Raw genomic sequence first — 144,179 nt, 5'->3', positions numbered from 1 at the left:
CATCGCACTTTGGAACAACAGCTTACAAGCCATCACTAATCTCCTCAACAGTCAAAGCATGAGATCTTATTAAGAAACTGACATTATCCTCAACAAATTCTTACTCCTAGCAAAACCTATACCAAGTAAGTACACAGGGGTCTGTATTTTCATACCCCATTGCTTGCTGTTTGAATACCGCTCTTGCCGTACCGACCCGCAGGGTCCACCTAGGGACACAAGCTGTGGAGGAAAAGAAACTAACCAGGATTCCCTCAGTAACGGCGAGTGAAGAGGGAAGAGCCCAGCGCCGAATCCCCGCCTGTCCGGCGGGCGCGGGAAATGTGGCATACGGAAGACCGGCTCCCCAGCGCCGCTCGGGGGCCCAAGTCCTTCTGATGGAGGATCAGCCGGCGGACGGTGTTAGGCCGGTAGTGGCCCCCCAATAAAACCACCAAAGACTGCTTCTATAAACTGCAAGTTTAAAAAAGGATAAGACCACTCTTCCACGCCAAACACTTCAGAACCATCCTCCAAGCCCTCATTTTCTACTACTGCAACTCTACATTACTTGGACTCCCTTCCTCAAACACGAAACCACTCCAAATGGTTGAAAACGCAGCAGCCCGTCTACTAACAAACACTAGGAAAGGAGGCCACATTTCCCCAGTCCTAAAAGACCTCCACTGGTTACCAATTCAGTTCAGAGTCATTTACAAATCCATCACCTTGATATAAAAAATCATTCACCAACACACCATTATCGACCTACAAATTCCTCTCCGTTTATTCAAATGCACAAGACCGACCAGGGAAGCCTACAGCGGATGCAATGCCGGTATAAATAAATAAAATAAATAAATAAAATCAATAAGTACGTAAGGGAAAGTTGAAAACAACTTTCAAGAGCGAGTTCAAAAGGGCGGGAAACCGTTAAGAGTTAAACGGGTGGGGTGCGTGCAGTCCGCCTGGAGGATTGAACCCGGCGGCGGGTTCGGTGGGACCGGGGGTGGTTTCGGCGCATCCCCCACCCCTTTCGCGGGGGGGCGGGGAACGCCTCCCGGACGGCCCCGGCCCCGTCCAGGAATAAAAAAATAAAGTAAATATATAAAATCAATAAGTACGTAAGGGAAAGTTGAAAACAACTTTCAAGAGCGAGTTCAAAAGGGCGGGAACCGTTAAGAGTTAAACGGGTGGGGTGCGTGCAGTCCGCCTGGAGGATTGAACCCGGCGGCGGGTTCGGTGGGACCGGGGGTGGTTTCGGCGCATCCCCCACCCCTTTCGCGGGGGGGGCGGGGAACGCCTCCCGGACGGCCCCGGCCCCGTCCAGGAATAAAAAAAATTAAGTAAATATATAAAATCAATAAGTACGTAAGGGAAAGTTGAAAACAACTTTCAAGAGCGAGTTCAAAAGGGCGGGAAACCGTTAAGAGTTAAACGGGTGAGGTGCGTGCAGTCCGCGGCCCCGGCCCCGTCCAGGAATAAAAAAATAAAGTAAATATATAAAATCAATAAGTACGTAAGGGAAAGTTGAAAACAACTTTCAAGAGCGAGTTCAAAAGGGCGGGAAACCGTTAAGAGGTAAACGGGTGGGGTGCGTGCAGTCCGCCTGGAGGATTCAACCCGGCGGCGGGTTCGGTGGGACCGGGGGTGGTTTAGGCGCATCCCCCACCCCTTTCGCGGGGGGGCGGGGAACGCCTCCCGGACGGCCCCGGCCCCGTCCAGGAATAAAAAAAATAAGTAAAGCAGTAAAATCAATAAGTACGTAAGGGAAAGTTGAAAACAACTTTCAAGAGCGAGTTCAAAAGGGCGGGAAACCGTTAAGAGTTAAACGGGTGAGGTGCGTGCAGTCCGCGGCCCCGGCCCCGTCCAGGAATAAAAAAATAAAGTAAATATATAAAATCAATAAGTACGTAAGGGAAAGTTGAAAACAACTTTCAAGAGCGAGTTCAAAAGGGCGGGAAACCGTTAAGAGTTAAACGGGTGAGGTGCGTGCAGTCCACCTGGAGGATTGAACCCGGCGGGTTCGGTGGGACCGGGGGTGGTTTCGGCGCATCCCCCACCCCTTTCGCGGGGGGGCGGGGAACGCCTCCCGGACGGCCCCGGCCCCGTCCAGGAATAAAAAAAATAAAGTAAAGCAGTAAAATCAATAAGTACGTAAGGGAAAGTTGAAAACAACTTTCAAGAGCGAGTTCAAAAGGGCGGGAAACCGTTAAGAGGTAAACGGGTGGGGTGCGTGCAGTCCGCCTGGAGGATTCAACCCGGCGGCGGGTTCGGTGGGACCGGGGGGGCTTTCGGCGCATCCCCCACCCCTTTCGCGGGGGGGCGGGGAATGCCTCCCGGACGGCCGCAGGGCGCATTTCCTCCGCGGCGGAGCGCCGCAACCGGCTCCGTGTCGGCTGGGAAGGCCCAGGGGGGGCAGGTGGCCCGCCGCTCCGGCGGCGCGTGTTATAGCCCCCCCTGGCAGCAGCTTTGCCGTTACCCCCGCCGTTTCCTCCTTCCCCTTTGCCAACTGTTAAGTAGTCTTAACCTCATTCACTACATCTATGCAGACGATGTTCAGATTCTTATTCCCATAACAGAATCTATTAAGAAAGCCATCGCACTTTGGAACAACAGCTTACAAGCCGAAGCCACCACTAATCTCCTCAACAGTCTAAACCTGGTCCTCAATGCCTCTAAAACTAAACTCCTCTTCATTTCCTACAAGCAAGAAAACCTCCCATCTCAGATCCATCACAAACACCTTCTCACCCACAACCATGTGAGAGACCTGGGAGTAATTATAGACAACCGTCTTGACCTAAAGAATATGATCCAAACCACAACTGTAAGATATAATATTATATCTTAATGGGCCTCGACAAAGGAAACTCTTTCCTATTGATCTTGTTAGACCTTTCCGCAGCGTTCGACACGGTCAACCACGCCATCCTCCTAAACCAGCTTTCGTCCATAGGAATCAGCGGCACCGTCCGATCCTGGTTCAAAACATTTCTCGATAACAGAGGTTACAAAGTTAAACTCCAAAACAAGGAATCCTCAAGATTTGACTCTGTCATAGGAGTCCCTCAAGGTTCTTGATTATCTCCGACCCTATTTAATATCTATCTTCTTCCTCTCTGCCAACTTCTTACCGACCTCAATCTAAAGTACTTCCTTTACGCAGATGATATTGAAATCATCATCCATATCAAAGACACATACTCTAAAACTCTTGACTACTGGGAAACATGCCACCAGAAAATCAAACAAGTAGTAAACAACCTACACCTCATCTTAAACTCATCCAAGACAGAAATCCTACTCATCTCTCCTGAAAACAATATCTCCAACACTACTCTTCCCACCAACCTACCTACCACACAAGTTACAGACTTAGGAGTGATAATAGACAACCGGCTAAACTTCAAGGCACATATCAACAAAACAACCAAAGACTGCTTCTATAAACTCCAGGTTCGGAAGAGGATAAGACCTCTTTTCCATGCTCAAGACTTCAGAACGATCATCCAAGCAGTCATTTTTGCGAAATTAGACTACTGCAGTTCCCTATTGCTAGGTCTGCCCTCATCCTATTCCAAACCACTACAGATGGTTCAAAATTCAGCAGCCCGATTACTAACAGGCGCAAGAAAGAGAGACCACATATCTCCCATTCTGAAAGAGTTACATTGGCTACCCGTCCACTTCCGTATCATCTATAAAGCCATATGTGTCATCTTCAAAACTATTCATCAACGCATCTTATGCACTTTAGCTGATGACAAAGGAATCGGAAAATCTCTCAGAAATAAGAATACGCGTGGGAACACAAGGTCTGGATGAACAGGCACATCATTTGAGGACAGATGTCAATCCCAGCTAGGGACACAAGCAGCGTAGGAAAAGAAACTAACCAGGATTCCCTCAGTAACGGCGAGTGAAGAGGGAAGAGCCCAGCGCCGAATCTCCGCCACTCCGGGTTCGGGGATCTGAACCCGACTCCCTTTCGATCGGCCGAGGACGACGGAGGCCATCGCCCGTCCCTTCCGAATGGCGCTCGCCTATCTGTTAGGACCGGCTGACCCATGTTGAACTGCTGTTCACATGGAACCCTTCTCCACTTCGGCCTTGAAGAAGAATGCTCAGTCTGTTTAAAAGAACAAAATTAACGGACCCACTCAAGGAATATGCTCAGTCTGTTTAAAATAAGAAAATTAACGGACCCACTCTGAAGGTCAATGCTCAGTCTGTTTAAAAGAACAAAATTAACGGACCCACTCAAGGACTATGCTCAGTCTGTTTAAAAGAACACAATTAACGGACCCACTCTGAAGGTCAATGCTCAGTCTGTTTAAAATAACAAAATGGAACTGCCCAGCTAGGGACACAAGGCCTGGAGGAACAGGCACATCATTGGTGGACAGAGGTCAATCCCGGCTAGGGACACAAGGCCTGGAGGGACAGGCAGGCACAGCAATGGAGTTAAAACACCAGTAGAAACACAATGGCTGGAGGTACAGGCAGGAACAGCAACGGAGTTAAAACACTTGTGGGAACACAAGGCCTGGAGGAACAGGCACATCATTGGTGGACAGAGGTCAATCCCGGCTAGGGACACAAGGCCTGGAGGGACAGGCAGGCACAGCAATGGAGTTAAAACACCAGTAGAAACACAATGGCTGGAGGTACAGGCAGGAACAGCAACGGAGTTAAAACACTTGTGGGAACACAAGGCCTGGAGGAACAGGCACATCATTGGAGGACAGAGGTCAATCCCAGCTAGGGACACAAGTCGCATAGGAAAAGAAACTGACCAGGATTCCCTCAGTAACGGCGAGTGAAGAGGGAAGAGCCCAGCGCCGATTCTCCACCACTCCGGGTTCGTGGATCTGAACCCGACTCCCTTTCGATCGGCCGAGGATGACGGAGGCCATCGCCCGTCCCTTCCGAACGGCGCTCGCCTATCTGTTAGGACCGGCTGACCCATGTTGAACTGCTGTTCACATGGAACCCTTCTCCACTTTGGCCTTGAAGAAGAAAGCTCAGTCTGTTTAAAATAAGAAAATTAACGGACCCACTCTGAAGGTCAATGCTCAGTCTGTTTAAAATAGCAATATCAACAGACCCACTCTGAAGGACAATGCTCAGTCTGTTTAAAATAACAAAATGGAACTGCCCAGCTAGGGACACAAGGCCTGGAGGTACAGGCAGGAACAGCAACGGAGTTAAAACACTTGTGGGAACACTAGGGCTGCACAGTAGATGCCGGTCAGACACAGCGATTCATGTCAAGAACATGTGCTGCAGTGCTTACTGCTTACATTATCTTGAGCATAGGAGGCAATTGGAACTGCTGCAAGGCTCCTTTCAATAGCTTTTATTCATCTTGCCATTCACAAGGAAAATCGGGAAAGCCAAGCACTGGCAGGTTTACTTTCAAAAACACTAGCATTTCCATCAAGACCGGTGAAAGCCTTGAGCGGTGAGGGCTCATGATATCCCCTGTCATTGAAAAAACACGTTCACTGGGCACACTTGTTGGTGGACATGACAGATATCCTTCAGCCACTTTGGCTAGGTGTGGCCAGACAGTGGACTTGTGTGCCCAATATGCCAGCGGATCTGTCTGCGTATTCTCTATCGGCTCTGAGAGATACCGTTTCACTGACAGCTCTGCTGCTGTCTCCTCCTGTGCTTGGGAGGGCTGAGAGTCACTCAATCCAGTTACTTTCTCTCTCGCCTGTTGCACTACTGATGTATCTTTATGGCCAACATGCCTTGGGCGTTCTGACGTTGAGGTGGAGGCACTAGTAATAGTATCTGTCACTGACACAGTCCTTCTCCTGCCAGGGATAGCAGCAGCACAACTCTGTGACGTGCCTGCTGTTTCCACCTGTGCTTCAAGCCTAATCTGTCTCCGCCTATGGTGCTCCTGTTCACGGACCTGTGCTAACAACAGCTCCTTCACAAATGACAGACAATTGGTCTGTAGGGCGATTTTACCTTTCACACGGGGATCACAGACAGAGGCGAGCATGTATGTGCTGTCCTCTGTTAAAGGCCTTAATCTGTCTTTCACCTGCTGCTGCAAAACGTCCACACACTGCAGCACCTCAGCAGTCATTCCCTCTTGCCGTTTAATGCCTTCCAAATGGTCATCCAGGAATTTCACTATAGGGATGATGTCAGCCAAGGTGGAACTTCTGGAACTCAGCTCCTCCGTGACGTCCTTGAAGGGCTGCAGGATTTTTACCAGCTGACTCATGACTAACCAATCGTGATGCCCTAGGGGATTCTGTACACCTATGTCTATTGTACCAGAAAGTTCATGAAGGGGTGTCTGCAGCTCCAATAACCTCTCCAGCATCATAAAGGTGGAATTCCACCGGGTGGGAACGTCTTGAATGAGACGCTTCTCGGGCATATCCAAAGCAGTCTGATTTTCTCGGAGAACCTGCCCCGCCCTGACACTTCTGTGGAAGTGTGCTGCTATGTTCCTGCACTTCTGTATTAACCTACGCAGGTATTCAGTCTCCTTGTCCTTGGACTCCAAGCCCAAACCTGACTTCACTACCAGATGCAGAGTGTGTGCAAAACATCGGATGTTCTTAAACCGCCCATCGCTTATTGCCTTAACCATGTTTGCACCGTTGTCTGTGACAAAAAAGCCTGCCCGCGTTTTACTGTCTCGCTGGTGTACTTTCCAGCTCGCCAGCATCTTTCTGATGCATGCTAGAATATTGGCAGCGGTATGGGCATGGTCCGTCAGGTGGGTGTTCAGTAAAGCCCACCTCCACCCTGATGCTTGTTCAGTAATAGAGCTGCTGGCTGCCCCTGCCTCTGCCATGTCCCACCAGTGTGCTGTCAGAGAGAGGTAAGAGTGTGCAGCATTCATGGCGGTCCAGATATCGCAGGTGAAATGCACTCTTCCGTCTGCCTTACCTAGCAGTGCTTGCACGCGACTGACACAGTGCTTGTACAGGCTGGGGATGACCTTTCTACTAAATGTGGTTCTGGAGGGGACTTTGTAATTTGGAAGTACGACCTTCAAGAAACGTTTGAAACCCACATTCTCAACTAACTGCAGGGGCTGGTCATCAAGGGCAATCATTTCCCCAATGCTCCTGGTTACTACTTTTGCGGCTGCCTGCCTCCTACCCCGGGATAGCGTTACCGCACTCCACCCCATTTCCTCCATGGTGCATTGTCGCTTCTCCCACATGTCAGTGGGTTTCTGGCCTGCCGCCTGACTGCTAGAAGGGTATGAGGGCGTGGGCTGACTCTGCTGCTTTCCTACCACTGCACCCTGGTTGGAAGGGGAAGGGGTCCCCTGAAGGAAAATGCTACCATCCCCAGATGGCAGTAATCTTGTTGGGTGTTGCCTCTTAACATGATACTCCATGCCAAAATTTGACAGATGTCCCAGTTGCTTGCCTCTGCTAATATCCCTGGCACAGTAATTACACCGAGCATAACGCGGGTCTTCTGTCACTTTAAAATGTGCCCAGATCGCAGATTTCTTTTGTGATCCTCCTCTCTTTCCCGCCCTGGGGGTGGATGGTGGCACTGGAGTTGAGGTACTACTGGGTGTGGGTGGTGCACCCACTGCACCCGGCGAAGCAATGCCAGCGGGGGCAACAGTCACCCTCTGTCTCCCTTCTGACAGCTCTTCCTCCTCCTCGATATCAGTGGAATGTCTCCCCTGCCGCAGATTTCTGGAGGTGGAGGCTAAAACAGGACTAACTGACAATTCTACCGAAGATTGCTCAGGTATAACATCTTCCGTTTCTGATGAGAATCCCATCCAAGAAGATTCGTCTTCTGAATCAGAAGCTAACAGTGCCAGCGCTACCTTGTCACCGCAAAGTTTTGCAGGACACTTCTGTCCCCTGGCTGCTCTTGGGTGTGTAACTTTTGTCTGGCTAGACTCTGCCTCCTCTTCACTCTCCTCCAAAACTACAGTGCCAGAAACAGGTGCTGGCGATTGCAAAGTTTCATGGTCTGATTTCTTTTTTTTTGCCATGGAACTGCCATCCCCTACAAAGACGTTTGATTGCGACAGTTGCCTTTTTACCTGTACTGGTGGTGTTGCGCTGGTGTCTTTTGCGGTGCCTCCGCTGCCATTCCCACTAAGTCGCTTGCATCTCCCTTTCCCTGACATTATGGATTTAATGTCAATGAGTACTAGTGGTAACACTGCCCACTGTCCCACAATAATAATGTTCGGTCAGTTTAAAATAACTAAATTAACAGACCCACTCAAGAAGAATGCTCAGTCTGTTTAAAATAACAAAATGAACGGACCAAGTCAAGGACAATGCGGTTAAGTCTGTTTAAAAATAGCAGATTGAACAGACTCGCTGAAGGCCAATCTTCACTCTGTTTACAATGCCCACTGCCTCACTGCCTGCCTGGCAATGCACGGAATGTGTCTGTCTGTGTGTGTGCAGTGAGTGCACAGAGAACAAGCTTCCTTTTCAGTAGATATGAGGCAGGGTACTCCCAGCCCTGGAACTGCTGCCCACCCAGCACTGAACCACTCAAGGACAATGCGGTTAAGTCTGTTTAAAAATAGCAAATGTAACAGACTCGCTGAAGGGCAATGTTCACTCTGTTTACAATGCCCACTGCCTCACTGCCTGCCTGGCAATGCACGGAATGTGTCTGTCTGTGTGTGTGCAGTGAGTGCACAGAGAACAAGCTTCCTTTTCAGTAGATATGAGGCAGGGTACTCCCAGCCCTGGAACTGCTGCCCACCCAGCACTGAACCACTCAAGGACAATGCGGTTAAGTCTGTTTAAAAATAGCAAATGTAACAGACTCGCTGAAGGGCAATGTTCACTCTGTTTACAATGCCCACTGCCTCACTGCCTGCCTGGCAATGCACGGAATGTGTCTGTCTGTGTGTGTGCAGTGAGTGCACAGAGAACAAGCTTCCTTTTCAGTAGATATGAGGCAGGGTACTCCCAGCCCTGGAACTGCTGCCCACCCAGCACTGAACCACTCAAGGACAATGCGGTTAAGTCTGTTTAAAAATAGCAAATGTAACAGACTCGCTGAAGGGCAATGTTCACTCTGTTTATGCCCACTGCCTGCCTGGCAATGCACGGAATGTGTCTGTCTGTGTGTGTGCAGTGAGTGCACAGAGAACAAGCTTCCTTTTCAGTAGATATGAGGCAGGGTACTCCCAGCCCTGGAACTGCTGCCCACCCAGCACTGAACCACTCAAGGACAATGCGGTTAAGTCTGTTTAAAAATAGCAAATGTAACAGACTCGCTGAAGGGCAATGTTCACTCTGTTTACAATGCCCACTGCCTCACTGCCTGCCTGGCAATGCACGGAATGTGTCTGTCTGTGTGTGTGCAGTGAGTGCACAGAGAACAAGCTTCCTTTTCAGTAGATATGAGGCAGGGTACTCCCAGCCCTGGAACTGCTGCCCACCCAGCACTGAACCACTCAAGGAGAATGCTTTTAAGTCTGTTTAAAAATAGCAAATGTAACAGACTCGCTGAAGGGCAATGTTCACTCTGTTTACAATGCCCACTGCCTCACTGCCTGCCTGGCAATGCACGGAATGTGTCTGTGTGTGTGCAGTGAGTGCACAGAGAACAAGCTTCCTTTTCAGTAGATATGAGGCAGAGTACTGCCAGTGCCAGCCCTGGCACTGCCCACCCAGCACTGAACCACTCAAGGAGAATGCTTTTAAGTCTGTTTAAAAATAGCAAATGTAACAGACTCGCTGAAGGGCAATGTTCACTCTGTTTACAATGCCCACTGCCTCACTGCCTGCCTGGCAATGCACGGAATGTGTCTGTCTGTGTGCACTGCAGTGCACATAGAACTAAAGTAGATATGAGGCAGGGTACTCCCAGCACTGGAACTGCTGCCCACCCAGCACTGAACCACTGAAGGAGAATGTGTTCACTCTGTTTACAATGCCCACTGCCTCACTGCCTGCCTGGCAATGCACGGAATGTGTCTGTGTGTGTGCAGTGAGTGCACAGAGAACAAGCTTCCTTTTCAGTAGATATGAGGCAGAGTACTCGCAGCCCTGGAACTGCTGCCCAGCCAGCACTGAACCACTCAAGGAGAATGCTTTTAAGTCTGTTTAAAAATAGCAAATGTAACAGACTCGCTGAAGGGCAATGTTCACTCTGTTTACAATGCCCACTGCCTCACTGCCTGCCTGGCAATGCACGGAATGTGTCTGTCTGTGTGTGTGCAGTGAGTGCACAGAGAACAAGCTTCCTTTTCAGTAGATATGAGGCAGGGTACTCCCAGCCCTGGAACTGCTGCCCACCCAGCACTGAACCACTCAAGGACAATGCGGTTAAGTCTGTTTAAAAATAGCAAATGTAACAGACTCGCTGAAGGGCAATGTTCACTCTGTTTACAATGCCCACTGCCTCACTGCCTGCCTGGCAATGCACGGAATGTGTCTGTCTGTGTGTGTGCAGTGAGTGCACAGAGAACAAGCTTCCTTTTCAGTAGATATGAGGCAGGGTACTCCCAGCCCTGGAACTGCTGCCCACCCAGCACTGAACCACTCAAGGAGAATGCTTTTAAGTCTGTTTAAAAATAGCAAATGTAACAGACTCGCTGAAGGGCAATGTTCACTCTGTTTACAATGCCCACTGCCTCACTGCCTGCCTGGCAATGCACGGAATGTGTCTGTCTGTGTGTGTGCAGTGAGTGCACAGAGAACAAGCTTCCTTTTCAGTAGATATGAGGCAGGGTACTCCCAGCCCTGGAACTGCTGCCCACCCAGCACTGAACCACTCAAGGAGAATGCTTTTAAGTCTGTTTAAAAATAGCAAATGTAACAGACTCGCTGAAGGGCAATGTTCACTCTGTTTACAATGCCCACTGCCTCACTGCCTGCCTGGCAATGCACGGAATGTGTCTGTGTGTGTGCAGTGAGTGCACAGAGAACAAGCTTCCTTTTCAGTAGATATGAGGCAGAGTACTGCCAGTGCCAGCCCTGGCATTGCCCACCCAGCACTGAACCACTCAAGGAGAATGCTTTTAAGTCTGTTTAAAAATAGCAAATGTAACAGACTCGCTGAAGGGCAATGTTCACTCTGTTTACAATGCCCACTGCCTCACTGCCTGCCTGGCAATGCACGGAATGTGTCTGTCTGTGTGCACTGCAGTGCACATAGAACTAAAGTAGATATGAGGCAGGGTACTCCCAGCACTGGAACTGCTGCCCACCCAGCACTGAACCACTGAAGGAGAATGTGTTCACTCTGTTTACAATGCCCACTGCCTCACTGCCTGCCTGGCAATGCACGGAATGTGTCTGTGTGTGTGCAGTGAGTGCACAGAGAACAAGCTTCCTTTTCAGTAGATATGAGGCAGAGTACTCCCAGCCCTGGAACTGCTGCCCAGCCAGCACTGAACCACTCAAGGAGAATGCTTTTAAGTCTGTTTAAAAATAGCAAATGTAACAGACTCGCTGAAGGGCAATGTTCACTCTGTTTACAATGCCCACTGCCTCACTGTCTGCCTGGCAATGCACGGAATGTGTCTGTCTGTGTGCACTGCAGTGCACATAGAACTAAAGTATATATGAGGCAGGGTATTCCCAGCCCTGGAACTGCTGCCCAGTGCCCACCCAGCACTGAACCACTCAAGGAGAATGCTTTTAAGTCTGTTTAAAAATAGCAAATGTAACAGACTCGCTGAAGGGCAATGTTCACTCTGTTTACAATGCCCACTGCCTCACTGTCTGCCTGGCAATGCACGGAATGTGTCTGTCTGTGTGCACTGCAGTGCACATAGAACTAAAGTATATATGAGGCAGGGTATTCCCAGCCTTGGAACTGCTGCCCAGTGCCCACCCAGCACTGAACCACTCAAGGAGAATGCTTTTAAGTCTGTTTAAAAATAGCAAATGTAACAGACTTGCTGAAGGGCAATGTTCACTCTGTTTACAATGCCCACTGCCTCACTGTCTGCCTGGCAATGCACGGAATGTGTCTGTCTGTGTGCACTGCAGTGCACATAGAACTAAAGTAGATATGAGGCAGAGTACTCCCAGCCCTGGAACTGCTGCCCAGCCAGCACTGAACCACTCAAGGAGAATGCTTTTAAGTCTGTTTAAAAATAGCAAATATGAGGCAGAGTACTGCCAGCCCTGCCTGGCACTGCCCAGGATAAAATGTACAGACTCACTCAATAAGAATGTTCTTTTTTTTTTTTCCCTAACAAAGAATCTGTTCTGTGTTGTCTATCAAATCTGGTTCTGTTCTGTGTTGTCTATCAAATCGGGTTCTGCTATCTTCTCTGCCTCAGCCTGCCTAAGCCCACCCTGCACGATCCCGATCCCACCTCCCCACTGAATCGCTGAAAATGTCCGTCAGTCCTCGTGCTGCTGCTGCTTTTATAGTGCTGCTGGCTCATCAGGAAATCCTCAGAGAAGCACGGAATGACAGCGCGATTCGCTGCATTCAGTGCTTCTCTGAAAAGGTGAACGCAGATTCGCTGCGTTCCGGTATCCATGCCGACCTGTCCCACCCTTTCCTGTGAGTCACTGAAACTCACAGGACAGGGTCAGACAGGTTGGCATGGTTACCGCAGGGGCGCCGCCATTTTCAGGTAATCCGGGGCTCCGAGCTCGAGTCACAGGTAATGGCGGCGAGAAAGCGCGCGCATGGCGATTCGCCGTATCCGACATATCTATGTTCATTTATGTCGGAAATCTGCTCGTATACGCCCCATCTTTTTTTTAAGTAAAAAAAAAAATTTGAGTTGCGTTTTCCATATGCGGTCAATCCGAATGCACATCCCTAATAAATAGAACAGGTTAGCGAATGGGGGAAGGATCCATTCAAATTCAGTGCCGCCCTTTGAGGGGCCTGGGAATGGCTGTCCCCAAGAGGCGTTATAACAGCTCTCTCCTGAAAGTCTATGCGTAGTCCCTTATGGTTTGTTTAGAGTTAGGAGGTGGAGAGGAGGTTTTGCCTTTATTATTTTTTCAGGCCCAGTCAGTGAAAGCAGGCTAACCTAGCCTGGGCATACTGATCAGGGTTGGGAGGGTTTTCCTTCCTACTCACTAGATGGTTGGGATATCCCTCTGGGGGTTTTTCAGGCATTTGAGATTTTATGTGGTAGGAGCCTCACTAGACACCTCAGCCTTTCTTGGATTCAGGGCATGGGGAACCCTGTGTCAAGGTGTGGTGCTTGCCAGCTTGCAGCATTCCCCCACCTGTCACCGCTCTCATCTGCTGCCTCACCCAGCTCCCGATGCCACCCGAAACCAGGGCAGGCCCCTCTCTCAGGTCATGCTTGACTGCTGCATTCTTCCAATTGCCTCCTTTCCCACAGGGATGACCACAGTCTCTCCCCAGCTGACACTTTGGGCTGCCTCAGGCCTGCTTCTGACGTTTCCTTCTCCAGCTGGTCCCTAGGCGCACATACGGCCACCTCTCTCTCTGTTAAACGGCCAATGCCAGGAATCGGGAATTGGCGTTCTCTGGTGAAATCATCCATACGGCTCTTATAAACCAGTTCCAGGTTTCACTTCAGTGTCTTGGCAATAGGTTGACTATCGCTTGGTAGTGCTAGTTGCCACTCCTTGTTCCTGCATTCCAGTTCATGGTTCCTTTGCCTTATCTTCATGTTCCTGCATTGTTGTGCTGCTTTCTGCTCTTATCTTCCCTGTGGTCAATCTTCTCTTGCATGGTCTCCTTGGTGCCTTCCTGAAGCATCCTCTCTGTGGTCCTTCATCTCCTTCAGTGTTTCTTCTTGGATTCCTGATTTGACCCTTGGCTCTGGACCTGATACTACTGACCTCTGCCTATCTCTGACCATTGCCTGGATACCAATTCTGACCACAGCCGCCTGCCTCAACTACTGCCCGGACACAGACTCTGACCATAGCTGCCTGCCACAGACCTCAGTCTGGATCATGATCCTCCGTCCACTCACTTGGACCTCATCTTTCAGCAGAACCACCTGCCACAGATCTCAATCTGGACCACAATCCTCCATCAACATGATTGGACCTCATCCCTCAGCTGGATAATGGCTCACTCCGGAGACACCTGCCACTGATTACCATCTGGATCTTGCCTCTTGGACCTAACCTCTACCTGGTTTCTCTTTCAGACCTGGCGTGCACCTATAACATCACTATCACTTATCACAGAGGCTCGTGCCTATGACCAGTAGGCCTCAGCACCCGAGGGCTCAACCTGAGGGAAATGTGGACTGGTATTGGCAAAGCTCCAGTTGAGCCTCTGCTACATATAGCTCCACCTGACGATGGTGGGGACCTGCGGGGCTCCTCCTCGCAGGTAGCGCCAATTGCCCCTCAGCCCAAGAGTCCACTTCACTAGCACTAGGACACTCAGGGTTAGGGAAGACCTGCCCCAAAGTTGTGTTATCTTCAGTTAAGGGAAAAGACATTAAGTTGAAATATCCAGAAGGAAGAATGTTGGCTGCCCCATCTTTCCTGCATTGGAACAGGGTAAGAAACCTGTATCCAGGGATCTCTCCCATAACGGATTCAGAGGAAAGTCAGAGATTAGGGGTGTGCATTCGTTTTCGCCGTATTGGCGATCCGCAACGTATATTGCACTATTTGTAGTATTCGGGGAGAAGCGAAACGTATCGCGATTCCCCACGAATACACGAATATTCGCCGAATTATACGGCCACCTAAATAAAAATTTAAACAAACCCCCCACCCTCCTGAACCCCCCCAAGACTTATCAAATCTCCCTGGTGGTCCAGCGGGGAGGGGGGGGGCTGGGAACCATCCCGTACACTCACACCCTCGGTGCCGGTTTCATCATGGGACCAATAGCCTTTGTCACAGGGGCTACCGGTGCCATTGGTCAGCCCCTGTCACATGGTCATCGGCACCATCTTGTGCTCCTACCATGTGACAAGGGCTGACCAATGGCACCGGTAGCCTCTGTGACATAGTAAGGACAAAGGCTATCGGCGCCATTTTGAGAACTGGCATCGGATGGCTGGAGTGCAGGAGGTCATTCCGGGACCCCCATTGGACCCCCAGGGACTTTTGGCCAGCTTGGGAGGGCCCTCCTGACCCCCACAAGACTTGCCAAAAGTCCAGCGGGGGTCCGGGAGCGACCTCCTGCACGTCGGCCATCCGATGCCAATACTCAAAACGGCGCCGACCGCCTTTGCCCTCTCTATGTCACAGGTACCGACGGTCGGCCCCTGTGACTTAGTGAGGGCAAAGGTGATCGGCGCCATTTTGAATACTGGCAGCAGATCGCCTTTACCCTCACTATGTCACGGGGCCGACCGTCGGTACCTGTGACATAGAGAGGGCAAAGGCGATTGGCACCATTTTGAGTATTGGCATCGGACGGCCGACGTGCAGGACGCTGTTCCCGGACCCCCGCTGGACTTTTGGCAAGTCTTGTGGGGGTCATGAGGCCCCCCCAAGCGGGCCAAAAGTCCCTGTGGGTCCAACGGGGGTCCCGGAGAGACCTCCTGCACGCCGGCCGTTCGATGCCAGTACTCAAAATGGCGCCAATAGCCTTTGCCCATAATGTGTCACAGGGGCTACCGGTGCCATTGGTCAGCCCCTGTCACATGGTAGGAGCACAAGATGGCGCCGATGACCATGTGACAGGGGCTGACCAATGGCACCGGTAGCCCCTGTGACAAAGGCTATCAGCGCCATGATGAAACCGGCACCGAGGGTGTGAGAGTGCAGGGGATGGGTCCCGGACCCCCCGCTGGACCACCAGGGAGTTTTGGTAAGTCTTGGGGGGGTCAGGAGGGTGGGGGGTTGTAGTTAATTTTAATTTTAGCTGGGACACGAATAGAAATCGCCGTATTAACACATCGGGGCGCCATATGGCTGAATGCAACGACAAATCCGAATCACGAATGCAACGTATGGTGTCCCACTTCACATCCCTATCAGAGATTGAGATAAACTAGGAAGCAGAAGAACTACTAACCGTGAGTACATGAACTGTAAGGAGATTAGAGGACACCAATCCGGAGTCTTCAGCCCCTGGGGAGAGAAGAGAGATTACTCTCTGAGCAAGGACAGGATTTTTAGTCATCCGTGGTTGGGGTTTTCCTGCCCAGCTTTAAGATTGTCCTGCCCACCGGGACCTTCATCTCACCTAACCCAGGAGGGTGGTAGGATCCTTGCCCTTTTAAAGATTCCCGCACAGATAGAGGTGAATACTGTAATTGAGAAGAGAAAAGACTGGTGTTGGATGCATATTTATTGTGCCATCTGCAGCTATTTTATTCAGTAAATGTAAGTTTGGACACTATCCCAGTGCATTCAGCATCTTCATTTGGGCACCCAGCAAACAGAAAGAGAGGTGACCCCTTTCCCAAGAATTACCAAAGGGATGTCAGCCAGCCCTGCACTGGGACCCGAAAGGAACCCTTTCCCCCCAAGCCAAAGGATCCACAACCTGGGGAAGGGGCAACAGAGAAGATCTAGTCTGGGCTCCTTCCCCCGAGAACTTATACTTTTATGGCCCCACCGATGCAGGACATACCACCGGGGTGGGGGTTACAGATATTTTATCTTTTACTGCTTGGACTCTGTGTAAGTAGATAATGCATAGAGCCTTCTTTATAGCATTTTCATAATTCAAGGTTTAGTTGATTCACTTTGGAATGTTTCTATAGACATGCAGATTGGGAGTATTGTTATATTTTTGCATCAATTGATGCAAGACTCTTGGACCTTCTTATAGCATGATGCAGCTCTGCTAATGACTTTTTTCACTAGTTTTTATTTTTTTTTCTCTGTGCAAAACTAAATCATGTGCCCTAACTGAATTATATGTGAAGGCTGGTTTATTGGTGCGAGAAGAGATGATTTGTAATCCCTCTGTTAGCTTTATTTTTGATCTGCAATGTTTTTGGTAGTGTTTATTTTTTATTCAACATATTTTCCTTGTATTTCTTTTATATTTTGAGATTCTTGAAAGAAGGTTTGGTTTCCTCTAACTACTGCTTTGTCACTTCCTAGAAGACAAGGACACTGGGTTAAAGGATATTCATTTTTTTAATTAAAATAATGTTCTTCTTTTCATTTATTATCTTTCATTGTTCTTCCTTTCTACAATTGTAGAAAATTTTTTATGATTGGACCATCTTCATAAGAAAAAAGAATAGTACCGGTAGAAGTGTGTCCAGCTGCCTCGGCAGTAATGTCATGACATGATCATGATTGTGATCTCTCTCTCTTTTTCTCTCTCTCCCTCAACATCGCCTACAGCAAGCAACCCCCAGCTTCTCAAAGAAAATGCATACCCAAAAATGTAAAACTCCTTCCAACTCTATGTCTCACCTGTGCCACTTCTCATCTCGTCCGTCCTTTCAAGACTGCTGTCCTTGCTGACTATGCTGACACCCTGCCCACTTCTGGCACATTAGGCCAACGCCTACCCTATCTAATGCTTCCACTGGCCCTGAGAAAAAGTATAGAAGATGAGGTTCCTTGGAGCACAGGAACTGTTCTGTTAGTGGTTTCTTTTTGTATTATATCTTTGTTGTGTAAATGCTGTATGTTTGTTTCTGAAAAACTGAGAATAGTATTGTACTTATCTGATCTCACTATATGTGGAAATGATGTGGCGTATTTATGGGTCGTTGACATAACTGGGCATCTAAGCTGGGGATTTATTACATGTACATATATAATAATATCTTCTAATAATATTATACATTACTATTTTGATGGCTGATTTAAATATATTTTCTTTAAATATTGACGGCATCCATTCACGCATTAAGAGAAAGAGATTATTACATTTTTTTTCCCGAAAGCTAAAGCACATATTGGGGTAGATTTTAAAAGGAGCACGCGCGGCCTACATGTGCACATGCTACCCGGCGCAAGCACATGTACGCCCGATTTTATAACATGCACACGCATGTTACCCAGGTAGAGAGTCCATCAAGCTAGGTTGAGAGAACATTGCACAAATCTCATCTTTGGGTGAGTTTCCTCACTTCGAAGGACATCAAATCTTCACAACAGTGCACTGTTCTGTTCGTAGGTCTCACTCTGAATGTCAAAGTGTCCCCTAACCCCTACACTAATACCTAAACCTCACCTCGAGTAACCTGGTGGGCCTCATATAGAGGTATAAATACCTATTAGAAGGGCCTATGCAAAGATCTAAGATAGTGCACTTTGCAATAAATAAGATATTACCATAAAACACACCCTCCTTCCTATCACATGTGGTAGTTTGATGAATCTAGTCCTATATTAGCTAAGTGTGGTGCTTTCTTATTTAATTTTAGAAGGTCAGACTGCGTTTGTAAAAGGTAGGAATATCAGGAGACTTATGAATGCTTTATATACTTCATATTTAGAAAATGAGTCAGGCATAAAAGTTAGCTTTAATGCGGAAAAGTCCTTCAACAAGGTTCAGAGGTGGTATATGTTTGGGGTTTTGGAGAGGTACGGGATTTCTGGCTCCTTTCTGTCTTGGCTTCATCTGTTGTATGTTGTTCCTCATGCTCGTTTACAAGTAAATGAAACATAGAAATGATTGCAGAAAAGAACCAAATGGACCATTCAATCTGCCCAGTAAGCTTATGGTAGTATCTACTGTGCTGTGTAGGTTACCCCATGCTTATTAGTTTCCCACACCGTAAAAGTTAGGGCCCTTGTTGATTGCTGTTGAATGCAATTCCCCATTATGCCTTGCTGTTGAAGCAGAGAGCAATGTTTGAGTTGCATCAAAGTATCAGTCTTATTGGTTAAGGTTAGTAACTGCCACATAAGCAAGTTACCCCCATAATTGTTTCCCTAAATCGTAAAAGTTGGGTCCCTCATTGGTTGCTGAATGAATCCAGTTCCCCTTTTCCCCTGCCATTGAAGCAGAGAACAATGATGGAGTTGCATCCACAGTATCAAGGCTTATTGGATAAGGGTAATAACTGCCACACCATCAAGTTATTCTATGTACTCTTTTCTTCATTTCCGTCCTTTAGTCTTTAAGGATCCATGGTATTTATCCCATGCCCTTTTGAATTCTTTCACTATTTTGGGCTTCACAACCTCCTCCTGAAGGGCATTCCAGGTATCTACTACCCTTTCCGTGAAGAAATATTTTCTCATATTAGTTCTGAGGCATCCTCCCTGGAGTTTCATTTCGTAACTCCTAGTTCTACTGATTTCTTTCCAACGGAAAAGGCTTGATGTTTGCACAACATTAAAACATTTTAGGTATCTGAAGGTCTGTATCATATCACTTCTGTGCCTCCTCTTTTCCAGGGTATACATATTCATATCCTTTAGTCTCTCTTCATAGGTTTTCTAATACTAACCCCACACCATTTTGGCAGCCCTTCTCTGGACCACCTCCATCCTGTCTCTATCCATTTTGAGATAAGGGCTCCAGAACTGAACACAGTACTAGGTGAGGCCTTACCAAGGACCTGTACAAGGGCATTACACCTCCATTTTCTTACTGATTATTCCTCTCTCTATGTAGCCCAGCATTCTTCTGGCTTTAGCTATCGTCTTGTCACATTGCTTTGCCATCTTCAGATCACCAGAGACTATCACCCCACAATCCTGCTCTTAGTCTGCACATCACCCTTCCCCCCTCCCCCCTCCCCTCTCATATAGCTCTTTTGGATTACCGCATCCTAGATGCATGAATCTGCACTTATTGAAATTGAATTCTAGCTGGCAAATCTTTGACCACTCTTCAAGCTTTCGTAAATCACTTTTTATTCTCTCTACTCCTTCAGGAGGTCTTCGCTGTTGCAGATCTTGGTGTCATCCACAAATAGACAAACTTTACCTCCTATCCCTTCTGCAATGTCACTCACAAAGATATTGAACTCTAAGGGCCTGATTTTAAAAAGCATTTACTCGAGTAAAAACCATGTTTACTGGAGTAAATTCACTTTACTTGAGTAAGTGGGTTTTTGAAAATTGCTACAATATATGCCATTGACTTGTCTATAGGATTTACTCACATAAGTGCACTTTACTTGAGTAAATGGCTTTTGAAAATTGCTACAATAGTAGCTACATTTACGCATTGAACTCCTTTTGAAAATTACCCCCTAAGATTTTTCTGCTTTATTGTAGTACTCATCAGAAATGCCCTTTAATTCTGTTTCTCTACTTATTAACTGTTGAAGCATTGGCGATAAAAATTAAAATATCACCCACTATTCGTGGAATATGGTTAGGATCTACAGAATTTCATATTTGTCATTTTATTTATTTATTTATTTTTATTTATTTAAGAGTTTTTTTATACCGAGGTATAGCTAGCAGCCTTCACTCCGGTTTACAAGTACAACAACCTATTACATTTAACAATAAACTGAAACCAGAAAAACTACTTATAATAAACAACATCAATGTTTATAATAGGGTATAACTGATCAAACTTTGTATATTGGGTGAACAAGTCAGGGTGATGATCAATAAGTTTTTTTTCGAAAACATTATAGCTTAAAACGTTCTGTGTCATAGTCTTAGGGGTGATATTACATTTCCGAAAAAGGTTATGCTTTAGAAAATGTTATGTGGTATTAACCAATATCATCCTTGAATGTCTGACTGAATATCCATGTTTTGAGCTTTTTTTTAAATGATTTAATGTTGCTTTGTGAGCTCAAGTGTTCTGGTAGTGAGTTCCATAATTTCGGACCCGCGATGGATATGGCTCTGTTCCTTGTGGTGGATAGCTTGGCTAATGGTAGTGATGGTATTTCTAGCTGTACTTTACTTGCTGTTCTAGTCATACGTTGCAATCTGTGTATATGTATGACATTGTCAAGGGCCGTGTTATCTGCTTTGTATATAGCGTTATGTAATATTGTTAGTATTTTGAATTCAATTCTTTTTTCTACCGGTAGCCAGTGTAGACTATAGAGCATGGAGGTGATGTGGTCTGATTTCTTTTTGCCCAATAGGACTCTAGCTGCGGCATTCTGTAGTAATTGAAGTGGTTTTAAGGCCACTTTAGGTAGACCTATCAAGAATGAGTTGCAATAGTCGAGGCTGGTGAAAATAAGAGATTGTAAAACAGTTCTGAATTCTTGGTGGTGTAGCATCGGTTTTAGATGTTTAAGTATTTGGAGTTTATGGAAACCCTCTTTTGTTTTTGTTATGATGTGCTTTTTGTAGTTTAGTTCACCGTCAATCCAAATCCCGAGGTCTTTTACGTTGTCTTTAAGTTGTATGTAGATGTTGTCTATTTGGAAGGATGGGGCGGTTTTTGATCCTGAGTTTTTTCTTTCTATTAGAATGCATTTGGTTTTGCTCATGTTTAGACATAATTTTAGGTGGTTCAGCATATTTCTAATCGACTCAAGATGAGAGGTGGCTAGTGTCAGTGCATCTTTGATGGTGGAAATAATTGGAATGAGGAGTTGTATGTCGTCAGCATATATATAGTAAGTTACGCCTAGGCTTGATAGGAGTTGGCATAGGGGAAGTAGATAAATATCAAAGAGTGTGGCTGAAAGAGCCGACCCTTGTGGCACACCTGTTTCAAGGGGGATGGCTTCTGATGATTTGTTGTTGATGGAGACTATGAAATATCTGTCTTTTAGGAATGAAGTAAACCAGTCTAGAGTTTTGCCTGAGAGCCCTATGTTTGCTAGACTTGATATTAGCCTTTTGTGGTCAACTGTGTCAAATGCTGCGGAAAGGTCGAGGAGGATTAGTAGATGGCTTATTTTGTTATCAAAGCCTCTTAGTATATTGTTAGATTGAGTAGTAGAGTTTCTGTTCTGAGGTTTTTCCTAAAGCCGGGTTGAGTGGGATATAGTATTTTGTAGTTATCGAGGTGTTCATTGAGTTGTTTCAGGACTGCTTTCTCTGTCATTTTTGCAAGTAGGGGTAGCTTTGATATTGGACGGTAGTTGATCAAGTCGTCTGGGTTCAGGTTTTTCCTTTTTAGTATTGGTTTGATTGTTGCGATTTTTAACTTTACTGGTAGCTCACCTTCTTCGAGAGATTTATTGATAATTGCTGCTACTGTTGGTGCTACGGAATGAGCGATTTCCTTTAGCTCTCGAGTGGGGATGGTGTCTAGTTCATGTCGGTCTGGGTTTATTTTTCTTAGCATTTTTTCTGTTTCCGTGGTGGAGATAGGTTCGAAATTAGACCATGGTGTTATATTTGTTGTGGAAATTTGGTTTTCTTTGATCGAGGAGTTGTTGAAGGCATTGGTTATTTTGGTTATTTTGTTCTTGAAGAACGTAGCTATGTCCTGGCTTAAATTTTTGTTTTCGGTTGTGTCGGACTTGGTGTTTTCAGAGATGAGGTTGTTTACTATGTTGTAAAGAGATTTGGAGTTATTGTTGGATTTTTTGATCTTTTGACTGTAGTAGTCACGTTTAGTATTCAGAATCATTTTTTTATAAGCGGCTAGTTGCATGCGGTATCTCTGCAGGGTTTCAGGGCACTTGTCTTTTTGCCATTCTTTTTCAACTTTTCTGAGATTGGATTTCATGTTTCTTAATTGAGAGTTGAACCATGGGTTCCGTTGTTCTCTGCGATTCTTTAGTTGTTTAAATTTCTCAGAGTTTATATTATTTGCGGTGTCTTCTGTGATTTGGAACCAGGATTGGATAGCGTTATTTGAATTTGAGATGTCTAGATTTGCTAGTTGTTTTCCAAGTTCTTGTTGGAGAAGTTTGGTTTGGAAAAGAGGTCAGTATTTGAAAGATCGTTGTGATTCGTTTGTTGTTGCCGTGTTGTTGATGTTTGCTTGTGTCTTGCATTGTAAGAGGAAGTGATCAGACCATGGTACTGGTCTGTATGAAATAGTTTCTGAGAAATAGTTATTAGTGAAAATCAAGTCCAGTGTGTGTCCTGCTTTATGTGTTGGGTTGTTCACTTGTAGGTTGCAATTTAGACTTGATAACATGTCTAGCATGGTTTGGCAATTTTGTGATCTGGGATTGGTATCTGTGTGAAGATTGAAGTCGCCAAGAATGATAGTAGGTTTTTTCGTGCTGATGTTTGTTATTAGGAATTCCAGGAGCGGAGAGATATCGTTATCTAGAAGTTTGGGTGGGCAGTATACTAGGCATATTTGTAGGTTTTGTGAGTCAAAGAGAGATATTTCATATTGTTTTGGGAGATTGTGTGGAATCACGTTCATAGAGACATTTTTTTTTATAATAAGGAGTAGACCTCCTCCTCTTCGGAACTTGTGTAGGATTGACAATGTGTCATAAGCATTGTTGTCTAGTTGGTTCATTAAGACTTGATCTGTACTTTTGAACCAGGTTTCTGTTATGGCGATGAAATCAGAGTTTTTTTTCTTGTAGTATGTCAGATATTAACATGTGTTTTTTGGTTAGGGATTGAGCATTTATGAGAAGGAATGTGCGACATATCATGTTTTTGATATTTTTCATTAGTGGGATGTTTATTAGGTACCCGTATCTATTCTGCTGAAGCATGTTGGTCGATGTCGCCATCTTTGGTGAGATTGATGATTTTCGTTTATGACTTAAAGTTTGGCTGGCTGCAGCAGGGTGAGATCAGGAGGAGTGCTAGAAGATGCTAGATGAGAACAGGATGAGTGTCAGAGGATGTTTGATGCGCTCAGGATGAGTGATGGAGGAGTTTTATTTTTTGATGAGCTCAGGGATAGTGCTGGAGGATGCTTGAGATCAGGATGTGTGCTGGAGGATGCTTGATGAGATCAGGATGCGTGCTGGAGGATGCTTGATGAGATCAGGCTGAGTGTTGGAGGATGATTGATGAGCTCAGGATGAGTGCTGGAGGATGCTTGATGAGCTCAGGATGAGTGTTGGAGGAGGTTTTATTTTTTGATGAGCTCAGGGATAGTGCTGGAGGATGCTTGATGAGATCAGGATGCATGCTGGAGGATGCTTGATGAGCTCAGGCTGATTGTTGGAGGATGACTGATGAGCTCAGGATGAGTGCTGGAGGATGCTTGATGAGCTCAGGCTGAGTGTTGGAGGATGATTGATGAGCTCAGGATGAGTGCTGGAGGATGCTTGATGAGCTCAGGATGAGTGTTGGAGGAGGTTTTATTTTTTGATGAGCTCATGGATAGTGCTGGAGGATGCTTGATGAGATCAGGATGCGTGCTGGAGGATGCTTGATGAGCTCAGGATGAGTACTGGAGGATGATTGATGAGCTCAGAATGCATGCTGGAGGATGCTTGATGAGCTCAGGATGAGTGCAGGGTGCAGGGTGGGAAAGCAGTAGAGTTTTGGAGGTTGTACTAATGTTGTAAAAGGTGGGTGAAGGCTTAGATGGAACTAGGTGTTATGGCGGTGTGTAGGGGAATGTAAAGTTTCCTTGCCCTGGATCCTGGGTCTCACAAAGGGGTGCACTAAGGGGCAGGCCCCTTAGGGGGCGCCCCTTCCGACATGCGACGCCTGGCGTGCGACGCAGACGGGAGGCGCGCAAATTTAAAGAGCTTCTTGCTGCCCTCTGTTAGGCCTGGTGCCTATAAGGGGGTGCGGCTAACTCACCGTGAGGTGTCCAGCTCTTTTTTTGTTTTTCTTGTTGCTTCTCTGCTCTTCCCTCCCTTCCTTGTCGTTGCTGGTAGTTCACCTGCTCTGCGCGGCTCACCGATCCGTTCTTGGTGAACGGGCTCTCTCTTTCTCTCTCCCCAACTGGGCCGCGCAAGCCCCGGCAGAGGAGGTAGGGTGGAGAGGGTTGTTGCCGGGAGCAGGAGTTTTACAAATGATATGCATTTATTTTTGGGTAATCCTAAAAATTTGTTGCCAGTTATTATGAATATATTCTCTTTGGTCAGTTTGCAGGGTTGAAATTGAATTTTACTAAATTAGAAGCATTAGCATTAGTACTACTTGGCCAGATGAGTTTCCTTTAAAATGGGCAAATGATAGACTTAAATATTTGGGAATTTTAGTTCCTCTTGATAACTACCTGATATATCAGATTAATATAAGACCTCTGCTTTTAGAATTTCAGTCAGAACTTCAAGCCTGGATGGATTTACTATTAACATTATTAGGAAGATGTGTATTATACAAAATGATTATTTTTCCAAAACTGTTTTATTGCATATAAGTGGTCTCCTATTGGATATCTAACGATTTAGCCTTTTAAAAATCTATTATGGTGCACCTTTTGTGGCAGGGGAAAGGGGCTAGGATGGGTTATGTGAAGTTGGTGCATCCTGTTATGTAACGGGAGGCCTTGGAAGGCCTTCGCAATCTGTTGCGCTCTGCTGGCTGGGAGCGCTAGGGGTGAGATGTGTGCCCCTTGCAGTAAGACGGACCTCGTCTAGGGTTCGAGGTGACCAGGCCCCTGCCGACCTACATGCCTGGATGAGGCCAACCATGCAAGGTTGGTCTCTGAGTGGTCGTCCGACTACTCCCAGACCTTTCGGACCTGCTGCAGGGAGCAGCACAGGTGGCAGGCTGGACAAGAGATGAGGGCAGACAAGGGCTGAAGCTTGAAGGCTGAGACGAAGGCTTCAGGAGAAGAACACAAGGCATCGACATCCAGAAAGGCGAGCAGATGGAAGCTCTGGTCATAGAAGGCATCTGAAACTAGAGTAGGTGGAGTCTCAAGGCAACAGAAATGTCCGAGGCAAGGATGACTCTTACGGACCTTGGGAAATCCAGAAGAGACGAAAATGACTTGGAAGACTTAAACGAAGACAAGTGGGCACTGTTCCTCAGGCACCCTACACAGCCCACTACTCAGGGCGAACCCAATGGGCTGGTCACGGACCACCCTGTCCTCTCCGCGCCCTACACAGCCTAAGAAGGCTGGTCACGGACCACACGGGAGCAGGGCAAGCTCAGGAAAGGAATCCAACTGGCAGGGGCTCCAGTGACCAGAAACAAGAACCAAATGGAATGGATTTACCCTCGGGGTGGCCACCTGGAGGACTCAGAGAGCTGGAACATTGCAGGAACAGACATCAGGAAGATCAGGTACATAAGGACCTCTAGCCATCGAGGACATCAGGCCTTCTGGAATATCATGAGGGCAGAGACAGACAGACTACGGAGAAGCGGGACAGGCTCAGGAAAGGAATCCAACTGGCAGAGGCTCCAATGACCGGAAACAGGAACCAACGGAATGGATTTACCCTCGGGGTGGCCATCTGGAGGACTCAGGGAGCTGGAACATTGCAGGAACAGACATCAGGAAGATCAGGCACATAAGGATCTCTAGCCATCAAGAACGTCAGGCCTTCTGGAACATCAGGAGGGCAGAGATGGAGGACATCAGGAACATCAGGAGGGCAGAGACGGAGAACGTCAGGAACATAAGGAGGGCAGAGACCGGGATCAGGAACAGCAGAGACAAAATAAAGTGGGATCCCTTGGAAAACTGGAACACCAAGCAAGAGCAGGAACATGGAGTCCAAAAGGAAGGAGAAGCTCCTCAGACAACTGGCTCATTGCGAAGCCAAAGCTGACTGGAAGTTTAAGTCCTTTTATAGGGCTGAAGACAGGCAACTCCCTGGGAGGAGTTTGGAGGGGCCAGACCTAGCTGGCCCTATAACTGAGGTGAAGTGCTGCGGGCTAGCCCCTAGGGAGAAGGGCGTGGCCCAAACAAGGAAGTCCATGCAGACCCAAGCAAGCCTCAGGCAGGCCCCAAGGACATTGAGGCCTCCCAGGCCCTGGAGCAAATCCTGGATAGTTCGTAGGCGAGACCCCGGCTTTGGAGCGGCCTCCAGGAAAGAGGTGAGAAGCCTCCCATAGCACAGCTACAGGAGGATTCATAACACATCCATAGAAATTTGGAGGACGTATTCTTCCAGATATTAGATTTTATAATATTTTCTGTCAATTAAGGTTTCTTTGGGAATGGGTTACCTCTACATATGCCTTTTGTACCCCTGATTTATGTAACTCCCTTATTGCTTATTTGTCTATTACATATATCAGGTAATGCCTAACCTGACAATTTAAGTTCTTTTTGTTTTTTTTAACCGATTTTGTTACCCTGATGTTACTTGTGAAAGTGGTGGGTGTTATGGTTAGTGGTGTTTGGGTGGATCCTTGGAAACTAGCAGCTGACCACGCCCACGGGGGGGGGCAGTCCCGTGAGGGACCACGGTGTCAGGCTAGACTCTGGACACACAAACACAGATTTGAATCTTTTATTGAACAGTCTTGGAAACCACCAGAGGTGGCAGTAGTGAGTAGTAGATGTGAATCCCGGTTGGGCGTGTCTCCCACAGAACGCTGGAACAGCAAATCCTCTGCAAAGCTGTGCTGTAGTGGAAAGAGACTGAGAGTTATGAGTACACAATGAGAAGCATTCAGAGTCCCAGATAGGAGAAGCTCCGAGACAGGAAGAGCAGGCTCTTGAGGAGCGAGTACCTGATCCCTTAGAGTAGAGAGACCCAGTTGTATTGTACTCACGTAGAAGTAACAGAGATTCCACTAGACGAGAGGTCTGCCCTCGAGGAGCGAGTACCTGGTTTCAGTGAAGCAGTACTGTGGAATAGATGATAGCCGTACTCACTGATGGAAACTATTAGTGAAGTCTCCCAAGTAGAAGGGTTTGAAGATGCAGGCAGTGACTCAGGGAACATGGGCCCTCAAGTAGCGAGTACCGGTTTCCTGATGGCACTTGAAAGAAGCAGAAGAGGCCCCCAAGGAGCGGGTACCCAGTTAGTAATCCCGAAGGGTGTAAGAGTTCCAGAAGCACTGGAGTGGCAGAGTAGCTTCGGTACAGAGAGCGAATCCATCCATAAGGGTTACGTTGCTAACTCGATGAGCTAGCAAATGCTGTAGGCTTAAATATCCGGGAAGCATGACGTCACACGTGAGAATAAAGATGAGGGTGGCGCGCGCGCCCTAAGGACCTTTAAGGAATATGGCATGAGGCAGCACCAAAGCCGGTCCGGGGACGCCAGAGAGGATGGCAGACAGATGCCGTGGAGGCCATTAGTCCGAGGTGAGTGGGTGGAGCCTCAAGAAGTGAGAGGTAGGCGGGGCAAAGCCATCGTAGACCGACGGTCGCAACAGTACCCCCTTTCAAAGGGCGGACACCAACTCTTTTACCAGGTCCAGGTTTTTGAGGATGTATCTGATGAAACTGAAAAAGCATCTCTTTATCCAGGATATTAGTCATCGGCTCCCAAGAATTTTCTTTGGGGCCGTAACCTTCCCAAGATAGACGGTATTCCCAAGATTTGCCACGTCTTCTTACATCCAGAATAGCTTCAACCTTATATTCAAGGTCTTCTTCTTTGTTGATAGAAGTTGGTTCTGGAGACTTGGAAGTGAACTCACTGAGAATGAGTGGTTTCAGAAGTGAAATGTGGAATGCGTTGTGGATTTTCAATCCAGGCGACAGCTTCAGACTGTATGTAACGTTGCCAAGACGTCGGAGGATTGGAAATGGTCCAATGTAGCAAGTTGCAAATCAAGTGGAGGGTAACTTTAGTCTCAAATGCTTGGTTGATAGCCAGACTTTGTCATCAGATTGAAATACAGGCGCTTTAGAATGATGAGCGTCGTAGGATTTCTTGGCTCGTTCACCCACTTTGATTAGCATATCTTTAGTCTGAGTCCATAATTGATGGATATCATCAGTAGTGGATTGAGCTGCTGGGGACGACACTGAGAGCTTCAGTGGAAATGGCGGTGAAGGTAATCGTCCAAATACCACTTCAAAAGGGATGATCCAGTGGATGACGCTGGATTTGAGTTAATGGCGAATTTTACCCATGGTAACAGCTCGGCCCAGTTATTCTGACGGCAATTCACATAGGCCCAAATGAACTGTTTCAAGGTCCTATTCATCCTTTCAGTTTGGCCATTAGATTGTGGATGATAGGCAGACGTATAATCCAGAGAGATGTCAAATAGCTTGCACAAAGCCTTCCAGAATTTTGCTGTGAATTGAGATCCTCTATCTGAGACTATGTGCTTCGGTAGGCCATGAAGGCGAAAGATGTGGGTGATGAAGAGCTTCACAAGCTACAAGGCTTAGGGTAAGCCAGGCAGCGCCATGAAATGAGCCATCTTGCTGAAACGGTCAACCGTCACCCAGATAGTATTCATTCCTCCAGAAAGAGGTAGATCAACTACAAAGTCTGTAGCGAAGTGAGTCCATGGCTGTTCTGGAACTGGCAGTGGTTGCAGCAATCCCCAGGCTGACCAGAAGTAGGCTTATGTTTTGCACAGTTGGAGCATGATGCCACATAGGAATATGTATCTTCCTTGATAGTTGACCACCAATAGTACTTCTGTAATTTCAGCAGGGTACCGCATTGACCAGGATGGCCAGCCAACTTGGAATCATGAGCCCAGTGTAGAAGTTTCTTTCTGAGGTTCTTGGGCACAATTGTTTTACAGGCAGGCACAGAATGGGTAGCCACCAAGATGATTTTCTTTGGGTCGATGATGTGCTGAGGTTCTTCAGGAACATCCTCAGAGAGGAAAGAGCGTGACAGGGCATCAGCTCTGGTATTCTTGTTTCTGGGGCAATATTTGAGCACAAAGTCAAAGTGATTAAAAAACAAGGACCATCTGGCTTTTCTGTGATTAAGACGTTGTGCATGACGGAGATACTCTAGAGTCTTGTGGTCCGAGAATACGGTAATTTGATGTTGGGCACTTTTGAGCCAAGGCCGCCATTCCTCGAATGCTAACTTAATAGCCAGGAGCTCTTTATCTCTGATCCCATAGTTCTTCTCTGCAGGAGAAAAGCGTTGCGAGAAAAAGGAGCAGGGATGTAAGGCTTTAGAATCTCCAGTTTGGCTTAACACAGCCCCTGCTCCAATATCTGAAACGTCAAGCTCCACGATGAAGAGTCTATTGGGGTCCAGGTGATGTAGGCATGGCTCAGTGGAAAAGGCAGTCTTTAATTTCTCGAGCGCAGAAATGCCCTCTGCAGACCATTTAGAAGCATTGGCCCCTTCATGTGTCATCTACAAATTGGCGTAGAGGCGGTGTTCTTGAAGTCTCAGTAATACTTGTTTGACATCTGCTAGATGACTAGACATATCTTGTGAAACTATCAAGAAGTCATCTAGGTAGACAACGACACTTTTGTACAGAAGATCCTGCAGAATGTCGTTCATCATGTTCTGAAACACAGCGGGAGCGTTGCACAGGCCGAAAGGCATTACCAAATATTCAAAATGGCCATCTCATGTGTTGAAAGCTGTTTTCAACTCATCGCCATTGCCATTGTAATACCTTGGCTCCTTGAAGTTGATCAAAAAGCTCTGAGATCAGAGGTAAAGGGTATTGGTCTTTAATCGTGATCTCGTTCAGACCTCGATAGTCGATATAAGGACGCAGAGTGCCATCCTTCTTTCCACTAAGACTGCGCCCGCAGGAGACTTAGAAGGTCTAATGAAACCTTTTTGCAAGTTTTCCTCAATGTACTCAGACATGGCCTTGTTCTCTACAACCAACAATGGGTAGACCCGTCCCTTAGGAGGTTCAGCATTAGGTTTCAGTCTTATGGTGCAGTCAAAAGATCTATGTGGCGGAAGGATGTCAGCAGCTGGAGAAAACATCATAAAATGATGCATACTGAGGCGGAAGTCCTGGCATCACTGGAGTTGTAGGCATGCAGGGGATAGGAGAGACCTCCTTTAAGCATTTGCCATGACATTCTGGGCCCCAATGGGAGAGTTCCAATATAGCCCAGTTCTATTGTGGCATGTGTAGCTGCAACCAGGGTAACCCCAGAACGATAGGGTGCATGGCCTTCTGTAACACAAAGAAGGCAATTGACTCTGTATGAAGAGCTCCGGTGCGGAGGGTTACCGGTTCGGTACAACAGGTAACATCACCCAGTAAAGGCTCACCGTGTATAGACGATAAGAGTAATGGAGTCTTCAAAGTGGTGAGGGGAATCCTCAAATGTTCCATTAATCATCGAAGAATAAAATTACCTCCTGCCCCTGAGTCCACCAGGGCAAGAGTCTGAAATTCCAGAGGTCCGCAGATCAGAGAGACAGGGAGAGAGGGCGGAGTAGAGAGCATAGTAAGGCCTAAGAGTCCTCCCACAGAACTTAGGCCCGTCCGTTTCCCGGACATATGGGGCATGTTTAGACTGCATGACGAGCTTGTCCACAGTACATGCACAAACCATTCCCCTTCCGAAATCTTCTCTCTTTGGATGTCAAATGACTGCGACCAAATTGCATCGGTTCTTCACCATTGGCAACAGGCATCAAAGAAACCATCCTGAGTGCAGGCTTAGCACTGTCTTCCTTCTGAACAGGTCTTTTACAAAGCTTGAGCTCTTGCACCTTGTCACGAAGCCGGTGATCAATTCTAGTAGCTAGGGCCACTAGTTCATCCAGGAAGTAGGTGTCTCACGAGCGGCCAGCTCATCCTTCAAGCGGGAATCCATACCATCTAGGGTCCCAATGTAGATCTGTCACAAGAGTCTTGAACTCTATAGTGAAATCCACCAATGCAAAACCAACAACAGTATATCTGACAGGATCATTGAAAATGGATTTGAACAAGTCCATAAATCCATCAATATCCTGAATTATGGGGTCTTTGCGTTCCCACAGCGAGGAAGCCCAAGTCAAGGCCCCTCCATCCAGGTAGGATAGAATATAAATAGTCTTGGAGTAGGCTGTAGGGAAATGAGAGGGTTGTAATGCAAAATACATAAAACACTGGCTTAAGAAGCCTCTAGTTCTCTGAATCTTCCCAGAGAACCGTAATGGAGCAGTAAGAGGCACAGTAGTCTTTTCAGTTACTTCAGGTAACTGACCTTCATTACTGGAAGTAGAACCTTAATTCTTCTGTCAGTGCAGCTGATGAAACGCAGTTGTTAATTCTCCAATGCGTCTTGATGTTCAGCATTGCGCCGGGCCAGGCCTGGAATGGCCTGCAAGGCATTGAGCTGAGCCGGATCCATGGAGTTAGCAAACGGTTATAGTTAGTGGTGTTTGGGTGGATCCTTGGACACTGTGGCAGCTGACCACGCCCACGGGGGGCAGTCCCATAAGGGACCATGGTGTCAGGCTAGACTCTGGACACACAAACACAGATTTGAATCTTTTATTAAACAGTCTTGGAAACCACCAGAGGTGGCAGTAGTGAGTAGTAGATGTGAAGCCCGGTTGGGCGCGTCTCTCACAGAATGCTGGAACAGCGAATCCTCTGCTAGGCTGTGCTGTAGTGGAAAGACTGAGAGTTATGAGTACACAGTAAGAAGCATTCAGAGTCCCAGGTGGAATTAGGAGAAGCTCCGAGACAGGGAGAGCAAGCCCTCGAGGAACGAGTACCTGATCCCTCAGAGCAGAGAGACACAGTTGTATTGTACTCACGTAGTAGTAACAGAGATTCTACTAGATGAGAGGTCTGGCACCGGAGCTGAGGGCAGGCCCTAAAGGAGCGAGTACCTGGTTCCAGTGAGGCAGTACTGTGGAATAGATGGTAGCTGTACTCACTGATGGAAACTGTAGAAGGGTTTGAAGAGCAGGCAGTGACTTAGGTAACATGGGCCCTCAAGGAGCGAGTACCGGTTTCCTGGTGGCACCTGAAAGAAGCAGAAGAGGCCCCCGAGGAGCGCGTACCCCGTAGTAACCCTGAAGGGTGTAAGAGTTCCAGAAGCACTGGAGTGGCAGAGTAGCTTCGGCACGGAGAGCGAATCCCATCCATAAGGGTTCCGTTGCTAACTCGATGAGCGAGCAAATGCTTTAGGCTTAAATATCCGGGAAGTGTGACGTCACATCAGGGGGACGCCCCTGAGGTTTGTGCCAACATGAGAATAAAGATCAGGGCGGCGTGTGCGCGCACACACTAAGGACCTTGGAGGAGCATGGCTTGAGGCAGCACCAAAGCCGGTCCGGGGACGCCAGAAAGGATGGCAGACAGATGTCGCGGAAGCCATTAGTCCAAGGTGAGCAGGAGGAGCCGCAAGAAGTGAGAGGTAGGCAGGGCAAAGCCATCGTAGACCAACGGTCGCAACAGAGGGGTACTTCTTTCGAAATCTGTCTTTTTGTCCTTAGTGGAAATCTGTTCTTTTCCCCCTGATCTTCAAAGAATGACAGAGACTGCCTAAGGGGACTCCCGCCAGGTAGGTCCCAGACACAGAAACACCTTTGCAAGGTAATCGGGCACAGGGACTTTACATACAATTTTGAAGACACTACTGGGCTCTGCACCCTCTCCATCAGCCCTAGAGATCTACAGCCTCCTGGATGACCCAAATCCACCCCTCTCAATCAGCCATGGAAACCTAGAATCATGACGGCAGGTAAAGATTGTATGGCCCTGCCAGTCTGCCCATCCATCCAATTAAGTTAGCATTACAATTCTCAATCACTTCCTTAGAGATTCTCCCTGTATTTATCCCATGGTTTCTTGAATTCAGATACTGTTTTTAGTCTCTACCACTTCCTCTGGGAGGTTGTTCCACACATCCACCACATTCTCTGTAAAGAAATATTTCCTAAGATTACTCCTGATTCTACTCCCTTTCAATCTCATCTCATGACCCCCACATATTTATTTATTTATTTATTTAGTTAGCATTTAGCCTCCTTTCTACTGAAAAAGACTCACCTCCTGTGCATGGAAGCCTTTGAGATATTTGAATGTCTCTATTGTCTCTCCCCATCTCACCTTTCCTCTAGGACAGAGGTTTCCAAAATGTGTGTCACGACACTTTAGTGTGTCGTCTGCAGTGTGCCGGTGTGTCGCACAAGCCCGGTACATGTGAGGGGGCGGAGCAAGTGGTATACCGAGGGGAGGTCAGGTGGAGTCAATGCGGCCGCCAGTGGACCTCATCCCACTGGCGGCTGAGAACTACCACTGTACTGTGCTGTGCTGTGTGCCGGACACATACAGCAGAAAGATCGGCAGGGCTGTGGTGGAGCTCATGTCACCACGGCCCGAAGAAAAAGGTCGCGTCCAATGCAGGTGCACCTCCTCCTTCCTGCCCATGTGGCCCCGGTAAAAAACATTGCCGGAGCTACGTGGGCAGGAAGGAGGAGGAGCATCAGCCACGTGTAGAAGAAGAGCAGTGCTTATGGGCCACCGCAAATCTCGTCGCAGCGGGCTGAGAAGAGGAGGAGGCCCGGTAGCAGGGCCGCCACCGCGGATCCCACATTGCGGGCGGCCCGAGAAGATTGTGTGTGTGTATGAGATGAGTTGAGAGATTGTCACATACTGACTCTCACACACACAGGCTCTCTCTTACTCCCACATGCTGTCTTGCTCACTGTCACATGCTGTCTCTGCAAACATTCAAGTCCTCACTCCCACACAATCTCTCAACTCATCTCATACACACACACATATTTATTTATTTATTTAGCATTTTTTTTATATACCGAGGTATAGCAGAGTTGCCTTCACTCCGGTTTACAATTATAACAACCTGTTACATTAAAAAGTTTTAAAACATTTACATTTAACAAGCTGAGAACTGTCATATAATATTAATATAAACAAGGCAAGATATACCAAAGGATAGGTACTTTGAAAAAACTGTGTTCAAGCATAATAGTAGACATCTGTAGGAGGCAGGATAAATTGTCAGAGGGGGGGATTGAAAGTTAGGAGGCTATGGAAGGCTGTGGTATTATGTTTAGAGATCATTGTGCAAGCTGTCATTATGAGATTGGCTGAGTAGCCAGGCTTTTAGGTCTTTCTTAAAAGATTTTGGGTTTTCTTGAACGGTGAGGTACTAGGGTAATGAATTCCATAACTTTGGGCCGATGATGGAAATGGCTCTGTTTCTGGTGGAAGAGAGTTTGGCATGTGGGAGTGATGGAATCACTAGTTGTAGTTTACTAGTTGTTCTTGTTGTGCGTGGAGAATAATGGATATGAATGATGTCATCAAGTGCAGTGTAGTCTGCTTTAGGGGTGTGCATTCGTTTTGAACGCATTTGCACTCCGCAACTTATTTTTTTTCAAACTTAAAAAAAGTGATGATGCGCAACGCATCGCGACTTCCAACTTATTCAACATAGCTATGTTGAATACGTTGAACCTAAATAAACACTTAAACCTCCCACCCTCCTGACCCCCCCAAGACTTACCAAAACTCCCTGGTGGTCCAGCAGGGAGTCAGGAAGCCATCCTTGCACTCCTTTGCGATTTCCTCATGGCGCCGATAGCCTGTGTCACAGGGGCTGCCGGTGTCATTGGTCAGCCCCGGTCACATGGTCACCGGCGCCATCTTGTGCTCCTACCACGTGACAGGTAGGTCATGTGGCAGGAGGTCGCTCCGGGACCCCCGTTGGACCGTACCGGAACTTTTGGCCAGCTTGGGGGGGCCTCCTGGGAGCGGAGGAGCACGTGACGCCGGAGCGGAGTAGCACGTGACGCCGGAGCGGAGTGACGCCGGCGTCACGTGCTCCTCCGCGCTTCCGCTCCGGGACCCCCGTTGGAACCAACCGGAACTTTTGGCCAGCTTGGGGGGGGTCAGGAGGCCCCCCAAGTTGGCCAAAAGTTCCGGTTGGGTCCAGCGGGGGTCCCTGAGCGACCTCCTGCCACATGACCTACCTGTCACGTGGTAGGAGCACAAGATGGCACTGGTGACCATGTGACAGGGGCTGACCAATGGCACGGGCAGCCCCTGTGACACAGGCTATCGGCGCCATGAGGAAATTGCAAAGGAGTGCAGGGATGGCTTCCTGACTCCCCACTGGACCACCAGGGAGTTTTGGTAAGTCTTGGGGGGGGATTAAGGAGGGTGGGGGGTTTAAATTTTTATTTAGGGAACCGGGAAAATTATGGACAGATCCTCAACTTATGGAATTCTCCATAAGTCCATATTGAACGAAATCGACACCCCACGAAAACGTATCAACGATTCAACGAAAACTTTTTTCTGCACATCCCTAGTCTGCTTTGTAAATTGCTTTCTGTAATGTTGAGAGGACTTTGAATTTGATTCTTTTATCAATTGGGAGCCATTGTAATTGGTTGAGAACAGGTGTGATATGATCAGATTTTCTTTTACCTATCAGGACTCTGGCAGCAGCATTCTGAAGAAGTTGTAAAGGTCTTAAGGATGACTTAGGTAAGCCAATTAGCAGAGAATTGCAGTAGTCGAAACCGGAGAAGATTAGGGCTTGAAGGACGGTTTTGAAATCATGGGGGTGAAGCAGTGGTTTTAGGTGTTTGATTACTTGTAATTTGTGAAATCCTTCTTTTATTCTTGTAGAGATGTGTTTTTTATAATTTAGATCATTGTCTACCCAAATGCCGAAGTCTTTAATGTTGTCTTTGAGTTGGATGAGGGTATTGTCGAATTGGAAAGGTGGAATAGTTTTTGGTCTGGCGTTTTTTCTGGCGATTAGTATGCATTCAGTTTTGTTCATATTTAAACATAATTTAAGCTGGAATAACATGTTTCTGATTGTATCAAGGTGTGAGGCAGCTCTAGACATTGCATCTTTGATGGAGGAGGAAATTGGAATGAGAATTTGAATATCATCGGCGTACATGTAATACGTTATGTCAAGTCTTGATAGGAGATGGCATAGTGGAATAAGGTAGATGTTGAATAAAATGGGTGAGAGTGCCGATCCTTGTGGTACACCTGTATAGAGGGGGATGGCGTTTGATAATATGTTGTTGTAAGAGACTTTGAAATATCTATTTTTAAGGAAGGATGAAAACCAGCTTAGGGTTTTTCCAGCGAGCCCGATGGATTCAAGACAAGAAATAAGCAAATTGTGGTCCACAGTATCTAAGGCTGCAGAGAGGTCCAGAAGAATCAGTAAGTATCCTTTTTTGTTGTCAAGACCTTTTAGTATGGTATTGGAAAGGTTGAGTAAGAGGGTTTCGGTGCTGTGGTTTTTCCTAAAACCAAATTGGGTGGGATAAAGTATTTTGTTATCATCTAAATGATCGTTGAGTTGTTTCAGCACCGCCTTCTCTGTCAATTTGGCAAAGAAGGGTAGGTTAGAAATTGGGCGGTAATTGTTTAGGTCATCTGGGTTGAGGTTTTTTTTCTTTAATAGAGGTGTGATTGTGGCGATTTTTAGCATGGGAGTCACAAAGTCACTCATCCTGGATAGGTACTGCCATGTCACGTGCCCTACACAATCGATGAGAGCTGGTCGTGGACCACACCGGCCGGCGTGCTCTTCACAGACTGACATGGCTGGTCACGGACCTCGTTAGTGGTTCCCCAAAACAGGTTGATAGAAGACATCCACAAAGGCTCGAACGAAGCCTAGGCCGAGGCAGGCCTTGCAAGGCCAATGAAGGCAAGACAAGGGGACAGCCAAGGTGCAGGGTAAGAAGAGTCCAATGTAGAGAAGTAGACGAAGGGATGAGACGACATCTGAAGACGAAGATGGTCAGCATGCGTGAAGACGTAGACATGAGACCATGGACGATGAAGACAGGACATGGAATACCACAGGAAACATAGTGCCAACGAGAAGCAAGATGTAGAAAAGTCCTAAGGAGAACTGGCTCCTTGCGAAGGCGAGGAAGGAATGACAATGAGCCCCTTTTGTAGGGCTGAAGAGGTGACTCCCACGATGATATCAGAAGTGGACCACTCCTTTGCTGTAGGATGAAGCAGGAAGCAGTGCAGAACCCTAGACAGTGGCCCTGCTGCAACGCTGAAGACTGCAGGAGCAGGGACTGGAGCTAGGCCGCAAACCAGGCCTAGGGCTATCAGCTGCTCCCAGGCCATAGGAAGAGCACCAGAGGTGGTGTCATGCTGCAGGAGAGTCTGGGGATGTAGGCCCGCTCCCACAGAGGGCCTGAGGTAGGTTGGTGGCCTCCAGGCCACATAGGGACTGCAGTAGCATGGCACCAGCCGCGTGGTGAGGGTGCCGGCGGCCTCCAGCTCGCATGAGGTACACTTCAGCGGCTTCCAGGCTGCTTGTAAGATGGCAGCGCAGCACCATGCTGCATAAGAAGTAGAAACGCAGCTCCTGCCACTTGTGCAGCGTGTTGGTGGTCTCCTGGCCACATTGCTGACAGTAGCACAGCTCCAGCCGCATGCAGAGACTTCGGCGGTCTCCAGACCACGAGAGGAAAGCTGGCGGCCTCTGAGCCATGGAGATGGTATGGCGCGGCTCCGGCCACCAGGGAGAGAGAAGGGGAAAAAGATGGAGAAGCGGTCTGTGGCTCCTGCCACAGGCCAAATCGTAACAATATCCCTGTATCTCTTCCATTGTGCTCACCTGCGTGCCAAGCACAATAGTGGGACCTCAACCTCTCCCTGCAAGACTTGTGGCTCATACTGCAGTGCAGGCCCTTCCCTAGGAGGGTTTGAATTGTTGTTGCTGTTAGTGTTGTAGTATCTAGTTGCCTACTACAAGTCAACTTGACCCATACATAGTAGCTTTAGAAAGACAGAGTAAGTAATAAAAGTTGTTTTTATTGGCCCAGGAGGCCTTGACAGGTGTGTCAGTGAGCAGCCCCAAAATACCGCACTGTGCATTAATACCTGCAATCTGTGATAATGGCAGGTATGGCATGCTAAAAACTTTTCCCTCCAAAAATAATAGGTGTAGTTACTGTGTGTTAAATCTGCGCAATTAGTGTTGTGACACTCATTTGAAGAAACTCTTCCCCTTTGCATACTGATCAGCCGATTTGCATGTATCTTTATGTTGCGAACAATAATACACCATACTTTGCACCTAACATGCATTAGACCCCTTTTAACATGCATTAGGGCCTCAACACATTTTCAAAAATGACCCAGATAGTTTGCTTATCTTCCTTAGGACTTTGTCAGCTTTAACGAGTGCAGGTAAGTAGATTTTAAAACTTACTTGCGTGAAGGACATTTCCAATTTTACCAATTCATCCACCAGTTTGACCAGTCAATCTCAAGGTTATTCAGACCACTCTGGTTCTTCAGTCTGCATTCCCCCCTATTTACCCAGAACCCTCACCCAATGGTTTTTGACCTAAAAAGAGATTTATGCAGATTTCCACCTCATCAAGAGAAGAAGTAAATACATGCGACTAACTGCGATTAGAGAAGGTAGGGAAGCAGTGAACTACAGAACCTGAAAAAGCCAGCTTCACCTTTTCCTACTATGTGATTGGGTCACTACACAACATGTGACCTAAGATCCTGCAGTTCTTGCAGAATATTATAAGATCAGAATGAAGATAGATAAAGAAAACATCAGACTGCAGAAGAGTCACATACACATGGATGTAAACCAGTTGATAAAGGGAAGATGCATGCAGAAACAAGATGGTGCAGACTGATGCACTCTCCACACATAGGAACCTGGAGAAGAAGCTACCAGCAAGATACATAGATTATGACCAGCACAGAAGCTCCATAGATCATCACAGAAAGACCAGAGATCCCACAATACAGTAAAATGCAAACTATCAGTAAATTCAGACTTAAAAGTAATTTATTATTAGAAAAAGACAACATTGTTTGCTCATTAGCATATTTTGCCTAAAAAATGCACAAAGAGAAGTTACAGGTATTTCAGCAGTATTGGTATGCCTCTTAAAAAAAACACTGTGATAGACAGAATTGGCAAATTGATTGTCATAGTAAATTGTTGATGGAATATTTAACCTGTCATCTTCTATAAATAAAATCTTGATTTAAAATAGACAAGCCTGTTCCTTTAACATCCTGATGCCATCTGGATGATAGAGACATGTATTGTTTGATTTTAACATGTTAACCCAAACAAAAAATTGTAGTTAGATGATAACATTTTTATAATTCCTAAATACCTGCCTCTCTTGCAGCAAAATTAACAAATGCATTTCAATAATATATAATTTGTACAAACAGTGAATTTTCTGTATTGTTATTGACAAGTACAAAATGATGGGCATTATTTTAATTGACTTTGCTAGTTAATGTCCTCTTACAGATACAGCAGAAGAGTAAATGAATAACAGAGATCTATTTTCTTCCTAATATTGCATTAAAGATCTTCCCAGTTGTCCTGACCTGAATGTCCTTAAACCCCACTGCTGTAAGGAGTTTGTTGAACTCAGCTGGAGTCCTTTCCTTCCCTTCTAAAAGTACCAGCATGTTCAGAGATTGTAGCTGGGAAGTCACAGGTCCACTTCTGTCTTCATTCAAAAGTTCTTCCACCAAAAGGACAGCACCACCTCATTTGATTAGGACACAGAAAGCATATTTACTTTAGATAACATGACTTTTTTCAATTATGTGTTTGATAACTTGCACATTTACAAAAACTGTGTTCTACAACTATTGTACTTACATTAATAAAATCATTAAGCTCAAGCTAATCATAACTAAGTACTGGGACCCGTGCTTTTCAATATATTTATAAATAATCTGGAAAGGAATATGACGAGTGAGGTTATCAAATTTGCAGAATGATACAAAATTATTCAGAGTAATTAAATCACAAGCGGATTGTGATAAATTGCAGGAAGACCTTGTGAGGCTGGAAAATTGGGCATCCAAATGGCAGATGAAATTTAATGTGGATAAGTGCAAGGTGATGCATATAGGGAAAAATAACCCATGCTATAGTTACACAATGTTAGATTCCATATTAGGTGCTACAACCCAAGAAAGAGATCTAGGCGTCATAGTGGATAACACATTGAAATCGTCTGTTCAGTGTGCTGCGGCAGTCAAAAAAAGCAAACAGAATGTTGGGAATTATTAGAAAGGGAATGGTGAATAAAACAGAAAATGTCATAATGCCTCTATATCGCTCCATGGTGAGACCGCCGCACCTTGAATACTGTATATTATTCTGGTTGCCGCATCTCAAAAAAGATATAGTTGTGATGGAAAAGGTACAGAGAAAGGGCGACCAAAATGATAAAGGGGATGAAACAGCTCCCCTATGAAGAAAGGCTGAAGAGGTTAGAGCTGTTCAGCTTGGAGAAGAGACGGCTGAGGGGGGATATGATAGAGGTCTTTAAAATCATGAGAGGTCTAGAACGGTTAAATGTGAATCAGTTATTTATTCTTTCAGATAACAGAAGGACTAGGGGGCACTCCATGAAGTTAGCAAGTAGCACATTTAAAACTAATCGGAGAAAATTATTTTTCTCTCAATGCACAATTAAGCTCTGGAATTTGTTGCCAGAGGATGTGATTAGTGCAGTTAGTGTAGCTGGGTTCAAAAAAGGTTTGGATAAGTTCTTGGAGGAGAAATCAATTAACTGCTATTAATAATGTTGACTTAGGGGTAGTTTTTAAAAGGTGCGCGCGGGAGTAGATTTGTTCGCGCAACCTGGCGCGAACAAATCTACTGCTGATTTTATAACATGCGTGCTCTGCCACATGCATGTTATAAAATACAGGGTTGGCGCGCGCAAGGCTGCACAAAATCTGCAGCCTGCGCGCACTGAGCCGCGCAGCCATCCTCCATTCCCTCCCTTCCCCTATCTAACCCACCCCCAGCCCTAATTCCCTCCCTACCTTTATTTTACAAGTTATGCCTGCCCAAGGCAGGCATAACTTGCGCGCACCAGCTGGCTGCCGGCGTGCCATGTTCTGGTCCGGGGGCTTGTCTGGAGCCACGGCCATGCCCCCGGAATGCTCCTGGGCCGGAACCACGCCCACGGCCCCGCCCCCAGAATGCCCCCCGATGATGCGCCAGCCGCGACACGCCCCCGACAAGCCCCAGCACACAACCCCAGGAAATCCCCGGGACTTATGCGCGTCCTGGGGCTTGTGTGCACCGCCGAGCCTATGCAAGATAGGCTCGGCGCGCACAGGGGGTGGAAGGGGCAGCTTTTCGGGGGTTACAAGCGTATCTTATGCGCATAACCCTTTGAAAATCTGCCCCTTAGGGAATAGCTGTTGTGCGCCCCATCTGCATCTGGCCCGTGCATGGGCTTGCTCACCTTTCTGGCTCCTCTGCAGGTACTGGGTCGGCCTCCCCAATGGCAGCTTTGAGCTCCTCCAGGCCTTGGCATCCCACAGCGGTGGCCACTGGGCCTTCCACTGCACGCCAGGCCTCACGCTGGAATTCGGCGTTCCTCGTGGTGTTGGCCACGCCCCTACTCATGCATGGACAGCCCAGCCTCTTGTAGGGCCAGGGGTGGGCCCTAGCTCCGCGGTACGCCCTGATTAAAGGAGATATATAAGGAAGTTCGTGCCTGCACTTCCTTGCCTTGGAAATCGGGTCGGCTTTGTTCTTGTGCTAGATTGTCACTGCGTGCTAAAGCTTCGTTCCAGTCTCGTTCCAGTTTTGTTCCAGTCTTGTTCCAGCTTCGTTCCAGGATCCTACTGTTCCAGCTTTGTTCCTGCACCTGTCTGTCCCAGTGTTCGTCTGTCCGTCTCCCCAGGTAGTACCCTCGGACTGTCTCTCTGGTACTGACCTCAGCTTGTTCCTGACTACTCTGCCTGCTGCCTGCCTTCTGACCTCGGCTTGTTCATTGATTCCTGACCTTGGCTTGCCTGAGACCTCATCTGACTTCCGGAACCTGACCTCTGCCTGTTTGACCACTCCTTGGACTGACTTTGGATTTGACCACTGCCTGATTGACTATGTCCTGATTCTGGCTCTGTCCCTTGCCTTGTCATCACCTACTCTGTACTGGTCTTCTTTGTTCCATCTGACTTCCAGTCTCGAACCTGACCGCGCTCCTTTGTTGTCCGTGGGCACACCAGTCTACCATCTCTCCCGGAGTCCCTGCGAGACCCACCTTAGTCCAAGCAGTCCTAGCCTGTGTCTCCTCCAGTGCTCCAACCCCTGTGGACAGGTGCCTCCTGGTCCCTACCAGGAGGCCATTCTCTCCTGCTCCAGGACAAGGGTCCACCCACGAGGCAACAATGGCCTCTGCTATTACTGACATATCAGAGGTGGCTCCTGCCACGAAGCGGAGACTAAGGGCAGCCCTAGCCGCAGGGGAGATCTCCCAGAGGGAGCGGCTCCATGCTGCAAATGGTGGCAGTGATGGCGGTGGCCCAGGCCACAAAGAAACAATGGCGGCCTCCGGACAGAATGGAGGCACGGCGGAGAGGCCTGCCGTGTAGAAGTGGCATCACAGCCTCTAGGCCGCGGTAAACCCCCATGTTGGCGTCCTGGAGCCAGGGCAAGATGGCGGCCTCCTGGGGCACAAGGTACTGAGCAGGAGCACAACAGCACCCCCCCTCAAAGGGGGCCCCTCCCCAACCTTTTGCCAGAGGCTGGAATGGTTGAAGATCCAGGAACATCAGTTGGTGCAGGCACCTCCTAAAGGTCATAGAAAAAACAAAAATCTCCCCCCCCCCCCCCAAAAGAATTCTTGGGTGCAAAACAAGAAAATCCAGGAACAAGACCTGGGACAAGGACAGTCCCACCGGGCACAAGGCCAGGGCAACCTGTTGTGCTGGGACGGTAGAGGTGTGCTCTTAGACCTTTGCAAACCAGAAGAGGAGCTCCAAGGAAGCACTGAGGCAGGTGAGATGAGCCCCATCTGGACCGATTGGAGGAATCTGCAGCCCTGACCCTCCACCGGACCTGCATGCTTCGGTGAGACCATCAACGCAATGGTGGTCTCTGAGTGGTCCTTTGCCCACTCCAAGCCCTTTCGGACCTGCTGCTGGGTAACAGCAAGAAGAGGCAGGCCGGACAGAGGTCAAGGGCGGACAAAGGCATCTGGCACTAGATGAAAAGGTGAAGACTCAGACACTGGAGGATAAGACAAAGACTCAGATGCTGGAGGATGAGATAAAAACTCAGACGCTGGAGGATGAAACGAAAAGGCAAGACATGGCTAAAATCAGGCTAAAACTCAGCATGAAGAGGAATCTGGGCGATGCTCGTAGCAGCCTCCATCCTAGACTGAGCCTTGGGAACCCAGAGTGATCGATGCACCTGACAGGTCATTCAATGGAAGGCGGAACTTCCGATCTGGCTAAGAAGACACATCCGAAGGTCATCCAAAGTTGGACAGAGGATGGCAAGAAGCTAGGAGTCGAATCCGGAACCAGGACATCTGGTCAGGTTAAGAACGACAAACGTCCTTGGCGAAGGCTCAGGACATCCTCATCGTACTCCCAGGACACTCACTGAAGAGCAGCAAGGAAGAGTAAGGCAAGGATTTAAAGCAGGCTCTGGACCGTGGAGATGGACTGACGAAGGACGTAGAAGATCCTCGGCCCCAACGGATGGAGCTATTCCCCGAGCGCCCTACACACCCCCGCTAGGGTAGTCGTGGACCACTCGTACCACTGAGCACCCTACACAACCCAGCTGGGCTGGTCGTGGACTACGCAGGAACGGAACAAGTAGAGCTTAGGAAACATCTGGAGACGCAGGAGAAGGAAGACATCTGGGTACATCAGGAACAGAAGTGACATCAGGATTTCAGAGGCATCTGGTGACATGGTGGACAACAGGAACATCTGGACATATCAGGAACATCCACAAAGACGCATCAGGAACGGAAGGAACATCAGCAGAGTCCAGGAACAAGAATGACGAGGGATCCCAAGATGAAGAGATGCCGAGCAGGAACTGAGGAGTCCTAGAGACGACTAGCTCCTTGCCAAAGCAAAGAAGATGTGAAGGCAGAGCCCTTTTGTAGGGCAGAAAAGGAGACTCCCTAGGTGATGTCACAGGAGGGCCACTCCTGCGCTGTCCCTTTAAGAGGGGAAGAGAGGCGTGGCCCCGCACCTAAGGAGGAAGCAGGAAGCAGTACCTTGGAAAGCGGTGTCCATGCCGTGAAAAGGAGCAGGTTCAGAGCAGGCCCCGACATATCAGAGACGGCTCCTGCTGCGAAGCGGAGACTGAGGACAGCCTCAGCCGCAGGGGAGGTCCCAGAGGGAGCGGTTCTATGCTGCGAATGGCAGCAGCAATGGCAGCGGGGCAAGATGGCAGCCTCCTGCCACAAGGTAAGCACCTGCTTGTGGCTAGGCCTGCGAGCAGGAGTGCAACATTAACTTGACATTGCTTATGCTTTATCCTATTTTCTTCAGATGGATCCTTCTTCCAATTTTTGAAGGATGTTTTTTTTGGCTAAAATAGCCTCTTTCACCTCACCTTTAAACCATGTCGGTAATTGTTTTGCCTTCCTTCCACCTTTCTTAATGTATGGAATACATTTGGACTGCACATCTAGGATTGTATTTTTAAACAATGTCCATGCCTGTTGAACACTTTTAACCTTTGCAGCTGCACCTTTCAGTTTTTTTCTATTTTCCTCATTTTATCAGTCCCTTTTGAAAATTTAGTGTTAGAGCTGTAAATTTACTTCTTGTCCCCCTTCCAGTTATTAGTTTAGATTTGTTCATGTTATGATCACTATTGCCAAGTGGCCCCACCACCATTACCTCTCTCACCAAATCCTGTATTCCACTAAGAATTAAATCTAAAATAGCTCCCTCTCTCGTTGGTTCCTGAATCAATTGCTCCAGGAAGCAGTCATTTATTACATCCAGGAACTTTAAGTCTCTAGCAAGTCCTGATGTTACATTTACCCAGTCGATACTGGAGTAATTGAAATCTCCCATTATTACTGCACTGCCAAATTGGTTAGCTTCCCTGATTTCTCTTAGCATTTCATCATCTGTCTGATCATCTGGTCCCTTTAACTGCTCACCTCCGCTTCTGCCGCTACTGCTGCCGCCGCTGCCGAATACCAGGGGAGAGAAGGCCTGCGCGATCGGCACCCAGACCCGTCGGGGTAAGGCCTTCCTATTCCCCTGCCCCGGCGAGCCCAGCCTCCGATTGCGCTGCCTGCCTGCCACCAGCCGCGCATCGGACCCTCCCACCAGCAACCAGCCAATCCAAACGGAGAGGGATTTTCAAAATCCCGGCGTCACAACTTAAATTAACTGGACGGAAGGCGCCGCGTCCCTTTAACTGCTCACCTCCGCTTCTGCCGCTACTGCTGCCGCCGCTGCCGAATACCAGGGGAGAGAAGGCCTGCGCGATCGGCGCCCAGACCCATCGGGGTAAGGCCTTCCTATTCCCCTGCCCCGGCGAGCCCAGCCTCCGATCGCGCTGCCTGCCTGCCACCAGCCGCGCCGCCCATTGGACCCTCCCACCAGCAACCAGCCAATCCAAACGGAGAGGGATTTTCAAAATCCCGGCGTCACAACTTAAATTAACTGGACCGAAGGCGCCGCGCGCCTGCGTCGCACGCCAAAGGAGCGCGACAAAGGGGCTGGCCCCTTTGTGCGCCCCTTCGTGCAGCCACTGAGTTGTTAAGTAAGGCAAACTAATAAACAAAGTCGCCCAGAACGCTACTTTCTCCATTACTTCATCTCCAACCTTCTCTCAATCTCATTCATTGTCTGCATTTTCTGCTAGCCTCACTCGGACATCTCTCCAGCTTCCGCATTCATCCTCTGCTAGCCTCACTCGGACATCTCTCCAGCTTCCGCATTCATCCTCTGCTAGCCTCACTCGGACATCTCTCCAGCTTCCGCATTCATCCTCTGCTAGCCTCACTCGGACATCTCTCCAGCTTCCGCATTCATCCTCTGCTAGCCTCACTCGGACATCTCTCCAGCTTCCGCATTCATCCTCTGCTAGCCTCACTCGGACATCTCTCCAGCTTCCGCATTCATCCTCTGCAAACTTCAATCAAACCACAACTAAGTTATTTTCCTCCACTAAGATGATGTCTGTTACCATCCCTCCATTCCAAATCAGGCGCAAACACCTTATTAACATCCCCCTCTTGAAAAATAACAAAAACCTATTATGTCTCACCTTCCTCCTCATCAATGCTCAATCCCTATCAAAAAAACACATGCTAATCTCCGACTTATTACAAGAAAATAACCCTGACTTCCTCGCCATAACAGAATCCTGGCTAAAAAACACCGATCAAGTACTTCTGAACCACCTAGTTCACATTAACTATGACACCTTCTCAATTCCTCGTAACTACAAAAGAGGAGGAGGACTTTTATTTCATATAAAAAAACACCTCTCAATGAAAATGATTCCGCATAACCTCCCAAAACAATATGAAGTAGCTCTTTTCGACTCTCAATTCCTACAAGTTTGCCTTGTATATTGTCCACCCAAACTACTAAACAGCAACATCTCTCCACTCCTGGAATTCCTCATTACAAACATCAACACGAAAAAACCTTCCATCATCCTGGGTGACTTCAACCTTCACTCTGATGCCATCCCCAGTTCCCCAAGCTTCGAAACCCTACTAGACCTGCTCTCTAGTCTAAATTTTACTCCCCAAGTAAACCACCCCACACATAAAGCAGGACACGCCCTTGACCTGATTTTTACTAACAGTTTCTTCACGGACACCTCTATTTTATACACCCCAGTTCCCTGATCTGATCACTATCTTCTATCTTGCAAGTCTCAATTTGAACTACAACCTCCCTTCTAACGATAATAACAAACAAAAAATCTTCAAATACCGTCCTCCCTTTCAAACTAATCCCCTCCTTCGTGAGCTGGGACATCAACTAGCGAATCTTGATCTATCAAACATAAACAACGCTATTCAATCCTGGTCTCATATCACTGAAAAAACTGCAAATATCGTTAACCCAGAGAAAATCAAACGTCTGAAGAACAAAAAAGAAAATCAAAACCCTTGGTACAACTCCACTCTAAAAAACATGAAAAATGCTCTCAGGAAAATTGAAAAAGAATGGCAAAAAAACAAGCTCCCCTTAACACTACAGAAGTACCGTACTCAACTAGCTGCATACAAAAAATCTATCCAAAACACAAAACGGGACTACTATGGTAAAAAAATAATAAACTCCACTAATAAATCGAAATCCTTGTTCAACATTGTAAACAACCTCATCACAGATAACGGCATCTCTACTGTCTCTGTCTCCAAAAAACACCTAAGCCAAGACTTAGCTATCTTTTTCAACGACAAAATCTCCAAAATCATAGACTCCCTCAACCCTACATCAAATTTGCATATGCAAATGCATACCTCAACAAATAACATCTCTCCCTGGTTCGAATTCAGACACATCTCCATTTTGGAAACTGAAAAAATGATTAAAAAAATCAACCCTGCACGACATGATTTAGACTCCATTCCCACTCGAGTTCTTAAGGAAATTGCTCATCCTTTAGCCCCAACAATTGCAGCAATCATCAACAAATCCCTAGAAGAAGGCGAGCTACCTCCCATGCTTAAAATTGCCACTATCACACCTCTTTTAAAGAAAAAATACCTCAACCCTGACGACCTTAACAATTACCGCCCAATTTCTAACCTACCCTTCTTTGCCAAATTGACTGAGAAGGTGGTACTGAAACAACTCAATGATCATTTAGATGACAACAAAATCCTTTACCCCACCCAAATTGGTTTTAGGAAAAACCACAGCACTGAAACCCTCTTACTCAACCTTTCCAATACAATTCTAAGAGGTCTTGACAACAAAAAAGGATATTTACTGATTCTTCTAGACCTCTCCGCAGCCTTCGATACGGTGGACCACAATTTACTTATTTCTAGTCTGGAAGCCATCGGTCTCGCTGAAAAAACCCTAAGTTGGTTTTCATCCTTCCTGAAAAATAGATTTTTCAGAGTCTCCTACAACAACTCTTATTCAAATGCCATCCCCCTCAATACAGGTGTACCACAAGGATCAGCACTCTCTCCCATTCTGTTTAACATCTACCTTATTCCGCTATGCCATCTCCTATCCAAACTTGATATTACCTATTACATGTACGCCGATGATATTCAAATTCTCATTCCAATTTCCTCCTCCATTGAAGATTCTATGTCTAGAGCTGCCTCACTCCTTGATTCAATCAGAAACATGTTACTCCAGCTCAAATTATGCTTAAACATGAACAAAACCGAATGCATTCTAATCGCCAGAAATAATGCCAGACCAAAAATTATCCCACCTTTCCAATTCGACAATACCACCATCCAACTCAAAGACAACGTTAAAGACTTGGGCTTCTGGATTGATTGCGATCTAAACTATAAAATTCACATCTCTTCAAAAATAAAAGAAGGATTTCATAAACTACATGTAATCAAACACCTAAAACCTCTGCTTCACCCCCATGATTTCAAAACCGTCCTTCAAACCCTAATCTTCTCTGGTCTGGACTATTGCAATTCTCTACTAATTGGCTTACCTAAATCATCCCTAAGACCCTTACAACTTCTTCAGAATGCTGCTGCCAGAGTTCTGACGGGTAAAAGAAAATTTGATCATATCACACCCGTATTCAAGCAATTACAATGGCTCACAATTGAACAAAGAATCGAATTTAAGATCCTCTCAACTTTACAGAAAACAATATACAAAGCAGACTACACCGCACTTGATGACATCATTCATATCCAGTATTCTCCACGCACAACAAGATCAACTAGTAAACTACAACTAGTGATTCCATCACTCCCTTATGCTAAACTCTCTTCCACCAGAAACAGAGCCATTTCTATCATCGGCCCAAAACTATGGAACTCTTTACCTCAGTTCCTCGCCTCTCAAGAAAACCCAAAATCTTTTAAGAAAGAACTAAAAGCCTGGCTACTCTGCCAATCTCATACTGACAGCCTGCTCAACAATCTCAAAACTTAATCCCACAGCTTCCCATATTTTGTCATTTATTCCCCCCCTCTGTCTAATCATCCTGTTTCCTACAGATATCTAAGACTATTTTATCATTATACTTGATCTCTGTCTACTCAATGTACCTTTCCTCTGGTACACCTTATCTGGTTTATTTTCAATGTGCCTATCCTTTGGGATAGCTTGCCTTGTCCATATGTTTTAGGGATGTGAATCGTGTCCTCAATCGTCTTAATGATCGATTTCGGCTGGGAGGGGGAGGGAATCGTATTGTTGCCGTTTGGGGGGGGTAAAATATCGTGAAAAATCGTGAAAAATCGTGAAAAATCGAAAAATCGGCACATTAAAACCCCCTAAAACCCACCCCTGACCCTTTAAATTAAATCCCCCACCCTCCCGAACCCCCCCCCAAATGATTTAAATAACCTGCGGGTCCAGCGGCGGTCCGGAACGGCAGCGGTCCGGAACGGGCTCCTGCTCCTGAATCTTGTTGTCTTCAGCCGGCGCCATTTTCCAAAATGGCGCCGAAAAATGGCGGCGGCCATAGACGAACACGATTGGACGGCAGGAGGTCCTTCCGGACCCCCGCTGGACTTTTGGCAAGTCTCGTGGGGGTCAGGAGGCCCCCCACAAGCTGGCCAAAAGTTCCTGGAGGTCCAGCGGGGGTCAGGGAGCGATTTCCCGCCGCGAATCGTTTTCGTACGGAAAATGGCGCCGGCAGGAGATCGACTGCAGGAGGTCGTTCAGCGAGGCGCCGGAACCCTCGCTGAACGACCTCCTGCAGTCGATCTCCTGCCGGTGCCATTTTCCGTACGAAAACGATTCGCGGCGGGAAATCGCTCCCTGACCCCCGCTGGACCTCCAGGAACTTTTGGCCAGCTTGTGGGGGGCCTCCTGACCCCCACGAGACTTGCCAAAAGTCCAGCGGGGGTCCGGAAGGACCTCCTGCCGTCCAATCGTGTTCGTCTATGGCCGCCGCCATTTTTCGGCGCCATTTTGGAAAATGGCGCCGGCTGAAGACAACAAGATTCAGGAGCAGGAGCCCGTTCCGGACCGCTGCCGTTCCGGACCGCCGCTGGACCCGCAGGTTATTTAAGTCATTTGGGGGGGGTTCGGGAGGGTGGGGGATTTAATTTAAAGGGTCGGGGGTGGGTTTTAGGGGGTTTTAGTGTGCCGGCTCACGATTCTAACGATTTATAACGATAAATCGTTAGAATCTCTATTGTATTGTGTTCCATAACGGTTTAAGACGATATTAAAATTATCGGACGATAATTTTAATCGTCCTAAAACGATTCACATCCCTAATATGTTTGATATATTTGACATGACAGTTCTCAGATTGTTAAATGTTGTTTTTTTTCTTCAATGTCTTCAATAGTTTTATGTAACAGGTTGTTATAATTGTAAACCGGAGTGAAGGCTACTCTGCTCTACCTCGGTATATAAAAAAATGCGAAATAAATAAATAAATAAAATCATTTTGTCCAGGTGGACGGTAATATACTCCTATCTATACTCTTACCCAACACACATGGGATTTCTACCCATATAGATTCTACTGAGCCTCTCTGTATTTAGGGGATAATTTTTAAAAGGAGTTTCACGCCCAAATGTAAATACTTTTGTAGCAATTTTCAAAAGCCATTTATTTGAGTAACGTGCACTTCCGTGAGCAAATCCTATGAACAATTCAATGAAATATTGTAGCAATTTTCAAAAGTCCACTTACTCAAGTAAAGTGCATTTACTTAAGTAATACCCAGTTTTATATGAGTAAATGCTTTTTAAAATTAGGCCCTTAAAGTTCTGGATTGTTGCACTCCAAATAGAAGACTTCCTTTCAATAGCCCATACAGGAACATAGTCATCTGTTTGAGACTTTTCCTCACTCCAAATGATGTCAAATCTTCACCAAGGTGTACTGTGCTGTTCGTACGTCTCACTCTACATGAGAAACTGGCCCCTAAACCCTAAACCACCACTAACACCTCACCTCGATCTGAGGGCCCTCGTATAGAGATATAAAATAAATAGGTACACACAATCGGGCGGATTTTAAAAGCCCTGCTCGCGTAAATCTGCCCGGATTTACGCGAGCAGGGCCCTCGCGCGCCGGCATGCCTATTTTGCATAGGCCGCCGGCGCGCACAGAGCCCCGGGACACGCGTAAGTCCCGGTGTTTTTTTAGGGGGTGTGTCGGGGGCGGGGACGAACAACGCGGCGTTTGGGGGCGGGATGCGGCATTTCGGGGGCGGGCCCGGGGGCGTGGTTTCAGCCCAGGGCGTTCCGGGGGCGTGGCCGCGCCCTCCAGAACCGCCCCCGGGTCGGGTCTCGGCGCGCCAGCAGCCCGCTGGCGTGCTTGGATTTATGTCTCCCTCCGGGAGGCGTAAATCCGTGGATCAAGGTAGGAGGGGGGGTTAGATAGGGCCAGGGGGGTGGGTTAGGTAGGGGAAGGGAGGGGAAGGTTAGGGGAGGGCGAAAGAAAGTTCCCTCAGAGGCCGCTCCGATTTCGGAGCGGCCTCGGAGGGAACGGAGACAGGCTGCGCGGCTCGGCGCGCGCCGGCTGCCCAAAATCGGCAGCCTTGCATGCGCCGATCCAGGATTTTAGAAGATACGCGCGGCTACGCACGTATCTTATAAAATCCAGCGTACTTTTGTTTGCGCCTGAAGCGCGAACAAAAGTACGCAAACGAGCTTTTTTTAAAAAATTTACCCCAATGAATCTCTCTCTCTCTCTTGCTCTCCCCCCCTCCCCCAGAAATGGCCAAATGCAATTCCCAAAATTTGTCATGAATTGCATTATAGCCATATCACACAGCCTAACCCCAGGAAAAAAGGTGTAGTTATTTCTGGTGTTAAAACTATGTGTTATGCTATCACATGGTGCAATAAAACCCCTCATTTAACTAAATCCCACCCAAGCTCCTCCTTAATCCCGCCTCTCCAAAACATTTGCATTCACACCTTGCATTATGGCGTTAACGTGTTATTGCATGCGTATTAAGGCCATAATGCATTTTGATGAATGACTCAGTTAGATTGTAAGGCCCCTGGGGATAGGGAAATACCTACAGTACCTGAATACTTAGAAGTGCTGAAAAGTGGAATATAAAAATCTAAATAAATAAATATTGGGTGAGGAAAAATTATTCATGATTCAGCATAGATTGCTCCACCTTTCAAAATTCACAGGGTACAGGAACTATTTTCAAGGGTCAAAGGCATACCTGGTTTACAAGCCTTGTAAACTTTTTCAAGGAGATGTAAGCCCTTTCTTTCTGTCCAGTTATGTATGATCCTAGACAAAATGTACAAGTCAGCTTCTGGAATTGAATCTTTAAAAAAGTCTCCTGCAACATAGAAGTAAATATGAATTGTGCATGAATTGTGATATTTATTTATATTATTTTAACAATTTATTACCTGCTTTTTCATAAACAAGTCCAATGCTGGGGGGGGGGGGGGGGGGGGACAAATGAAACATATGAAAAGTTCAAATAAAATAAACAATAACTCTATCACAGATAATACTATTACATTTATAGTAATAAAACAACTAATATCAAAAGCAACATCAGCAATATGAATAGTTAGGGCATAAAATACTATATGTAAGGAGGATAATATTCAAAAGCATTTCCTCAGATAAAATTGTGCTTTACCCAGGGAAACAGCCTTTTAGAAAATTGCCCACCTGATATGCAGGTAATCTTACTTGTGTATGTCTTGTATAATTGTAAGTTTACCTGGACTGAGCAGAGGCATTTCCGGGGGCGGAGATAGGAAGGAGTTTGGACTTACGTGCATATATTTACTTTTTCAAAAGTATACATTTAAATTTCCCTCAAAGGTTTCCTGCATGCAGATTAGCCTGTGTAATTATTTTCAGGTAGCTGTAGTGAGATAATTTTCAAATTGAACATACGACGTGCTTTAAGTTCACTTTGAAAATTGGTGTAACTTATGCATCTCTTTGCCAGCTTTCTTATGCAGGCTGTTACAAAATGACCTCCATTATGCTAAGATCATAAAATGCTAAACATATTAAGGTCCATATTCAGCAGGCTACTGAGTGTAGTTACAGAGCAAACTTACCCAGATAACCTTAGCCAAATATTCAGTGGAATGTATCTTCTGCTGAATATTAGGGGTGTGCATTTGGATTGACCGCATTAGTAAAACGCTACTCATATTTTTTTTTAACTTAAAAAATTGATTCGACATAAACGATCGGATTTCCCACATATCGAACATAGATATGTTTGATATGTGGGAAATCGCGATTATTGAGCCAAAATAAAAATATAAACCCCCTCACCCTCCTTAATCCCCCCCCCCCCCCGACTTACCACAACTCCCTGGTGATGGAGCGAGGAGTGAGGACGCCATTTCTGCAATCCTTGGCGAGAAGCATGTGACGTCGGCGGCACGTCGAGTGACGCCGGCGTCACGTGATTCCCGGCGAGTTCGCGCCGGACGGCTCGTTCGGCCCAAAAAGAACTTTTGGCCAGCTTGGGGGGGCCTCCTGACCCCCCCAAGCTGGCCAAAAGTTCTTTTTGGGCCGAACGAGCCGTCCGGCGCGAACTCGCCGGGAATCATGTGACGCCGGCGTCACTCGACGTGCCGCCGACGTCACATGCTTCTCGCCAAGGATTGCAGAAATGGCGTCCTCACTCCTCGCTCCATCACCAGGGAGTTGTGGTAAGTCTGGGGGGGGGATTAAGGAGGGTGAGGGGGTTTAAATTTTTTTTTTTTGCACATATGTACATATACCCAACTCATTGGATTTTTTTTATGTCCATATTGGCCGCAAGTGGGACCCACTTTCGGACATAAGAAATATGAACATAAAATTTTGCTCTGCACATCCCTGCTGAATATACTCAGCCAATGTACCAGGATAGAGTTATCTGGATAATTTTGTGGCTCGCTGGCTTACTGAATATTTGAAAAAAAACAACTTGCATGCCCTAATGGCCTGATCCCTCCCACATTTCATAAAGTTGTAAACCAAATGCGGGGGAGTAGAACCCAAGCCCCCTCCCAACCCCCTGAGAAGTTTCAAAAATAAAGGTGGCAGCGGAGGCCCAAGCCTTTCTTCCGCTTCTTAAAAACTTGTGGTACCTCCCAAATTATCCCTGTACCCCGGCGGGATTCCCTTCCATGGGTAGAGTAAGTGCGGGAAGATATATAAACTCACTTTGAAACTTCAAGCTACAAAGTACCTTTAAGAACTGTTATAAACTTATCCTCAATGTACATAAAATAAGTCACCGAAGTGTGCACATTGAAAATTTATGCAGAAGCTGAAATGCTTCCGTTGAAAAAATGTTGAAATAAAGATGGCTTAGTCAGTTCTCTATTTGCTAATTAGCATCCCTATTCATGGTGGGGGGTAATTTTCAAAAGAATTGACACACTTAAAACTGGGTTTTATCTTTATAAATGCACTTTACCCTTGTAAGTGGCATTTGAAAATGGCTACAATATATGCCATTGAATTGTCCATAGGATATTCATGTGGAAGTGCCTTTATGGGCAGGGCCCGTGCTAGCATGTGTAAGCAATTTCTGTGCTTCCCCCACCCGCGATTCATTCAGTCTCTGTCCCGGGCCTCTCAAATCCAACTCAGCTCCCTCCTGCAATCTATATTTAAAAATTGACATCCCCCCCACCTGAAACCCATAGATAGGGAAGGGTATTAGGTACTCTAGGTAAATCTTACAGCCTTCCACATATGCCCCCCTCCCACTCCCCTACACTCCCACACCCTTTACAGACACACACAATTACATTATGAATTTATAACAAATTTTACATGAAAAAGAACATTCAAAAGTAGTCTTTGAGGCAAATATATCACTTACAACATACATATTATATTTACATGCACTCCTGTGGTGCCAACCAGAAAACTCCACAAAAAAGACACTTGGAACTCCTTTGGAATTAGACATTTTGTAAGGTGTGTTGGGTGTGGGCCTGGCCCTCAAAAATCCATGAATAAACAGAGTTACCATTACAATTTAGTAAACAGCCCTAACAACCTTATCTATGAAAAGGCAGCAAGAAATATATTACACCAGGCCCTAGAGCACCAATAAACTCTAATTAGGAAGCCAGGCTGTAACAGATCCCTTCACAGAAGTTACATGCCAGGAAAATACCTCACCTCGTTCATACATGCAGAACACAGACAGACCCTCACCAAAAATGGAATAAAGAGATCAGAAATTATAAACAGAAACATATTGAGAAGAACTGAACTGGAACTGGAATCCAGAACACGCCAGCCACTATAAGCAGAGCAACAATGGAAAAACAGACACATTACCATTCTTTATAAAAATTAAATAATAAAATCAAGAAATATAAAACATTAATCATAATAATAAAATCATATTCATAAAAGAAATATTTCAAACCAGTTAATGAATAGAATATCCAAAATCTCCCAAACATCAATAAAATATTTCAAAACATATGGGGACAGATTTTATAAATCTGCGCACACGAGTACTTTTGTTCGCGCACCAGGCGCGAACAAGAGTACGCGGGATTTCAATAGATACGCGCGTAGCCGCGCGTATTGATTAAAATCCGGGGTCGGCGCCTGCAAGGCTGCCCGAAATCAGCAGCCTGCGCGCGCCGAGCATTTCCTTCGCCCTCCCCCCATCTTCCCCTCCCTTCCCCTACCTAACCCATACCCCCCCGGCCCTATCTAAACCCCCCCCCCCCCACCTCTATCATGAAAGTTACGCCTGCTCATGGAGCGCGGCAGCCGGGCCGGCTGCCGCGCTCCATGTTCCGGTTCATGGGCTGGTCCGGAGGCCATAGTCACGCCCCCGGAACGCCCCCAGGCTGAAACCACACCCATGGTGCCGCCCCCGGATGATGCGCTGAATGTGACACCTCCCCCGATGACGCACAGATCGCAACGTGCCCCCCGAAATGCCCCCCCCCAAGAAAGCCCCAGGACTTACGCGTGTCCTGGGGCTTTGCGCATGCCGGAAGCCTATGCAACCTAGGCTCGGCGCATGCAGGGGTGTTTGGGCCAGGTTTTCGGGGGGTACGCGAGTATCTTACCCCTTTGAAAATCTGGCTCATGATGAATAAAACATCCAATAATTAAAAATCTATCCCCCCCCCCCCTCAAAAAATAAATATTTCAAAAGAGCAGAAACAAATTACACCCAATAATCAAAACTAATTAGGATTACAAAATCTCCTGCTCTCCATTCCTGGGATCTGATTTACAGTCACCCTAAGATCTTCATGGACTGGGAGAAGTAGGGCCACACAAATTTTATCTTCTCTTTCACAAACACGCACAATAACACATTCATTCTCTCACACACTCCCTCTCTCTCCCTCACAGATACATTATTGGGCTTATGCAATAACATGCGCCCAGGTTTACGTACAGTTGGGTGCACATTTTAGACGCGCTACACTAGCTAGGGATGTGAATCGGGCTCTCAATAAGAGAACCCCACGATTTTGTTCCTGGGGTTCTCTTATCATTTTGGGGGAGGGTGGGAAAAACGGCACACCAAAACAATCCCTAAACCCACCCCGACCCTTTAAAACTGTTCCCTTAGCTTCCCCCACCCTCCCGAACCCCCCCATTTTTAAAGATGGCGCCGGCCATCCATTACTCCTACCATGTGACAGGGTCTGGCCAATGGCACGGATACCCTGTCACATGGTAAGGGCAAAGGGCCATCAGTGCCATTTTTATTAGTGGCAGCCGATGGCCCCGAGAGCAGGAGATCACTCCCGGGATTTCCACTGGACCACCAGGTACTTGTAAAATGTTTTGGGGGTTTTTGGGAGGGTGAGGAAAGCTAAGGGAACAATTTTAAAGGGTCGGGTGGGTTTTTTTGTTTATCGGCTCAGGCGCAGCCGATAAACAAAACTGCGATCGGGCCGCACAAAAAAAAATTAACGATGTGAATCAGAACCGAAATCAGAACAGATTCCGGTTCCGATTCATATTTCTAACACTAGCACCTGATGCAATAAGGAGATTAGTGAGCACAAAACACACACCCTAACAAATACATAGCCAATAGCACCTATCACATGTAAAGTCCATGTACATGAGGCTAATAGCGCCTAATGCACGCTTTTTAACACGGCAAATTTAACTCCAGCCCCGGAGGTTGAGTAAAGTCAATTTGCGAGTCAAAGGCTCATGAGAAATAAAAAAATATTGTCCTCTTTGTTATGATAAGTGTGTCCTACTTAGTATTGTTGTGACACTTTTATTTGCAGTGGAGAAAAATGCATATTTACTTAATAAAAAAAAAATGATGATGGCCACACAATTTAAATGCCTGTAGCAAGGGGCACTTAATATAAGACACTTCCGCAACTTGAGCAAAATAATGAAAAAATCAGCCTGAAGAAGCGGGATAAAAACAGATGCTCGTATTAGAATGTATAGTAGTGAATGATGACATAGACTTAATTGGCATCTCAGAGACATGGTGGAAGGAGGACAACCACGGGACAATGCTATACCGGGGTACAAATTATATCACAATGACAGAGAGGAGCACCCAGGAGGCGGTGTGGCGCTTTATGTCTGGGATGGCATAGAGTCCAACAGGATAAACATCCTGCATGAGACTAAATGCACAATTGAATCTTTATGGGTAGAAATCCCTTGTGTGTCAGGGAAGACTATAGTGATAGGGGTATACTACTGTCCGCCTGGTCAAGATGGTGAGACTGACAGTGAAATGCTAAGAGAAATTAGGGAAGCTAACCAAATTAGTAGTGCGGTAATAATGGGAGACTTCGATTACCCCAATATTGACTGGGTAAATGTATCATCGGGACACACTAGAGAGATAAAGTTCCTGCATGGAATAAAAGATAGCTTTATGGAGCAATTGGTTCAGGAACTGACGAGAGAGGGAGCAATTTTAGATCTAATTCTCAGTGGAGCACAGGATTTGGTGAGAGAGGTAACGGTGGTGGGGCTGCTTGGCAATAGTGATCATAATATGATCAAATTTGAATTAATGACTGGAAGGGGGACAGTAAACAAAATCCATGGCTCTCGTGCTAAATTTTCAAAAGGGAAATTTTGATAAAATGAGAAAAATAGTTAGAAAAAAACTGAAAGGAGGAGCTACAAAAGTAAAAAGTGTGCAAGAGGCTAGGGATGTGAATCGTTTTAGGACGATTAAAATTATCGTCCGATAATTTTAATATCGTCTTAAACCGTTATGGAACACAATACAATAGAGATTCTAACGATTTATCGTTATAAATCGTTAGAATCGTGAGCCGGCACACTAAAACCCGCTAAAACCCCCCCCCGACCCTTTAAATCAAATCCCCCACCCTCCCGAACCCCCCCCCCCCCCCAAATGACTTAAATTACCTGGGGGTCCGGAACGGCAGCGGTCCGGAACGGGCTCCTGCTACTGAATCTTGTTGTCTTCGGCCGGCGCCATTTTCCAAAATGGCGCCGAAAAATGGCGGCGGCCATAGACCAACAGGATTTGACGGCAGGAGGTCCTTCCGGACCCCCGCTGGACTTTTGGCAAGTCTGGTGGGGGTCAGGAGGCCCCCCCCAAGCTGGCCAAAAGTTCCTGGAGGTCCAGCGGGGGTCAGGGAGCGATTTCCCACCGCGAATCGTCTTCCGTACGGAAAATGGCGCCGGCAGGAGATCGACTGCAGGAGGTCGTTCAGCGAGGCGCCGGAACCCTCGCTGAACGACCTCCTGCAGTCGATCTCCTGCCGGCGCCATTTTCCGTACGGAAGACGATTCGCGGCGGGAAATCGCTCCCTGACCCCCGCTGGATCTCCAGGAACTTTTGGCCAGCTTGGGGGGGGCCTCCTGACCCCCACCAGACTTGCCAAAAGTCCAGCGGGGGTCCGGAAGGACCTCCTGCTGTCGAATCCTGTTGGTCTATGGCCGCCGCCATTTTTCGGCGCCATTTTGGAAAATGGCGCCGGCCGAAGACAACAAGATTCAGTAGCAGGAGCCCGTTCCGGACCGCTGCCGTTCCGGACCACCGCTGGACCACCAGGTAATTTAAGTCATTGGGGGGGGGGTTCGGGAGGGTGGGGGATTTAATTTAAAGGGTCGGGGTGGGATTTAGCGGGTTTTAACGATTTTAACGATATATCACGATATTTTACCCCCCCAAACGGCAACAATACGATTCCCTCCCCCTCCCAGCCGAAATCGATCGTTAAGACGATCGAGGACACGATTCACATCTCTAATGGTCATTGTTAAAAAATACCATCCTAGAAGCACAGTCCAGATGTATTCCACACATTAAGAAAGGTGGAAAGAAGGCAAAATGATTACCAGCATGGTTAAAAGGGGAGGTGAAAGAAGCTATTTTAGCCAAAAGATCTTCATTCAAAAATTGGAAGAAGGATTCAACAGAAGAAAATAGGTTAATGCATAAATATTGGCAAGTTTAATGTAAGACACTGATAAGACAGGCTAAGGGAGAATTTGAAAAGAAGTTGGCTGTAGAGGCAAAAACTCACGGTAAAAAACTTTTTAAATATATCCAAAGCAGAAAGCCTGTGAGGGAGTCAGTTGGACCGTTAGATGATCGAGGGGTTAAAGGGGCACTTAGAGAAGATAAGGCCATTGCAGAAAGATTAAATGATTTCTTTGCTTTGGTGTTTACTGAAGGCGATGTTGGGGAGATACCCATACTGGAGAAGGTTTTCATGGGTAATGATTCAGATGCACTGAACCAAATCACGGTGAACCTAGAAGATGTGGTAGACCTGATTGGCAAACTGAAGAGTAGTAAATCACCTGGACTGGATGGTATACACCCCAGAGTTCTGAAGGAACTAAAAAATGAAATTTCAGACCTATTAGTAAAAATTTGTAACCTATCAATAAAATCATCCATTGTACCTGAAGACTGGAGGATAGCTAATGTAACCCCAATATTTAAAAAGGAATCCAGGGGTGATCCAGGAAACCACACACCGGTTAGCATGACTTCAGTGCCAGGAAAAATATTGGAAAGTGTTCTAAATATCAAAATCACAGACATGGTTTAATGGAACACAGTCAGCATAGCTTTACCCAAGGCAAGTCTTGCCTCACAAATTTGCTTCATTTTTTTGAAGGAGTTAATAAACATGTGGATAAAGGTGAACCAGTAGACGTAGTGTACTTGGATTTTCAGAAGGCATTTGACAAGGTTCCTCATGAGAGGCTTCTAGGAAACGTAAAAAGTCATGGGATAGGTGGTGATGTCCTTTCGTGGATTACAAACTGGCTAAAGACAGGAAACAGAGAGTAGGAATAAATGGACAATTTTCTCAGTGGAAGGGAGTGGGCAGTGGAGTGCCTCAGGGATCTGTATTTGGACCCTTACTTTTCAATATATTTATAAATGATCTGGAAAGAAATACGATGAGAGAGGTAATCAAATTTGCAGATGATACAAAATTGTTCAGAGTAGTTAAATCACAAGCAGATTGTGATAAATTGCAGGAAGACCTTGTGAGACTGGAAAATTGGGCATCAAAATGACAGATGAAATTTAATGTGGATAAGTGCAAGGTGATGGATATAGGGGAAATTAACCCATGCTATAGTTACACAATGTTAGGTTCCTTATTAGGAGCTACCACCCATGGAACTAATCTAAGCAGGTTGTGACAAGGCAAGGCACTGAGAATACAGGGAATGGATACCAGGGACAGGCCTAGGCCAGACAGCCAAGAACAAGACAGGACAAAGGCAAGGCACAGACAAGGCAAAGACTAGACAGAACAGATAACACAGAAGGCCTCAAGCAGGAGACCCAAGGCCACTAGGCAGAGTGTCTGAAAAGGCCAAAGAGAGACGAAGAAATGGCAGAAATATTAAATGAATACTTCAGTTCTGTGTTCACTAAAGAGGACCCTGGAGAAGGACCGACACTAGTTAACAAGAAACTGGAGGGGAATGGAGTAGATGTAACTCCATTTACAGTAGAAAATGTATGGGAAGAGCTGGTGAAACTGAAAGTGGACAAAGCCATGGGGCCTGATGAAGTTCATCCCAGAATACTGAGGGAGCTCAGAGATGTGCTGGCGGCTCCGCTGTGTGACCTGTTCAATAGATCCCTAGAAACAGGAGTGGTGCCGAGAGACTGGAGAAGAGCGGTGGTGGTCCCGCTTCACAAGAGTGGGAACAGAGAAGAGGCTGGTAACTACAGACCGGTTAGCCTCACTTCGGTGGTGGGAAAAGTAATGGAGTCACTGTTGAAAGAGAGAATAGTGAACTATCTACAGTCGGGAGAATTGCTGGACCAGAGGCAGCATGGATTCACCATTGGAAGATCCTGTCAGACAAATCTGATTGACTTTTTTGACTGGGTAACCAAGGAATTGGATCGAGGAAGAGCACTCGATGTCATCTACTTGGATTTCAGCAAAGCTTTTGACACTATCCCGCACAGGAGACTGGTGAATAAAATGAGAAGCTTAGGAGTGAGTGCCGAGGTGGTGGCCTGGATTGCAAACTGGTTGACGGACAGAAGACAATGTGTGATGGTAAATGGAACTCTCTCTGAAGAGAGAGCGGTTTTAAGCGGTGTACCGCAGGGATCGGTGTTGGGACTGGTCCTTTTCAATATCTTTGTGAGCGACATTGCGGAAGGGATAGAAGGTAAGGTATGTCTTTTTGTGGATGACACTAAGATCTGCAACAGAGTGGACACGCCGGAAGGAGTGGAGAGAATGAGACGGGATCTAAGGAAACTGGAAGAGTGGTCGAAGAATTGGCAGCTGACATTCAATGCCAAGAAGTGCAAAGTCATGCATATGGGGAGTGGAAATCCGAATGAACTGTATTCGATGGGGGGGAGAAAGGCTGATGTGCACGGAGCAGGAGAGAGACCTTGGGGTGATGGTGTCTAATGATCTGAAGTCGGCGAAACAATGTGACAAGGCGATAGCTAAAGCCAGAAGAATGCTGGGCTGCATAGAGAGAGGAATATCGAGTAAGAAAAGGGAAGTGATTATCCCCTTGTACAGGTCCTTGGTGAGACCTCACCTGGAGTATTGTGTTCAGTTCTGGAGACCGTATCTCCGAAGAGACAGAGACAAGATGGAGGCGGTCCAGAGAAGGGTGACCAAAAAGGTGGAAGGTCTTCATCAAATGACTTATGAGGAGAGATTGAAGAATCTAAATATGTACACCCTGGAGGAAAGGAGGAGCAGAGGTGATATGATACAGACTTTCAGATACTTGAAAGGTTTTAATGATCCAATGACAACGACAAACCTTTTCCGTAGGAAAAAAAATCAGCAGAACCAGGGGTCACGATTTGAAGCTCCAGGGAGGAAGATTCAGAACCAATGTCAGGAAGTATTTCTTCACGGAGAGGGTGGTGGATGCCTGGAATGCCCTTCCGAAGGAAGTGGTGAAGACCAGAACTGTGAAGGACTTCAAAGGGGCGTGGGATAAACACTGTGGATCCATAAAATCAAGAGGCCGTCAATAAAGAGTGGGTTGCTAGCCAGAATGACGGCTACTGCCTGGAGTCAATACCCTTATTCAATAAACATACACATGGTTACTGTGACTCCAACATCGCTCTAAGCTACAACAGCAAGAGGAAATGTGGAAAAAAGGATTCACACTCACAAAGTGGGGAGTAGCTGGCTTGTTACGGCGGTTACTACCCCAAACCAAATAAGCCTGATACTTCACTTTCAATGCATATCCAGCATAGCTCTCTGCTTCAACGGCAGGGGAGAAGAAAAACTGATACTTCACGCATATCCAGCATAGCTCCCTGCTTCAACGGCAGGGGAGAAGAAAAACTGATACTTCACGCATATCCAGCATAGCTCCCTGCTTCAACGGCAGGGGAGAAGAAAAACTGATACTTCACGCATATCCAGCATAGCTCTCTGCTTCAACGGCAGGGGAGAAGAAAAACTGATACTTCACGCATATCCAGCATAGCTCTCTGCTTCAACGGCAGGGGAGAAGAAAAACTGATACTTCACGCATATCCAGCATAGCTCTCTGCTTCAACGGCAGGGGAGAAGAAAAACTGATACTTCACGCATATCCAGCATAGCTCTCTGCTTCAACAGCAGGGGAGAAGAAAAACTGATACTTCACGCATATCCAGCATAGCTCTCTGCTTCAACGGCAGGGGAGAAGAAAAACTGATACGTCACGCATATCCAGCATAGCTCTCTGCTTCAACGGCAGGGGAGAAGAAAAAACTGATACTTCACGCATATCCAGCATAGCTCTCTGCTTCAACGGCAGGGGAGAAGAAAAAAGGATTCGCACTCACAAAGCGGGGAGTAGCTGGCTTGTTACGGCGGTTACTACCCCAAACCAAATAAGCCTGATACTTCACTTTCAATGCATATCCTGCTTCAACGGCAGGGGAGAAGAAAAACTGATACTGCACGCATATCCAGCATAGCTCCCTGCTTCAACAGCAGGGGAGAAGAAAAACAACCAATAAGGGCTGAATAACACAGTCTGGGTAAAACAAATAAGCATGGGTGTAGCTTGCTTATTGCGGCGGTTACTTCCCCTACTACCCATAACTAATCAAGCTTGATATTTCACTTGGTTGCAGCTCCATCACTGCTCTCTACATTATGGTGGGGGTGGAAGAGAAATAGAACCAAAGAGCTAAGAGAAACAGATAAGTATGAGAAAAAAATGTGAAGCTTGCTGGGCAGACTGGATGGGCCATTTGGTCTTCTTCTGCCGTCATTTCTATGTTTCTATGTTTCTATGTTTCAAAGGGCTAGGAAGAAGGCCTAAGAAGGCCACAGGTCTAGGCAAAGCAGAGCTGGAAGGCCTGGAGGCCACAGGGAAAGCAAGGCAGAGTAGGATCCGGCATCGGGTATTGCAAGAGACAGGGCTAAATAGGCCAAGCCCTGCTGAGTCATGAGCCCATGGAGACTATGGCTGGGGTGAGAGCAGGTAGAGTTCCATGGGAACCTCTGTTGGCAGGGAGCCTGCATAGCAGGCTGGATCCAAACAAGTGCTTTTGCGCGCACAGGCGCAGATCCATTTAAAATTGGGTGCACTTGTGTGCACAGCTAGGCTATTTTATAACATGCGCGCATATTCGTGTTTGTGTTATAAAATAGCTGTGTCCCAGGGCACAGGCCAATAAACATGCTCATGGGCGTCAGCTCACCACTTTGAAATTTACTGTAATAAAGTGCACTTAATGCGAGTAAATCCTATGCACAATTCAATGGCTTATATTGTAGCAATTTTCAAAATCTCACTTATTCGAGTAAAGTGCATTTACATGTGTAAAACCCAATTTTAAGCATGTAACCACTTTTGAAAATCTGGCTGTATGTGAGTAAATGGCTTCTGAAAAATTGCAACGATAGTAAGTGTCTTTTACATGTGTAACTTCTTTTAACATTACCCTTTAACAGGTGAATTTTAAAAGTCTGACGCGCGCCTCAATTAGGGGATGTGCGAATATTTTGGGCTTGTGCATGCTGAGCGGATTTTAAAAGCCACCCGGATATGCACACATCTCCCATGCATCTCCCGCTGCGTGCATAAATGAAAAGTTTTCAAAAAGACGCAGGTCATGGGCATTCCAGGATTTTTTTTTTAATTTATGCATTGATAAATGTAATATCAAGCATACACTTGACAGGAAATACATGTAATATTACAGCAATTTAGAAATTAAGAGAAAAATAAAGAAATACACTACCAAATACCACGGGTCTAACAAGCCCACAATAGGGATGTGCAGCCAAAAAGTTTTCGTTGCATACGTGATACGTATTCGTGGGGGGTCAATTCCGTTTCATGCGGAAGTATGGAGAATTCCATAAGTTGTCGATCTGTAAATACGTTACTACGGCGAGTTAAATTAGTGTCCCAGCTAAAATTAAAATTAACTACAACCCCCCACCCTCCTGACCCCCCCAAGACTTACCAAAATTCCCTGGTGGTCCAGCGGTGAGGTCCGGGAACTCACTCACACCCTCGATTCTAGTTTCATCATGGCGCCGATAGCCTTTGTCACAGGGGCTACCGGTGCCATTGGTCAGCCCCTGTCACATGGCTATCAGCGCCATCTTGTGCTCCTACCATGTGACAGGGGCTGACCAATGGCACCGGTAGCCCCTGTGACATAGTATGGGCAAAGGCTATCGGCGCCATTTTGAGTCCTGGTATCGGATGGCAGGTCGCTCCGGGACCCCCGTTGGACCCACAGGGGCTTTTGGCCAGCTTGGGGGGGCCTCCTGACCCCCACAAGACTTGCCAAAAGTCCAGCAGGGGTCCGGAAGCGACCTCCTTGAATGCCGGCCGTCTGATGCCGATACTCAAAATGGTGCCGATCGCCTTTGCCCTCACTATGACGGCGAGATCGCCTTTGCCCTCACTATGTCATAGTGTCATAGTGTCATAGTGAGGGCAAAGGCGATCGGCGCCATTTTGAGTATCGGCATCAGACGGCCGGCGTGCAAGGAGGTCGCTCCCGGACCCCCGCTAGACTTTTGGCAAGTCTTGTGGGGGTCAGGAGGCCCCCCCAAGCTGGCCAAAAGTCCCTGTGGGTCCAACGGGGGTCCCGGAGCGACCTGCCGTCTGACGCCAGGCCAGGACTCAAAATGGCGCCGATAGCCTTTGCCCATACTATGTCACAGGGGCTACTGGTGCCATTGGTCAGCCCCTGTCACATGGTAGGAGCACAAGATGGCGCCGATGGCCATGTGACAGGGGCTGACAAATGGCACCGGTAGCCCCTATGACAAAGGCTATCGGCGCCATGATGAAACTAGAACCGAGGGTGTGAGTGAGTTCCCGGACCCCACCGCTGGACCACCAGGGAGTTTTGGTAAGTCTTGGGGGGGTCAGGAGGGTGGAGGGGTTTAAATTTTTATTTAGGAGGCCGAATAAAACAGAAATCTGTTTAATATGTGGGGAGTTGCGATGCGTTTCGCCTCCCCAAATATTTAACAGATAGCAAAAAATAAGTTGCGGATTACAAATCCGTGGAAAACGGATGCACATCCCTAGCCCACAATATGGTGATCCAAGATTTACAATATCCATAGGAAAATTATCAAGTTATATCAAATCTAGCAAGAATAGTGCAGCATATCATTTATGAGAGGTCAAATTGCGACATTATGGAGCTCATTGAACAGAAACCGGAGAAGAGCTGAGCTGCCCCCCAACTTTATTAGATAGCAAAGTTGTTAATTGGTAAGGTTGGAAAAACAGATAAGAAACCTTATGATGCTTAATCAAATATTTACCTGGAAATTTTAATAAAAATAGCACCCCTAATTCAAGAAATTTGGACCACAGCAACAAAAACTGATGTCTTCTCCTCTGGGTTTGTCTTGAGAGATCTGGGAATATTTTACATTTATGGTTCAAGAAAAGCTCTGTATGATGAGCAAAATATTTTTTTAAAGATCCATTCCCTATCAGCCTCAAGCAAAAAGGTAACAATCAAAGTAGAAGACGTTGCCACATTTTTATCAGATAATTCCAAAACCGCGGAAATATCCAAATTTGGTGGCTTGGGAGGTAATAGAACATGCATTTTATTCTCCAAAGGACTTTTCTTCAATGGGGAAATATAATATATCCTTGAAATAATAGAAAAAGAGTATACTCCAGGATTTTAAGTATTTCCAATAAATATCTCCTCCACATGTCCTTAGGTGGGACATGTGGGACTTTTGGAAAGTTAATACAATATAGATTTCTCGCTCTCATTTGATTCTCCATATTCTCTAATTTGAATTGAAGTAGCTGGTATTCCTTCATTAATGCTTCATATGTGATAGTAGAACTCTCCAAATTAGATTTAAAGGATTCCAACATAACTTTATGGTCTCCAGATTCTTTCTCAACATTCTTTAATCGGATATCCAGATCTTTAACAGTATTAGTAATGGAACTGAACTGAACTGCGATATTTGAATTCATTGTATGAACTACTGAGCTAAGGTTAGAACCCCTGATACAAACTTTTAAGAAAAAGCTGAAGACATGGCTTTTTCAAAAAGCATTCGTGTGAACACAACTAGACTTACAATAACCATCATACCCCCATACTATAACTACTACACTCCCTTAGTACATAACTGTTAGAAAGTGCCACACTTATCTTTACCTGACACTTGACTACCCTATGAAGCTGATATTATATGATAAAATCTGTCTTGAATACCACCTGATTATAATGATGAAACTAACACGTTATCTGCCTTTCTGTATAAGACCACTCAAGATGAATGTTTGTTACACCAATTGACTTCACCTTTACTTGCATGTCCAACTAATCTATCTTTATTGTCTTATCATAAGAAACTCTGTAAAGATACCACTGTAAGCAACACTGTCTACTTTTTTGGTAAACCGAATGTCAGTATATAAAAATAAATAAATAAATAGTCTCTAAATTAAAGGTCTGGGGTCTTACCAATTCTATGATTCGAAATGATGAATGTTCAGCTGGACTCTGAACGGCCTGTTGCAACACAGCTACTACAGCAATCTCTCCTGAATCCCCAGAGATCTGCAAAGGGGCTGAGATGCCTTCCTCCAGTGCCACGGGCTCTGGAAGAGACCCAGTGAAGGAGTCCAAATTCAATGCCTCCATGTCTCGCAACGGTAGCTTGATACGTCTTTCAGCGGGGTTAATGGGTACAGACTTCTCCACAAGGGACAACAATGTCACTAGCTCAAGGACAGGTTCAGGCTCATCTCCCCCCCAAACGCCGGCCAGTGAACCTTCTCCCGAGTTTACAGCTCTCTGTCAAATGTGAGCGCCCATAGGACCCACCAATGGAATGGGCGTGAGAGCGTCTGAAACCAACTGCTCTTTTGCCCTAAACTTGTGGGCAGAATGAGGCATTGCATAAGGCAAAAAGCAAGCATAGAGTCGGATGCTTCAGCTCAACTCGCTAAGACACCATCTTGGATCTCCAAGAGTGCATTCCTCTACATTCCAGGATTTTAACCTGAAATTTGTGCTTAAATAGCTATGCACACTGTTGTGTGCCGGGGTTCCCTGCTGCATGACTTTAGTTCTGCTATGGAAGACATTTAAGTGATAAAACAAAAAAAATCTAGGCAGATCAGAATAGTTTTAAAGATTGGGGCTAAGAGAAGGGAATGGGAGCTATTAAAGTAGGGGGTTTTGGAAGATCTATCTTTTAACTGGGCAAACTGGTTTTAGTGGCAATGGTGTGTGCCCCTTTTAAAATCCCAACACTTATGTTGTAGAAGTGAGATTTTCGCAAACATTCACACACCCACTTAAAATTCAGTGCACCTGTGTGGCTAGGCACATTTTTATAAGCACGCATATGTAATAAAAAAGCCACTTCCCTGGGAGCAGGCCGGTATGAAAGTTACTGTCTTAGCACAAATTGGCTTTTGAAAATTACTGATTTAAAATTGTGCGCACATGTGCCCATGTTTGCCGGCTTGTGCCAAGGGATGCAGCCATTTTATATCACGCTCGCATATATACGCGCATAGTATAAAGTAGGCTGAATGCATGCACATATGCACAGTTTTAAGTGGGCATGCGCCTATTCATGCAAATGCTGCTTCTACCACATAAGTGAAGGGATTTTAATAGGCACGCATGCCAATGCAATTGCCAGTTAAGCTAGTTCATTCCCAGTTCGCTCAGGTAAGGGATCGGACTTCCTAACCTGCCCTAGTTAAAAAGCCTCCCTTGTCCTTTGTTAGCTCCTGTCCCTTAAAACCCTGGTGACATGCCTAGATTTTTTTATTTTATTACTTACCCACCATCCATAGCAGAAGTAAATGTACGTGGCAGGGGATCCTGGAGCACACTTGTGTGCATAAGGATTTACGAGCTGGTTTCATTGTGAAATCCAGGAATACCCATGCCCCGCCCAGACCTTGCCAACACCCCGGCCCATTTTTTAAACTTTTTATTTGTGCATGTAGCAGGAGATATGCGCATACCTGTCCAATTTTTAAAATCTGCTCGGTGTGCGCCAGCCCAACTTGTGCACATATATTCCGGTTTTGGTGCACGCAGAGCTTTTCAAATTCACCTCTCTATATTACTTAGCCACATTTATTTATTTTATTGTTTTTATATACTGTGTTCGATTTACATATCTCATCGGTTTACATATAACTTGAAGGTACAGGAAGCAAAGCATTTCCTTTGTCAAGTACATAAGTAGCATTTTTTGAGACTTATTTGGCTAAGTGACGTCAAAGCTGCTATTTACTCAGAGAAGTCAAAATTTATCTGGATAAGTGGTGCAAATCTCCTATACATGAATATTTGTGCTCCGAATTTTAATCATTTACATGTGGAGTTTTAACTCGCATATTTTCCTTAGTACTTGTCATCGTGCAAAAAAGAAATTACCAGTTTTACCAATTAATTACCAATTAATCCACAAGTTTGCCCAGTTTATCTCCAGTCCATCTCTCCAGTTTACCTTGACCCCTCACCCAGCCAGTATTTGGCTATCATTTTATTTTCATTTATACCTGATAATTAGCAGGTGAAATATACGCAGGTAACATACGTACACATGTTGCTTTCGCAGATTATAAAATAGCATATAAGGGGTAGATTTTAAAACACCTACATGCATAAATCCTCTGGATTTACGCGTGCCAGGCCTATTTTAAAAAGGCCCGGCAATGCACATAAAGCCCAGGGTCGCACGTATGTCCCAGGCTTCGAAAAAGGAACGGGGGCGGGGTTGGGCAGTCCAGGGGGTGGGTGGGGCAGCGCTAAAGGTCCCCGGCACAGCGGCCATTTGCTGCTGTGCCGGGGGATTGCATGCTGGCAGAGTGCTGACGCATGCAACCTGCGCCTGCCCTAAGGCAGGCACAAACCGTAAGTTAAAGGAATGTGAGGGGGTTAGAACAGGGCTAGAGGGCAGGAAGGTTAGGGGAATGGGTAGGAAGGATAGAGTAGGGGGAAGGGAAGTCCCCTCACAGGCTGCCAGATCAGGAGGTTGAGTCAGGTCTCTCAGCAGAGCAGAAGGAGATAGATTAGATACAATGGACCCCACCCTAGACCAACACTGCCTACCAGCCCAGTTGTATCTTTTCACATGGGTGAGACTTGGGTTAAAAAGGGGGGGGGGGGGGATAATAATAATACTTGAGTAAGCGGAAATGCAAGAGGTCCCTTCTATTATGTAGGGTGTATACTGTGGGGGCCAATGACCCCAAATTACCAAATATTAAATGTTCTTGCTGTCTTGTAGAAATGTATATACTAGTGTAGATCGAGACTGCTTGACATCCTATTAGCAATAGGGATATGAATCATTTTTCTGTTGATTGAAAATATTGGAAGATATTTTCAAACTCATCAGAATTCGGGGGGCCCTCAAACCCAATAGGAAAACCCCACGAAATTAGGGTTCTCTTGTCGTTTTGGGGGGGGGGTGGGAAGAAAGGGCACTTAAAAATAAGCCCAAACCCACCCCGACTCTTTAAATTTAATCCTTTCGCATCCCCCACCCTCCCGAACCCCCCCCCCCAAATTTTAAAGTACCTGGTGGTCCAGTGGGGGTCCCGGGAGTGATCTCCGGTGCTCGGGCCGTCAGCTGCCACTAATCAAAATGGCGCCAATGTGACAGGGTATCTGTGCCATTGGCCGGGCCATCCTGTGCTCCTACCATGTGACAGGGGCCGGCCAATGGCACGGATACCCTGTCACATGCTAAGGGCGAAGGGCCATCGCGTCATTTTGATTAGTGGCAGTTGATGGCCCAAGCACAGGAGATCACTCCCGGAACCCCCGCTGGCCCACCAGGTACTGTAAAAAATTTGGGGAGGGGGGATCAGAGAGGGTGGGGGATGTGAAAGGATTAAATTTAAAGGGTTAGGGTGGGGGGGGGGGGGTTTCAGCATGACACTCCCGATTAAAACAGGTAAGAATCGCAGGAATGAAGATTTCCCATGGTTTTTACCCGAAATCGGTACTGGAAATGAGTCCGGTACCGATTCACAGCCCTAATTAGCAATGTACATAGTCATGTAGAAATATATATACTTGTATAATTGAATAAACCTGTATATATTTGTACATACTGCCAGCCTTGTTCTGTCCCATTTGTTTTCCTGGGGAAAAGGGAGGGAAATCCCACCAACAACTTCTCAAGTGGAGGCACCAGGCGCCAAGAACGTGAAGACAAGAGATGTGAATCGGAACCGGAATCGGTTCCGATTCCGGTTCTGATTCACATTGTTAATTTTTTTTTGTGCGGCCCGTTCGTGGTTTTGTTTATCGGCTGTGCCTGAGCCGATAAACAAAAAACCCACCCGACCCTTTAAAACTGTTCCCTTAGCTTTCCCCACCCTCCCGAACCCCCCCCCCCCCCAAAAAAAACTTTTTACAAGTATCTGGTGGTCCATTTTTAAAGATGGCGCTGGCCGTCCATTACTCCTACCATGTGACAGGGCCTGACCAATTGCCCAGATACCCTGTCACATGGTAAGGGCAAAGGGCCATCGGCGCCATTTTTATTAGTGGCAGCCGATGGCCCCGAGAGCAGGAGATCGCTCCTGGGACCCCAATGGACCACCAGGTACTTGTAAAAAGTTTTTGGGGGGTTCGGGAAGGTGGGGGAAGCTAAGGGAACAGCTTTAAAGGGTCGGGGTGGGTTTAGGGATTCTTTTGGTATGCCGTTTTTCCGCCCTCCCCCAAAACGATAAAAGAACCCCAGGAACAAAACCGTGGGGTTCTCTTCTTGGGAGCCCCCGATTTCTGATGATTTTGAAAATATCGTCTGATATTTTCAATCGTCCGAAGCCCGATTCACATCCCTAGTGAGGACCGACAGAGTCTGCCCTAGGGGGGCTCCCGCCAGTTCAGTCCCGAACCCAGGAATGACCCGTGAGGTAAGCAGTCAAGGGGACATTACATATGCACATCTAATTTGCTTTTTTAGGACTTATTTGGGTATGTAAGACAGCTGTTTAAGTCTAAAAAAAAGTGCTACTTATCCTGATAAATTCAAATTTGTCTAAGTAGTAAGGCGCTACTTAGCCAAATTAGTCAGAATTTAGTCAGATGAGTGTGTGTAAATGATATAACCATGTATTTGTACTTCAAATTTTAAATGGACACTTGAGTAGATTTTACTCGCCTTATTTAGATGCATTTATCCCCCTGTAAACTGGCTTTTACATGTGTATGTTGGGGATTTTCTAACTTGTGTGTGGTAAGGAAATGTCCAGTTTTACCAATTAGTCTACCAGTTCACTCAGTCCATCTGCAGCTCATCGAGACTCTCCTGGTTCTTCAGCCTGAACTCTTCTCGCACAAATTACCAGGTCCACATTTAACAATAAAGACTTTTATTGTCACTGACACCAGATAATTAGAAGGTATAAATATACATCAGTAACTTAGGCAAGTTGCTTTCACAGGATCTAAAATAATAACTTATACGTGTAACTGTTGGCCTCACCCAGGAACAGCCCTGGAACGCACCATTTTTTACATGTGCAAGTTTGCTCGCACATGCTTGCTTACATATGCATGTTGGATGGGCTTTAAATACCGTACATGCGAGGACATGCTATTTTACATGTGGAACTGCTAATTTTTAAGTGCACAAGTTTTGACAATTCATTTTTAAGCGTTAATGCATGAGAACAAATGGTTTTAGTGAATAAGCACCTTGAAAATAATGGTGCCTGCAGTAAAATAATGAGGTAGATTTTAAAAGCCTTGCAAAAGTGGCTACATATGTGCATAACGTTCCTCAGCCGGTGCATGTATGTTAAAGTTCCTTGCAGAGAGAGAGATTCTTCATAAGGCCCAGCCTGATACTCTGTGTATGGACCATTGTAAAGGGGCACTTTGATTCGGAGTGAGTTTTTGGGAGGTGGGTTGAGGTTATTGGGGGGTGTTGTTACAGAAACATTCAGAGGTATTCCTTGTAAAATTCATATCATTAAAGAATTCTAGACCTTTTAAGTGATAAAAATTCAAAGAATAGGAGTTAATGATTTGTACACTGCAGTCTCTGTTAGCTGCATTGTACAAATCAATAGCTTTTCATCACTTTTCAAATCTACCTGATTATGCATTTTTTCACATTAATGTTTAAGGCAACTTTGAAAATAGGGGTGTGTGTTCCCTAACTGGCACTGTACCAGCTCATTGAAACAAGTGGGCCAGATAGGGCAAAGGGTTTTCTCCATTTTTGTCCATAGGGAAAAAAATTAGCACATTTAGTTCTATATTTCATAAATAATCCATAATGAGTGCTTAGATTACATAAAATACCTTAGAGAAAAGATCAAGATAACATTCATACATTTCATAAATTTTTAAAAACCTTCCTTTTTTACATTATATGATAGTGCAGGGTTCTAGTAACCCTTTTGGTCCTGCAGATTGAAAAGGAGATTTTGCAGGTTAAGATACATCTTATTGGATTAACATAAGAACCAATCAAAGATGAACTTTCAAGGCTGGAAAGAACTGGAAAGAAATACGACAAGTGAGGTAATCAAATTTGCAGATGATACAAAATTGTTCAGAGTAGTTAAATCACAAGCAGATTCTGATAAACTGCAGGAAGACCTTGTGAGATTGGAAAATTGGGCATCCAAATGGCAGATGAAATTTAATGTTGATAAGTGCAAGGTTATGCATATAGGGAAAAATAACCCATGCTATAGTTACACAATGTTAGGTGCCATATTAGGTGCTACAACCCAAGAAAGAGATCTAGGCGTCATAGTGGATAACACATTGAAATCATCGGTTCAGTGTGCTGCGGCAGTCAAAAAAGCAAACAGAATGTTTGGAATTCTTAGAAAGGGAATGGTGAATAAAACGGAAAATGTCATAATGCCTCTGTATCGCTCCATGGTGAGCCCGCACCTTGAATACTGTGTAAAATTCTGGTCGCCGCATCTCAAAAAAAATATAATTGCGATGGAGAAGGTACAAAGAAGGGCTACCAAAATGATAAGGGGAATGGAACAGCTCCCCTATGAGGAAAGACTAAAGAGGTTAGGACGTTTCAGCTTGGAGAAGAGACGCTGAGGGGGGATATGATAGAGGTGTTTAAAATCATGAGAGGTCTACAATGGGTAGATGTGAATCGTTTTTTTTACTCTTTCAGATAATAGAAAGACTAGGGGGCATTCCATGAAGTTAGCATATGGCACATTTAAAACTAATCGGAGAAAGTTCTTTTTCACTCAATGCACAATTAAACTCTGGAATTTGTTGCCAGAGTATGTGGTTAGTGCAGTTAGTATAGCTGTGTTTAAAAAAGGATTGGATAAGTTCTTGGAGGAGAAGTCCATTACCTGCTATTAATTAAGTTGACTTAGATAATAACCACTGCTATTACTAGCAACAGTAACATGGAATAGACTTAGTTTTTGGGTACTTGCCAGGTTCTTATGGTCTGGATTGGCCTCTGTTAGAAACAGGATGCTGGGCTTGATGGACCCTTGGTCTGACCCAGTATGGCATGTTCCTATGTTCTTAAAGTATTCGTTGGATTCGGTATTTGTATTCATCGGGACCCAAATACATTGCATTCGGTCAATGGGGGGAAACCCGATCTGTTCATTAGTTGAATTTGGTATTCATTTCTCATTAAAGTTGCAAACACAACAAAAAACAAACCCCACACCAACCCTTTAAATTTAATTAACTACGTTGCATTTGTGGGGGTTCACTATACGTTTCGTGGACCCACAAATGAAACGATCTATAAGTTGTGGATTGCGCATTCATTCAAAATGAATGCACATCCCTACTGTGTAGTAGAGATGTGAATCGTGTGATCGATCGTCTTAACGATCAATTTCGGCTGGGGGGGAGGGAATCGGATCGTCGCGGTTTTGTTTTTTTAAATATCGTGTATATCGTAAATCGGGGGAGGGCGGGAAAACCGGCACACTAAAACATCCCTAAAACCCACCCCGACCCTTTAAAATAAATCCCCCACCCTCCCGAACCCCCCCAAAATGTCTTAAATTACCTGGGGTCCAATGGGGGGTCCCGTTGTGATCTTCCACTCTCGGGCAACGGGTGCGTTGATAGAAATGGCGCCGGCGCTACCTTTGCCCTGTCATCTGACAGGGCAAAGGTAGCGCCGGCGCCATTTTGCTTCCTGTCCCCCGACATCATGAGCGTAGGAGATCGCTCCCGGACCCCAGCTGGACCCCCAGGGACTTTTGGCCAGCTTGGGGGGGCCTCCTGACCCCCACAAGACTTGCCAAAAGTCCAGCGGGGGTCCGGGAATGACCTCCTGCACTCGAATCGTGTTGCCGTACGGCCGGCGCCATTTTGCAAAATGGCGCCGGCCATACGGCAACACGATTCGAGTGCAGGAGGTCATTCCCGGACCCCCGCTGGACTTTTGGCAAGTCTTGTGGGGGTCAGGAGGCCACCCCAAGCTGGCCAAAAGTCCCTGGGGGTCCAGTGGGGGTCCGGGAACGACCTCCTGCACTCAAATCGTGTTGCCGTACGGCCGGCGCCATTTTGCAAAATGGCGCCGGCCATATTGCAAAATGGCGCCGGCCGTCCAGCAACATGATTCGAGTGCAGGAGGTTGTTCCCGGACCCCCGCTGGACTTTTGGCAAGTCTTGTGGGGGTCAGGAGGCCACCCCAAGCTGGCCAAAAGTCCCTGGGGGTCCAGTGGGGGTCCGGGAACGACCTCCTGCACTCGAATCGTGTTGCCTTACGGCCGGCGCCATTTTGCAAAATGGCGCCGGCCATATTGCAAAATGGCGCCGGCCGTCCAGCAACATGATTCGAGTGCAGGAGGTTGTTCCCGGACCCCCGCTGGACTTTTGACAAGTCTTGTGTGGGTGAGGAAGCCCCCCCAAGCTGGCCAAAAGTCCCTGGGGGTCCAGCAGAGGTCCGGAAGCGATCTCCTATGCTCGTGACGTCGGGGGACAGGAAGCAAAATGGCGCCGGCGCTACCTTTGCCCTGTCATATGACAGGGCAAAGGTCACGCTGGCACCATTTCTATCAACGCACCCGTGGCCCGAGAGTGGAAGATCACAATGGGATCCCCCCACTGGACTCCAAGTAATTTAAGACATTTTGGGGGGGTTCGGAAGGGTGGGGGATTTATTTTAAAGGGTCGGTGTGGGTTTTAGGGATGTTTTAGTGTGCCGGTTTTCCCGCCCTCCCCCTTCCCCTCCCCCTTCCCCCGATTTACGATTTTTGACGATAAATCGGGGGAATTCCTATTAAATATCGCCTCTAATGATTTTTGACGATTTACAATATATCGGACGATATTTTAAATCGTCAAAAAACGATTCAGATCCCTACTGTGTAGGTCCTGAGAAAGTAATTGGGATCCCAGCTTTGGTGCCCTGGCATTTGTATGCTTCATCTCCCTGATTGGCTTGCAGGTGTGGCTGTGCATCTATGAGCCATTTAGAGCACTGTTTCTCTTGATACAGGAGTAACCCCCTTAGCCGGTTTGACTTTCAGAACACCCACAACAATTAGAGAGATTTGCATGCAATGAAAGCAGTGCAGTCAAAGCTATCTCGGGCATATTCATTGTGGCTGGCCTGCAAACCAGACTGGCTAATGGGTACTCTGGGACCAGCTTGAGAAACACTGGCTTAGAACAAGGAAAAAGCATACATATGGCATATAAGCTTCCAGCCATTGGCCAAAATGTTAGTTAATAATAGTGTAATATTCACTCTAGAAAAAGTGTATCAGTTCACAGCATCTGCAGATCTTGGTTCTTGGATCATTTCAATATTCATGCTTGTTGCTGTCATGTTTTATTTCATGTATTTTACACATGAATTGCATAGATAACAAAAACTGAATAATGTGACTTAAACCCACCTTCCTGGAAACTGATCCGATGTTCGTCTGGGGATATAAAGTGCTTCTTTGCAGTTTGCACAATGTTAGGCAGGTCATAGATTGTCACCGTAGATGCTGGGTACAGAGAAATGTACTCCTTTGCCAGAGCCCCCGAGGATCCTTGCATAGAATGCAAACAAAATGCTGCATAAATATGAGAGCATAAAACAAAAACCCCAAATACTACACTGCATGTAAAGTTTATGGTGCCAGATGTAGAGCTTCTGGATTACTAATGGTCCTTGACAGAGCTTAATTTGTAGAAAAAAAAGGAAGCGGAACTGTGGAGGAGGGTGAGATGCACAGGATTAGATCCAGATGTGGCCTATGCAAAGGGACGGGACTAGGGCTGGGTGTGGACTCTCTCTCACACACACATACCCAAACACACTAATCACATATTTAACATGGCACTATTGCTCACAAGCTTCAAACTAGTATAATTCAATCCCTTTTTGTGTGCGTTTGCTCTGCAGTATCTGCTTCAATATTATTCCTTCCCCTTCTGTTCCTTGCAATACTGGAGGAGATGTGGGGTTGGTGGAAACAAGAGGGAGGGGCTGGATTAGGGAGTGAAGTAAATGTTCTTGCTGAACTTGGCCGGCCATGGAATGGGCTCGCCACTGGCTGCGCTTCCCTGAGATGCTAAACTGCCAGAAAGACCACCGGCACTGTGAGGGTACCCTGACTGCAGGTGCTGCAGACCGCTATGCTGATGGGCAGCGCCATGCAGGAAATGCCACTCTGCCAGGTGATCGTCCCTATGCGCACAACTCAGGCCAATTTAAAGGGCCTGCGATGGTGAAAGTTCCTGTGGCGCACCCTAATGATGCCATCATGGCCTTCCTACATAAGGCTGGGTCAGACTAGCTATCAGTGCCTGAGCAATGGGTCAAGCTCCTAGGGAGTAGCTGGTTGCCTGACTCCATGTTCCTGACTCTGTGCTCCTGACTCCTGACCCTCATCCTGTCTTCCCCTGGATTGATATTATGGACTTGACCTCAGACCTCCTCTGGACTTTGCTTGCTTGCTGCCTGTCTTGTCTCTTGGTACATCTTTTGGACTTTGCTGTTGGCTGCCTGCCCCAACCGTTGGAACATCTTGACTCTGTTTCTGCCTGCTACCCATTATGAGATTCCTCATCATCGAGACCTGTGCCTAAGTCCAGACAGCTCTGGCACCCAAGGGCTCAACCTGCAGGTAATGAGGGCTGGTTTGGTGAAGGTCCTGTTGGGTTTCCACACCCCCCGGTTCCTCCTGCTGATGATGAGGACCTGCAAGGCTCCTCCCTGCAAGTAGTGTTAATCTCATCTCAGTCCAAGGGTCCACACCAGTAACAGTTCTCTTCTCTCTGTGCTCCAGGCTCAACCCCTCTTCTTCTCTTTCCTGCAGGCTGCCTGGAGGGTAGGAACTGGAGAAGAATATCCTCTTAAGCCTCAAAAGAAGTGCCAGAACTACATTCCTGGCCTTTCCCCCACAAATTAAGCCCTGGTCCTTGGTGTTTTTATAGGTAAAAGGTTCCTGTCCGATCAGTTCTCTGTTGTCATAAGGAAATGATATATAGCACATCCGTATAGCTTTTCTCTTCCTCTATATCTGACTCAATCTCAGTACAGGTTTGTAAAACACTGTGTGCTCTGCGGTCACTTACCTCCCAGGTCAATCACATTGGGGAAAAGGGAGAGGTCAAAGAGTGTCAGCACATCTTTGCCGCATAAATGCCACAAACAATTCATAAATTGTATGAATGTTATCATTTTTTCCTCGGATCTAGTGATTGAAAAGAAAGCCAGGTTGAAGGTTACATTTACATACAGCACATGATGAGATTACTGCATTAATCTACAGCTGGGGATGTGCCACCAAGGAACTACCAGCTGGCACGCTGCTCCCTTCCTATGCTTCAAGCCATTTCAAGACTTCTAAGCCAGTTGTATTAATCTTGTGATGCCCAAGGGAAGGCTCTTGCACGCGAGACAGCATGACTAGTTCTTGTCAGGGGGACTCTTTACGAACCTCCCCCATGGCACGCTGCCCAAAGTGGTTGCTAACCTGTGCTCTACATATTCAAACCCTTCATCCCCTTGGCCCCTCCCTCCCTCCACCCACCCAACAAGATCAAGCCACTCAAACCTCGCCCTCCAATGCTCCTGCATTTCAACCAAGAACTCCATCTCATAAATTAACTTACACAGTCTCAATGTAGATCTACAAGACATAGCCACCCCATCCATCGACCTAAGCATTTCAACCAAAAGCTCCACTGTCACACTGTAGATCTTTAACTAATTAACTGTGCTACAATGTACGTTCCTTTGGCAGACTTAAGTTCCAAATTGTTTCCTAAGTTTTTTTGATACAATGTAATTATTACTATGCTACAATGCCACAATGTATATTCTTTTCTCAGACTTAAGCTCCAATCTGTTCCCTAAGTTTCCCTGTTACAATGTAATAATAATAAGTAGAGATGTGAATCAGAACCAGAATCGGTTTGGTTCCGGTTCCGATTCAAATCTTATAATTTTTATTGTCCGGCCCGATTGGTTTTTTGTTTATCGGCTGCGCCCGATCCGATAAACAAAAAACCTACCCCGACCCTTTAAACCTGACCCCTTAGCCTCACCCATCCTCCCAAACCCCCCCCAAAAAAACATTTTAAAATCACCTGGTGGTCCAGTGGGGGCATGAGGAGTGATCTCCCACTCTCGGGCCATCAGCTGTGCTAATAAAAATAGCACCGATGGCCCTTTGCCCTTACCATGTGACAGGGTATCCGTGCCATTGGCCGGCCCCTGTCACATGGTAGGAGCACTGGATGGCCAGTGCCATTTTTAAAGATGGCGCCGGCCAGGCCAGAGAGTGGGCGATTGGTCCTGGGGCTTCCACTGGACCACCAGGTGATTTTAAAATGTTTTGAGGGGGGGTTGGGAGGGTGGGGGAGGCTAAGGGGTCAGGTTTAAAGGGTCGGGTGGGTTTTTTTTTATCAGGCCATCGGCGCCATTTTTATTAGTGGTGGCCGACGGCCCGAGAGCGGGCGATCAGTCCCGGGGCTTCCACTGGACCACCAGGTGATTTTAAAATGATTTGGGGGGGATTGGGAGGGTGGGGGAAGGTAAGGGATTCATTTTAAAGGGTCGAGGTGGGTTTAGGGGTTGTTTTGGTGTGCCGGTTTTCCCGCCCTCTCCCGAAATAACTCCCGTTAGTGGACACAAACCCGATTAACGATTTTTCACGATAAATCGGGGGAATTTCTATTGTATCACACTCTAACGATTTTTGATGATTTAAAAAATATCGGATGATATTTTAAATCGTCCAAAAACGATTCACATCCCTAATAATAAGACATCTTAATCATATTATTCCATGAGTTGTAATGTAAACTGATGTGATATACCCCAATGAATGTCGGTACATAAAAACAAATAAATAAAATACTACACGTCAAGGAGTAAACTTGAGGCTACTTCACATACTGCAGAAAATCTGCTCTCTCTTAGCTACTTTTCTTGTTTACTCTATGCGTGTAATCATGCATTTGAGGAAATGATTTGTGGAAGTGCTGTGCACAGCCATGCAGAGGGGCAGAATCCAATTTCTAGCTCAGGTCTTTGAATCCCAGGGTCGGCCAGGGCTGGGGATGCTGTGGAGGTAGCGTTCACAGCCCCTGGAAGGAAGAAGTGGTGGCACATAGTGGCTGGATATAGGACCTGTGACTGCAAGTTTCTGGAAGGAGCCCTGGTGCATGGCCCCCAGCCCAGGACTATCACTGTGGTGATTGGACTAAAGTTAAATTGGGATAAAAAATGAAGGTCCATGGCAACAAATCCCAGTCCTAGTTCTGACTGAGCTGGAAGCCCGAAGGAGCAACAGGAAACTACTGGTTTAAAAAAATAATTGGGATATTATTACTAGTATTATTGTATTTGATATTCCTCTTCTATCACAGTGTTCTGTTGGTTCATTTGTATATGTTAATTACTCTGAACACCAGATTCATTCGTGAGGTCTCAGGAACCAGATTGCCAGTGCTCTAAAGTCTAATAATAAATACTGATTTACACAGATAAAAGGGTAGTCTGAAAATAGACCACTCTTTGCCCAGCTAAAAGTATGCAGGGTGTGTTCATGTCAGGGGAGGAGGAGAACTGTGCATGTAGTTGCAGAAAAAAGATGGATACAAATGTCTGTGGATACTTCATCCCTGCGACAGTTTTCAAAGTGAAAGTATGTTCTTCAAGTTTCCATACAGTCCACTGAATTTTAAAAGGCACCAAGATGTGCAAGGTCGGGGGGGAGGGGCGGGTCGGGGATATGGGCATTTTGGGGTGTGGTCAAGAGTTGTGCACGTCTCTGCATATGCACTCTGGCATGCGCCAGGTCCACTGCTGCATAACTTTACTTCTGCTATGGAAGAAGTGGGTAATTGGGGCGTACAGACTATCAAACCAGGGGGGTTTGGAGGACCTAACTGTTAACTGGGTGAACTGGTGAAACTGGCAATTGGGTGGACACGCACCCTTTTTAAATTTACACACCTATGCATATACCTACTTAAAATTAGGCACACGGGTGCTCACTGCCAGGCTATCTTTTAGCAGATGTGCAAATGTGTGCCCAAGTTATATAATCACCACGTCCCTGGGCATGCACCAACAAACATGTGCCAATGTGCGCCTGTGCAATGTTTCAAAGTTACTGTCCCTGGATCGTAGTTTTACAAAGACTATTCTGTTCATATATTCTTGTGAAACGGGATAGATTCTATTCTGAGAGGATGTAAAAGAACAAGTATGAAACATCCCTCAATAAATATGTAATAGGTACATATTATAAAAAGGTTATTATTATTTATTAGATTTAATATACTGCTTGTAAAGATCATATCCAAGCAGCTTATAATCAAAATACATATAAAATGAAATCAAAGTATAAAAAAAGGTATACAATAAAACAGAATTTATAAATAAGGCCCGGTAATAAATTAGCTGCTCTGCATTTGACAATCAGCAGTCAAAAACCTGCTGAAAAGCCTTGTTTTCACTCGCTTCTCAAATTTCATATGATTTGATTCCATAGAGATGTCTAAAGTTAACTGCAGTTCCTTGCATTAAGGGAATGTAATGAATAGAACTAGATACAATAAGGTCAGTATTCAATGCCACTTAGCTGAATAAATTCAGACGTATCCATCTGAATATTCAGCAGCATTCAGTTGCCACTACTTAGCCAGATAACTATTTATCTAACTAAATAATTATCTGTCTAACAGAGTCATTCATCAAAATGCATTATGGCATTAACGCCCTCGATAACGTTTTAATACCATAATGCATGTAATAATAATGCTATTGCATGGCGCAAATGCAAAGTTTGTGAAGGGGCAGGATTAGGGAGGAGTTTGGGTGGGATTTATGAAAATGAGGGGCAATATTGCACCATGCAATAGCAGTTATGAATGTGGACCCTTGGGCCGGCTGAGAGTGATGTTGGCGCACCATGGAGGACCCACAGTGGACTTCACAGCCAGGAGGCGGCGCTAGATGAGGAATCCAGAGAAGACTTCACCACTGGAAGCCTGAGGTCCCCCCAGGAGGAGCCCATAGGGACCCGAGACTCTTGGTCTTAGGTGTGATCCTAAGCGACCAAGGACCAGAAGAGCAGTCCGACGAGGTAGTGCAATGACTAGGCAGAGCCCAGGAGGTAAGAAGAGACTTCACCCTTGGAAGCCCCCGGCCCCCCCGGGAGGAGCCCATGAGGACCCGAGCTGCTGAGACTTAGGTGAAACCTCCAGGCAAGTGAAGAACTGGATACCTGTGGAAATGGAGAGAGCTGAAGCAGGAGTCGATGAACGAAGCAAGGTCAGGAGCCAGAAGTCAGAAGCCAAAACCAGGAACAGGAGCAGAAGCCGGAGTCGATGAACGAAGCAAGGTCAGGAGCCAGAAGTCAGAAGCCAAAACCAGGAACAGGAGCAGAAGCCAGAGTCGATGAATGAAGTAAGGTCAGGAGCCAGAAGTCAGATGTTGGAAGCCAAAGCCAGGAACAGGAGCAGAAGCCGGAGTCGAAGAACACGCAAGGTCAGGAGCCAGAAGTCAGACATCGGGAACAAACAGGAACCGGGGAGCAGGAAGCACAACTAGCTACTCCAAAGAATGAACCTCGCTGCAAGGCAAGGTCTAGCTGTGACTGCTGGGTTTAAATAACCCAGCAGCATCTGATGTCATCACAGAGGCTGTCCTTCCTTTCCCGCGCTGGCCCCTTTAAATCCTGAGCCCCGGTGTATGCACGTGTCTAGGGCGTGGGGCCAGTGGCAGATCATCGATGGCGTCTCCCTCGCAGGGAGAACGCCACAGCAGGCTGCATTCCAGGCCTGGCTGGCCGAAGATGGATTCCTGCGGCCATGCCGGGCCTGGGACCATAACAGTACCCCCCTCCTATGCCCCCTTCCTGGAGGCCTGGGTTTAGCTGGATGATCTACATGAAACTGGTGGAGAAGGGCCTTGTCCAAGATGTTGCAGGCTGGCTCCCAGGAATTCTCTTTGAGACCGTAGCCTTCCCAAGAGAGGAGGTACTCCCAGCATCTGAGGCGGAACTGTACGTCTAGTACCTCCTTAACTTGATAGACCATATCCTCATGTGCCTCAGGAGTGGCTGGTGCAGGCATCTTCCTATGAAAGGGGGAGAGAACCAGTGGCTTCAACAAGGAAACGTGGAAGACGTTGTGTACCCTGAGCGTAGGCGGGAGACAGAGGCAGTAGGAAACTGCCCCTACCCATTCCTTGATAGCGAACAGGCCAATGTACTTTGGAGCCAGACGCATCAAAGGAAGCCGCAAGCAGAGGTTTTTGGTGCTTAGCCACACCTTCTCCCCAGGGATAAATGACGGGGCTGGCCATTGTAGGCAGTCCGCAAATTTCTTCGCAATAACTGCAGTACGCAGATGTTTCTCCTGGGTGGATCTCCAGACCTGGCACAACTGTTGGGCTGTGAGCTGTGCAGCTGGAGATGGCACTTACAATGGCAAGGGCAAAGGAGGTCGAAGACGTTTCCCATATACGGTGTAGAAGGGAGAACTACCGGTGGTGGAATGCTTGTGGTGGTTGTATGAGAACTCCGCCCACTGGAGTAGCACCACCCAATCATTCTGCAGGTCTCCTACGAAGGACTGGAGGAACATCTTCAGTGTTCTGTTCGTACGTTTCACTTGGCGATTAGCTTGGGAGTGGAAGGCGTTCGTGAAGTCTAGCTGGAGCCCAAACTTTTTACAGAGCGCCCTCCAATACCTTGTCGTGAATTGAGAGCCCCTGTCCGAGGCGATTTGTTGGTGAAGTCCATGAAGGTGAAAGATATAGCAGGTAGACAGGTTCGCAAGTTCAGGTCCTGTGGGCAGCTTAGCGAGGGGAGCAAAGTGAGCCATCTTAGAGAACCTATCAATCGTAACTAGAGATGTGCATTCGTTTTTGCTGAATTGGAAAATTGCAACGAAATTGTCCAATTCGGCATGTTTCAGGGAGCCCGAAAAAAATCAGGATTTTCCTGTTTTTTCGCAAAAATTCGTTTTTCCGATTAGTGCGCACTAACGGGAGTCAGTGCGCGCTAACTCCCCGTTAGTGCGCGCTAAGTCCTGTTAGTGCGCACTAACAAAAACTAACAAAAAGTAACAAAAACTAACAAAACTAACAAAATCTAACGGTTTTTGTTAGTGCGCACTAACAGGATTTAGCGCGCACTAACGGGGAGTTAGCACGCACTAACTGGGAGTTAGCGCGCACTAACTAAAAATCGATTTTTCGCGAAAAAAAAGACCCGAACCGAAAAAAACCGACATTTTCCATGGCGGCCGAAAAACGAAGAACAACACGAACACAAAAAACTATGCACATCTCTAATCGTAACCCAGATCACCGTCTTCCCTTCTGAATCGGGTAAATCTATGATAAAATCCATGGATAAGTGGGTCCATGGCTCAGTAGGGACAGGCAGCGGCTGAAGGAGGTTCCAGGGACGGCCGGTGGGAGTTTTCTGTTGGGCACAGGCTGGGCAGGAGCTGACATAAGGCCGAACATCCTTAAACTGAGGCCACCAGTAAAACTCAGAGTAACTCCTGGGTTCTAGCTACTCCCGGGTGACCGGCGGTTAGGGAGTCATGGGCCCAAGAGAGTAACTTTTTCTGGAGATGGAGTGGTACTACCGCTTCCCCATTGGGACCACATCAGAGGCCGCAAGGAGCACCTTGGCCAGGTCAAGGATGTACTGGGGTGGATTAGGGGTGTCCTCTGTCTCCGTTGTACGGGAAAGGGCGTCCGTCCTGATGTTTTTAGCTGATGGCCTGTAGCGGAGAAGGAAGTTGAAGCAGCTAAAGAAGAGGGACCACTGGATCTGCCGGGGATTGAGGTGTTGGGCGTGGGACAAGTATTCTAGGTTCTTGTGGTCCGTATACACGATCACTGGGTGCTGGGCCCCTTCCAACTACTGGCACCATTCCTCAAAGGCCATTTTGATGGCCAGAAGTTCCTTGTCTCCGATACCATAATTTCTTTCTGCTGGTGAGAACTTCCGGGAAAAGTAGGAACACAGCAGGGATTTGCCATTGCTGGATAGTTGGCTCAGGACTTCTTCAACTGCCTTGTCGGAGGCATCGACTTCCACAATAAACTGACATTGGGGGTCTGGGTGATGGAGACAGGTGTCCTGCAGGAAGGCTGCCTTCAGTTCCTGGAAGGCTCATGCCGCTGCAGCAGCCAGTTCCTAGCGTCTGCCCCCTTCTTGGTGAGGGCCGTAAGTGGCACCACCATCATGGAACAGTATGGTATAAATTGCCTGTAGAAGTTGGCAAAGCCAAGAAAGCATTGGAGTGCTTTAACCCCCACAGGTTGAGGCCAGTCCTTGATGGCAGTCACCTTCTCAGGATCCATATGGAAACCCATGGAGGACACAATATATCCAAGAAAGGGTAAGTATTCCCTCTCAAATTGGCATTTTTCCATCTTAGTGAAGAGCCGGTTATCCCAAAGCTTTTGCAGTACTCTGCGGATATCTCGGCAGTGCGTATCCAAGTCCTTCAAATAAATCAGGACATCATCCAGGTAGACAATGACTGATGTATGTAACATGTCCCTTTAGTACCTCGTTGATGAGGTTTTGGAAGACCGCAGGGGCATTACAGAGACTGAAGGGCATGACCAGGTATTCGTAGTGGCCATCCCTTGTGTTGAAAGCGGTCTTCCATTTGTCACCTGGACAAATCCTCACCAGGTTATACGCCCCACGGAGATCCAACTTAGTGAATACCTTGGCTCCTTGTAGCCTGTCCAGAAGCTCTGGAATTAAGGGCAAAGGGTATCGATCACGCCGGGTAATACTGTTCAGGCCACGATAGTCTATACAGGCTCGAAGGGACCCGTCCTTCTTAGCTACGAAGAAGAACACCGCTCCAGCCAGGGATTTGGATGGTCAAATGAACACCCAGTCCAGGTTCTCCTGGATGTATGCGGACATGGCCTGCGTTTCTGGGAGTGACAACAGGAACACCCATCCTTGTAGTGGCATGGTACCCCGAAGCAAGTTGTTAGCACAGTCGAAAGGGCGGTTGACCAGGAGAAGCTCGGCTTTCTCCTTAGAAAAGACATCGAGGTAGTCTTGATAGTGGGGTGGCAGTGCCAACGGAGCCATCAGGAGAGGTATCAGTGTTCGAGGAACAGGAGTCGAAGCACGAGGACCCCCAGGATGCCACCTGGAGGGTATCCCAACAGATTACAGGAGAGTGCTTCCACAGCCAAGGTAGCCCCAAGATGACCGGAACATGGACTTTTCCAAGATGAGGAATGAGATTTCCTCCACATGCAGGAGAAATGTGCATAGAATGAGAGGCTTGGTACGAGTAGAGATGGTTCCTGGAAGGGGATTCCTCTGAATGGAAGACACACAGATGGGGGGTCTTTGGGGTTAGACCCCATTCTGGAGTTGTTAGACTAAGTCCTTGAGGATGATGTTTCCCCCGGCTCCAGAGTCAATCAGGGCTAGCGTATCAAACTCCCCTTAGGGAAGGAGTAAGGTCACTGGAATGGTACATGGGGAGGCAGAAGTGGTGTGACTTAGGGTTAGCTCCCCGACTGTCCCTAGGTCCGAGCGTTTTCCTGGACACTGGCCACAGCAGGCAAGGAAGTGTCCCTTGCCACCACAATACAGGCACAGATCCTGGGACCAACATCTTCTCCTCTCCTCTTGAGAAATTGGGTCCCGGCTCAGCTGCATGGGTTCTGCATCTTGAGCCCCCGGAGAGACAGAAGGGGAGTGCCCATTTCAGGAAGCTGTGGTTCCAGAGCTCCCAGGTCTCTGAGCAGGCTTCCTCTCCCGGAACTGACGTTGGATATGGCAGTCTACATGACCTGCCAGATCGATGAGATCATTCAAGGCGTCCGGGAGATCCCTGGCCACCAACTCATCCTGAAGTCTAGGAGAGAGACCCTCCAGAAATATGCCGTGCAGGCTATCGCTTCCCCAGTTCAATTCGGCGGCAAGAGTCTGAAACTCTATAGCATACTCAGACAAGGGCCGGTTACCCTGGCGTAGCTGAAGTAATTCAGACACGGCCATAGGCCCGTGGGATGGCTCATCAAAGATCCGTCAGAAGGTAAAAACGAATTGTAACAGGTTGGCTAGGCAAGAGTCCTGTCAATCCCATAGCGAAGAGGCCCATGCCAGCAGTTTTCCATCTAACAATGAAATAATGTAGCTGGTCTGGATCTGATCCATGGGAAACTGAGCTGGCAGTAGGTTGAAACATTGGTTAAGAAACCACCGGCATAGCTTTGTGTCCCCAGAGTACCGCGATGGTGCTGGCAACTGTATGGGTGTGGTCGGTCCGGTGCCGGCTACTGCCACCGGTGCTGGGGAACTGGATGGGGTGGCTCTGTCCATTCGGTCTGCTACTTTCTGCACGGTCGATATCAGGGAGTCAATGCAGGTTTGTTGTTGTTGCAACCTCTGTGCAATACCTGGAATGGCTTTCAAGCCTGCGAGATCCGCTGGGTCCATAGCCTTGCAAACTGTTATGAATGTGGACCCTTGGGCTGGCTGAGAGTGATGTTGATGCACCGTGGAGGACCCACAGTGGACATCACTGCCAAGAGGTGGCGCTGGAAGAGGAATCTGGAGAAGACTTCACCACTGGAAGCCCAAGGTCCCCCCAGGAGGAGCCCGTAGGGACCCGGGCTTCTTGGTCTTAGGTGTGATCCTAAGTGACCAAGGACCAGAAGAGCAGTCCGACAAGGTAATCCAACGACTAAGCGGAGCCGAGGAGGTCAGAAGAGACTTCACCCTTGGAAGCCCGTGGCCCCCCTGGGAGGAGCCCGTGAGGACCCGATCCACTGGGATTTAGGCAAAACCTCCAGGTGAATGAAGAACCGGATACCTGCGGAAATGGAGAGAGCTGAAGCTGGAGTCAATGAACGAAGCAAGGTCAGGAGCCAGAAGTCGGAAGCCAAAACCAGGAATAGAAGCTGAAGCCAGAGTCGATGAATGACGCAAGGTCAGGAGCCAGAAGTCAGATGTCAGAAGCCAAAACCAGGAACAAGAGCAGAAGCCAGAGTCGATGAACGAAGTAAGATCAGGAGCCAGAAGTCAGATGTCGGAAGCCAAAACCAGGAACAGGAGCAGAAGCCGGAGTTGAAGAACATGCAAGGTCAGGAGCCAGAAGTCAGACGTCGGGAACAAACAGGAACTGGGCAGCAGGAAGCACAACTAGCTACTCCGAAGAGTGAACCTCATTGCAAAGTGAGGTCTAGCTGTGATTGCCGAGTTTAAATAATCCGGCAGCGTCTGACATCATCGCTGTCCTTCGTTTCCCGCACTGGCCCCTTTAAATCTCAAGCCCTGGCGTGCGCACCTAGGGGGTGGGGCCAGCAGTGGATCGTCGATGGCATCTCCCTTGCAGGGAGAACGCCGCAGCAGGCCGAATTCCAGGCCTGGCTGGCCGAAGAGGGACTCCCATGGCCATGCCGGGCCGCGAGGTGAGTGGAGGTCCTGGGGCACGGCCCGGGACCGTAACAATAGCATAACTCATGCTATCAGTGGTTTTAATGCTGGAAATAGCTAAACCTTTTTTCCTGCGTTAACCTGTGCTATATGACCAAAATAGCCGTAATGCAATAAATTGAGAATTACATTTCAGGACTTGAGAGTGAAGTGGGGAGTGCGGGGTGGGGGAGAGTGTTACGATTCCTCCTGTAGCTGCACTACAGTAGTTATCTCACCTTTTTCTGGAGGCCACTCCGATGCCAGGGCCTCGCCTAAGCAAATGTCCGGATCCTGCTCCACGGCCTGGGAGGCCTTTGGGGCCTACTCGAGGCCTGTTCCACTTCAGCCTGGATGCTCTGGTGTGGGCCATGCCCTTCTCCTAAGGGGCGGGCCCATGGCTCCTTACCACTCTTATAGAGCCAGCGAGGGACGGCACATCTGGACTCCTCCCAGGAAGTTGCCCGCTCCTGGGCTATAAAAGCTTTGCTCCAGCAATCATGCTTTGCCTTGCATTGGAGTTACACGTCTCTGGATGTCTCCTCTTCCAACGCTCCGTCAGGCCTTTGTTGTTTGTTTCAGCTTGATGTCCGGTGTCTTGCATGTCCTGATGTTTCATGATGTTCCTTGATGTTTGTTCCTGACCCTGATGTTCTAACCTCGCTTCAGACTGCCGGTGCGCAGTACCTCGCTTCAGACTGCCGGTGTGCAGTACATTACCTGGACTGCTTTGTGCAGCGTTCTTCCTTTCCTGCACTAGTCCTGCTCCTGCAGGTGTAGGACAGGGTGGTCCTTGACCAGAACAGTGGTACTGACTGTGTAGGGCGCCCTGAGGGACATTGCCAATTTCTCAACCTTCCAAGTCCCTACTTGTTTCAGCATCTACGTCTACCGTACCTTGCTTCAGAGTTTATGTCTACAGTATCTTGCTTTAGAGTCTATGTCTACAGTCTATGGTTCCCGAGTCTTCGTCTATTGTCTTTGAAACGTCATCTGCTCACGCCCGGTGTCCGGCCTGCTGCCTCATGCCATCTCAGCAGCAGGTCCGAAAGAGCCTGGAATGGTCTGAGGACTGTTCATCACCCAAAACCTACAAGTTGGTTCCAGAGGCATGCAGGTCCGGCTGGGGTCGGGTTGTCTCTTGCCACCCATGCACACCTACCCTTGGTGTGGGGTCGTGCCAGGGGCCCAAGGGCACACTCTCTCTAAGGGGGACCGCTCTTCCAGCGCTCCCCGTAACAGAATGCAAGGCCATGTGCCCGGTGTACGTGGTCCAGTGTTGGGACTTGCTTTGTTTCTGGATCCTGAATTTTTTTTCTTGTTTTCGTCTCACGACCTGCTGGAGGCACCAGCTTCTGCCATTTTTTATGACCTGCTAGAGGTGCCAGCTGTCTGGTTCCCACGACCCGCAGGAGGCGCCTGCATCCAGACCATCTGCTCTTTGTTTCCAGGATGGAGTTCCATGACCTGAAGGAGGAGCCTGCGCTCCTCCTGATGTTTTTGCCATAGCTTGCTCCCACCCTGGATTTCCCCCATTCTTTCCTGTTTTTGCTCGTTTCTGCTATGGTCCTGTTTTTGCTCGTTTGGGCTGTGGTCCGCTTGTTGCTCGTTTGTGCTCCCCGTTCACGTGCTCCCGCTTTTGTGCTTTTTTTATGTCGGTCACGTGTTCACCGGGTTGTGTGTTCTCTGGTCTTGTGTTTCTGGTCCTTCTGAAGAGGGAGGGGGACCCCTTTGGGGGGGTACTGTTACGATTCCTCCTGTAGCTGCGTTACAAGAGGCATTTCACCTTTTTCTGGAGGCTGCTCAGAAGCCAGGGCCTCACCTGAGCAAGTGTCCGGATCCTGCTCCACGGCCTGGGAGGCCTTCAGGGCCTACTCCACTGCAGCCTGGATGCTCTGGTGTGGGCCACACCCTTCTCCTAAGGGGCGGGCCCGCGGCTCCTCACCACTCTTATAGAGCCAGCGAGGGACGGCACATCTGGACTCCTCCCAGGGAGTTGCCTGCTCCTGAGCTATAAAAGCTTTGCTCCAGCACTCATGCTTTGCCTTGCATTGGAGTTACATGTCTCTGGATGTCTCCTCTTCCAGCACTCTGTCAGGCCTTTGTTGTTTGTTTCAGCTTGATGTCCAGTGTCTTGCATGTCCTGATGTTTCATGATGTTCCTTGATGTTTGTTCCTGACCATGATGTTCTAACCTTGCTTTTGGCTGCCGGTGTGCAGTACCTCGCTTCAGACTGCCGGTGTGCAGTACATTACCCTGGACTGCTTTGTGCAGCATTCTTACTTTCCTGCGCTAGTCCCACTCCTGTGGGTGTAGGACAGAGTGGTCCGTGACCAGACCAGTGGTAGTGGCTGTGTAGGGCACCCTGAGGGACAGTGCCAATATCTCAACCTTCCAAGTCCCTACTTGTTTCAGCGTCTACGTCTACTGTACCTTGCTTTAGAGTCTACATCTACAGTATTTTGCTTTAGAGTCTATGTCTACAGTCTATGGTTCCCAAGTCTTCATCTATTGTCTTTGAACCGTCATCTGCCCATGCCCGGTGTCCGGCTTGCTGCCTCTTGCCATCTCAGCAGCAGGTCCGAAAGTGCTGGGAACGGTTGGAAGACTGTTCATCACCAACAACCTACAAGTTGGTTCCAGAGGCATGCAGGTCCGGCTGGGGGTCAGATTGTCTCTCGCCACCCACGCTCACCTACCCTTGGCATGGGGTCATGCCAGGGACCCAAGGGCACACTCCCTCTAAGGGGGACCACTCTCCCAGCGTTCCCCGTAACAGAGAGAGCCTTTGGGGAGGCCTTTACAGTATTCAACTATTTATATGCCTAAAGGAAGGACATCAAATAGCTCGAGGTAAGGTGTTGGTGGTGGTTTAGGGTTTAGAGGCCAGTTTATCATGCAGAGTGAGACATACGAACAGCACAGTACACCTTGGTGAATATTTGACTTCATTTGGAGTGAGGAAAGTCTCACAAAGATGAAATTTTGTACTATGTTGTCTCGCCGTAGTTTGATAATACCCTGTTCCTGTTATAGAGTATTGCCCCTCATTTTCATAAATCCCACCCAAACTGTCTGACTGTCTGCATTTATGAATGTACTTATATTATCTTGTAAGACTGCACCATTGTTGGTCACATTTTATACAGCAACCTCAATTCATAGCAGCCCATTGGCTGAGATTATTTATGGATGGGAAGGGGGCTGGAGACATAAGTCAAGATTTAACAGTTCTTCAGATGGTCAGCAATAGTGGAGAGAAAATAGCCTTTGGCATTTTGGGATGGTCAACGTCCTGACTTCAGTTGCATATTCAATTGAATGGGTCTTGAGGTAGATAAAAACAGTGGGAGCTGTAAGAACAGTTGCTATCTGCTCTTTGTCTTCAGCCAGTATCAGTATCAACTGACAATCCTTAGTTAGAGCTGGCTTCTGCTATCAGATGGGTGATTCCACCTGACATTTTTTTGTTAGACTCATCTTTGGCCATTAGGTCAGAGAATCACATAGTTTTTAAGTGCACTGCCCTTCCCCATATTCTCAGTATTCAGTTCTCTAATTGCTAAGTTTCTTTGTGTGGGGCACAGTCAAAGTATTACATTTTTTCAATGATCAGTATTCTCTCTATGACAAGTTTCTTCAGCCATCTTTATATTTCAGAACATGCACGCAAATATTTCAGATGCAGTTCACAATTCAGCACATCACTCATCTTATAAGGTCATTTTTCAAAGGGTATAGGCCTTTAACTTTGTTCCTTTGAAAATTGACTAGAGCAGTGCCAGGAGTGGGGAAAGTAAGTTAGTGGGGAAAAGTGGGGAAAGTAAGTTAGGTGCTCAAAGCTGATTTCCAGTGCTAGGTGCCTAACTTAAAAACCTATATTTAGAGAAGTGAATAGCAGGCCTAAAATTAAGTGCCTCAGTTTTTGGAACCTAGTTAGTTATGTGAATTTTCAAATTAAAACTTAGTTACCCATTCCAACTGAAATTTCGTTGAACTTTAGCTACCTAAAACAAAAATACCTAGGTTAGGCACTCAGCATCCTTTGAAAATCAGCTTTCTTGTTCCCAGAAAAACTACAGTAATTACCTGTAGATAGCGTCATAATGTTTTTTAAAGGGTACTCCAAAAGCTCTTTCCAACTGGTTTTCACCATCTCTACAAAACAAAATAATTTGCATGAAGCTTTTAGCTTATTTTGCTGGAGATAGAAGCTGATTTGTGATTAAGAAAAACATGTTATTGTAGAAGGCAGGCAGGGGCCATGTTTCAGGATGCCCTTGATAGTGTGGTTACCAGGCTTGGCCTTCCCCTGTGTGGGGTGGTTCAATGATTTGGGAGTTAGTTAGAGCCATTGGGCTGGGCTCTTTTGCACTGGAGATTCAAACTATGCAGTGGCTGTTTTGGTGCCCTGATTGGTTGTGCCCCAGTGCATCAAGAAAAAAAGGTAGTCGCTAGAGGCTGGTTTAAGGGGTGAGGTATAGAAGTGCTTTTTTTGCCTTCCAACATCTGCACATCTCCTGGCTTACTTTTGGCATGCCTTCTAGAGAGAAGAATAGAGCAGGGGCAGCCATGCAGGCCCTTTTGAATAACGACCAGGTGAACAGGTGATAAATGTGCCAGTCGGGCTCCTTTGGATGAGCTGGAGGCAGTTAGTGTGTCTGTCAGGTTGGGTTGTGCTGCAAAGTCATGTGGGTCATACCGAGCTGTCAAGTGAGCCCTCGTTGATGGTGGAGTCTTCTCATGTGTCAACTGGGTGGGAGTTGAGTGCTCCTGACTGCGCAATGACAGTGAGCCGCCATCAGGAATCGGAGGCAGGCCATGGTGAAGCGTGTGATTTGGGCGCGTATCGGGAGCTGTGGCAATTGTCTCGACCCATGGTGGAGAGTCGGCAGCAGGTAAGGGTCCATTTGTAGAGTTGGTTCACATGCCTCATGTTGCTAATAAAACTGCAAGGAATCATGCTGGTGAGCATGCTAGAGGATGCAGTTTGACAGTGAGTCGCAGTATGCCAGAGATGTTTCACCATCTCCTTTGCAACCTAATCAGCTGGCTATTCCTCAGCCTATTTCAGTAGGGGTGTGCATTCGTTTGCAACATATTGGCAATCCGCAACGTATATGTCCATATATGTTTTATTCATGGAGTCGCGAAACGTATCGTAATTCCCCACAAATATAACATATCATCCGTTTCATACGTTGTGTGCCGCGTGCTTTTCTTAGCCGCCATTTGAAATCGGAGAATGCCATTTGGGTGTATCCATAGCCAAAATCCAGCCCTTTCCTATGAGTCATCAGTGACCTCACAGCCCTGTCAGACTGGGTCGGTCAGGTTGGCAAGGAGACCAGAATGCAATGTATCAGCGATAAGAAGTTTTGCAATGCAGCCAATCGTGCTCTCACTCAATGGTCGGTGACACTTTTCCTGATGACCCAGCACTATATATACTTAAGCACGCGGCACGGCGTGCCATGCACTTTCTTTGCAGGGGTGATCTGGGGTGGCCGGGCGGTGGTCTGTCTCTGCGGAACATGGCTGCACAGAGCTAGTCTGAGTTCTCAAATCTGTATTCAATTGCTAGCTAGGGTAGTTACTTAGATAGAAAAATATATTTGTTCTTCATTTGGCTGCAGTGCCAGCTAGCCCTGTTTTTTTTAAGCACTTTTTTTAGTTGATCTGAGATGGTCTCTCTGTGCCAGGGAGAGAAGCTGCTAGCAGTGGCATTTTGTTGTTTAGGGTAGGTTACAAGCACCATTTGGGTGTTGTGGGTGGGAGAGATATATTCAATTTCGAGCTAGTTTGCTAGAATTTCCATTGAAAAATATATTTCATCAATTTTCCTGCTGTGCCAACAATTCTAGTTTTTTTTTGTTAACTGCATTTGTTTAATTGAACTCACTCAGTCTCTCTGTGCACTGAGCATCAGTGCCAGTGGGGGCACTGAGTAGTTTAGCAGACTCAAGTATATTGGGAGAGCGCTGTTTTCTGAAGCCAAATCCCCAGTGGGGCTCTTTTGTAGTTACAAGCCTTGATATGCACACATTACATTAGTGCATATCAAGTGACATAGTGAGGGCAAAGGCGATCGGCGCCATACTGGCAGTCGATTGCCTTTGCCCTCACTTTGTCACAGGGAGCGACCGTCGCTCCCTGTGACATAGTGAGGGAAAAGGCGATCGGCGCCATTTTGAAACCTCCAGCACCGGCACCGGCACCGAGGGTATGATTGAAGGGATGGCTCCCGGACCCCCCGCTAGACCACCAGGTACATGTAAAAGGTTTTGGGGGGGGGGGGTCGGGAGGGTGGGAGAAGCAAAGGGGTAATTTGTAAAGTGTCGGGGTGGGTTTTTTTTATCGGGCCATCGGCGCCATTTTTATCAGTGGTAGCCAAAATGGCGCTGATGGCCCGAGAGCGGGAGATCGCGCCGGGACCCCCCCCCCCCCACTGGACCACCAGGTAACTTAACATTTTGGGGGGGTTTCAGGAGGGTGGGGGAGGGTAAGGAATTGGTTTTAAAGGGTCGGGGTGGGTTTAGGGGTTGTTTTGGTGTGCCGGTTTTCCCGCCCTCCCCCAAATAATTCCCGTGCCCTATTTAATGATACAATACAAATGCCCCTGACGATAAATCAGGGGCATTTGTATTGTATCGTGCACTCTAACGATTTAGAACGATTTTAAAATTATCTGACGATAATTTTAATCGTTCAAAAACAATTCACATCCCTACTTTGGAGCTCTTTTCTTGTTCTGATGATTGCTCCCCAGAAGTTTCATCAAAATTGATAAAAAAAAAAAAAAAACCCAATTCTGCAGCCAAAAATAGGCTGCAAATACTTCCCCCAATGACTTTAATGGGAATTGTTCTTATTTTCTTAACCCTATTCTGTAGACGTAAACTTTTCTTGAAGACTGTAATCTGTAAACACCTGTATTTATTATAAGAACTTGTATTTACTATTTATATTTATTATTTAGCTATTAACATTGTTCTATTACCACTTGGTACTATTTCTCTCCTTCACCTCTAACTCTAAGTTCCTACTAAGTTAGCCATGTTATTTATACCCAATTGTTGGATGTAATTGTATATTTGTTTAATTGTTCAATCTGTTTGATGTAATTTTCTGTTCCTTGTTCCGTGTAAACCGAAGTGGTATGCACTAGTGCATGAACTCCGGTATATAAAAGCCTTTAAATAAATAAATAAATAAATTGGAAAATGAATAAAACATAGCAACGGATTGGGGCCGCCATTGAACAAATGCAACGTATTTGGCCCCTGATGAATACGAATACCGAATCAGATGAATCCGTCCCTTCTGCACATCCCTAATTTCAGGTGGGTCCAAGTTGCCTGAGGATGGACTGCCCCGGTGTCTGACCCGGGTGGTACTGTTGGGACGTTTTGTGAACCAATATTAAATGCTGATGCAGCAGGGGCCTATCCAGGTTTTAATATGCCTGGGCTTGGAGCTAGGAATGTGGGATCAGGATAATTCCGCCTGGTGCAGGGGATGGGGGGGGGGGGGGGGGGGGGAGTACTGGTGTGCAGACTGACTCCAGACTCCCAAATTGGGATTTTGACTTGGGTCTGTTGGATATGCAAGGAGCATGGGATGCAATGGTTGAACAGCCTCATGGCACTGGTTTAAGTCATTGGCAGGGGGCCTGTCCTAGTTGGGGTGCTCCTGGAAGATATTTGGGGGTATCTTGAAGTTCTTTTGGAACTGATGCTTGGTTCTCTATGGGGCAGTCTGGTAGTTATATATTGCCTCATGGCATGGGATTTAAATCTGTGGGTTTTCCAGTAGAAGGTCAGAGGTGCTCTGGGAATATAGGGGGTGCACAGGGTAGTGGATCTCGTGGGGGGTGGGGGTCTGATTTGTTGTTTCAGGTGGATGATCTATGGCATGTGGGGGATGAGTCAGTGGATCGCCTTAGATCTTCATATCAAGAGAGCTGGAGGACTGCAAGAGTCTGCTGAGATAAGCTGAGTTTTTGGTGGATTCCAGGGTAGAGATTACTAGACAACCAGGCTCGGCTCTGGAGAGTAAATTTGCTGGTCAGCAAACAGGGAGGACTCACGATGAGCAGGCAACTTCAGTATTGGGTGAGTGTGTGAATGTCAGTGGAGACAGGCCAAGGGATGAGGGTGAATTTATCATGGTTTCTGAAGGGCCCTCGGGTAATTTGATTGACTAGAATGGTCACTCAGCTGGTAGTCAGGGTGTGTTTGTATCTCATATTGGTAGAACTGATACAACTGCAAGTCGGTAATCTGTGCCAGCAGAGCAGGGATGGAGCAAGGATATAGCTGGTATCCGTGCTAGTTTGGAGTCTCTGAATAAAAAGGTTGAGGTGGCAGGAAGTAGCACAGCTGAGCGGGCAAGACTGGTGCAGGATAAGAATAATAATCCTGCTTCTAGTACGAGTGCTGTATCGGGGCAAGTGGAGCAAGGGTAGGTCAAAGATGGGCAGGAAGCCTTGTGGGGGTCACAGGAATTGTAGTCGTTTTGATTCCACTCTACTTCTTCTAGCTCTTCTTCCTGGTCTCCTGTAAATTTAGCTTTGGCTGTTGGCAGTCAAGCTATGCGTGTTACGCGCGGGCTGTGTTCTGGTGTTGTGAACACCACCCAGAAGGGTGGCTCCAGGTAGAGAGAGACAGGGATGGCTGGAAACAGTGTCAGAGTCCAGGCTGGGTCAGGGCAGGTGGCAGGTAACAGTGTCAGAGTCCAGGCTGGGTCAGGGCAGGCAGCAGGCAACAGTGTCAGAGTCCAGGCTGGGTCAGGGCAGGCGGCAGGTAACAGTGTCAGAGTCCAGGCTGGGCCAGGGCAGGCGGCAGGTAGCAGTGTCAGAGTCCAGGCTGGGCCAGGGCAGGCGGCAGGTAACAGTGTCAGAGTCCAGGCTGGGTCAGGGCAGGCGGCAGGTAACAGTGTCAGAGTCCAGGCTGGGTCAGGGCAGGCGGCAGGTAACAGTGTCAGAGTCCAGGCTGGGCCAGGGCAGGCGGCAGGTAACAGTGTCAGAGTCCAGGCCGGGTCAGGGTACCTAGTAGTAAGGCAAAGAGCCCGAAGGCCACACACACACATGCATGGCAGAGCAGAGAGCCTGAAGGCCACACAGGCATGCAGGGCAGAGGGCCCGAAGGCCACACACACAGACACGACAGAGCAGAGGGCCCGTAGGCCACACACGCACACAATAGGACAGCGGACCAAAGGCCTTACTCACACGGCAGGGCTGAGGGCCTGAAGGCCTCACTCACACAGCAGGGCAGAGGGCCTGAAGGCCACACACATACAGCAGGGCAGAGGGCCCGAAGGCCACACACAGCACAAGGTATAGCAGGGTAGAAGGCTCGAAGACCACACACAGCGTAAAACAAGGCAAAGCAGGATAGAAGGCCCGAAGACCACACACAGCGCAAGGCAAGGCAAAGCAGGGTAGAAGGCCCGAAGGCCACGCACAGCGCAAGGCAAGGCAAAGCAGGGTAGAAGGCCCGAAAGCCACGCACAGCGCAAGGCAAGGCAAAGCAGGGTAGAAGGCCCGAAGGCCACACACAGCGCAAGGCAAGGCAAAGCAGGGTAGAAGGCCCGAAGGCCACACACAGCGCAAGGCAAGGCAAAGCAGGGTAGAAGGTCCAAAGGCCACACACAGAGCAAGGCAAGGCAAAGCAGATCCAAGGACCACACGCACCGCAAGCAAGGGAGGCTAGAGCAGGGAGCCCAGGCGAGCTCGATGCCGAAGCCCTGAGGGAACTGCCAGACAGGGATATAAAGGGAAGTACAGAACATAGAGTGAATAAGGGAGTTGGACTGGGCCCGTCAGGAGAGCCAGCTCTAGAGGGACCCCTGGTGGTGAGGTGGTTGCACAGCAGCCATAGCCGTAACAATGCGGGGAGGACAGGGGGACGCCTGCTGTGGTCACTCTCATGGAGTTAGGGAACAATGTATCACATTCTTACAGGGAAAAAATTAGGAAGCAGAAATATATTGATATTTTTTGCTTGCTTAAGGGTGGCAGGAGGAAGGAGAAGAGAAAGGGTAAGAAAGAAGGTTACCAGAGTGCTGAGAGTAGGGTGCCAAGATATTTTCTTAGGTTGGCCAGTGTGGCCAGTATGGTTGTTATGACACTTCACAGTACGGTTGCTTGCTTGTTTGTGCTGATATGATTTTAGGGGCTCATAAAGGCTCAGGTAACGAGTTCCACAGTTTCTGCGCAGCAGAGGAGGGTGGGCCAGGCAGTTTCAGCACAGGAGGGGCGGCCTTTTCATGGGCAAGGAGTGTCACCCAGGGGAAAAATGCTGCAGGATTTCCAGATGTCTGTTGGCATTTTATAGGGATGTGCAGCCAGAAAGTATTCCTTGCATTTGGGATACGTATTCGTCGGGGGGCATTTTCATTGCATTCGGACGTATGGCACCCCGATATGTTGATACGTGCATTCGTTTTCCGGTTCCCATTAAAGTTAATGGGGGAAGGATTTGCAGCCTATTTTTGGCTGCAGAATTGGGGTTTTCTTATCAATTTTGATGAAACTTCTGGGGAGCAATCATCAGAACAACAAAACAGCTCCAAGGTTCTTGGACTGTGGCAAAGTGGCACCAAAGTGGCATGAATAGCCTAAGGTACTTTAAAGGGGCAAAGGGGTACCAGGATTGGCAAGAAGAGTGCTTTAATAGAGGCACAAAGCAGCAGCGAGAGTGTCAAAAACACACCACAGCTTCAAAAGAGAGCACCGATAACAAATGCATGAACCCTCGAAGGCAGCATGACAGGCAAAGAGGCAAGACAAGTGGCATCGACATCATACAGCACAATGAAGGAGGAACATACATAGCAAGCAGAAAGACTGGCACCAACACACTGAGTAACCATGATAGTGGCCAGAACACCACAAGGAGTTGAGTGAGTCATCTGGTGTATGGCAGCAAGGCAGAGGGTAGATACAGGCTGGCTACACCCGGGGAGAATTCCCTTTCCTTTGAGCCGGAAAGGGCTCCCTTGAATGGGTTGGCCCCTAGAGTGGAGCATGAGCCTTCAAAGCGTGGCAACGTGGAACAGGGTCTCACTGTGAGCATGGTCTCACTGTGCTGTGTTTGCCACAGTCTAAGTACCTTGGAGATCTTTTCTTGTTCTGAACATGGGTCAACAGGTGGTAAGAGGCTGCAACAACAGGGAGAGTTCCTGCTCTTTGAGCAGGAAAGGGCTCCCTGGAATGGGTTGGCCCAGAGCGTGTATAATGTTACAAATTGTTAGGATTTAAGCATTTCCAAACAGATCATGACTTCATAAGCAAGGTGGAGGAAGTTCTCTTCTCTGCCCTGAAACTAAAGAAAACTGTTTTTTTTTAAGGATCCATGCTGTGAAGGATTACTAGTTTGAATTGCCAGAGACTGTGGTTTCCCTTTGCAACACGGGTTCAGCCATTAGGACTGGACATAAGGCATGGACGAACAGGCACAGCAGTCGAGGACAGAGGTCAAGCCCATGGAGGGACATAAGGCCTGGACGAATAGGCAAAGCAATCGAGGTCAAGCCCATGTAGGGACATAAGGCCTGGATGGACAGGCAGAGCAATCGAGGTCAAACACTTGTAGGAACATAAGGCTTGGACTGACAGGCAAAGCAGTCGAGAGATTGACAGAGGTCAATCCCACCTAGGGACATAAGGACTGGACGAACAGGCACAGCAATTTGGTTTTTTTTTTAAATTTATTTATATTCCTATTTTCAAACTTTTCCAGCACTTCATAGTCGATTACACTCAGGTACTGTAGGTATTTCCCTATCCCCAGAGGGCTTACAATCTAAGTCAAACCCTTGTAGGAACATAAGGCCTGGATGGACAGGCAAAGCAATGGAGGTCAAACCCTTGTAGAAACATAAGGCCTGGATGGACAGGCAGAGCAATCGAGGTCAAACCCTTGCAGGGACATAAGGCCTGGACGGACAGGCACAGCAATGGAGGTCAAACCCTTGTAGGGACATAAGGCCTGGACGGACAGGCACAGCAATGGAGGTCAAGCCCTTGTAGGGACATAAGGCCTGGATGAACATGCATAGTAATACAGGACAGTGTCAATCCCACCTAGGGACATAAGGCCTGGATGAATAGGCACAGCAGTCGAGAACAGAGGTCAATCCCACCTAGGGACATAAGACCTGGACTGACAGGCAAAGCAATTGAGGACAGAGGTCAAGCACACTTGTAGGAACATAAGGCCTGGACGGATAGGCACAGCAGTTGAGGACAGAGTTCAATCCCATGTAAGGACATAAGACCTGGATGGACAGGCACAGTGGTTCAGGTCAGGTACATGTGCTGCAGTGCTTATATTATCTGGAGCAAAGGAGGCAGTTGGAGCTGCTGCAAGGCTTTTAATTGCTTTTATTCATCTTGCCATTCACAGGGAAAATTTGGAAACCCAAGCAAAGGCAGGTTTATTTGGAAATTTGCGATATGGAGCCACTTTAAAGTGATGAAAGTCCCACGTTTTGCTTGGTGTAATTACTGTGCCAGGGATATTAGCAGAGGCAAGCAAATGGGACATCTATCAAATTTTGGAAAGAACCATCATATGAAGAGGCAACACCCAACAAGATTACTGCCATCAGGGGATGGTGGCAGTACCAGTGAGGGGATCCCTTCCAAGCAGTGAGCAGTGGTTCAAAAGCAGCAGAGTCAGCTCACACCCTCATTCCCGTCTAGCAGTCAGGTAGCAGGCCAGCAACCCCCTGACATGTGGCAGAAGCGACAACCCAACACGGAGGAAATGGGGTGGAGTGCGGTAACGCTATCCCAGAGTAGGAGGCAGGCAGCCTCAAAAGTTGTAACCAGGACCACTGGGGAAATGATTGCCCTTGATGACCAGCCCTTGCAGTTAGTGGAGAATGTGGGTTTCAAGCGTTTTCTGAAGGTCGTAGTTCCAAATTACAAAACACTAGCATTTCCATCAACTCTGGTGCCAGCCTTCAGTGGTGAAGGCTCATGATATCCCCTGTCATTGAAAAGACACGTTCACTGGGCACACTGGTTGGTGGACATAACAGATATTGATGAGCCACTTTGGCTAGGTGTGGCCAGACAGTGGACTTGTGTGCCCAATATGCCAGTGGATCTGTCTGCATGTTCTCTATCAGCTCTGAGAGATACCGTGTCACTGACAGAGATAGAGCAGCTTTTAAACTAGAACAAGGGGGAAAGCCGACAGTCACTCAGCAGTGCATGGTTCGGAGAAATGTATCCTTGAAGGATACTAATGAAACAGGAGAGTTAGGGCATCCCAACAGAGAGGTTCCATTAAAAGCAAACATAGTCCATATGCCAATATGTAAAAAATCATCAAAACTAATGATTTCCGAATTATCCCAAACAACTGAAAGCAGGTTGTTAAAACAAACAAAAAACACACTTTGAAATGTCTATATGCCAATGCCAGAAGTCTAAGAAGTAAGATGGGAGAGTTAGAGTGTATAGCAGCAAATAATGAGATTGACATAATTGGCATCACAGAAACTTGGTGGAAGGAGGATAACCAATGGGACAGTGCTATATCAGGGTACAAATTATATCGCAATGATAGGGAGGATCAACTTGGCGGGGGTGTGGCACTATATGTCCGGGAGGGTGTAAAGTCCAACAGGCTAAAGATCATACAAGAGACTAAATGCTCAGTAGAATCTATATGGGTAGAAATCCCATGTGTATTGGGGTAAGAGTTTAGTGATAGGAGTATTCTACCATCCACCAGGACAAAATGGTCAGACAGATGATGAAATGCTAAGAGAAATCAGGGAAGCAAACCAATTTGGCAGTGCAATAATAATGGGAGATTTCAATTACCCCAATATTGACTGGGTAAATGTAACATCAGGACTTGCTAGAGATATAAAGTTCCTGGATGTAATAAATGATTATTTCATGGAGCAATTGGTTCAGGAACCAACAAGAGAGGGAGCTATTTTAGATTTAATTCTTAGTGGAACACAGGATTTGGTGAGAGAGGTAACAGTAGTGGGGCCACTTGGCAACAGTGATCATAACATGATCAAATTTAAACTAATAAGTGGAAGGGAGACAATAAGTAAATCTGCAGCTCTAACACTAAACTTTCAAAAGGGAAACTTTGATAAAATGAGGAAAATAGTCAGAATAAAACTGAAAGGTGCAGCTGCAAAGGTTAAACGTGTTCAACAGGCTTGGACATTGTTTAAAATACAATCCTAGAAGCACAGTCCATATGTATTCCATGCATTAAGAAAGGTGGAAGGAAGGCAAAACGATTACCGTCATGGTTAAAAGGTGAGGTGAAAGAGGCTATTTTAGCCAAAAAATCATCCTTCAAAAATTGGAAGAAGGATCCATCTGAAGAAAATAGGATAAAACATAAGCATTGTCAAGTTAAGTGTAAAACATTGATAAAACAAGCGAAGAGAGAATTTGAAATGAAGTTGGCCATAGAGGCAAAAACTCATAATAAAAACTTTTTAAAATATATCCAAAGCAAGAAACCTGTGAGGGAGTCGGTTGGACCATTAGATGACCGAGGGGTTAAAGGGGCTCTTAGGGAAGATAAAGCAATTGCAGAAAGACTAAATGAATTCTTTGCTTCCGTGTTTACTAGTGAGGATGTTGGGGAGATACCAGTTCCGGAGTTGGTTTTCAGGGGTGATGAGTCAGACGAACTGAACGAAATCACTGTCAGCCTGGAAGATATAGTAGGCCAGATTGACAAACTAAAGAGTAGCAAGTCACCTGGACTGGATGGTATGCATCCTCGGGTACTAAAGGAACTAAAAAATGAAATTTCTGACCTATTAGTTAAAATTTGTAACCTATCATTAAAATCATCCATTGTACCTGAAGACTGGAGGGTGGCCAATGTAACCCCAACATTTAAAAAAGGCTCCAGGGGTGATCCAGGTAACTATAGACCAGTGAGCCTAACTTCAGTGCCGGGAAAAATAGTGGAAACTATCCTCAAGATCAAAATTGTAGAGCATATAGAAAGACATGATTTAATGGGACACAGTCAACATGGATTTACCCAAGGGAAGTCTTGCCTAACAAACCTGCTTCATTTTTTTGAAGGGGTTAATAAACATGTGGATAAAGGTGAACCGGTAGATGTAGTGTATTTGGATTTTCAGAAGGCATTTGACAAAGTCCCTCATGAGAGGCTTCTACGAAAACTAAAAAGTCATGGGATAGGAGGCGATGTCCTTTCGTGGATTACAAACTGGTTAAAAGACAGGAAACAGAGAGTAAGACTAAATGGTCAATTTTCTCAGTGGAAAAGGGTAAACAGTGGAGTGCCTCAGGGATCTGTACATGGACCAGTGCTTTTCAATATATATATCAATGATCTGGAAAGGAATACGACGAGTGACGTTATCAAATTTGCAGATGATACAAAATTATTCAGAGTAGTTAAATCACAAGCAGACTGTGATACATTACAGGAGGACCTTGCAAGACTGGAAGATTGGGCATCCAAATGGCAGATGAAATTTAATGTGGACAAGTGCAAGGTGTTGCATATAGGGAAAAATAACCCTTGCTGTAGTTACATGATGTTAGGTTCCATATTAGGAGCTACCACCCAAGAAAGAGATCTAGGCGTCATAGTAGATAATACATTGAAATCGTCGGCTCAGTGTGCTGCAGCAGTCAAAAAAGCAAATAGAATGTTAGGAATTATTAGGAAGGGAATGGTTAATAAAACGGAAAATGTCATAATGCCTCTATATCGCTCCTTGGTGAGACCCCACCTTGAATACTGTGTACAATTCTGGTCGCTGTATCTCAAAAAAGATATAGTTGCAATGGAGAAGGTACAGAGAAGGGCGACCAAAATGATAAAGGGGATGGAACAGCTCCCCTATGAGGAAAGGCTGAAGAGGTTAGGGCTTTCCATCTTGGAGAAGAGACGGCTGAGGGGGGATATAATAGAGGTCTTTAAGATCATGAGAGGTCTTGAACGAGTAGATGTGACTCGGTTATTTACACTTTCGAATAATAGAAGGACTAGGGGGCATTCCATGAAGTTAGCAAGTAGCACATTTAAGACTAATCGGAGAAAATTCTTTTTCACTCAACGCACAATAAATCTCTGGAATTTGTTGCCAGAGTATGTGGTTAGTGCAGTTAGTGTAGCTGGGTTCAAAAAAGATTTGGATAAGTTCTTGGAAGAGAAGTCCATTAACTGCTATTAATCAAGTTTACTTAGAGAATAGCCACTGCTATTAATTGCATCAGTGCATCAGTAGCATGGGACCTTCTAGGTGTTTGGGTAATTGCCAGGTTCTTGTGGCCTGGTTTGGCCTCTGTTGGAAACAGGATGCTGGGCTTGATAGACCCTTGGTCTGACCCAGCATGGCAATTTCTTATGTTCTTATGTTATGTTCCTTTGCTTGGGCAGGCTGAGAGTCACTCATTCCAGCTGCTTTCTTTCTCGCCCATCGCACAACAGATGAATCTTTATGGGCAACATGCCTTGGGCGTTCTGAAGTGGTGGAGGAGGTACTATCTGTCGCTGACACAGTGCTGCTCCTGCTTGGGCTAGCACAAGTCTCTTAAGTGCCTGCTGTTTCCACCTCTGCGTCAAGCCTAATCTGTCTCTGCCTATGGCGCTCCTGTTCACAGACGTTTGCTAACAGCAGGTCCTTCATCAATATGAGATAATCATACTGTAGGGCGAGTTTTCCTTTCACACGGGGATCACATATTGTGGCGAGCATGTATGTGCGGTCTTCTGTTAAAGGCCTTTTTCTCTCTTCCACCTGCTGCTGCAAAACGTCCAGACAATGCAACGCCTCATCTGTCATTCCCTCTTCCTGTTTAAAGGCCTCCAAATGTTCATCCAGGAGATGAACTATAGGGATGATGTCAGCCAAGGTGGCACTTCTGGAACTCAGCTCCTCCGTGACATCCTTGAAAGGCTGCAGGATTTTTACCAGCTGACTCATGACTAACCAATCATGATGCCCTAGGGGATTCTGCACACCTATGTCCATTGTACCAGAAAGTTCATGAAGGGGTGTCTGCAGCTCCAATAACCTCTCCAGCATCATAAAGATGGAATTCCACCGGGTGGCAATGTCTTGAATGAGACGCTTGTGAGGCAACTCCAAATCAGTCTGCTTTTGTCGGAGAACCTGCCCCGCCTTCACACTTCTGTGGAAGTTGACTGCTATGTTCCTGCACTTCTGTATTAATCTATGCAGGTATTTGTTCTCTTTGTCATTAGAATCCAACCCCAGAGCTGACTTCACTACCAGGTGCAGAGTGTGTGCAAAACATTGGATGTTCTTAAAGCACCCATCGTTTATTGCATTAACCATGTTTGCACCGTTGTCTGTGACAAGGAACCCAGCCAGAGGTTTCCTGTCTCGCTGCTGTAGTTGCCAGCCCTCCAGCATCTCTCTGATGCATGCTAGAATATTGGCTGCAGTATTGGCCTGGTCTGTCAGGAGGGTGTGCAGTAAAGCCCACCTCTACCCTGATACTTGTTCAGTAATAAAGCTGCTGGCTGCCCCTGCCTCAGCTAGGACCGCCAGTGTGCTGTCAGGGAGAAGTAAGAGTGTGCAGCATTCATGGCGGTCCAGATATCACAGGTGAAATGCACTCTCCCCTCTGCCTTAGCTAGCAGTGCTTGCATGTGACTGCAACACTGTTTTTACAGGCTGGGATGACCTTTCTACTAAATGTGGTTCTGGAGGGGATTTGTAATTTGGAACTACGACCTTCAGAAAATGCTTGAAACCCACATTCTCCACTAACTGCAAGGGCTGGTCATCAAGGGCAATCATTTCCCCAGTGGTCCTGGTTACAGCTTTTGAGGCTGCCTGCCTCCTACCCCGGGATAGCGTTACCGCACTCCACCCCATTTCCTCCATGGTGGGTTGTCGCTTCTGCCACATGTCAGGGGGTTGCTGGCCTGCCACCTGACTGCTAGAAGGGGATGAGGGTGTGAGCTGACTCTGCTGCTTTTGAACCACTGCTCACTGCTTGGAAGGGGTCCCCCGACTGGTACTGCCACCATCCCCAGATGGCAGTAATCTTGTTGGGTGTTGCCTCTTCATATGATGGTTCTTTCCAAAATTTGATAGATGTCCCATTTGCTTGCCTCTGCTAATATCCCTGGCACAGTAATTACACCAAGCAAAACGTGGGTCTTTCATCACTTTAAAGTGGCTCCATATCGCAAATGTCTTTCGTGATCTTCCCCTCTCTAAAGCCTTGGGGGTGGAAGCTGGCTCTGGAGCTGAGGTAGTGGGTGTACCCTGAGAAGCAATGCCAGGGGCCTCAGTCACCCTCTGTGCCTGTGCTGACTGCTCTTCCTGCTCCTCCTCCTCATCATCAGTTTCATCTCTCCCCTGCTGCCCTGACATGGAGGCTAAGACAGGACTAACTGATCCTCCCGAAGATTCGTTGTCACCTATTACTTCTTCCGTTTCTCTTGAGAATCCCACACAAGATGATTCTTCATCTGAATCAGAAGCAAAAGTGACTTAGCTACCTTGTCAACGCTAAGTGTTATCGAGACTTCTGTCCCCCTGCTGCTTTTGGGTGTAGACATTTTGTCTGGCATGACTCTGCCTCCCCTTCCCTCACCTCCAAAACTACAGGGCCAGAAACATGTGGTGGCAATGGCGATGCATCATGGTCAGATTTCAATTTTTCAGGATGGAACTGCCGGCCCCTACAAAGAGTTTAGATTGCAACAGATGCCTTTCTAACTTTAATGGGGGAGTTACACTAGTGTCTTTTGAAGTGCCTCCTCTGCCATTCCCAATCACTCGACCTCATCTAGCTTTCCCTGACATTGTGGATTTAATGTGACTGAGTAGTGCCTACCCACTGCCCACTGTCACGGTGCCTTGCTGTACACTAATCTAAGGCGTGTGGTGTGCACACACACGCAGCTTGCTTGTAAGCAGAAAAGAGGCAGACTGGAGATTTCACTGCACAGACCGTCCCAATAATAAGGTTCAGTCTGTTAAACTACCCACTGCTCACTGTCACTGTGCCTTGCTGTGCACTAATCTAAGGCGTGTGGTGTGCACACACACACAGCTTGCTTGTAAGCACAAAAGAGGCAGACTGGGGATTTCACTGCACAGACCGTCCCAATAATAAAGTTCAGTCTGTTAAACTACCCACTGCCCACTGAAGCCCAGTGCACAGAGAGACTGTGACTTCAATTTAAAAAAAACTCAGTTTAAAAAAGCAGGAATTTTTGTTACACCAAGAAAATAGATGAAAATATATCTCTCCCAGCCAGGCACAACACCCTAATGGTGATTGCTAGCAGCTTCTCTCCCTGACACAACGTCTCAGTCAGATCACCTAAATAAACTGCTTGAAACAAACAGAAACAGGACTAGCTGGCTGGCACTGCAGCAAAATAAAGAATAAATAGATTTTTCTTTCTCTTTAGTCTTTACTAACTACTACTAGCCTATCTCTCAGTGCAGCAACTTCTTTACACAAACCCCACCTCCCCACACCACCGCTGTAAAGTAAGTGCGTGGCTCTCCTCGTCCTGATGTATATATAGTGCTGGCTCATCAGTAAAATCCACAGAGAGCACTGAATGACAGCACGATTGGCTGCATTCAGTGCATTTCACAAAATGTCAGCACCGATACGCTGCATTCCGGTATCCATGCCAACCTGTCCGACCCTTTCCTACCGGAATGTAGGGTATGGGCGCTGCCATTTTGTGAAATCATAGCTAGCTAATGGCGGTGAAGAAAAGCACGTGCCATGGGGTGCAACAAATTAGATGGATAATTAGTTATATTCGTGGGGAGTCGCAATGCGTTTCGCCTCCCTATATATATAACGAAAAGTGTAATACACGTTGCGGGTCGCCAATATGGCGAAAACGAATGCACACCCCTAGCATTTTACTCGATCAGGGTGTAACTTCCAGGATTGCAAGTTCAAGCACCTCTGTTCAGTGTGTGCACCAATCACCTGGCCATTAAGTGTTCCCAAAAAGGGGAAGGTGGCCCCACAGCAGGCAGTTCAAAGTAATTTGAGTTTTGAAATGACCTCTATACCAATTGTAGTTTCAGGTATGTGTAGTTTGCTTAGGGGTTATCCAAAGCATGAGGCAGCTATGCTTTTAGAGGAAGGTTTTACTGTTGGATTTTGGATTCCTTCTAGTGGTAATTTGGAATAGGGGGTTCAAACTCTAGTTCGTTGCTTAGGTTGGAAGCGGCAGTATACCAGAAGCTATTGGAGGAGCTATCGTTGGGTAGAATTGCTGGTCCATTTTCAGAGTCTCTGTTTCCAAGAATGATTGTATCTTTGTGGTAGTAATTACTAAAAAGGATCCTGATAACTGTAGGCCTATTTATAATTTGTCTTTTCCTGCGGATTTCTCGGTTAATGATTTTATCCCTAGAGAAGTTTATGTGGTGCATCATACTTCCTTTGATTCTGCAGTTCAATTGGCCTGTAGGTGGGGCAGGGCTGCATTGATTGCAAAAGTGGATATTGAGTCTGCTTTCCATCTGTTCCCAGCTCACTCGGACAGTTTCCATTATTGGATTTTCAATTTCATGGGAGTTATTATTTTGACAAATGCATCCCTATGAGCTGTTCCATCTCTTGTGCTTACTTTGAGATGTTCAACAACTTTGTACATTGGGTCACTGATCACGTGGCTGGTTCCAGCAGTATAGTACATTATTTAGATGATTTTTTATTTGGGAGGCCAACAGGGTCAAATGTCTGCACTAGTATTGTTGAGTTTCTACTATGTCTCATCTTTTTGGTATCCCTATTGCGCAGGGCAAAACTGAGGCACTTGTAACCTGTCTTGCTTTTCTGGGTATCGAGTTAGACTCTGTGGCAATGGTGTCTCACTTGCCAGTGGGTAAAGTTTCAAAGCTGAAAGTTCTTGTTGCGTGTGTTTTGAAAGTCTGCCCATGGGACGTGTTTTCTACATCGCTTGTCAGCAGTAATGTTGGATGTGCAGAAGAGGCATCATCATTTTCGCATTGTTTGCCAGAACAGGGAGGATTTGGGATACCTTTTTGGTGTGTCAGTTTGGCAGAGTGAGTCACTTTCCAGGCGTGATTTGGACCTGCTTTTCGATGCCAGAGGGGAATTGGTTTTGGAGTCTGTTTCTTGGCCTGTCGAATGGGTATCAGCTTGGTCTACCAGGGATATCACCTTTTTGGAGTTATTTCCTAATGTAATGGCTATAGTGATTTGGGGTGACAGCTTGAGGAACAAAAAGGTAGTATTTTAATGAAAAATTTTGGACATTGTGCAGGTTATTAATAAATTATCAGCCAAGTATTTGTTGGTGGCTGATTTTAGAAGGGAATTTGTGTTGCGTTGTTTGCAGTTTAATTTGACAGCTTCAGCATAGCATGTTCCAGGAGTTGATAATAGAATTGATGATTCTCTTTCTAAGTGGGATCTGTTCCAGATGTTGGTGCCAGATGCGGATTCGATCACAGCGATGATCCCCAATTTCCTCTGGTGTTACAGAATCCCGAGGCATGGAAGTTATTGAGAGCATCTGTGGTGGCTTCAACGTGGGCCTCTTACAGCAGTGGTTGTAATAAAGTGTTACAATTCTTGTTTGCAAATGGTTGGTCTTGGAGAGTACCCGAAGAGTTGCTGTCAGATTATATCACATATGCTAAGAGGAGTGGTTTATCCAGGTCTTCTGTGGCAGCTCACATTTCAGGTTTGTCATTTTTTGTTAAAGCACATGGCTTGGGAAATCCATCAGATAGTTGTTTTGTTAAACATCTGCTGGCTGGTTGTTTGAGGGGTATGGCCTCTGTAACAAATGGTAGATTGCCACTTACTCACAACTTGTTGTCACAAATTTGGGATTGGCTACCAAAAAGGTGTTTTTCATTTTACGAGACTTGTTTATTTAGGGCTGCCTTTGTTTTGGCCTTTTTGGGGTCATTTAGGATTGGTGAATTGGTGAATAGGGAGGGGATAGCATAGATCACTCAGGATAAATGGCTGAGCAAGTAATCTTGGAAAGGGACAGAGTGTGATTAAAAATTCATCACTCTAAGAAGTACCACACTGGAAAAGGTACCTGGCTTGTCTTGATGGCAGTGCCAGGGTTGTTGACCTATCCGGTTGACAATGTACATACACATTTGAACATGCACCTGCCTGGTGGAGTTCTTTTCTCATTACATGCTGATTGCCAACCTCTTACCAGGTATCAGTTTGCTACGATTTTGCAGAAAGTATTAAGGGACTTGGGTTTGGGGAGTGGGAGGTATGGTATGCATTCATTTCACATTTGGGCAGAAACCTTTTATAGGTCATTGGAAATCTGGGGCTTTTGCATCCTATGTATGGAAGGATAAGCTATGAGTGATGGGAGGTTGTGTGTTGTTTGATTCTTCTCTGTAGGGAATGAGAAGCTATTACTTGGGGATGCTATGTTAATGTTCTTGTGTTTTTCAAGTAATTGCTACAGAGACAGACATGTGTGGATTGCTGGACATTCATATGTTGTATAGGCGTATCAGCATGCGTTACAATGTTCTTATGGTCCACACCTGGATCTGTCCTTACATGGTACGAGTTTGCTGGTTTGGATGGTGTGGGATGAGCTGGAATCAGCTTTTGTTGTGCATCCAGTCTTTATTGTTGAAGTGAGCGTCTCCTGAGGTGTTATTCATTTACCTTGGGGAATAGTCCTATTGGCAATTATTGGATGCAGTTAGAGTAGATCTGTCTAGTGTCTACCATGATGCTGTGGTTGCCTAATATGGTCATTTATTGGTCAGACATCATTCCAAAGCTGGCTTGCATGGAGCAGCGAATTTGGGTCATAGTCGGGCAAAATGAATCCCGGTCCTCTCATTGGCCGCGGCAGGATGGGATCTGCTGCAGCCACACCACATTGGTCTTTGGCTACAGAGGCATAGGATTCACCACAGTCAAGTGGTTCCTCTCTTTGGCCAAGATGGAGGGATCCAGCATGGCTGCGTTGGCCTATCATCAGCTGCAGCAGGATAGGCTCACCACGAACACATGGTTCCTCTCTTCGGCTGTGGTGGGATCTTCTGCAGCCATGCCTGCCTGTCTTCAGGCATGATGGGATGGGGCCCACTATGCCTATGTGATTCCTCTTTTGTCCATGGCAGGATGAGATCTGCTGTGGCCACACAGGCCTCTTTTCCATCGCTGTGGTGTTCAGGGAAACCCTCAACTGAAAGTTCCCTGGACAATCACCCAGCTTGCCCACCTCATATACTGACCCTGCTTGCATTCCAAAACATCATCAAAACCTGTGAGATGTTTATAGCTTTAGATAACTTTCTTGGGGTCCTAGGTCAAAGTTTTGAAAATGGTAAATGTCTTGGTAAATGTCAGACTCAATTTAAATTACTCTGAACTTTATGATTTGCATTTGGATCTGAAAGGTTTGGTGAATTGGATAGATGTTTGATCAAAGATGAGCCAGGCCCATTTCCTGGAACCACAGCGCTGTACATTCTGAGGCAGATAGAAGATGCCAGCAGTCTGCCCATCTATGCCTGCTACTTGAGCTTTGACCTCCTTTATCCTGTCACTAAGGTCTCTTTATATCTATCACACCTATTTTTTATTGTGGAATTTGCAGGGAAATGGGATACTGTAGGGGAGAGAGATGAGGATTTGGGGGAGTGGGGATGGAGAAGTATATTTTGAGTAGCTATGAAGTTGAATTGGGGAGAGGTGCTATAAACTCCCCTTTCCTTTATCAGAATGCACATTAGTTTCTTTTTAATGATAAGCAGGGAACTATTTCTTCTTACACTGTCCTTTATTTACTACTAACCTGTAAATCAATCTGTTTGTCTTTACTTTTTCCTAATTACAATTTCTTTTTTAAAGTAACAAAAAGCAGAAGAGATTAACCCTATTCTAAGTAAATACAACAATTCTAGGTTGCAACGTTATTGGTTCTTACCTCACAGCATCTGTTAGGTAATGCCAGCACAAATACGTGGTCTGAGAGTAGAACATCATCGTATGATACAAGGATTTGGGACTAGATTTTGTGAGATACAAACTGGAAAGCTCTGTATTCCTGTAAAATGCTGAAAAGAGATAATTGGCATGATGATCACACTGTGAAAAATGACTCTGAGTATTTATTTATTTATTTAGGCATTTTATTTGCCGTCGTTACAGAACAAGATCATAATGGCTTACAAAATCATTGTTCATAATCTTTTTAAACAATTACATTCTGAGTCAATATTCATAATCAAGGTCAAAACCAAAGCAGATGTGTGTTCTTATACCTGTTCATACGTATTCTTGGTACTATTTAGACAGCATTACACTAAGAGCCAACACTAGTGATAAGTGTTATTGACTCACAATGTAATAAGAGGTGATGACATCTAGACTAACCACACAGACACATTCTCTTACATGCATACCTCCAGGGCCTTGAGGAAACAGGCATACATCTGAGCTTGCTGGCATCCAGAATATGTTTCATTGATGAATGATAAAATGTAATTATATTCAAGACAAACCAGGAGAGGGAAAATTAATCTCCCAATCAATTATTTACTCAAATTAAAAAGTTGTTCACAGTAAGCAGAGACCGTATCATAAAATAAAAGTGCCTCCGATTTAATTCACTCTCTCTCACCCACAATGGGCCCCAGGCAGTATCAGCCTTTCTCACAGGACAAGCAGGATGTTAATCCTCACAAATGGGTGACATCATCAGGATGGAGCCCAATCACGGAAAACTTCTGTCAAAGTTTCCAGAACTTTGACTGGCCCCTACTGGGCATGCCCAGCATGGCATCAACCCTGCAGCCAGCAGGGGTCCCCCTTCAGTCTTCTTTTTTCCGCGAAGCAGTTGCCACGCGGGAAAGGAGCTCTTACCATATTCCTGAAAGGAATTTCTTCACGGACTTCTTTAACTTTAAATTCGCCTCACAGGGGTTCCCCCCTGTCTCTAAGTTTAGCCCGCAGTACTTCGGTAAGTTTTCTGCCGTTTTTAGTCTATTACCGTCGAGTTTGGCCCGTGCGGCCTGCTGGCCATCGACCGTCCCACGGCTAAATTTTTGGTCAATGGCCATGGCGTCGGGGTTCCGTCGGTGCCCAGACTGTTCGTGCACCATGTCCATCACAGACCCTCATAGTCTGTGTAATGTGTTTAGGAAGTGAGCATGATGTCCTGACTTGCACCAAATGTGCCCTTATGACACCAAAAGGTCGCAAATCCAGAATGGAGAAGATGGGACTCCTTTTCCATGCTCGCACTCTGACGCCGTCCATCGCATCGACTTCCTCGGAACCGGCACCGTCGAAGTCGCACCATCGTCAACAACCTCCCGGTGACCGTCTGCCATCGACGTCTCCACGGCCATCGACTCCCGTCCCCTCCCCCGATGATCGAGGGGATCGGAGGGAGAAGCATCGTCATCGACATCGCAAGTCTCGGACCGTCGAGGAATCGAAGTCATCAACCTCGGTACCGTCCGAGCTGCCACTGAAGAAGTCTCGACCAGAAGTGGCACCGTCCACTCCTGTCTCTGAGACACCGAGGCATCCCTCACCCAATCGGGGTTTGGGAGCCGCGATTCCACTGGTGACGGTGGTCCCTCAGGCTCAGCCTCAGCCTCCCTCTTCCGCGGAGCCGGGTCTTGTTACCCCAGGTCTCCAGGAAGAACTGGACCGGCTGGTCCAGGAGGCCATCGACAAGGCGATGCAACAGTTCCAGATTCCATTGGCACCGACTCCGGCACCGAGAGTGGAACTGGTCACCGACCCGATTTCAGCAGCGCTGGCACCGCTGCTAGCCCAGATGGAAGCACTCATGACTGCCCTTCCACCGGTGATACCTGGGTCACCGACGGCACTGATACGCTCCCCAATGGCAGTGTCATCGGGTGGAGAAATACCGTATCGAATTCCTCCTTCGGGAGTTGTGCCATCGATGCCGTGTCGTCCCTCGCCACCAATACATTACTCGGGGGCGATACGCACATCAGCGCCACCGATGCCTTTGATACGGTCTCCAGAACTGAACACAGTACTCCAGGTGAGGCCTCACCAAGGACCTGTACAAGGGAATAATCACTTCCCTTTTCTTACTCGATATTCCTCTCTCTATGCAGAATGCTGGGCTGCATAGAGAGAGGAATATCGAGTAAGAAAAGGGAAGTGATTATTCCCTTGTACAGGTCCTTGGTGAGGCCTCACCTGGAGTACTGTGTTCAGTTCTGGAGACCGTATCTACAAAAGACAAAGACAAGATGGAAGCGGTACAGAGAAGGGCGACCAGGAAGGTGGAGGATCTTCATCGGATGACGTACGAGGAGAGATTGAAGAATCTAAATATGTACACCCTGGAGGAAAGGAGGAGCAGAGGTGATATGTTACAGACTTTCAGATACTTGAAAGGTTTTAATGATCCAAAGACAACGACAAACCTTTTCCGTAGGAAAAAAATCAGCAGAACCAGGGGTCACGATTTGAAGCTACAGGGAGGAAGATTCAGAACCAACGTCAGGAAGTATTTCTTCACGGAGAGGGTGGTGGATGCCTGGAATGCCCTTCCGGAGGAAGTGGTGAAGACCAGAACTGTGAAGGACTTCAAAGGGGCGTGGGATAAACACTGTGGATCCATAAATTCAAGAGGCCGCCAATGAAGAGTGGGGGACTCGCCAGAATGATGGCTACTGCCTGGAGACAATACCCTTATTCAATAAACATATACATGGTTACTGTGACTCCAACATCACTCTAAGCTTCAACAGCAAGAGGAAATATGGAAAAAAGGATTTGCACTCACAAAGAGGGGAGTAGCTGGCTTGTTACGGCGGTTACTACCCCAAACCAAATAAGCCTGATACTTCACTTTCAATGCATACCCAGCATAGTTCTCTGCTTCAACGGCAGGGCTGAAGAAAAACTGATACTTCACACATCCAGCAGAGCTCTCTGCTTCAACGGCAGGGGAGAAGAAAAAAGGGTTCACACTCACAAAGCGGGGAGTAGCTGGCTTGTTACGGCGGTTACTACCCCAAACCAAATGTGCCTGATACTTCACTTTCGATGCATATCCAGCATGGCTCTCTGCTTCAACGGCATGGGAGAAAGACTGATACATCACGCATTTCCAGCATAGCCCTCTGCTTCAACGGCAGGGGAAAAGAAAAACAACCAATAAGGGCTGTATAACATAGTCTGGGTAAAACAAATAAGCATGGGTGTGGCTTGCTTATTGCGGCGGTTACTACCCCTACTACCCCTAACTGGTCAAGCTGGACATTTCACTTGGATGCAGCTCCATCGCTGCTTTCTACATTGGTGGTGGGGGTGGAAGGGAAATAGAACCAAGAGCTAAGAGAAACAGATAAGTATGAGAGAAAAAATGTGTGAGGCTTGCTGGGCAGACTGGATGGGCTGTTTGGTCTTCTTCTGCCGTCATTTCTATGTTTCTATGTTTCTATGTTTCTATGCCGGCACCGATGCCTCCGAAGGTATTTTCGATGCCCCCAGTGATCCCTTCGAGTTTCTCGGAGCCTCAACCGGGGCCTTCGGGTATCCAACCCCCTCGTGGTCCTACAGGTCAGTTGCCTGATCCTTATGACACCTGGGGTGATGATACCTCCACAGACACCGATGATTTACTTTCACCACCCTCTCCTGCTGAAAGCAGAAAGCGTTCTCCCCCAGAGGACCTCTCTTTCATCAATTTTGGGAAGGAAATGTCGGAATTGGTCCCTTTTCAGCTTCAGTCGGAGCAAGATGACAGGCACCAGATGATGGAGCTACTCCAATTTCTGGATGCTCCTAAAGTCATCACTTCTATTCCAATTCATCAGGTTTTTCTGGACCTTCTGAGGAAGCATTGGGAAACTCCTGGATCTGTTGCTCCAGTAAACAAAAAAGCTACTTACCTTGTACAGTCAGCACCTGGCTTTCAGAAACCTCAACTAGACCACCACTCTGTAGTGGTAGAGTCAGCTCAAAAGAAAGCTAAAAGGATGAAGCCATACTCCTCTATACCTCCTACTAAGGAAAACAAGTTCCTAGATAGTATAGGTAGGAAAGTATACCAAGGGGCCATGCTCATTTCCAGGATAGCTTCCTAACAGCTTTACATGACCCAATACAATAGGGTCATTTTCAAACAGATACAGGAATTCTCAGATACCCTACCAGAACAATTCCAACAACAACTTCAAGCCCTAGTGGCTAAGGGCTTTGAAGCTGGGAAGCATGAGATAAGAACAGCTTATGACATCTGTTGCGATCCTGCCCGTGAGGAGCGTGGGCAGGGCTCTTACCTTCTCGCAGCCAGTCGGGCTGCTGACGCTGCTGCTTCTCTCTCCCTGAATCAGCTGGGGCCGTCCCCGCAGCTGTTGCCATGCGGTCGGCTCCTCTGCTCCTGTTTCTGCCTTCCCCCGACATGCTGCTGTGATCCCGGGACCTTCAGCCAGCAGGGAGGCTGTCCCTGCCAGTGCCTGCTTCAGCCCGGGTCCTCACCCAGCCGGGAGCCGTCCCTGCCGGTGCCTGCAGCCTCTCACAGCTCCCTGCAGCCAGCACTTCTCTCTTCAGCCTTGCAGCGTGGAGCAGTGCCTGCAGCCTGCTACAGCCCCCTGCTTCCCCTGCAGCCAGCCTTACCTCTCTCTGCTTCTTCCTGCTTCAGTTCTTGCGGCTGGGAGCTACTCCAGTGACCTGCCTTCACACAGCTCCAGTCCAGGGCTGCTCCACGGCTTCCTTGGGCCCTCCACGTGGCTGAGGACGCCACCAGCTTCCAGCTCTTCTCTCCAGCTTCCTAGGGTGCGGGCGTGCGCCTCTCTGCTCCTCTTCAAGGGCCAGCCAGGTGTGGCCCCCTGCTGACCCCTCCCTGGGCGTTGTCCACCTCAGCTCTACTAAAGGGCTCAGCGTTCAGTCTGTCTTTGCCTTCACAAGGAGTTGGTCACTCCTGAGTTCCTTTGCTCCAGGAAGTCGTCCATGTTCCAGCACTTCTGCAAGGTCCTGTGTTTCTTGTTACCTGTTGGAGCTCCTCATCCAGTCCTGATGTCTGCCTGCTGTTCCAGTCCCAAGGTCTGTCTCTTGATCCAGTACTTATGTTCCAGTCCTGATGTTACCTGCTGTTCCAGATATCCATGTTCCAGCCTGAGGTGTGTCTCCTGATCCGGTATCCGTGTTCCAGTCCTGATGTTACCTGCTGTTCCAGATGTCCTTCTTCCAGCCCTGAGGTCTGTCTTAATCCTTGTTCCTGATCCTGATGGTTTAACCTGCCTTGAGCTGCCAGGAGTGCAGCGTATCTGCCTTGAGCTGTCAGGAGTGCAGCAAACCTTGCCTTGAGCTGCCAGGAGTGCAGCAACCTGCTTCTTCCCTGTGCTCTCTCGCTCTCAGCGTGGTTCGCGACCAGCCTTCCTGGGCTGAGTAGGGCACACATGGGACAGGGTGGTCCGCGACTCAGTCCCGCGGGTGGTCTGAGTAGGGTGCCCTGAGGGACAGTGCCCATGTCTTCCTTCAGCCCTCGTTCCTGAGTCCACCTCTGTGCATCCAGTACCTCGTCCTGAGTCCACGTCTGTTCCTGAGTCCACCTCTGTGCATCCAGTACCTCGTCCTGAGTCCACGTCTGCTCCTGAGTCCACCTCTGTGCATCCAGTACCTCGTCCTGAGTCCACCTCTGTGCCTAAGTCCACGTCTATGCATCCTGCACCTTGTTCCTGAGTCCACATCTATGCCTGAGTCTACGTTGAGTCTCGTCTGAATCCATGTTCCAGTCTTCGCTGCCCTGGCCTCCATCTGGCCTGCCGCTTCGTGCCGTACCCTGCGGCAGGTCCGAAAGGGCTGGGAATGGTCGGAGGACTGTTCACAAGACCAACATTGCGTTGTTGGGTCTTCCGAAGCTTGCAGGTCCAGTCATCACTCCAGCCTTGCTCCCGTCCAGCCCATGCTCGGGCATGCCACACCTCCCGCGGCACCTCTTCAGAGTTCCTCTGGGGTCATCTCCCAGGAGTGGGATCGCTCTCCTAGTGCTCCACAACAACATCTCTGATGCTTCTACTAGGGTGTCTGCTGCGGCCATCTCGGCAAGACACTGGGCTTGGCTTAAGTCTCCTGACCTCCACCCAGAAGTTCAGGACAGGCTCTCTGACCTGCCCTGTTTAGGGGATAATTTATTTGGTGAGCAAATTCAGCAAATAGTTGCTGAATTAAAGGATCATCATGAGACCCTCAAACAGCTCTCATCGATTCCTTCTTACTTCTCTTCTAAACAACCATTTAAGAAGAACCCTAAAAAGTCTTTCTTCCATCCACGGAAGTACTATCCCCCACAAGCTAAATCTAGGTCAACGAGGCCTTACCAAAAACCTCAGCCTCGCCAACCTCTGAAACAAAAACCCGCAGCAGCTCTGCAACCAGGTCCTGCGTCGGGGTTTTGACTTTCACTTAGAGAGCAGATGCCTAATCCCTCTACCAAGCATACTAGTAGGAGGTCGATTAAGCCACTTTGCAGCAGAATGGCGTCACATCACCACAGATCAGTGGGTGCTAGCCATAATCGCACGTGGTTACCACCTAAACTTCCTAACTCTTCCTTTGAACTCTCCACCTCTGCAAGCGTGGAGACTTGCCGACCACTCTCTTCTCCTAGAGCAGGAAGTTTCCTTTCTCCAATCAAACGCTATAGAACCCGTTCCTCTCTTACAACAGGGACTAGGGTTCTATTCCAGGTACTTTCTGATCCCAAAAAAGTCAGGAGGACTTCGACCAATCCTGGACTTACGGGCCCTCAACAAGTACCTTCACAGAGAGAAGTTCAAGATGGTAACCCTGGGCTCGCTTCTCCCTCTGCTTCAAAGAGAGGACTGGCTCTGCTCTCTAGATCTGAAAGACGCTTATACCCACATTGTGATAGCTCCAGCTCATCGCAAATACCTCCTGTTTCTCGTAGGCCAAAAACACTATCAATACCGAGTGCTCCCATTCGGCCTAGCATCCACACCACGAGTTTTCACCAAATGTCTCGTGGTGGTTGCAGCATTTCTAAGGAAGGAAGGTGTCCACATCTACCCTTACTTGGACGATTGGTTAATCAGGGCCCCAACCCAGCAAATCGCTCGGTCCTCCCTGACCCTGACTATTCAAACTCTGATTTCTCTAGGGTTTCTTGTCAATTACGAGAAATCCTACTTAGTCCCATCTCAAACCTTATCCTTCATTGGGGCAGACTTGGATACCTTACAGGCAAAAGCCTTCGTTCCTCATCAACGACTACAAACCCTTGTATCCCTAGCTTGCCAGTTGCTGTCTCAACGCACAGCAACAGCTCGTCAATTCCTTATTCTGCTGGGACACATGGCTTCAGTTTATGTGACTCCAATATCCCGTCTGGCCATGAGAGTCATGCAATGGACCTTGAAATCACAATGGATTAAAGCGACTCAGCCTCTGTCAACCATTGTCCGCATCACAGATGCACTCCGTCTATCTCTTGCCTGGTGGAAAAATCAATCAAACCTCCTACAAGGCTTGCCCTTTCACCCACCAGATCCTCAAATGATTCTCACCACCGACGCTTCCAACGTCGGCTGGGGAGCCCATGTAAACAGCCTACAAACTCAAGGATTCTGGTCTCCAGAGGAAGCAAAACACCAGATAAATTTCCTGGAGCTTCGAGCAATCCGATATGCTCTCAGAGCCTTTCAAGATTGCCTATCACATCACATCATCTTGATTCAGATGGACAACCAGGTGGCCATGTGGTACATCAACAAACAGGGAGGCACAGGCTCCTTCCTTCTCTGTCAGGAAGCTGCGCAGATTTGGGCGGAAGCCCTCTCCTGGTCGATGTACCTCAGGGCCACCTACTTGCCGGGGGTGGACAATGTCTTGGCAGACAAACTGAGTCCTGTCTTCCAACCACACGAATGGTCGCTCAATCCATTAGTAGCGACATCTCTATTCCAGCAATGGGGTTATCCCCACATAGACCTCTTTGCGTCCCCTCAGAAACACAAAGTGGACAATTACTGCTCTCTCATTCACAGCCATCACTCTCGGCCCAGAGATGCATGCTCCCTAATGTGGACAACCGGTCTGCTGTATGCATTCCCTCCACTTCCTCTTCTGTCGAGAACTCTCGTGAAGCTATGTCAGGACAAGGGAAGCATGATCCTGATAGCACCACCCTGGCCACGTCAAGTGTGGTTTCCCATACTCCAGGATCTCTCCATCCGCAGGCACATTCCCTTGGGAACGGACCCGCATCTGATCACTCAAAACGACGGATGCCTCCTCCATCCCAACCTCCAAGCCTTGTCCCTGATGGCATGGATGTTGAAAGGTTAATCCTTCAACCACTTAACCTTTTGGATTCAGTTTCTTGTGTCCTGATCGCTTCACGAAAGCCTTCCACAAGAAAATCCTATTCATATAAATGGAAAAGGTACACATCATGGTGCACTTCTCAGGCCCTTGATCCCTTTTCCTGTCCAATCCCTAAATTCTTGGACTATCTTTGGTATCTATCAGAATCAGGTCTAAAGACCTCTTTCATCAGAATGCATGTCAGTGCGGTAGCCGCTTTCCATAAAGGAATCGGGGATGTCCCGATTTCGGTACAACCCCTTGTCACAAGGTTTCTTAAAGGCTTGCTCCACATCAAGCCACCTTTATGGCCTCCGGCCCCTTTTTGGGACCTTAATATGGTTCTCGGTCGACTTATGAAACCGCCTTTCGAACCTCTTCACTTCTGTGACCTAAAATACCTCACATGGAAAGTGTTATTCCTTTTAGCTGTCACTTCTGCTCGCAGGGTTAGTGAGTTACAGGCCCTAGTTACCTATCCACCTTACACTAAACTCCTGCAGGACCGGGCAGTACTCCGCACTCACCCTAAGTTTTTACCTAAGGTAGTTTCAGAATTTCACATTAATCAATCCATCATACTACCTATTTTCTTTCCCAGGCCCCACTCCAACTCTGGGGAACAGACTCTGCATACCCTCGACTGTAAACAGGCTCTAGCATTTTATCTAGACCATACAGTTGCCCACAGGAAGAGCACTCAATTATTCGTCTCTTTCCATCCCAACAAGTTAGGGCAACCTGTGGGTAAGCAGGCTCTTTCCTCCTGGTTGGCGGACTGCATCTCTTTTTGCTATCAGCAAGCTGGCATTCCTTTCCAAGACCGTGTTAAAGCACATTCTGTGAGGGCCATGGCAACTTCAGTAGCACACCTTTGCTCGGTGCCACTTCCTGACATCTGCAGGGCTGCTACCTGGAGTTCTCTCCATACATTTGAAGCCCACTACTGCTTGGACAAAGCCGGAAGACAGGATTCCATCTTCGGCCAATCTGTCTTGCGTAACCTTTTTCCAACATGACGTACCAACACCCTTCCGCCTGCCCGGTGGGGTGCGGATGTCCTTCCCAAATTCCAACCACAGTTGTTGTGCCTGTTGCACGCCGTTAGGTACATTTGGTGCACGTTCAGACATCCTCAGCTCGGTACTCACCCATTTGTGAGGACTACCATCCTGCTTGTCCTGTGAGAAAGCAAATGTTGCTTACCTGATGTAACAGGTGTTCTCACAGGACAGCAGGATGTTAGTCCTCACGAAACCCGCCCGACACCCCGTGGTGTTGGGTTCGTTTTCTTATTTTATTTTTCAGCACTGCCTGTAGCTTTGAAACAAGACTGAAAGGGGACCCCTGCTGGCTGCAGGGTTGGTGCCATGCTCTGGCACTTCCAGGTTAAAGCACCTTAAGCTTTAACCCATATTCTTTATTGTATTATGTTACAATTACTTCCTGCCTTTACCTTCTTCCAGCTAGTTAAGCTTCCAAGTTTTTACTCCTGTTTAAATGTAACTTTGCCTTATTCACCTCTATTGTTAATTACTTTAGTTATTGCTTCAGTTATACCCTTGTTCTATGTAAACCGATCCGATATGGTTATTACTATGAAGGTCGGTATAAAAAAGTGTTAAATAAATAAATAAATAAAATGCTGGGCATGCCCAATAGGGGCCAGTCAAAGTTCTGGAAACTTTGACAGAAGTTTTCCGTGATTGGGCTCCATCCTGATGATGTCACCCATTTGTGAGGACTAACATCCTGCTGTCCTGTGAGAACACCTGTTACATCAGGTAAGCAACATTTGCTTTATGGCACTATGAATTGTAATCATGTACCGTCTCACTTATACCATGTTAATTTATAATTTGTATTTTATTTATTTTATTTCATTTTATCTTTGTCCCTAGAAAAACTCTAATTTATTTTTATTTTTATAAAAGGGTAATATTTTATTTTATTTTATAAACCACTCATGATTACAATTCATAGTGCCATAAAGGCTGATACTGCCTGGGGCCCATTGCGGGGGAGAGACAGTGGATTAAATCGGAGGCACTTTTATTTTATGATACCGTCTCTGCTTACTGTGAAAAACTTTTTAATTTGAGTAAATAATTGATTGGAGATTTATTTTCCCTCTCCTGGTAGGTCTTGAATATAAATATTTGGAGAGGAGTTGGCTTCTGTGTTTGTGATTTATGTATCATGATAAAATGTAATTACATAAAGAATTTTGAAAATTGGTTATAGCCAAGAAAAAATAAATTATGCTTCCTTTTCTTCCATTTAATTTACAATCTCTATCTTCATAAAATCACACAAAGCTACAAAGTAACCTATAAGACAGATTCATCCAGATCTATATTTTTTTGAAACAATACTAATCTCTTGCAAACACACGATACATATAAAGTGCTTAATAGTACTAATAGTAAGGACAGCCTACTAGCTAATTGGCATCTAGGAATAACCATGAGGCACCACGTCTCAGACATCACCTACTACAGTACTCTATTTGGCACATTAAAAAGGACTTGAGCAGACTACCTGAAATATGTAGCTTGTATTCTCAGACAATAATTGTCTGGTTGTTATATTTTGTGCATCTATAAATCAATAATTAACTCACACATTACCTTAAATCTATTTTTATCTGCTAAGTTCTAATACTACAGCTCACAAGTTCATAGTTCTTTTTTTTTTTTTTTGCAATTATTTTTTTCAGGCATGCTAACAGCTGATAATTTCTTCACATCAATCAGGAGTATGCTTTGTTTGTTGAACTGAGCTTTAACAATGCAGTTTTATTATTATTTTTAACATGAAAATATGGTTTGAGAATAAAAAGAGAGGCAGTGAGGCCATTAAACCCACATTCAGAGAAAACAAATTAGTACATTAGGAATCTTCGTAAAGAGTGACCTAGATCCTTATGCATCACCTTCTTCATTTTTCAGGTCGGCCTCCAGTAATTTCAGACCCACACAGGCACTAAGTAATCTCTCCATTCCATCAATGCTGCTGCCCAAATGCTGAGCAATGACAGCTGAAGAAAGAGGCACCTCCGACTCCAGTAACAGATCAAACACTCCCAGCTCCCAGGCGGTAAACATAGTCTAGAAGAGGAAACCATGCAGGGCAATGATAGCATATCAACACTTTCTACAGTATCCAGGAAATGTTTTCTCACTGCGATTGTTTCAATTGGCTCTCTTGCTCATGTATTTTTAATAATGTTTCCATTTCAGCCAAGGGCAAACAGCTAACCCCCAAAATCTGCCCAAAATCATGTAGTTCTTGCCAGAGTAACAACCTTTAGCTCTTGATTGTCCAGATCTATCCTTCACTTTTATACAGTGGAGGTCATTTTCAAAGAAGTTACATGCATAAATATAACATTCTATCGTAGCAAATTTCAAAAGCCATTTACTCAAGCAAAGTGCATTTTTACATGTAAAACCCAGTTTTAAGTCTGTAAATGCTTTTGAAAATCAGATCCAGTATATACAATAAGGTATAACAGAGCCTCTAACACCCACTCTTCAAGACTTCATAATTCCTGAGCTGTGTAATGGCCAAATATCTGCTTAAATTTGTAGCTAGTGCTCTATTATAGAAACATAGAAACATAGAAATGACGGCAGAAGAAGACCAAACGGCCCATCCAGTCTGCCCAGCAAGCCACGCAGTTTATCCATTTCCCCCCCCCCCCCTTTTTCTCCCTCCCACCCGTCACTATTGGCTTTCAGCACCCTCCGGCCCCAACTCCCTTCCACCCCTCCACCAATGCAGAGAGCAGCGCCATATCTGCATCCCAGTGAACATCCAGCTCAATCAGGGGTAGCAACCGCCGCAACAAGCAGGCCACACCCCTGCCCCATACTCTTACCCACCCCTGCTTTGTTTGTTTGTTTTTTGTTTTTTGTTGGGTTTTTTTTTGAGATGGCAGCCCTCCATCCCTCCGCTCATTGAAGGCGGAACACCAACCACTGGCCACTGGCATCCCGCTTCGTGAATGCCTCTGTGGCTACTGCTGCTCCGTGCAGTGTTTTGCTGCCTGAAGGTGGAACACCAACTATTGGCCACTGGCAACCCGCTCCGTGGGAGCGGGTTGCCAGTGGGATGATAAGGGGAATGGAACAGCTCCCCTATGTGGAAAGACTAAAGAGGTTAGGACTTTTCAGCTTGGAGAAGAGATGGCTGAGGGGGGATATGATAGAGATGTTTAAAATCATGAGAGGTCTAGAACGGGTAGATGTGAATCGGTTATTTACTCTTTCAGATAATAGAAAGACTAGGGGGCACTCCATGAAGTTAGCATGTGGCACATTTAAAACTAATCGGAGAAAGTTCTTTTTTACTCAACGCACAATTAAACTCTGGAATTTGTTGCCAGAGGATGTGGTTAGTGCAGTTAGTATAACTGTGTTTAAAAAAGGATTGGATAAGTTCTTGGAGGAGAAGTCCATTACCTGCTATTAATTAAGTTGACTTAGAAAATAGCCACTGCCATTAGCAATGGTAACATGGAATAGACTTAGTTTTTGGGTACTTGTCAGGTTCTTATGGCCTGGATTACCCACTGTTGGAAACAGGATGCTGGGCTTGATGGACCCTTGGTCTGACCCAGTATGGCATTTTCTTATGTTCTTATGTTCTTACTCTTAGCCCACCGAGTTTTTCATTCCTGAATCATTAACATTGCATTAGATTTCTAAGACTTATAAAAGATATTTAGGTAACTCCTTCTATTTTTAGTTCTTTCTTCAGTCTTATGTAATATTTAGTTATTTTAATAATTGCTGAGTTACTTTCTATCACTGTATTCTAGCTGCAGTCACTCACTTCTCTTTCCACTGCATCTCCTCATCTATCTGCACCAGTAACAAGCGTTGCAGAATAATTACTATGATAAATCTTCATTTCTCTTGTTCAAAATAATATCACTAAAATAATCACAGATCCGTGCTTCACATTTTTGCTATTCTTACTTTACAAACTGGAAAACCATTCCTGGACTCAAGTAGTTTCTTGGGATAGTCAAGGTCTTCTGAGGAGCCCATGTCTCTGTGACAGTCTGCAATAAATCTGATTTCATTACCCATATAAGCTGTTTTTGTACATGGAAGCTGATTACTCTGGGATAATAATTTTAGCTCTGCAACTACAACATAAACCAAAATGTTTACAAGTGTATATACATAGTGGTCAATGTTTAAACTCATTTACAAGTTATCTAACTCAAATGTTTATCTATAGTTCCAAGATATCCAAGTTATCCATTAATGCTGAGATGTTTTTGTCCTGGTACTAACCTTTGAAGACTTGCAAAATCAGTGAACATGATCATAGTGGACAAGACAAGCTCAGGACTCATGAACAAGGAACACTGAACATAGAGGCCCGAAAGCTAACTAGGCAAGGCAAATAAGTAAGAGACCCCGAAGGGCAAGATCAGAGCAAGTGAAAGGCTTAGGGAGGCCACAGAGCAAGGCAAAGGTCAGAAGGCCAAAGGCCACAAGGCAAGGTGATGGTTAGAAGGCCTGGAGACCAAGAGGCAAAGCAAGGTTAGGCAAAGGTAAGAAGACTCAGAGGCCATGAGGCAACAGGGCAAGGAGCCAAGGCAGACTCAATGTGACGGCATCAAAACAGGGAACAGAAAGCCTTCTTGCACAGCTGTAAGAATTCAGACATGTTAAATATATTCCTCTAATTGCAAGCCTCTGTGTTGTGCAATCACTGATTTCTGGCCTACCTCTTGTAGCTAACACTGCAACAAGCTGAAAGCATAGCTTGGCTAATCACGACAATTTCTCCCTTGTGTTAGATCTCAGAAGTGGGTCAAGACCTTCCATAGCAAGTTCATCTAATTTTTCTAATTTATCTAATTCTTTATCTGAGGAATGAAGGTAGCAGGTGGTGCTGTGGGCAACTCAAAAATCTTTAGAGCCATAATAGTAGATGCAGTGGACAGATTTCTTCTTGTGCGGTAAAAAATAAAGGGACAATTTTAAATGTTACGCGCACGGGGTACATTTGTGTGCGCTACCTGGCGCACACAAATGTACACCCGATTTTATAACATGCGTGCGCTGCTGCGCATGTTATAAAATCAGGGGTCGGCGCACGCAAGGGGGTGCACACTTGTGCACCTTGCGCGTGCTGAGCCCAAGAGGAGCCCCGATGGCTTTCCCCGTTCCCTCCAAGGCCGCTCCAAAATTGGAGCGGCCTTGGAGGGAACTTTTTTTTAGCTCCCCCCACCTTTCTTTCTCTTCCCCTATAAAACCCACCCCCGAGCCCTAACTAAATCCCCCCCTACCTTATTTCACTGAGTTACGCCTGCCTCTGGCACACCAACCCCTGGCACAGGCTGCTGTGCCGGAGGATTCAGGACCGCCCCGGGACCTCCCCCGGACTGCCGCCAAGCCCCCGGCCCCACCCCTGGACCACACATTTTTGAAAGCCCCAGGACATACACGTGTCCCGGGGCTTGCATGCGCCACCAAGCCTATGTAAAATAGGCTCGGCACACGCAGGGATAGGTTTTCGGGGGTTACACGCATATCTTACGCGCGTAACCCTTTGAAAATCTACCCCAAATTGTTCACACTTGCCAAAAAGTAATATGTCCATTAGAAAGGCTATTATTACTAACATCCAACCTACCACTTGCTTGCCTAACCCCCCATACCATGATCTTATTCCCAAGACGTCCATTTTTCCATTTCATTTTGCAAACCATTGGCTTGGTGAGCCAAATCATTCAATTTTCCCTGATTGATCAACATATGCACGACAAGAAACATGTATTACTAAACACATCCCTCCCTTTTCTGCTAAAACAAATTTCCAATGCTATGTGATTATTCACTACAACTCCAGCCAAAGAAGATATCTCCCCTAGTACTTCTGATAAGGCTGCACTACTTTCATGGGCCTTCTTTTCCACTATAGAGGACAAATTCATAAAGACAGTTTTGGAGATCATACACACCTACTCCTGGAAAAAGAATTTCCATAAAAGTCTTAAAAGCGCATTGTACCTGTCTAGAGGGCTGGATATTTGGGTGGTAATTCTTAGAAATCTGTCTGCTCAAATTGGGAAAATGATGAACAGAGAAATTGGGAATTGTATACCCAGGGATATTCTCTCACTAGTATTGCCATATTACATTTTAAAAGCACTTTTCCCATTCATATAAAATATTCCTGGAGCACTAATCCCAGCATGGCTCTTTGTGTTGCTTGGACGAATAGGAGGATACACAGTCCATTCATACTTATGTGTAGGGAATGTAAATTTGTTATAGCATTGTGGGCAAATAAGGAGGTGCATAAGTTGTAAAAGGGGCATTAGATGCAAATGTTCAGCAGGGGTAAAACTACATGTCGCCACAGTTGTATTTGATAAAGTTAAATTGTTCCCAAAAGGTCCACATTGACTATAAGTGTCCTTATATGAGTATACCTTCAGAAAAGTATCATTGAAATATATGTTTACTGGCAAAACAATCCACTATTTTTAATTACCAATGTGCATGAACCATTAGATTGCCACCCAGGAAGAACCACATAAGCATCATTTGCAAAAGCCATTACAGTTTCGTGGCAATGGGGAAAATCATCATCAGTATCATAAGGCACAGATTGATTGATTTTCCAGTATCTATTGATGACTCCATTCAGCAAACATTGCAGGAGCTATCAGCTCAATGGTGTCTATTCCTTTTGGTGGAGCAATTTTACCTGCATATGTCAGCACCTGAGTGATGCTAGGATAACGTAAGATTTGCTGGCACTGCCTGAAAAACTGAAGAAGCTAAGAACGCCTCAGCTGAAGATGGAATTCTTGAACAAATCCAACTGTCTATAAGGTTGAAATTGCTTTGGGGGCCCTTGGTGATCCATATATAGCCATTCTTATCAGAAAGCATAAATGACATGATCATTAAGAAACACAGCCATGCCAGATACATGTTGGTCTTTTTTCCACACATTGCAGCAAGAACTCTTGGATCAACACACTCAGATATTGAGGGAACCTGCCGGGCCATCCCTTTTCTAGTACTCCTCGAGTATATGTCTTACTTTAGTCATTTGATGCTGGCCTTATAGGACTTGTGGCAAACTCAGTCTCATCAATATGAATAACTTGCACTGTGTATTAAGCTTTCTTATAGTGACTGGCATGGACCCAGTGATCTAGTCCTTTTAGTTTTAGTGTGGAATGACTTATCAACAGTATTATTATTATTATTATTTTTAACTTTTATATACCGATGTTCCTGTATAGTATACATATCGCACCGGTTTACATAGAACTGAACTGTCGCAGTGGGGCGGATACAATGAACAAGTGGTACAATAAACATGAGAAAACAATGAACATGTGGTACAGTATAGATATACTGTAATATAATAAAAACAAAGGGCTATACATGATGACATTTCAAAATGATCTTTAGGAGAAAGCCGTAATAATGGGAGCAACTGATAGATAACAGGTAGAGCTAACTTAGCTAGTGGGCAAGTTAAAAGGGAAGAAATCAAACAGAAATGCAATAAGAACGTATAGCTTAGAGGTTCATGGAGGGACTGAGAGAGACTACTAGCAGCGTATTGATCAGCAGCAAGGTTAAGGAATTAATGTAGTCTCTGGCTCCCGGTGTAGTTAAAGAACTGGGAGATATATGGAGAGCAGGTATAGTTAAGAGGGTTTAGAGTCGAAGAACTAGTCTATAGTTGGGCATGACCAGTTGGGCATGATCTAGTGGTGTGGGTAGGGCACAGGTTCCAATGGAACATCCAGAATGTGCAAGATATTCAATATGTCCATATATGGATTGGGCTCCTTACATACATGAACATTCAAAGATTTTCCCATCTTTTCCAAGAACTTTGAATATGTCAGATCCTCAGGTGGAAAGGTGTGCTCTGGTACTTGATAAGGGCCTTATCAGTACTTGATAAGGGCCTTTCCAACAAGGTCTCAGGCAGTCTTTATGCTCGAATACCTTGAAATAGACAAAATCTCCAAGCTGTACATCTGGTGTTTCTGTATTTGGTGGCTCTTTGAGGACAGGAGTAATCTGCTGATGAATTTTCTTTGTTTGATGATTCAACTGTGATATAAATTGTAGAATTAGTTCATCTTATGTAAAATTCAAATCTACTGGAGGTTTAGGCATAGTGGGTACAGGGAGAGGTCTGCCAAATAGAAACTCATGTGGAGTTAGTCCATGCTTACGGTTTGACATAATTCTCATACTCATTAAAGGTAAAGGTAAAGCATCACTAAAGGTAAAAGAAGTCTCATTGCATATCTTAGGGGGTCATTTATCAAAATGCACTAAGGCATTTTTGCATGTGTTAAGGGCTTATTGCATGCGAAAAGCCCCGTTAATGCATGCGATAGCATCATATCATATGGTGCGATGCAAATCCAAAAAAGAGGAGGAGTTAGTTGGGTTTACAAAGTTCTATTGCATGGACTTCTGAAAGGCCTGTTTTTGTAGGTTTGAAGTGAGAGAGAGAGAGAGAGAGAGAGAACCTAGCCATAATGCCCTCTCCTTAGATAGGTATTTATATCCCTAAGGGAGGCCCACCTCTCTCGCTCTCTCTCATCTGAGCTCCCTGGCACCATTAAAGATGGTCACCCAGTGGTTGTATGCATGAAATACAGGTCTGGCACATATCACAAAATGTTATTGCAATAACCTAGCTCTTTGTATTAGCACAAATTACAATAAACTGTCCATTAGCATGAAACACACCCCTTTTGCTATCACATGTGATACTTATCACATTTTGATAAATCCAGGCCTTAGTCACTTTTTTTTTAAAGTGATTTATTCAATCAGTTAAGCCAAATGCTTACAGTCTGTACAGGCAATGCAAATGTAGTTTAATCCCTAGTGCTTTACCCAATTCTTGCATTACCTTTCTGTCAATATGAGGACCTCTCATTTTCAATGACTTCTGGAATTCCAAATCAAGTTATATAAGCTCTTTTAACAGTTTTCTTGCAACAGTCTCTCCATCAGTCTTAGCTGTAGGAAATGCCTGGATCCAACCACTAAATAAGCACGCTACCATGAGGATATATGTCTATTGTAACACTTGTTTCATTACAACAAAATCCATTTGCAATCTCACTAATGGACCCCAAAGAGCAAGATACAACTCACAACCCTTTCCCTATATTATGGATTGTGCAAGCAGAACACCTTTTAATCATATTTTGCACTAGGCCGAAATTTAGAAGCCCACCTGGCTTGCTAGAATGGGAATGAGCATGTACTACCTGTAGAAAAGAAAGGTAACAAGTTAGAAGGGACAACAGGCAATCTATTTGGGCCCTTCATAAACCATCAGGTGCTTTGGTGCATCCTTGTTTCATATAAATACCATAAATAAAGGAATAATTTTTTAATTATAATTTTGTAAAAATACAATGAATAATTTACATTACAAAATACAAAATATTGCATGTGTATAGATGACTAATCATACATACTATATTACTCTCAAAATATTTCATCTAAAAACACAGTTTGAAACAATCACAAATCACCATTCATCCAATTTTCTTAAACATACATACTCCTCATACATAAAAAGTCACACAATGTGACTCTTGTGAAAACAATTCACTCCTATAGAGTTTCAAATGTGAATATTTGTATAAACAATGCACTCCTATTAAATTTCAAATATTAAATGCCTTATAGCTAAAAAGGGGCCAATACTCTCCATCAAATGCCTTATAATCAGAAAGGGACAAATACACTCCACACCCCGACAATGGGCCCAGCTGTTTCACCTGTTAGGTTTCTTCAGGGGGATCAACTTCATATTTTATTCTTCTGTTGAATGTAATTATATATCTATCATGGGTTTATAGAGTGAATATCACTACCAAGCATTTGATCAAAGAATCACTTGCTAGAATAAATCCTCAATGCTCAAAAGTATGGAGAAAATTGAATGAATATCCATGCTCTTTTAACTTTTTACCAGACTTTTATCATGGGTTACAAAAAGTGTTTCAATATCAAGAGTTCCTGGAAGGGAGGGGCTGTAGTAAACACGGTTAAGCTGCAGTATATAGAGATACAGACATGTACCCACTGCTGGGGAGAGAACAATAAGAACGTCGTCAATGCAACTTGCTTCTATGCAACAAATCCCTGAAGACCTCATTCATCATGTATTGAAACACTGCGGGGGTGTGGCAAATGCCAAAGGTATGACCAAGTATTCAAAATGCACTCATGAAGAAGGAGAGTAGGAAAAATATGCAGTCCAAAGACTTAAATAAAGTTTTTCAAACAAGAAATCTTTCTTGCTTTTATTATTTTTATAAGCGGCTACTCCAAAAGCTCAGTACAGTGTACCATGGTTGTCAATCAGGTCCCCTGACACTGACCGTGTTTCGCTCAGAGCTGCATCGGGAGGGACTAACTCAGTGTATAATTTCAACCACTGAAAATAAAAACAAAAGTTTTTTACATAAGAAATAACATAGGACTGTAAAGTAAGGGCTAGATAACAATTAGTGCCGGGACACATACATTAAGAATAGTCCAGTTTTGGGTCAATGGAGAGCGAGTACTAGCAGAGACGCTGATTTAAAGAGCTATGTTTTGGCGCAAAAACACAGCGCCAGTGAAAACGCACCAACACAGATTTCAGCAGCCAATCAAAAGACATACAGAGAACATCCAGAAAACAGTGAAATAAAACAAAATCATTCTGTTTCATTGTTGAGTCCCTTTGGAAATAAACAATCCAATTTGAATATCCATTTCTGTCCCCTGTGTATCAAAATTTCCGCAAAATTACCACCCCGTGTTGGGGGAGGAATGACATCAATAACAAGAAACTTTAGGTCAGATTCTGTATGTGCGTGAGAAGTCCAATGGGGAACCAATGGTGCTGTTTCTCGACCGGTCCGAATGTTGGACCAATGTTCAATGATTCTAGTACGTGCTGGCTTAGAAGGTTTGCCCACATACAATTTGGGGCAGGGACAGATGATCACATAGATGACACCTCACGAAGCACAAGTTGTAGAAAAATTTAAATTGCAAAAAAACTGAGAAGTGGGATGTTGAAATGTGGTACTGGAACGAGCGTGTGGCAACACTAAACAATGTCCACAAGGCAAAAAGCCAGAGTGGATGGAGAAGTTTAAAGGACTAATATCAGCAAATTGGGACTGTACTAATATATCCCTAAGATTATGACCTCGAAAAGTAAATCGCAAAGGGAAATTCAAGCATTTGTGTAGTGCCAAAATGGACCAATGATGATTAATAATGGTTGTGAGATCGCGGGTGTGGATAGAAAAAGGTAAAATGCAATGTATGCAACCTTCAGAAAACTGAGTTTGAGGATACGTGCTTTTCCACGTATTCCTTCTTTTTACACACTTTCAAAAATACATAAGTCTCTATAGGATCCCCCTGGCCGACCCATACTATAAGGAATAGGTTCAGTGTTAGAGTCACTTTCACAGTTCGTAGACCTATCTATACAACATTTTGTATCTTTAAGTCGTTCGTATGTTAAGGAATCTAATCATCTCATCACTCTTCTTCATGATTCTCCTACTTCTCCAACTCCTGTTTTTTGATTACTTTAGACATAATATCACTTTACTCTAATATCCCACAAGATGAAGCCCTTGTTTTGATTGAAGAGATCTTGAACCAACGTCCAACTCCTACTCGTATTTCTACTGCATTTTTGTTAACACTTAAACAATTGGCTTTGACTAGAAATTATTTTCAATTCGAATCTACTATTTACCACAGGTTAAAGGTACCGCCATGGGGGCTCCCATGGCGCCCAGCCTTGCGTGCCTTTATATTAATAAGTTTGAAGAATTTTTTCTTTATCCCTTGCCTTGGGCATCTTTCATTTACCTTTGGAAGCACTATATTGATAACGTTCTTTTGATTTGGACGAGCACTAAGAACATAAGAACATAACATGCCTATACTGGGTCAGACCAAGGGTCCATCAAGCCCAGCATTCTGTTTCCAACAGTGGCCAATCCAGGCCATTAGTACCTGGCAAGTACCCAAAAACTAATTCTATTCCATGATATGGTTGCTAGTAATAGCAGTGGCTATTTTCTAAGTCAACTTAATAGCAGGTAATGGACTTCTCCTCCAAGAACTTATCCAATCCTTTTTTAAACACAGCTACACTAACTGTTCTAACCACATCATCTGGCAACAGATTCCAGAGTTTGTGCGTTGAGTGAAGAAGAACTTTCTCCGATTAGTTTTAAATGTGCCACATGCTAACTGATTTACAGTTTTACATGTTTTTTGATTGGCTTAACTCATGCAATAAACAGCTACAGTTTAATTTTTGCATTAGTTCTCATACTGTAGAATTTTTGGACATTACGATTTCTTTGTCATCTGGTATTTTTTCTATGTCTATTTTCAAAAAACCTACAGACCACAATATATTGTTAAAATTTGACAGCCACCACCCTTCCCATTTAAGAAGCAATATACCAGTAGGGCAACTCTTAAGGCTTTGGTGTCTTTGTTCATCTAGATCTGAGTTTGTAAACCAAACTAAGCAGATGATCCTATGGTTTCAAGAAAGAGGGTACCCCTGTCAAGTTTTACAAAGGGCTTTTCAACCTGTACATTTTGCTAACTACAAATTTTTGTTTATTCCTCAAACTCGGTCCTCTGAAGGTTACATAATTTGCATCTTACCTTTTTCTACCCACACCCACGATCTCACAACCATTATTAAATGTCATTGGTCCATTTTGGCACTACACAAATGCTTGAATTTCCCTTTGCGATTTACATTTCGTCGAGGTCATAATCTTAAAGATATATTAGTATATTCCCAACTTGCTGATATTAGTCCTTTAAACTCCCCCATCCACTCTGAATTTTTGCCTTGTGGACATTGTTCGGTATGTCCACATGCTCTTTCCAGTAGCACATTTCAACATCCCATTTCTCAGTTTTTTTGCAATTTAAATTTTTCTACAACTTGTGCATCGCGAGGTATCATCTATGTGATCATCTGTCCCTGCTCCAAATTGTATGTAGGCAAAACTTCTAGGCCACTACGTACTAGAATCATTGAACAACGGTCCAAAATTTGGACTGGTCGAGAAACAGCACCATTGGTTCCCCTTTGGACTTCTCACGCACATACAGAATCTGACCTAAAGTTTCTTGTTATTGATGTCATTCCTCCCCTAACACGGGGTGATAATTTTGTAGAAATTTTGATATGCAGGGAACCAAAATGGATATTCAATTTGGATTGTTTATTTCCAAAGGGACTCAACAATGAAATAGTTTGTATTACTCTGCTCTATCATGTATGTAAATTTTTAGTATATCAAGTATGTAAACCTTGTTTTATTGTGTATGTAAATTTGTAAACCGCTTAGACGGACACGTAAGTGATCCCATGTGCGGTATATAAGAAACTTTTAAATAAATAAATAAATAAATAGAATGATTTAGTTTTATTTGACTGTATTCTGGATGTTCTCTGGATGACTTTTGATTGGCTGCTGTAATCTGTGTTGGTGTGTTTTCATTGGCGCTGTGTTTTCACGCCAAAACATAGCTTTTTAAATCAGCTTCTCTGCTACTACTGCTCGCAGTACTGGACTGGACTATTCTTAAGGCAGTGGTTCTCAACCCTGTCCTGGAGACCCCCCCAGCCAGTCGGTTTTCAGGATATCCACAATGAATATGCATGAGAGAAAATTTGCATACACTGCCTCCATAACATGCAAATTTTCTCTCCTGCATATTCATTGTGGATATCCTGAAAATCCGACTGGCTGGGGGGGTCCCCAGGACAGGGTTGAGAACCACTGTCTTAAGGTATGTGTCCCGGTGCTAATTGTTATCTAGCCCTTACTTTACAATCCTATGTTATTTCTTATATAAAAAACTTTTGTTTTTATTTTCAGTGGTTGAAATTATACACTGAGTTAGTCCCTCCTGACGCAGCTCTGAGCGAAACATGGTCCGTGTTGGGAGACTTGATTGACAACCATGTTCATTGTACTGAGCTTTTGGAGTAGCCCTTATAAAAACAATAAAAGCAAGAAAGACTTCTTGTTTGAAAAACTTTGTTTAGGTGTTTGGACAGCATACTTTTCCTACTTTCCTTCTTTGTGTGCGGATTACTATTGGAGAATAGAACTTCTCTTATTTTCATTGTTCAGGTATTCATAATGGCCATCTCTGGTGTTGAACGTGGTCTTACACTCATCCTCGGGTTGGATTCGGACCAGGTTGTAAACCCCCCAGCAGATCCAACTTAGTAAAGATCTTAGCTCCTGCAGTCTATCCAGGAGCTCTGGGATAAGAGGCAGTAGGTACCGATCTTTTTTAGTAATGGCATTTAGACCCTGATAGTCGATGCAGGGTCTTAGAGTGCTGTCATTCTTGGCCACAAAGAAGAACCCGGCTCCTGCTGGGGAAGTGGATGGTCAGGTGAAGTCTCTCTCTAAATTCTCCTGAATGTAATGTGACATGACCTTGGTTTCTGGGAGAGACAGTGGGTACACCTGGCCCGAGGTGGCGTGGTACCCAGTAAGAGGTCAATAGCCCATCGAACGGTCAGTGCTCCAGAAGGATCTCCGCTCTCTTCTTTGAGATGTCCTTGAAGTCGGCAGACCTAAGAAAGTGGTCACCAGAGGGATCGTGGGCCATTGAACTGGGAGGATACAGGCAGATTGGCAATGGGACACCTTAGAGGTGATCTGTGTACAATTCTGGTACCGCATCTCAAAAAGGATATAATTGCGATGGAGAAGGTACAGAGAAGGGCTACCAAAATGATAAGGGGAATGGAACAGCTCCCCTATGAGGAAAGACTAAAGAGGTTAGGACTTTTCAGCTTGGAGAAGAGACAGCTGAGGGGGGATATGATAGAGGTGTTTAAAATCATGAGAGGTCTAGAACGGGTAGATGTGAATCAGTTATTTACTCTTTCGGATAATAGAAAGACTAGGGAGCACTCCATGAAGTTAGCATGTGGCACATTTAAAACTAATTGGATAAAGTTCTTTTTTATTCAATGCTCAATTAAACTCTGGAATTTGTTGCCAGAGGATGTGGTTAGTGCAGTTAGTATAGCTGTGTTTAAAAAAGGATTGGATAAGTTCTTGGAGGAGAAGTCCATTACCTGCTATTAACTAAGTTGACTTAGAAAATAGCCACTGCTATTACTAGCAACGGTAACATGGAATAGACTTAGTTTTTGGGTACTTGCCAGGTTCTTATGGCCTGGATTGGCCACTGTTGGAAACAGGATGCTGGGCTTGATGGACCCTTGGTCCGACCCAGTATGGCATGTTCTTATGTACTTATGCAGTGTTCCCCAATCAACATTGGGGGAGTGTAGCTGGAGCCAAGGCAGCCCCAACACAATAGGGTGCACAGATTTTCCTATACACGAAAACTGATGAGCTCCTGATGCAAGATGCCAGTCTGTCGACACAACGGTGTAGTGTCGTGAGTGATCCGGCCTGGCAGAGAATCTCCATGGATTAAAGAGATGATAAGAGGAGGAATCCAGGGTGATGCAGGCAGGGCTAGCTGCAAAACCAAATCCTTCAGGATGAAATTTCCCCTGGCGCCGGAGTAAATGAATGCCAAGGTAGTGAAGATGCGGTGAGGCAGGACAATGGATATGGGGACTGTGCATTGGGGAGCTGAGGTGAAGCAGCCTAGGGTCATCTCCCCACTGACTCCTAGGTTAGGTAGTTTCCCTTCCTCTCTGGGCATTGCACCAATAGGTGGCCCTTCACGGCACAGTAAAGGCAAAGGCCCAGCATGTGTCTCCGCTGTCTGTCTTCAGGCGTAAGCTGGGTTCGTTCCACTTGCATGAGCTCTTTCGGAATGAGAGGGTCTGGTCTCCGCAGGAGGGCTAGGTGCCAATGGATGTGAGAAGGAAGGCTCAAGGGCTACTAGTCGGCAAGAAACTCGGGTCTCCCGAAGACGTTGTTGTAGGCAGTGATCAATTCTGCCTGCTAGGTCAATCAAAGAATCCAAACCTTTGGGGAGCTCCCATGCCGCCAACTCATTTTTTATTCTTGGAAAGAAGCCCTCCAGGAGAATGCTTTGGAGCCTATCCTCCTGCCAACCCAGTTCAGTTGCAAAAGTGTGGAATTCAATAGCATATTCCGCTAGAGCCCTTGAGCCCTGTCGAAGGTGAAGTAAGTCGGAGCCTGCGGTGGTTTGGCGACCTGGTTCGTTGAAGACCTGCTTGAAAGTCTGTATGAAGCATTGTAAATCCTGCAGCAAGGGGTCTTCTTGTTCCCACAGGGGGACACCCAGGCCAAGGCCTTCCCATCCAGCAGGGAGAGGATAGACGTGGTCTTGACTGCATCACTGGGGAACTGAGCTGGCTGGAGCTGAAAATACATAAAGCATTGATTGAGGAAGCCTCTACACTGCTTTGGATCTCTGGCATAGTGAGGCAGAGCCGGCAAGCAGAGAGTCGTGGTTGCAGCCAATGGTGCAAGTGGTACCAGGGAAGCAGAACCGACAGAGACCTGGGGGTTGAGGCATCTAATCGAGTTTCTATGCACTCCACGGTACTAGCCAATATCTCCAAGCATTGCTGCTGCTGCTGTATTTTTTGAACTAGGCCTGGAATGGCTTGTAATCAAGGGAGGTCCGCCAGGTCCATGGCCTCAGCAAACTGTTACGCGGAGTGGTGAACCCTTGAGCCAAGACGAGGTTGGTGCCACCTAAAGGAGAGGGTCCCCTATAGGTCCTTGTCAGGAGGAGGACGTGGGTGATGGAGACCCAACTGGACCTTTACCTATACCAGCCCTTGTTCCCCGTAGGTTGAGCTCTTGGGTGCTAGGGCCGGCAGGACTTAGGTGCGGGTCTCCAGACGAAGACAATCTTCGAAGGCAGAAGCGAAGTCAGACATACCTGAGGTGGGGGCCGGCAGCTAGCAAGAAGAGACGATGAGTGGGCAAGTGTTCAGGACAGGCAGCAGACAGCGCAGAATCCAGGGATGAGCCGAGTCAAGAACCAGAAGAGCAAACTGAGTGGACGAGGAACCGGCACAGTAACCGGAGTGGGAGAAAGATCATGGAAACAGGAATACACGGAGCAGGAGCAGGAACATACGGAGCAACCAGCAGCCCTGAAGCAGAGTGGGATCTGTTGCCAGAGACCGCAACATTTATATTCCGTCTTTTGGCACTTCAAAGTGTACATCAAAGTGGATTATATTCAGGAACTATAGGTATTTCCCTATCCCCACAGGGCTTACAATCTAATTTTGTACCTGAGGCAACAGAAGGTAAAATGACTTGCCACGGTTACAAGGAATCACAGCAGGATTTGAATCCTGGTTTCCCTGGGTTGTAGCCCGCTGCTTTAACCACTAGGCAACTCCTCCACCCTTACACATCTGAGCATGCTGCCATCCAGAATATGTTTCATTGATGCATGTTAAAATGCAATTATGTATTTTTTAAATTGCCTAGAATGTGAATTGATTATTTATTCTTTCAGATAACAGAAAGACTAGGGGGCACTCCATGAAGTTAGCAAGTAGTACATTTAAAACAAATCAGAGAAAATTCTTTTTCACTCAATGCACAATTAAGCTCTGGATTCATTGCCAGAGGATGTGGTTAGGGCAGGTAGTGTAGCTAGGTTTAATTAAGGTTTGGATAAGTTCCATTAACTGCTATTTATTAATCAAGTTGACTTAGGTAATATCCACTGTTATTATAGGCATTAGTAGCATGGGATTTATTTAATGTTTTGGTACTTTCCAGATACTTGTAATCTGGATTGGCCACTGTTGGAAACAGGATGCTTGACTTGATGGACCCTCAGTTTCACCCAGTTTGGCAATTTCTTATTTTCAAGAAAAAATAAATGCTTCCACTCAATTTGCAATCTCTGTCTTCATAAATGCACACAAAGCTACAAAGTAACCCTTAAGACAGATTCATCCAGATCTATATTTTTTTAAACAATACTAATCTCTTACATACATGCAACACGTTTAAAGTGCCTAATATTAAGGTCAGCCTACTGGCTAAGTGGCATTAGAAATATCCAGGAGGCACCACTTCTTAGACATCACCTACTGCAGTACACCATTTGGCACACTTGAACTGACTGCCTGAAACATGTAGCTTGTAATCTGAGACAATATTAGGTAGATCTTAAAAGAATATGCAATCGCTTTCTTTTGTTCGCGCACCAGGCGCAAACAAAAGTACGCTGGATTTTATAAGATATGCGCGTAGCCACGCGTATCTTATAAAATCCTGGATCGGTGCGCGTAAGGCTGCCGATTTTGGGCAGCCTGCGCGCGCCAAGCCGCGCAGCCTGCCTCCATTCCCTCCGAGGCTGCTCCGAAATCGGAGCGGTTTCAGAGGGAACTTTCTTTTGCCCTCCCCTCACCTTCCCCTCCCTTCCCCTACCTAACCCACTCCCCCAGCCCTCTCTAAACCCCCCCCCCCTACCTTTATCCATGGATTGGCGCGCCAAGACCCGACCCGGGGGTGTTCCGGAGGGCGTGGCCACGCCCCCGGAACGCCCCCAGGCCGAAACCTCGCCCCCGGGCCCACCCCCCAAATGCCGCGTCATGCCCCCGAAACGCCGCGTCTTGTGGCCACGCCCACGACACGCCCCCTCCTGCCCCTTTTAAAAAACCCCGGGTCTTACGCGCTTCCCGGGGCTCTGCGCGCGCCAGCGGCCTATGCAAAATAGGCGCGCCGGCGCACGAGGGCCCTGCTCGCGTAAATCCGGCCGGATTTACGCGAGCAGGGCATTTAAAATCCGCTCCTATTTGTCTGATTGTTATTTTTAGTGCATCTATAAATTAATTATTACATCAAACATTAGCTGAAATCTATTTTTGGTGTGGCTTAATTCTAATACTACAGCTCACAAAGTCATAGTTAATTCTTTTCCTTTTGCTATTATTTTTTCAAGCATGCTAGTAAGTGATCATTTCTTCACATCATGCAAGATTAGGCTTTGTTGAACTGAGCTTTCCTGATGCAGTTTAATTATTATTTTTAACACAAAAATATGATTTAAGAATAAAAAGAGAGGCAGGAATGCCATGAAACTCATATTCAGAGAAAACAAATTAGTACAGTAGGAAACTTTGCAAAGAATGACCTAGATCCTTATACATTACCTTCTTCATTTTTCAGTTCGGCCTCCAGTAATTTCAGGCCCACACAGGCACTAAGTAATCTCTCCATTCCATCAACACTGCTGCCCAAATGCTGAGCAATGACAGCTGAAGAAAGAGGCACCTCCGACTCCAGTAACAGATCAAACACTCCCAGCTCACAGGCGGTAAACATAGTCTAGAAGAGGAAACCATGCAGGGCAATGATAGCATATGAACACTTTCCACAGTATCCAGGAAATGTTTATTCACTGCAGTTGTTTCAATTGGCCCCACAGTCTTGCTCATGTATTTTTTTAAATCATTTTTCCCTTTCAGCATGGGAAGAGTTAACCCAAAAAATCTGCCCAAAATCATGTAGCCTTTCCCAGAGTAACATTCTTTGGCTCTTGATTGTCTAGATCTATCCTACTTCTTTTTTATGCAGTATATATAAATAAGGTATAACAGCACCTCTAACACCCACTCTTCAAGTCTTCACAATTCCTCAGCCATGTAATGGCCAAATATCTGCTTCCATTTGCAGCTCAATGCTCTACTGTTATGATAAGTTTTCCTATCTTAATTTATTAACATTGTACTAGACTTCTAAGACACTGTAAAAAAGATGATTTAGGTAACTCATTCTAGTTTTAGTCTTTTCTTCAGTCTTAATAATTGTTGAGTTACTCTCCATCACTATATTCTAGCTGCAACCAGACAGTTACTTCCATTTCCCCATCTAATTACACCAGTTCATCCTCTAAGAACCTTGAAGATTAACAAGCATTAGTGAAGAATTATTTTAACCAATCTTCATTTCTGTTGTTCAAAATAATATCACTAAAATAATCACAGATGCATGCATCACATGCTTGCTATTCTTACTTTAGAAACTAGAAAACCATCCCTGTACTCAAATAGTTTCTTGGGATAATCAAGATCTTCGGAGGAGCTCATGATGCTGTGACAGTCTGCCAAAAATCTGATTTCATTACTCATATAAGCTGTTTTTATAACCTTAACTAACCCTGCACCTACAACATAATCCAAAGTGTTTGTATGTGAAAATACCTAGTGAGGTCAATGTTTAAAGTCATTTTAATGGATAACTGACAAGTTATCCATCTAACTCACGTTATCTTTTTAACATTTGAACTACTGCCAGGACATTTTCTCCTGGTGCAAACCTTTAAAGGCTTGCACAATCAGTGAGCATGATCACAGCATCTTCTAATTTTGTGAATTTATGATGAGTTTAGATTTCTGAAAATTTTAACCCCCACCCCTTTCAGTTTTTGTTCTATATGTCATATATCCTAGAACCTCTGCTGGCACAATTTTGTGCCGTAGAATGTCTCCCATTCTAAATATCCTGATTTATCGGTAAAAGTGTCAGAAAAGCCGGCCGTGATTCGCCACAGTCGGGCCTTCCTACCTGCTCCAGCGGGTCTGGAGGATCTATTTTTGGCCCGGACGTCATCTGCGCCATTCGCTGAGGGCTGCGGGCCGATCGCACAGCTCAGATCACTGTTGCAGGAACGTTGGTGCACGCCCCCCTCCGGGACGTGCGCACGCAGACCAATGACATCATTAACGTCTTAAAGAGGCAGTAACAGGCTCGAAGCATAGAATTTACATTAGAAGCTTGAACCTTATTTAAAAGTGCAACCGTCAGCTGTTTTTTTGTCATGTCAACAGTTGATGGTGAGTGAAGTCTGCCAGTCTGTTCCAGCTACAGATTTTCTTAGTTCCAGCTTGTTCCTGCTTCAGCTTCAACTTGGTCCAGCTTGTTCCTGCCTCAGCTTCAGCTTGTTCCAGCTTGTTCCTGCTTCAGCGTCAGCTTGGTCCAGCTTATTCCAGCTTCGTCCTGTTCCAGCTTTGTCCTGATCCAGCTTCAGTCAGATCCTGATCCAGCCTGTTCCAGATCCAGTGTTTACTCCGCCTTCTGTGGACAAATTATCAGAGGCTCAAACTTTGAGACAGCTTCATAATGTCATGGAGAAAGGGTCCACGATCTCAAACGTTTGCCAGGAGAATGGACTCGGCAGATTTGAGTGGTCTTCAGGCCATTCCTGATTTGGCCCAACACCTTCAGCAGCAACAGATATGGATGTCCTGGTTGCAAACGTAGAGCGCTTGGTGAACCTTTTAGACTCCACTCCCATGCCGACGGCTCCAACAACACCTCCAGTGGCTTCACTCTCTCAAGTTGCTCCAATTCATCTGCCAGTACCTCCAAGGTACGCCGGAGATCCTAAGCAGTGTCGTGGGTTTTTAAACCACTGCTTTATGCACTTTTCATTACAATCTGCTCAATTTCCCATGGATCAGGTTAAGATCACTTTCATCTTGTCCTTGTTAGATGGGAAGGCTCTTGCGTGGGCCTCCCCCCTGTGGGAACATAGAGATTCTCTTCTTACG

At 46.2% G+C, this 144,179-nt stretch overlaps 1 protein-coding gene across 2 annotated transcripts; it reads right to left on the bottom strand.

Moving 5' to 3' along the window:
• Positions 1-39,235: 39,235 nt before the first annotated feature.
• Positions 39,236-142,727, bottom strand: LOC115092615 (acetylserotonin O-methyltransferase-like). 2 transcript variants are annotated; one of them, XM_029603652.1, is made up of 8 exons: positions 142,644-142,727; positions 141,780-141,954; positions 113,185-113,314; positions 93,311-93,379; positions 78,854-78,972; positions 77,182-77,322; positions 52,562-52,684; positions 39,236-39,970 (listed from the first exon to the last, which is right to left on the bottom strand). In XM_029603652.1, the coding sequence occupies exons 1-8, from the start codon at positions 142,713-142,715 to the stop codon at positions 39,759-39,761; spliced, it is 1,041 nt and encodes a 346-aa protein (XP_029459512.1). In that variant the 5' UTR covers positions 142,716-142,727; the 3' UTR covers positions 39,236-39,758. The 2 variants fall into 2 exon arrangements, with proteins under 2 accessions (XP_029459512.1, XP_029459513.1); XM_029603653.1 differs by lacking the exon at positions 142,644-142,727 and adding an exon at positions 124,519-124,693 and having other exon boundaries at positions 141,780-141,853.
• Positions 142,728-144,179: the final 1,452 nt, after the last annotated feature.

The sequence above is a fragment of the Rhinatrema bivittatum genome, chromosome 5 (assembly GCF_901001135.1).
Source record: "Rhinatrema bivittatum chromosome 5, aRhiBiv1.1, whole genome shotgun sequence".
Lineage (NCBI taxonomy): Eukaryota > Metazoa > Chordata > Amphibia > Gymnophiona > Rhinatrematidae > Rhinatrema > Rhinatrema bivittatum.
The sequence above is the reverse complement of the archived record's forward strand: the minus strand, read 5'-3'. Positions and strand labels throughout refer to the sequence as shown.

Coding starts and splice junctions, on each gene's coding strand:
- LOC115092615 (XM_029603652.1), bottom strand. CDS start 142,715: ATGAGCTCCTCCGAAGATCTTGATTATCCCAAGAAACTATTTGAGTAC. Junction 78,973..93,310: donor CATTATGACGCTATCTACAG/GTAATTACTGTA, acceptor TTCAATCACTAG/ATCCGAGGAAAAAATGATAA. Junction 77,323..78,853: donor CAATGTGATTGACCTGGGAG/GTAAGTGACCGC, acceptor ATTCTATGCAAG/GATCCTCGGGGGCTCTGGCA.